We start from the raw sequence: 121823 nt of genomic DNA on the forward strand, positions 1-121823 counted from the left end.
AATATCTCCCTATGTGTGTATGCCTGCGTGTGTGCTGGAGATGTAATGTGTTTTGTTTGTAATGGGACCGTGCTTCCAACGGTATCATTTATAGTGCCACCTCACTTGAATGCTACAGCACAGATACCGCAACATCCACCCCAGACCAATATATACTCCACCCGGGTTGTTGGAGTTGTGTGGGCAGGAGGAAAAACATATCCATACGTACGACGACTTCAGGGATCGAACCTCTGCCGCCCTCGCGAAAGGCCGGAGTGTTAATTACTCGACCAATTCGCCCATTGTATATGGAAGTAAGACCTATTTTATTTAGCATAATGTAATAGGGCATATATTTTGTATTGTAATTAATTATTACTAATATACATATTGTAGGTATTAGGTTTTGTGATACATGTTTGTATTTACATATGTTGTCTGGTGTGAAAGATGGTGTAAGGACCTTTAATGAATCTGCCTGTGTTTGTGACATGAACTTACCTGTGTGTGCGTGTGAGTGAGTGAGTGAGTTGTTATGACACCTGACTAAGGACGGGCCATATGATTGGTCAGGACGGATGCCTCAGCTTACCTGTGTAAAGGCTTTGGCCAACTTTGACACTCTGCTCCTGACCAGCTGAGGTGAACCATACATTTTGTATGTTGAATTTGGGGAGAACTTGTCAAAAAGTCTTTAGCTGGTAAGTTTTTACTTTATTTAATACTCTAATAGCTTTTTGTTCATCTAGTATAATAGAAAATGTAGGGAATATACCATTTTTTTGTAATTCAATTGTGGTTATTTTTTTATTTTTTTTTATCTTTTTCTATCTAAAAGTAATTGATATTTTGTCATTGAACAATTTCAAGGTCAAAGCGAAATTCAGTATTAAAGATAAGTCTTTGTTAATTTAACTTTCTATGAATTTGATACCAATTTGGCGCCTGTCACATCTACTGGTGGATCAACTACACAGCACACATCCTCATCCGTATCATCCTCAGTTTCCAGTCCACTCCTGTCGTCATCATCATCATTATCCGATTTACTTCTATTCCGTTTGATCTTGTCCTTTTTCATCGTTTGTACCGGGTCATTTTCCAGAGCAGTTTCTGTCAGTCCAAGATCACCCACCGGTAACGGTAGGTTACGGTGTAGAGTTCTGGGACGACCACTTCCTGTCTCTGACCTGACTCTGAACACCGGTATTTCTGTACTATTTCTGTACTATGTAGACTGTGTCCTCCCATTTGTCAGCAAGCTTGTGTTTTCCGTCTTGAACAAGCTTCTTGACCAGAACGCGGTCACCACATGCCACAGTAGCTCCTCTTACCCTTCGATCGAATAGTTCTTTCTGCCTTTACTTGGCCTTCTCGGATGTCCTGCTCACCAACTCATAGGACTCCTTTAAACGTGTCCTTAAATCACCCATATACCTAGAATTGCTATGATGTTCCTCTCCTCTGGGAATAACGAAGGCCATTCCACTGGCAACCTGGGTTGTCTTCCAAACATTAGCAGGAATAGGCTGTATTCAGTTTGTTCATTCTTGGTGCAGTTGTAGACATGTACAAGAGGTGCAACATGCTTTTTCCATTCCGACTTCTGTTCAGGTTCTAACGTGCCAAGCATGGCTAGCAAAGTGTGATTGAACCTCTCACACATGCCATTTCCCATCGGATGGTAGGGCGTTGTTCTGGACTTCTTGATCCCAGTAATCTGACACAACTCATGGATTAACTTCTTCACAAAATGTGCTCCCTGATCCGAATGTAGACGGAGGGGAAATCCATAATGCACAAAGAAGTTATTGAACAAGACTTGATCCGCTGTGGTCCGTGCAGTCTGATTGCGGTTGGATATGCTTGTGCGTACCGAGTGAAATGGTCCGTTAACACTAATATGTCTTGATATCCTCCTTTTGATGTTTCCAGGGTTAGATAATCGATGCATACTAGCTACAATGGCTGTGACGTAGTGATATTTACCAACGATGCTCGCTGTGCTGTGGATGTTTTTCTCCTGATACATCTTGGACACTTCTGCAACCAATTTTCAACATCACTGGACATCCCAGGCCACACAAATCTATTCTTTACAAGTGATAGTGCCCGGTCCCTGCCTGGATGACCAACATCATTATGCAATGCCTCTAACACCTGATGTACCATACCTGATGGTAGAAGTCGCTGTTCGATTTTCTCTCCTCCCCGAATGGTTTCTCGGCACAGAATTCCATCTTTCAGCACTGGGTTTTTCAAAATTACGAAGTATGGACAGTTGTGCCGGGCTCATGCCTTGTCGCTGTGGTTTACGGTTCCTCCCTAACGTCACTTATGAATGAACACAACACTATCCTTGAAGTTTCCTCCAATCACGTGAAGACAATTGTTCCATGTCTTGCACATCCTCCTCTAGGGTATCGCCCATGATAACCGCCTCAGCCCTTTCATCACCCTTGATGCTTGCACATATGCCCTTCACTGATTCCCTATCAACCTCCAAGGGTGTCTCCTCTGGTATCCTCGACAGAATGTCGGCATCAGTGTTTTTCCTCCCTTCAGTGTACTTGAGAGTGAAGTCAAATGATGACAGCGCGGCTAGCCACCGGTGTCCTGTGACATCCAGTTTCGCTGTCGTAAGGACATATGTAAGTGGATTGTTGTCAGTTACAACAGTGAAGCGATTTCCGTAAAGGTAATCTGTGAACTTATATGTTATTGCCCACTTCATTGCCAGGAAATCTAATTTATGGGCCGGGTAATTCCGTTCAGCCTTGTTTAACCCTCTGCTAGCATAGCTAATAACCTTCTTCTTTCCCTCCTGTTCCTGATATAAAATGGCTCCAAGTCCCTTGACACTGGCATCTGTGTGTACCTCAAAGGGAAATGAAAAATCTTCGGCAAGAGAACAAAAACAATGATAGGGATATTGTCCCTAAAGAAAAGCGCTTTGACAACGTTTAATATTAAATTAACGTTTCTGTTGAATTTGGTAGACGCTTTTTAGTGGGATATAGGTATTTTGATGAGGATATGCAGTGCACCAATATAGTCGACCTGTTTTTGTATAATCATGAAAAAGATAATTTATATAATACCTGTATATCGAGTTTTTTAGCTTTCCGAAAACAATGTTAATATGTTTTACTCAAGAAAACTTTAAGTTTGGGAGTCATTTTATCGACGTGACATTAAGAATTTCCATGTTAATTTTTATGCAGTCGATCGCGGCCTTATTCTTTCTTTTTCAGCTTTTAAAAAGTTAACTTTAACGTGTAAATCAGTGAGCTGTAGCCCATTTCACTCCACGCTCCCCTCTCTTTATCATGCAACGCAAACCACAGAGTACACATCCAAAAGTTGTATTTATATTAACGTTAAGTTCAATGTTAATTTGTTTTTACTTAATTATAATAATGTCAAAATCGTTATCACACAACATAAGGTAAAAAAACAAAACGTTACAAGTATGCCGTTATTCAGGGTATATTCGAACATTTCTAAACACTTTCTTCAGCTTGGTAAGTATGGATTGTGAAAAGATGCATGCAACACTACCAAGACGTGTTTATATGTGACGTCTCGATGACTAGTACGGTGTGTGACCAGTGAAGCGTATGTACACAAATAGGTAAAATATACACGAGTTGTCCATAAATCGATGTCGATTCGGCTACGCTATAAGCGTATACATGTACAATGTACGATGTCGATTCGGCTACGCTTTAAGCGTATACATGTACAATGTACGATGTCGATTCGGCTACGCTTTAAGCGTATACATGTACGATGTCGATTCGGCTATGCTTTAAGGGTATACATGTACAATGTACGATGTCGATTCGGCTTCGCTTTAAGCGTATATATGTACAATGTACGATGTCGATTCGGCTACGCTGTAAAGGTATACATGTACAATGTACGATGTCGATTCGGCTACGCTGTAAGCTTATACATGTACAATGTACGATGTCGACTCGGCTACGCTTTAAGCGTATACATGTACAATGTACGATGTCGATTCGGCTACGCTGTAAGCGTATACATGCACAATGTACGATGTCGATTCGGCTACGCTTTAAGCGTATACATGTACAATGTACGATGTACTCGTCATTTCGGTACATATATAACAATTCATTGTTCATGCGTTAGCAGCGTAGCCGAATTGACATCGATTTGTGGACAACTCGTACACATTTTACACCTTTGTGTGCTAACGCTTCACTGGTCATTTGTCTGCTGAAGGTAGCAGAGTACATACTATACTAGTCATCGAAACGTCACATACAATGTACAAACGTCACATACAATGTACAAACGTCACATCACATACAATGTACAAACGTCACATACAATGTACAAACGTCACATACACACACGTTTTGGCTGAATGGTTACACAATATCTATACTCGAACATAATTTCTTTGATCGTCAATTGAGGAAACATAGTTAAATAGAAAAGCCGAGCAAACTCTTACTGCAATCTCGCTCTAGATCACTGAATTATGCCAAATTCTGGTTATTCTTACCAATGATCGTCTGTTTTGGAGCGAAGTAATTTCTTTAAGATAGCCTATTGGCATTTTTTTTTTCTGTCAAATTGAATTTACTTCAATAATCTAATCGGCATTTTTGAATAACTAATGTTGTTATTTTGGTGATAACCATTTACATGTACATGCAGTTACAAATGACCTAACTCTTAACTCGTAAATATACTCTTACTTATAAAACAAAAAAAACCCGTTTATTTCGTTTCTTTTGAAATTAAAATTTATTCATTTATACCGCTGGGCATGAAAGAGTCTTATAACTTGCATGCACAGAGTTGGGAGAAAAAATTTCTTTGTATATAGAAGAAAGACCTATTATGATTAACATTACATGACTAGCAAGGAAGTTGGGATATTGTCCCTATAGAAAAACGTGTTGACAACGTTTCACGTTTCAGGTGAATTTTGGAAAGGATTTTTTTTAGCAGGATATAAGTATTCCGATGAGAATAACCTGTGCACCAATATAACCGACCTGTTTTTGTATTATCATGAAAAAGATAATTTATACTTTACCTGTATATCGATTTTCCTTTGCTTTTAAATAACAATGTTTACATGTTTTCCATGACGTTAAGAAATTCCATATAACTTTTTATGCTGTATCTGAACTGTTCGGCCTAAGCATCGATCGCTGCCTTATTCTTTCTTTTCAAACTTTTAAAAAGTTAACTTTAATGTGTAAATCAGTGAGCTGTAGTCCATTTATCTCCACGCTCCCCTCTCTATATTATAAAATGCAAGTCATAAAGTACGCTTTCAAATGTTTTATTTTATATCAACGTAATGTAAATATGTTAAATGTAAATAATGCTTTACTTAGCGCGCTTCATTGAATTTGCCTTTGTCCAGTTGGAATTCATGTTGCCCATGAATGCTAACTGCAAGCAGTTCAGTACTTATATTTACCATTTTTGGAATCTGTTCATCTTATAAAAAAATCAATTACACTAATTATTATTCACTATTTAGTTCAAATAATGTATGTATCGTGTATGCTTGTCCAATGAATAGGACAGCCATCATCCGAGTGGGGTCAAAGTTATCAAACGTTACAATCATGACGTCATAACAAAGATGATGTCAGCAATCGGTCCATGGCATTCATGGCCTACATGAAGGCCAACTGAATTTGGTAGGGTTATATAGTTGCAATGCCATACGATGGTAAATATATTATTATAGTAATGTCGTAATCGTTAACACACACCATAAGGTAAGAAAGCCAACGTCACAAGTATGTCGTCATTCAGGGTATATTCTTCCATTGTAAAATGAGGAAACACGCAAAAAAATTGTTACTGCAATCGTACTCTAGGTCACTAAACTAAGCCGAATTCTGACAATCCTTACCAAGGATCGTCCGTTTTGTAGCGAAGCAATTTCTTTAAAAAAAGCTTATCGGCCTTTTTTTCTGTCCAATAAATTTTACTTCAACAATGTGATCGGCATTTTTGAATACCTAATGTTGTTATTTTGGTGATAACATGTACATGTATTCAAATGTGACCTACCTCACCTACTTAATTCAAAAACATACTCTTATTTATATAACAAAAATACACAAACAACAACTAAAGGAATACGTGTTTATTTTCTTTCAGTTACAGAAACAAAGCTAAACAAATAAAAGGAATGTTACTACATAAACAAGTTAAACAATTTAACGGGGGTTGCTTAAGACAAGCAGGATAGAACGTTAATAAGGTATCTTACTACGATCATTTTTAATACACTAAACATACGTTATTGTTACTATTGATGAAAACTTGTGTAGTTTACTATATACAAAGTAAACACAAGTCCTGTACCATGTATATTTAGATCTCTTGTGTAACTATGGAAATATCCATAGGTAACATGCACAAGTGTTTCTAATTTGTCAGATGTCAATTAAACAATTCTGACGTCATTAACCTGATATCACTATAGGGATGGCACGAGATCTGACTTAGCATGTGAAAAAACAATGCAACAGTAAGCTGTATACTACGATATCAATCATGTTCTCTTGAAATTTCCGTTAAGTGTTACCAGTCACAATTAATTTCGTAACTGGCTTTCTTTTAATATTGAACTTTGTTCATTTTACAACATTTACGAAACAAATTTTATAAAATTGTGTTAATAGTTCTTATTGGCCCGGATGGGGAAAAACTCAAAAAGTCAGGAAGGTGACCTCGTACCTTATCACGCATAATGGAGTCGAATCTTGGCCGTCCTGTTAAAAGGCAGCTGCTCTATACACTCTGCCTCTCGATCACCCGTTTTCAAGTTTATAATCATTTTTAAGATACTCCCTTAGTACTTATATGACGTCAAATGATTAATGAACACTCCAAACTTTCAAATGTTAAAAGACAAAACATGCACACATGCTCCAACATCTAGCTGTGTACTATGATCTACTATTTGTATTGCATATCTAGTGGCTGAATCATATTTCCCGTATCTGTATTAGGCAAGGTATAACCACCATCGATACGACGTGGACGAGTATATTGAATACACGAAAGTATTTCCAATCGTTTTATATGTAATTAACTTTCCTCCGTTATAATTATGTAAATCCTCCAAGAACAAACAAAGACAATATTATAATCATATCACATCATCAGCAAACCTTTTTACTGTATGACTTAAAAGCTGGAGCATTTCAATTGGTTTAAATGTGAACTTGCATTGTGACGCTATGATGCACCGAGATTTCTTCTAGGTAGAAACTAAACTAATGAAATGTTACGTCCTGGCATGTGATGACAGATTTAGTAGATACTCGGTTAATCTCGTGTCTTTACATAGTATCACAGGCAACTATTAAAGATAAGGGAATATCTAGGTATATTATTTTAACACATATAATAGAAAAAAGTACATACAGGCACTATATTGAAACATGTCATGTTCAGTTAGGCTAATCACGCGCACCCGATCAACTGCAATGTCCATGTCCACTGTCTGTGGTATATTATACAATGAAAAGGTTCATCGTAATTAATTAACATATTTATGCCGTTAATAGCTACGACATTTGCAGATGTAAATACACACAAAAAGAGTTTAAAGACACTGGCTGTTTGCAAAGAAAAAGACTTACATGCAAGCAGATCCATAATAACAACAGCAAGTGCGCTATGTAATACATTACTGAGATTAAACACATTCCAGACTAAGGGATATTTAGTAAAGCCATGTTAGTTGTGTGACTACATTTATAGAGGGGAAAAGATGGTGTTTCAGAATGTCGCCACAGAAAGGTAGCAACGTGAACTGTCTATAAAGTTCTTGTTTGATGATTAATAACGCTTGCTGGCAGTGTTTCATTCTTAATGAAGTAAAGAGATGTTTATCATACTGTTTATATTAAACAGATAAATGTTAAAACTAATAAGCTGTAAGTTGGGTGACAAAATGATATTCTAGCTGTATATAGGACTAATGTTACTACCACACACCATCAACATACGAGTTCATTGTATTCATTCCGCTGTGTCCAGACAAGATCAATTGACTGAGACGCGTACATGAAGTGAATATTACGGATCCTGTCCTCGTTCTATTCTTAAGTGATAGCAGATCGGATAATATATACTAGAGATGACTCTTATCTTGTTTCAAGAATTCTATAACCAGTTTACCTCATAAGGTTCTAAAAGATGTTTACATTACAGTTATGGCAGCGAACACTATATTCACTATATAGGAATATTAGCCACGTGCTAATGTATGTCTAAATATGTAATATAGAATAAATAAATAAATTCACTACACATAAAAGACAAAAACTTGAATACTGCTCTTCAGTTTGGGACCCTCATTATATAAATAACATAAATCAATTAGAAAAAGTTCAACGAAGAGCAGTACGATATGTCCTAAACAAATACCATCAACAAGCTCAGTCACAGATATGATACATAACTTGCAATGGCCAACACTACACACACGCATAACAAAAACACGCATTATTCTTCTCTTCAAAATAATAAACCAACAAGTAGCAATACACACTAACAATCTCATCCCGGCAAACACCAGAACACGTCAAGGACACGACCTTAGTTACAGACATATCTACACATCCAAAGGCACATACAGACACTAATTCTTTCCATACACCATACTATAGTGGAACCTCCTAGCAGAATTCAGGACATGCACCACATATAACATAATCGAACATATCCAAAACCTACAACATAACTAACACTCGCTGCTTTTAACCTGTTTATATCCTATAGCAAAAAATAAAAATACAATAAAAAATCACTGTACATAACAACGCACTACAGCACAAGATATAGACGGAGGGATGTACAAAGATTAAGATGCAGATGTAGTCATATGTCTTCAAAAGTTGTGGTCATTAGTTCTCGACACGCTTTGCAACACAGAATACCAGACCAGGACAAGTTAAGTGATCATGTTGCACCGAGATCGATTTTATAATAACTTAACGTAAAACGAACACGGGGTACATTTGAGACATTGATGTCCTACATCATGATTCCTCCCTCACATTTACACTGCTCAAGGTTTGAAATTCTTTTAAAGGTCATTAGGTCAATATATTAATATATATATATAAACACGATTTCATTGAGACAATTATAGCAAGAAGAGCACAATTTCTTCAATCGCATGATTGTCTAAGTAACATTTGTCTTTTGCTGTGCCTCTGTCTTAATCATCTTCGTCACTTTCTTCTTCATCGGTATCCAGATCATTTTCATCTACGAGGTCATCGTCATCAACCACGAGGGCCAGGTTTGGGTTGGAAGCTAGAAATAAACGAGTGAATTATCAACATTATTATTCAGTATAATACAACGAATAACAGAAGAAAAAGGCCAGTTTAATAAGAAAAGAATACTAGATAACAACCGATCGACACCTGATGTCATATTGATATATTTATACCAGGTAGTCTAAATGATATTCGAATGGCATTTTGAGAAGCAAAAACATGTTTTCGTCCATAAAATGAATTTGAGGGGAAATTGCTAATTCATTCGGTATAACTTTATTTCACAATTGTTAGCAAACGTACAAGTACGTATTAGATAAGCTAAATGACGTGAAACAAGTGCATACATGAACATGTATTTCGTAAATTGAGATTAAAAATTAAAAATACAAATAAGTCGATCATTGTAATGTTTCAATCTAATGAGATCAACGATAAGAAGACGAATTGATGACATTATTGTTTTATAAATACCATTCAGCTGGTTGTTTATGCTTGATTTCTAAAGATTTTATATGTGTTTAAGTTTTACCTGTCCCCTTATACAGCATCGGACAGGACGACAAATTGGTAGAATTATCTACCCCTTCTACTCTCCAGTGAATAAGGCGGGCAGTTGGACTTCTTGTGGATGTTATGAATTGTTTGCCATCCGAACAAACCGTGGTCGATACAACCTTGGAACAAATAACAGTCAATGAAACAATTATTTCAACGTTGCAATGAAACATTAAATCAATACTTTGAGATCAGAGACACTTATCTTTTTTATTCTAATGTAAGTAAAATTACAAAGTATAACCCCAAAAAGCGAAATATGGTTCGTTCTATGAAACTGTTACAGGTATTTGTGTATTCAAAAACACAAATCTTTATTCACAATACACATAATTATTCAAAATTCATCCAATAATTCTTTCTGTCGTTAAACATAATATTCGTTAAGCCAGGACCTAAATTACCGTTTGATCTAATCTGTAGCTCGCTATACATTGAAGTGTCGATTTATCCCAAACTCGAATGGCATTTTCCTCTTCATATTCTGCATATGAGAAGATGTAAGGGCCATCCTCTTTCATGAACACTCGCACAGCACTGCGATGTCCCTCCAGACGATTCAGCAGTTCTCCTATAACACAATTTTTCAAATAAAATTAAGCATATGTTCTAATACAGATGAGCCTTCTCAACCCTAACCCTAACAGTGATGTCATAAAAGACAACATCATCAAATTACAAAAACCAAAAGGAAATATTAGATATATTAGCTATTATGAACAATACAAAAAGCAGTATTTTAACAACATTATACAACATTAATATAAATTAAAACCTTCTAGATCTTGATTGGTGTGATCGTCAGACCCAAAAATCATACAGAGCCAAATGAAAAATTGCTGTACAAAGAAAGACTACGGTCGATAACCAACACTTATTAACAAGATAATAAGGTCGTTTTAACAAGATAGCTAAAGGGTTTTAACGAGATATTTAATGCCTTTAACGATTTAGTTTGTTGTTGAAATTGACAACAAAAGGANAGAGAGAGAGAGAGAGAGAGAGAGAGAGAGAGAGAGAGAGAGAAAATGGGGAAAGCAAACAAGACTAATAAAAGTAGACTACGGTTTCACGAACGATAGTACTTAAAACAAGTTTCAAGCAATTTAACATCGTGACATTTCCTAACTGTACCTGTGTTTCTATCCCAAACTCTGAGGATGAAATCATCGTGTACAGTGAGCAGTCTGTTATCGTCCAGTACGTGTATCTCATCAACCGACACGTCCACACCCTTCCTGTTGACGATCTCAAAGTAGTGGTTCTGGTACTCGATGTCCTCACACGTAACAATACCTCTATCTGGTAGATAATAAAATAAACTAATATTATCTCTGAAGTTGTGCTTTTTTGGTTTATCGCGCACTTGTTTATTCTTCATACAAATAAAACCATCGCGGTTTCAATAAACAATATAACACAATGTCAACCAAAATAGGATAAAAGATTCATCCTAAAGTATTAAAGGAACCATCTGATATAATCAAAATACATTTATGTCAAACTTAAAACAGTTCACTTGGAGGAGTAGACCTCCTGGAAAGAGCTAGCTGGAAAGAGGGGCAGATAACGGCAATTCACAAAAAGAGAGACAAGAAAACACCAGGGAACTATAGACTAGTAAGACTCACCAGTGCTAGGAGTAATATCATTAAAAAAAATTATACGAAAAAGAATAATGAAACCCTTGGAGAAAATTAATTTATTAATTAAACATCAATGTGGGTTTGTCAAGCAAGATCAACTGTACTGCAAGTACTGAAAGTCATTGATAACTGGACTGAAATTCTCAGCCAAGGAGGATCAATCCAAACTGTGGAGTTAGATTTGATGAAGGTGTTCGAAACTGTACCACACAAACGCTTAATTGCCAAATTACTTTCATACTGACTATCGCCCGAAATTATACGTTTGATGGAATGTTTCACTTAAAATGGAAAACAAAAAAGGATTAGTTAATGACGAAGTATCGAAATGGATGAATGTTACCAGTGGAATCCCTCAGGGCAGTGTCCTTGACCCGTCATTGTTTGCAATAAACATCAATGGCTTACCAGAAACATTAAAACACCAACATTCCAATTTGCGGATGACACTGAAAATTACAATCACAGCGAAAATATGAACCTCCAGCCCAAATATGGTAAGATAATTGAAGGTTTGAAACTGTGCCGCTTTATTTTCTTGAAGACACCGACGACGGGAGGATCAAAGTCAAATAGGATAACGTTGATAAAGGAAGGGATCTCGGAGTTATCACAGATAACAAACGTAAACTTAATGATCATATACATGAATCGTTAAACAAAGCAAACAGGATTATGGGAACAATGAGAGGAACGTATACATATTTAGACGTATCAACGTTTTGTCTCCTGTATAAAGCGCTCGTGAAAACATGTCTGGGATACGGAGCTTGCATATGAAATCCATACCTGTAAAAGGACATTAATGAAATCGAAAATGTACAAAGGAGAGTCACAAATCAGATACCGGGAATGAAAGACCTAAGTTATCAAGACAGATTAAGGATTCTAAAATTGTCAACTTTAAAACACAGAAGTTTTCGAGGAGATTTGATAAAGGTTTATAATCTTATACATGGATACTATGACACTTAAATAACGGAAGGCTTTTTAAATATAAACGAGAACAACCAAACAAGAGGTCAGAGTCTTCGACTTGAAAAAGGAATGTCTAAGTTGAGAAAGTACTCCTTTAACAGAAGAGTGGTCAACCATTGGAATTTCCTGCCAAATCACGTCGTCACATCACCAACAATAAAAACGGTTGAAGCCCGACTGGATAAGCACTTGGGACAACCAGAATGTTATTTTAATCACGAACTTGACAATAAGGAACTTATTCACTGTCGGGGCGTCAGCCTAGAGGCTGACCATACATATAATATGGATATGAAGGCTTCTGTCTGCGTCCAGTATTATTATATTATATTATTATTATTATGAAATCCGAAATGGAAATGGCAATGCATTACGCTTTACCATTGTGCTTTGACAAAGATTTAAAACATATTTGCATGTTATGGTTGTAGTAATGGTTCTCTGGTTCTCTGATGTGCGACATATCATGCAGAATAGTGCATGTTCACCCCTGTGCAGTATCGGACTCCCCACCGGATATTACAAAACTGTTAAAACCTAACAAAACTTACAACACACCATAGGACAAGTCTTATATCTTACGATATGTAGTAGTTTGGCAATTGTGACTTTCTGACTTTGTTGAGGTGTTTCTTCGGGATGAAAGTCTTCGCAACATATTATGTTTATTAATAATGCGTTTTACCAGCATGACGTTGACATCTGATGCAGCAGATCAGATCGCTGCTTTAGTGTTATAGGTAGTTTGTGCACAGTATCACTAATTGAATATAATTACATGATAGTCAACAATCTTCTGAGTGCCAATGAATTCATTGCGTTTGTCTGCAAGAAAACTTACTTTCTTTTGTACACAAAATGGCGAACGATGTTAATTGGTATTTTTCTGTGGTGGACCCTGGACTTTCAATGTAGGACGTTACAGCGAATACCAATGTCTGTCCATCTTCAGACATAGCCGTTTTCTCTATTGGTATATCGCTGAAATTATACTCGTTGGGCGAAATTGATTTAATACACTGTAAAGTTGATAAATCATACACGAGCCATGGACCCACAGATATACGCCCCGCCAACACAGTCCAGCCTTTGTTCACCTGAAAACACAATAGACTTTCGTTACCACCTTCGTTTTTCCAGAGTGGTATATTCGGGTGCAAAAAGAAAGATATTGAATGTACGGTTACGTACTACGCTCTCTGTCGTGGTAACGCTACGTAGATCTTGATACACGACACATGGTTCAAGCCCTGTTAAGTAAGGCTAATGATTTAACCACTGATCAACATGAATGACCGCTGACTTCTTTACTATCAAAGTATGATATTCCCTGATGTTTATGTCAGTATTGCAAGCGTCATTTATTCAAACAGTCGCATTAATTTTAGTGCAGGATTAAGGTTTCTAAAGGGAAGAATTTCATACGTAAAATATTTCCTCGAATGGACTTTTCTTGTCCTTTTTAACATTGGACGGCCTTCTGATAATTGCTTTCGTCTTTCCGGTTGTAGCGTTGTATATCTTAAACTGCTGTCTTCCTCTAGTGTGAGTAAGGATTTCTGAAAAGTATAATAATTGATATTCAAATGAACAGAAAATCAATAAAATAATCTGTGAGATTTTTACAAATTAAAAACCAGCAACAATATGAAATAATATTGGTTAAAAGCCATTCTTGTACTGTTCTGTTTATAGAAAAAACATTCCTGGTAACAGATACACTACATATGTGCCCGTAAAATATTATGCTCGGCATAGACGGGTTCTGGAATGCTGAAAGTGATCCTGAACGATTTGTTAACAATAAACCCATGTCCTAATTGTTGTTTAAAGAAAATGTGTTTCAGCTTTACTTGATCGTTTATATTGATGGACAAAGTCGCTTTATATTCAAGAGTTTGATAACAATGCTTCGATATGACCTCTTCACATTGTTACTAGTGACATCACTATTGGTTTATTACGTATAATGCATATAAACATTAGTAAACATATGCTACTCTGATACACGCACTCCTTACCTGATCCGTCAGATTTGACCTGAAGATCCACAGTGTAGGCGGAAACATCGCCTTCGAACACTTTGTCCACAGTCATGGTGTCCAGATTGATGGTCTTAATTTTCCTGGAATACGTGACCATTGCTATCTGCTTGTCGTTTAGGATCTTTATCACACCAGGAGGTACATTCTGAGGCAAAAGTGACGGGCAAAACAAATCATTTTAACGACCTCTCTAAAATGATTTTCTGATTTCATCCTAGACATAATGCTTACGCGCAATGCTATTTCACCCCAGTAAATGCATCCTGAAGCAAAATAGAAGAAATAAACCTGGGATTATGACTTTTGGTCTATATGTGCACATGTATGTACATGTTACTAAAATGTCATTAGTCACATTTAATAAGAATTTATGTTGATATATGTTATCAGACATGCTTTTACGATAATATAGTTAGTATGCAAGAGGAATTAGATGTATATATGTCACGAGAATATGCATGTTTGGGAAATCATTATAATCTTTTAGGTATGTTATGGTTGTATGCATATGTATAAGGAAATGAGAGATAGTATGTATGCGTGTTAAGTAATGATTATATCTATATCACGGTAATATGTATGAATAACTGTATGTATGTCATATTATTACGCATGAGTGTCATGTCATGGAAGTTTGTGTATGCAACTGTCAGAGCGTTGAATGAATCTCCTCCTGCGAGTGGACAACCTATTATACGGAAACTGACCCCAGGGACCCAAACCTGGCAGTCATCCATATGCGTGTCATGTGTTGGGAAATAAAAACTTAGGTAAGAAAATACAAAAGGCACACAACAAATCATTTACATAACCTCTCTATAATGATATTCTGATTTCCCACTTGATAGAATGCTAAGCGCCATGATATTTCATTAGAAATCATTACTAATATTGTCCTGAAAACCAGCTTCGTCAAGGTTTTATCATATTTCTAACCGGCACATGTAATTGTGTGTCCACAAAGAGACAAGGCATGTATACATGTATTTCTATTACTATTTTGTTTATGTATCTCACAAACAGACCAGGCATGTATGTACTTCCATTATTAGTTTTTGATGAATGTATTCACGAACAGACCAGGCATGACCAGGCATGTACCTACATCTACTTCTAGTTTTTATGTTTCCGCAAACATACCAGGCATGTACGTACTTCTATTACTAGTTTTTATGTATCGACAAACAGACCAGGCATGTATGTTCTTCAATCACGAGTTTTTTACGCGGTTTATCTTCCTGGTTTATATCCGAGGATACACTTACACTTTTTTGAGTTGTTATTATTAAGAAAAAATGTTTGGTAACTTTTGATGATTTTAACTTGATGAAAGTGTGATATATTAAGAAGTCAGTTTGATATACCTTTTTAAAATTCAATCACATGACAAAACACTAAATTTCTGTGTATGTCTTCTAACTACGTCATTAGAACATTGCCATGTCTGTGCACCAGACTAATGTAACGTACATGCTTGACCAACATAATGCCTGTGGGAAGGGACTGCTCTCACTATTTCAACACCCTCATAACAACAGAACATATCCTTCAATGATAAAGTGTCTTGTGCAGAGTAAGACATACCGGTGTGCCCTCGCGGACAACTTTCTTTGTCAGGATGTCGTAAACCTGTAGACAGACACTCTCAGTCCGGTCCGTCTGTGCCATAACAACAGCATAACGGGGGTTGTTCATGGGGACAAAGTGCCTAGAAAATATATAAGAGAAATCCATTATTTCATTTTAGTTTAACTGACGTGTACAATTTAAAATTACCCTCTATACTTGCATAACACGCTAACCGGACATGGAATTAAGTATAGAGACCACTACCATGACAACAAAAATTCTATTCATTATGTTGTAACAAGACTTTATAAAAACATATTTATTACAACGTCAATTCCGGCTTTGCGTATTGCAGAGTTATCTTCTCTCGTGAGCAGGTATTGATTGTTACGTCATTGGTTTGTGAGAGTAACGTCATCAATTTTTGAGAAAACGACGTAATTTTCTCACACAAACCAATGACGTAACAATCCATACCTGCTCAAAAGAGGAAATAACTCTGCAATACGTGAAGACGGATTAGAAAACCTGTCTGAAGTAAAACATTCGTACGTACGTTTTGCAAATATTTCCTCTAATAAGTAGTAAACGGTCAGGAAAATTTACTATATTTATTGTTTTATTCGCATCTCATAGTCGAATTATACCGACTTTCCAGAGTTGAAACGAAAACATTCAATCATTTAGGAGGGATGCAGATCTAAATTTTATACCCTCGGGTAGAGTTTCTGCTTTCTTCATACCTGCATATGATAAACTCTATCAATCAAACGCCATACTTGCAAACGTTTATGTTGTATATTTATGATTTCAATATAGGGTTACAAGTCCATTGTCATACCGTATCACGTGGCCGAGGACCACACTTTGGTTTTTTGTCTCTTTTTCTTTTCCCTCCAGATCCCAAACTCGAACTGTGGTGTCGTCTGTTGCCGTAACCATGGTTTTCCACCCCCAGGAAATGGCGTCACGTAATGGTACAGGGTGAGGAAGTATACCTGACCGCTGTTCCTTCTTCAGGTTCCAAACAACGACCTCACTCTCGCTAGGAAAGTACAGAAAATTACCGATGCCTGTGATCCTGTAGTTCTGGGCATAGTCCGTTCGGAAACCTTAATTTTCACATAAGATAATAACATGTTGTGAAAATGTTTGTAAATGAGAATAACACTTGATAAAAAATAAATAGAAAATATACGCCATGGTAAACGTGAGCAGCACATACTACATGATTACATCAATCATAAAAGGGCAACAACTTAAAAAACAAAATGCAATATGAAATAAAACTCCACTAAATTATCACACCTGAGAAAAACTGTATTCACAACTTAAAGATATATACAACATTAAGAACTGAAAAAACGTAAGCATACATCATATCTGATAAGATACACGCCATGTGTTCGGAAACATTGTACAAAAACTGTATTTAAAAATAAAAAGCACATGTCACGTATACTAAAACCATATACAAAATTCGCATTAGATCTCAAACACATCGACATGAAATAAGTATATCAAAGCAATACAGAACACTATATTTACAAAAATCATAAGTAAGTTTGATTTTATAAAATTATACATCATGTGTAACATAACAATATACAAAGAATAATAAAAATAAATTAATAAATGAATAAATCACAAATATGTGAATATTTGAAGCGTTTTACCTTTAATTGTTTTGAGCCTGTTCAATGATTTTATATCGTAAATATGCAAGTCGTTGTCCCGAACATTAGATAGAATGAATTGTGTCTCGTCCGGTATAATCACAATGGCGTCTATGGTGAGGTCTGGTTGACCGGAAACCCGTTCGGAACTGAACACCTGTACCCAGTTACTGAGGGTCCGCTTGGGAAAGTTGTACACAGTGAAGAAGTGCTGGTCTGTGTCCGTCAGGACCACGTAGTTCTCAGAGGCTAAGGAATATATAGGAACATATGTTTTTTTTTAATTTATTTAATCGGTGTTTCACTTCATATTACAAAATCAACGTATAAATACATAAACAGAACGTATTATTTACATCTTTAACGCGTGTTTGATAGGAGACAGATCTATATAAACATTGCCTCGGAGTATGTATTGAGTAAAGCAGATGGAAGTTCAGCGTTAAAGACGATTTCACGCCGTTCAGTAAAACATCCATTGAATATGTCACGACTACTTGACCATGTATGTGTTTGTGTATCGTTTGAAGCGTAACGAAGTCGCAATGTTAAGGTTAACGAAGGACTGAGACAGGCGGTAATAGAAAAACAGAAAAACAGGCGGTAATAGAAAAACAGGCGGTAATAGAAAAACAGAAGGAAGAGTAGACCCCTCCTATATACCAGACGTAGCACACACGCCGATCATGATTTCCCAAAGGGCGAAAATTTAAAAGATTTTTTTATTCGGATTTAGTTTTGCTAAATCAATATTAAAACAAAAAGGTACCTCAATGTAAAATGTCAGCATGTAAGCACAAACAATAAACAATGACCTTACCATAAAAATATTGAACCTGGTGACGGAAGTCATATCCAAAAAAGGTATAATCTCAAATTTTCGTTTAGTTTTGGTTTCACAACGAACTCCTATGTAACATATTATCATGCTACCACAACAATTATAAATTGATATATTTATAAATGGCAATTAAATAAAGCCTCCAGAAAAGAGACACAAACATCTTTTGTAACCAAATATCTCCAGGTTTCAGTCTAAAAAGGTGAAAAGTCTAACCCCTTAAAAAAGAAAAGAAAAATAGCACTCAGGCCGGAGGTAAAGCATTTATAAGTTCTCTGTTATCAAACAGGTTAATGCTATAACATCATTCTTACCCGCAATTGCACTTGGCATGCCCAAAGAAAATGCTAGCTGAGATTGCGAAGCTTTCACCGTATTAACGCATTCACCGTTTTCCACATTGTAAACATCAACCGTATCATCACAGAAAGTGGCTAGCAGTGTATTGTTCTTCCCTCCTACCGCTGACTGACCGCCGATATTTTCTATGGAGGAAGCGACCTCACCAGACTCCTGTATTGCGATGTAGTCGTCATCGTAGTCTACTAGGATATACTTGTCATTACACACATAACGGACTTGGGACGGATTTAACTTAATGCCATCATAAGACTTGAGAAGTTTGCCTTCAGTCAAATCCCACGTTTTCACGGAATCTTCATCGTCATCAGAACCTAAAAGAAATATACAAATGATAACATTAGTCGTATTATACATGATATATGATTATCGAATACTGCCCGATTTATAATCACACATTTGCATGTCATAACATAACATAATACGTCCCGTCTTTCGAAGGACGCATTAAAAGGGGTGTTAAGCCCTGATGCAAGGGGAGAGAAATTCAACAATCTCCATAAAAGACCAGTTAAAGATGATAAAACAACTTACATGAAACTGCAACTTTTCCGTCCTGTCTGATATCCACTGAAAGAACAGGACCCTGATGTCCGGTCAAACAATAGATCAGCTGACCCCCCGGTTTTATAAGGACTTCCTGGTCCGGAGCGAGGAATGGCACATTGCATTGTTTACACTGGCCTAGGAGGTCTATGGTGAGCTGAGGTAAACAACGAGTAAAACGTAATGACGATAGCAATACGGTTAAGAACATCTAAAAGTAGACACAGTATGTCTAAAGAATAGCATGCTATGTTGGTCAGGTTATCAGGTTATAACTCCAGTTGATCACGTGTAAGTAGAATAGATGGTGAAGCAAAGCCATCAATGATACTCGAAAGGAAACCTGTCACATTCTATGGTCAGGTAATGATATGTTAACTCCAGTTTGCGGGAACAATGGTGATATTGAGTGAATATACTGTAAAGATTATAAAATAGCGACATAAAATGTACTCTTTGTGATAACCATACCTTTTCTCCTGCCAACCGGTCCATGAGTTGTGGAGCCAATTGTAAGGGGTCGTATAGCAGTGCACCCTGGGACATCTCAAACGCCGCTCCTACAGTCTCAAGGTCACGGTCTTTTGGATATAGTTTCCGGGCAAACGCGAAATCATCAAGGATATGTCTGATTTGATATAGAAAATATGGATATTATAGTTTTTGTATACAAGATCCAGGCGAGAAGACATTGTTGGCCATCATTAAAAAAGAGACGAAATCCTATTATGGATCACGTAAGCCAGAACATATTTATTCACTGAGACTAATATAATCTCTCACCCCCTTGGGGTTGAGATAGGGGAATCTCAACCATTACCATTAGGGTTGAGATTCCCCTATCTTTCCCACAAGGGGGTGAATGATTCTTTTTCTCTTACCCTGTTCCCAATGTGTATCATATACACAATGTAATGATAACGTTACATGTTAAATTCAGGGTTGACGTGACGTTGATGGATTGATAGGGGAATCTCAACCTGAGGGGGAAGATTCTTATGTTGCAAAACACGAGGCTTTGCCGAGTGTTTGGCAACTTAAGAATCTTTCTCCGAGGGTTGAGATTCCCCAATCTTTCCCACAAGGGGGTGAATGATTCTTTTTCTCTTACCCTGTTCCCAATGTGTATCATATACACAATGTAATGATAACGTTAAATGTTAAATTCAGGGTTGACGTGACGTTGATGGATTGTTGACGTGACGTCATTGCATTGTTGAAGTGACTTCATACCATTGTTATGAATAGGGGAATCCACCCGTCTCAACCCTAGGGTGAGACAAGGAAAGCTCACACCGGTAAAAGTGCGGATACACCTGTCCAGGGTAAGAGAAAACTGCGTGAAACATCCATAGACTACTTTAATCAAGGTAAAGTCTTTTTAAACTAAATTTATTGACTTACCGTACTGAAGAAGCCATAACTTTAGCCTGTAAGAATTTAAAATTCAGCAGACATTCGTTCTTTAGTTCCAGAACATCGACCTGTGTCCTATGATAGGGGGCGTTATTCAATCTCCGCAGATTATACGTGTCTCCGTGCATGAGGGGTTGACTTGAAACATGCCGGTCACTCTTACCAGGCTTTTTCTTCTTGTCTACATATGGCTTTTTTCCCCCTTTAAAACAAAATACAATAAATGAAAGTCATTCAATAGCTTATTTCACGAATGAGATAAAAAATAAAATATATGTTACAGTTTCAAAAGGCTTTACGATCTGAAAAACGTGGGCAGAAATAGGAAGTAACTCACCATCTGCCCATTTCCCAGAGAAGAAGTCTGCCAGGCCTTTGTTAATGTTGACGGACACACTTGAGTCACAGTACCTGGCTCGAGCGGCCTCTATAAATTGGCGGTGGTACCAGTACATAACACGAATTCCATCAGAACCTCTCTCCACTACAGAATCAATGAAACAAATGGTGAAGTTAATTTTTGGTTGTAACAGTAAAATAAATGGATTCGATTGGATCCCTTCTCCACTACAGAATCAACGAAATGAGAAAAAATGTAAAGGATATTTTACCAGTAAAGTACAAAGACTTCATCAGAACTTCTCCCAACTACAAAATAAATATGGCAAAACATAGTTAAAGGACAATAATATCGATAGAATATTTCTTTATTCCTGAATTAAGGTGATTAATTAAATTCTTACAGAGTAATAATTAAATCAAAATAGAATGCAAAAAGGTCGTAAAACTAAAAAGATTATCCTTCTAACAATCATTAATTATAAATTATTCTTTTTTTTTACAGTTTCTTAATATGTCTGTGTAAATATATTGACACTTTAAACGTAAAGTAGTCAGCTTGGGTGTATACCCACCTACATACTGCTGTATTTCCGCTTTTAGTCGGACCAGTAGCAGGGGAGGTAACCGTCGGACTGGTGGTACCCAGAACTGGTACACGTCATTGAGTACGTCATCGTCACATGACAAAACGTCCTCGAGCTCTGACTCCGACAGCCCATTCCTAGCTGAAAAAGTAAAACACGTGACAATACACGTGACAATTCTTTTTTAGCCATTCAATACAATTAAAAGTTTTTCTTCAGATCATTTTCTGCTATCTGTTATATTACACATTCAATGGTTTAAATGATTTTTTTCAATTAGGTAAGACCTCGCGAATCCATATGGTGTTTTTCTCTCCATACGGAATGTTTTGCATTTCTTTTCAACTTGAACGAAAAAAAAATGCGGCTAACTGAATACGTACAGGCGGTTGAATAACCGAGGGTCCTCGACACGAATATCTGCCCGTGACTAGTCTCCAGTTTAGAAAACAGGGTATCGATGCTGCTTCTTATCGTCTTTTGTAGAACAGTTTCGCTTTGGTCCCAGTAGGAATTCCACCTGTGAGCACTTTCAAAAGATAGTTTCAGGAATAATGGCAGTGAGCAGTGGTAGACACTTTCGTTGAGTAAGGTCAACTGTGGTGGAGTGAGAGTCCTGTTTCGGGATTTAAGCCATTGCTGTATTATACCCTCAGCATCGATTGGTTTCAGTTCAGGCACAAGCCAAAAGTCCTCTTCGTCTTTGAACATAGCCTATATTTATTGTAAAAATAGCATGACAGTTATCAATGATACATATTACATGTATATTAAAGTCATTATTCTATGTTAAGAGCAATTAACAAGCTATTCCCAGAACATGTTTCTTTTACAGAAACAAGGCAGTGATATTGTTTTATGAGTGAGAGGGTATATATATGTATCTGTTAACTTATATGAGCATGTTCACCTGTCGACCAGCTTTTTTGTTAATAAAGTTAAGTACATGATTTGAGCACTTGATATACTAGATAACAGAGGGTTAGCGACTTTCTTTCGAAAATTGACAACTATGGCGACTTCCTGTGTATTCGGGGATGTCTCGATGTGAGGGATATTAATGGGTGAGTAATCTTTGTTTACAATGGTCGTCTCGGTCTAATAGTTATCTAATTTTGATTAGCTCGTTGATGTGATGTTTTAAACATGTAATGTCAGCTTAAAGTACCTTTAAGTTCGAAAAACAAACTTGCAAATAATACATCCATGTGTATTATAGCCATATAATAGAATACGACATGAAATGATGTATTTCATATAATTGAATATTGAATAATATGTCCAAGCATCAGTGCATCCTCGAAGTTCAGGGGTTACGCTCATTTTCGTTCTCTGCACCCCTGGAATTTGTAATGGCAAAATTGAATGCACGAAGATAGCTGTTTGATTAGTTTTAGGTAAAAAAAAACCTGACCAATCGCTAGGCTGATACCACCTGTCCTTTGAGGATTACAAAGGAGAGACGCCCGACTTCAAAGCCTGTCAATTTTTACCGTTACGTGACCGCAAGATTCTTTTGATATACATCTAAAGATCGAACAAGTCTTCTCGTCGCGTCCACAAGGTGCTACACATTGAGCCTTCAATTTTGCAATTACATATTCCAGGGGTGTAGAGACCGAAAGTGAGCGTAACCCCTGGATATCGCGGATGGCATCAGTGAGGAATGAGGGCTTAACTAATGATAATTCGCAACGATGGTCCTTTAACAATCTATAACAGAAGCCTATAAAGACGATACTATACGTTAACACATATATACTCGTAAACTAATAATTGTCCTCAACTGATTTTAATAATCTTCACACTTTGAAATGACCAGAACGAAAGTCATCTTCTCTTTTTTTTACAGACTATTCACCTTCAGCTTTGGAAAGCATTCGAACTCCTCGTCCTCGAGTGTTGATACTATGAGTTTGACGTGTGTGTCAAGCGTCCTTGGTAACCAGAAGAGACTCCGAGCGTTGTGGGAGATGTCAATCTGGTCTAATGAATCCAGAAGGATAACAAGAGGTTGCGCAGGTTTGGCAAAACTCAGTACATATTCCAGTTCCTTATCCAATTCCTGTAGGCTCTGTTATCACAATTAATCAGCAATCTTGTTTAATCTTTGTTCAAAGGAAATAATGTTTAATCCAGTAAACAGTTCACAACAACATTACCGAGATTCCTGTGACATGATTCAAAGAATAATTAGGATAATAATTTTATCAGGCATGTCAGTAAACTTTATATGAAAACCAGGTCCTGCTTTTTTTCGACATTTTACTTTTTGAAATATACAGCGAAACGAATATGTTTAGCGTAACTATGATAGTATAATAAGGCCTTAGGTACCATCAGTAACGACGTTTAATGTCTGTTACCGTGTTGTCTAGTCTCTCTAACCATGTGTGGACAAGAAGGGCTCTATATACACTAACGATTCTGACACTTGAAAAAACACACAAGTTTGGTTGTACCCCCATTACAGATTTGTCGAAGTGACTACGTCACATAATGTTAACTACTTCTATATAACTTATCGCTAATATTACTAATATTAATTACCATTTCCGAGCGTTGCTCAGGCAACATTCTTGTCTACTCTACATATGTCTACATAATTATATTCTAGGAGAACACATAACACACAACATCTTTTTCTTTTTATCTGAAACACAGTATCGTTTATATCATGCAATACGTTTATTGAACTACCTTAAGTCGTTTAATAAGAACTTTATACACAAAGTATGTCAATGCCAATGGCCTTACCTCTGGATTCTGTGATTCTTGTTTGTAGATTGCCTTTATCTGACAGATGACGGAGGGGAGGAGGCCACTGATATTTGAGCTGTCAGGTGTCGTCCCAATAAACCTATCAAAGACAAACATCAGATATTGTGATAACAGTTAATGTAAATGTAAACTTTATCTATTAACAATCATCAAGTGGATGAGTGGACAGGATTTATCTTGGCTGGTGTCTTTGATGAAGCTTATCGTATCGGAACACCTGATCTTACTTTCCTTGTAACTTTTTCAAGGGAATCCATTCAAAAGATTCCATTTGTACATATTGTGCCCTTAGTTTATTGATTTTGAATTCGAATTATGGTTTTGTTGATACTTTGGTATTCTCTTACCTTGGAACATTTGTTGCACTTTTTCAAGGGTATCCATGTAAATCTTCCTTTTGTTCATATATTACCCTCGCTTTTATCGACGCGAAGTTGAATTAAGATTTTATTGACACCTCGGTCTTACTCCCTTGGTCACCCATCCCTCTTTGAATAGTTTATTGATATTTGACACGTCTTTATCTTACTTTGGACTTTGAATATTTTTTACACAGCTTTGGAGAACAGACTTGATAATATGTATGCATCTATATATCCACGCTTCATGATATAAAGTTTTATAAATCTCTCACCTAAAGTTGTTGTAATATTTATAAACTAGCTAGAAATGTGGTGGTCTTGAGAAGACGGGGGTGAACACTGCATAGGAGCTTTATACGTCCAGTAGTGTAAATTTGTCCTCATTCGTATTAACACGTTGTTAGGAAAAATAATCGCTCTATTAACCGTGTAAAAACAAATACATTCCGACTTTGTCTTAACTGATGATGAGCGTGTAGGACATTAATGTAGGTAACATCAATTAACTATTCTGTAAATGATCATCCTATCAACGTTTAAATGTACTGGTGCTATATTGGAGGTGCGTTCTTTATCAACAAACTGCTTTTTGATTATTGATTCCAGTGCTAAAATACGAAAGTGCTACTAGTATCAGCCGTAGCCGTGTATAATGTATACGTTTAATGACCTTAGACGTAATCTGTTCACACTCAGCATGCATAAACTGCATATTTACGAGTTAGTGGCCGGTGCCTATCCTAAAGTTTTTGATATTCGTTCCCCTTTCTTGAGAATTGGAGCGGAGCAGAACTATATATGATCAATATAATTTGGATAATTTCGTTCAGAGTTATTCAGTTATAAAATATCAAAGTTGTCTACTCCTGTAATTATTCTATTAGGTAGGATGATGTGGATAAAATATGGCATACTACCAGCAGTAATGCATTACGCCAGATATACATGATCTTCGTTCATCTACTTTTTAGGAAATAGAACATTATTAAGTGTCAAGACCATAGCGTTAAATACAAGAATCAAAGTCGCAATTACAATAACTGGAATCGCAGAGATATTATGTTGGGAGGACATCACCAACCCCCACAGTATATCCGGATGTGCAACAGGTACAAACGGAAAGGTAAACGTATCCAGCACAACCCGCAGTTATTATAGCAATGTTTGTAAACACGATTTAAATAAGTTTACCTGAGCACGACTGCAGGCTGTGTGTCTGGCATCCACGACCGGACGTTTCGGGCTGTCATGGCCATCAAGGAGGTCTTTCCACATCCAGAGGCCCCGTGTATAATAAGCGGCTTCGTGGTCGTAGATTTGATGTACGTCTCTATTTTCTTCAAAAATATAATAACAGCTCAACTGTCAGCGTGTTAGAAATACATATGATTTTTCTGCAATGGAATCCTTGTAGATTAATAAGAAACAAATTATGGCATGTTTTCTTTTAGTCTACAATCATATACGGTGCTAGTTTAAGAAGAGACACAAGCTTGGATCTTGTACAATAAACACAAACAAATATTTAAGAGCACCTTCCTATATCAATATATAGCCCACAGAAGATATGCAGAATTTCAATAATAATTGTCCATATGAATTTGTTTTCTTTACGTAACCTTTACAACATAGACAAATATCAGTAGAATTGATCGTGTCCACTGCTGCTTACTTCTAGGGACGCCTGCCTTCCACAGAAGTTCTCACACTTTTGCTGACAGAATCGTATGTGTTGGCAACATTCCAGCATGAGGGGATCGGTCAGTTCCTTGGCTGACCGCTGTTTTATCCCAAGGTCAATTAACCGGACCATCTCCTTGAAAAAAATCCCCGTCATAGTTTCAAGGTATGTCTGGTGTTCAGCAGAATCGGGGTCAATGCCTGCATAGGTAGCAATACGATAGATATTTTAAAATTTGTAATCATGAAAATAGCAAAGGGAATTTTAAGGCCGTACTTGAAAATGAATCAAATGATAACATTTGTTAGCCTTTTTCGTTAAACAGGTAAAGAGGTACGTACGCGGTCTAAAATATCACGCCTTTGCATTTTTTGTTATCGAAATGAAGGAATAACCCTCGTATATATTTTGTACCGTAGTAGGTAAATCTTTATTCGCTTAAGATGATTTTTTGTTCCAAAAACATTTTTTTTTATTTGGGAAAATTTAATAAATATTTTATTTTAATGCATAGATCTACATAGGATTTGGGTAATAGGCAAAGTCTATTATAGCCCTCTTCTTAAATGATAAACAATGCACACCTATCATATTGATACTAAATATTGCATTGATTGTTAAATATTTATCGTATATTTAACTGCTGACACAATGGGTATAGACGGTGGTTACCTACCTTTGTCAGTCCACTGGACGATGGTCTGGTGTATATTTTCGGCTGGGAGGTGAGATTTCATCTTTGTTTCCTCAAGGGTATGGAGCAGCCTACGGGATTCCTGCCAGTACTTCTCCTCTCCACCGCAGTCTAAAAACATAACCAATGCTGTTTATGTATTTCCTGTTGTATTAAGTTACTCTTGATTTAAAATGAAACAAATGTACAAATGATTTGTTCATTTATTAAATTGCACGTCTCCTTTAACCCCAGTGTGTTGTATATGTAACGTTTGTATTCTTCTTTATTCATGATATGTTCTGTACTCTATTAAGAGGAGAATTTCTCTGCCACGTTATACTCTATTTTTTATTTTATCCGTAGGTGTTGTTCTGTATTTGGGACTATTTTCCCTCAGCGTGTTTAACTTTGTTTTAGACTATCTTTCCAAAACAGTTGTAAGTACTAATATTGTTGTTTTGTATTTGTGACTTTACATGTAAGCGTCTTGAATTTTTTTTCGACCATTTCACTTCAATGCTATTATCTGATAAGGGACTGATTTTCCTTTGCATATTTTACTCTATTCTGGTTGATCTCTCCTGAAGGACTGTGTTGTACTGAGTTTGAGACAAAAGTTATTTCCTTAGTCATTTTTCTTTATTGTTTTTGACCGTATTTTTCGAACTGTTTTGGGGTTATTTCTTTTCCTCAACGTGTTTTAATACGTCTAGAATAGTATTTCCCCCACGTAGTGTACTGTATTGTGGGACCATAATTACTTTTCATATGCTGATTGTTAACCTCTCCTTCTTAGATAGTTGTACTGTATTTTGGTATTTAGGACTATCTAAATTTAATGTTTGTACTGGTGTCTGGACTATACTTCGTTATCGACTTGAAATATATTTGGAATCATGTCTTCTAGTGTCTTGAGCTTATTGGTACTTTATCTTCTGGATTGATCTGTATTATATTTGGGAATATATCACCTAGGACGTTTTAATATACGGTATGCCTATCTATCTAACCCCTTAGTGTTTTGTATTAAGTATTAGGCTCATGTGATATATCTATCCCTTTCATAGTTATATGATAGGCAGATCTTACTTCCTGTACGTATTATTTTACTGCAAGTTTTGTAATTTGCTTACAAGAATACTATGTATACATGATGAATTTATACTTGACTGGATGTTTTCACGGTGTTTTATGTTTTACGTAATGATCATCCGAGCTATCTGTATTCCTGTTAGAGCTCTATGGTGTATTACAATTTCTTGTATTTATCTGACAACACTTACTAAATACCATACAAGGTAACTACATACGTGTTATATACTTGCCTATATAATTTCTGAGTGTTTCGTGCTCGTTAAGGTCGATGTTCTCAATGCCATCGATTTTTCTCCAAAACCACAGGCAGCTTGAATCAGGACTGGTCACGTCGAGCATGCCTTTCTGGATCTCTTTCTCCGTAACTGCACACACAAATAAAACTAGTCAACAATGTACAGCATAGAACATCACTTTTGTTGAAGCAATTACCGCTATTCTATGCGTATTTGAAGATTATAATACACATTTAATAACACTATCCACACAATAGTTTATATCAGAATACATGTAGCTTGGCAGTTTCTTATCAAACCTTTGTTCGTGGGCATCACGAGCCCGACCGGCTGTGTATTACATTCTTGTGAAACTAACTACAGTGAGAGAGCCTGCTATCAAGCAGTGTAATACAATGTTCCGTATTTCACACCGTGATAATAAAAGATACAAGGCATCAATCTTGCAGCCAGACCGCCATTTTACGCTATGATACCGTTGCTTCATTATCTTGTCCTCGAAATCAGTTTGCCCACTATTATTTATTGGTCGGTCAGGATTTTTCGAAAGCAACCTGAACATTGATACGAGCTAAAAATGAGAAATATTGTACAGAAAATATCAAATATGCAGTAATAAATATGTAGCAGAAGAGATACCTCACATGTGTGTTAATTTGACGTCTCAGTTTGCAATTGTTTTTTTTATGCTAAAACTAAACAGACATGTTAGTACTCGATAGTTTCCTTGGAGAGCCTTGCTCGGTCTTACCTTTTCACCGTTTGGTTGTGATAGATAACCCATTAGAGACGAGTGTTTTCTTCAGATTATTTAGGTACTGATAAAAATGAGTTACAATGAAGAAACGTAGCATTTCTATACCGCTTCCCAGTGGAGCCTGGCTCTGTTATTCCAATATAGGATGGGAACTGTTACTAACTACTGACGTAATATTACTTTATCGTAGCTTGGCACGAGCCAGCTCCTTAATTACAGGGTGTGAGAGGATTGCATCTGTTAAAAACCAAATATTTGTATGCCACTTCTATATAAAGCCTTGGGTTCATCCACAGTATGATGGAGATGCTACTAACTAGAGACATAGTGTTTTATTGGTTATTTGCTTCTGGGGCTTGACTTGAGCAACCTCTTCCAGATGTAGGATAGGATTGGATTGGTTATTTACTTAGATGGAAATGCTTTTCTGACACCTTATTGCAAAGCATAGCTTTAGCCGACTCTTTCATCGTATGATTAAAAGGGTTTGCTCACCATGACGTACTATTGCTCTGCCGCCTCTTAAGGGAGCTTGATTCGGGCTGGTTCTTGAAGTGATTTAGAAAGGGTTACTTACTAGAGACGTAGTACTTTTCTGCCTGTTCTTTAGAGAGGTTGGCTCGAGCTGACACTTCCAGCGCGTCTTTTATTATGTACTCATCATCGTTCCATTCATCCTTGGCCGTTTTCTGTAGCGCTGTATCACTGCTCAATCGGTTAGGTATGTATTTGCTGATTGGTTGTAACACATATTCGGGGGGCACAGCATTATCATCACAGAGATACCACCTGTTAGGTTAGAGACATAATGTACAAGCATCTGCACATCTATTTATACAACGGATATAATAACATTAACATACCCGTAGGACGAACTTAGTTCGTTTATAAAACACTTTCGAATACAATAATAATACATAATTTGCATTTTTGACATAATTTTTTGCAATATAGTGAATTTAGAATACCGGTACAATAAATGCAGTTTATAAATATAACTCCTTAATGCCCGCCAACCTTCAACCACCCACCCACCCAAACTGTAAAATGTGTTATATTACTCTGATATTAATTCTTATGACTTAGAGCATAAAAGTTATTCCGAATAAGTCGATCGTTTTTTTGGAAAATCTAGATGCATTCCGAAAGTGTACTAAAGGCAGACCTTTGATAGCATGAGTTTGCAGAAATAAGGAGGAAAATCTGCTTATTTGCATAGATAGTATTCACTAACAATAACGAGTTTTAAATTGGCAAAAGAAGAATTCGAACTACACCTACGGGTTTGACAATTATTATATAATACACGACTCTCACCGGGTGGTTTTAACTTTATTTCAACACGTCGATAAAAAGTGTTCCTACTCTCGCCGTTTACACCTTTGATCTATTTGAATTAACTGCTGGTTCTAACCTACCTACTGTTACGTCGATAACGGTATACGGTTTTACATTGCACTTATATTCACCCTTTATAACGATTTTCCTTTCATCAATGAGTCCGTAGTTTCCCCACAAATGAATATTAATTAACATGCATACAACCATGACGTTTTAGTGGTTCCTGTAGAAGGCTGTGAGGGGGTATAAGATTATACCAATGCACTATAGAATGCATATAGCGCTGTTTAAAAATAAGGTATGACAACCACACGTAAGAACCTAAGGTAATATATTCATAGTATTTATATAAGTTTGACTGTTTCCTTCTTCTAATTATATGTAGTGTAGTTATGGTGTAATTGTAACAACCTGTATGAAAATAATCTTTAGAAATTTCACTTTCTTTCACGATTACTGAAAATTCTTTGTCAAAAAATTCTAGTCCTTGGCATTTGCATATGATTTAATTCATAAGATTCCTCAGAATATAATGGACATGTGAGAAATAATTCGATAATAGCATTGCTGTTCAAACCTGAAATAAAACAAAACTTACTTGGTGAGTTGAGCTTTGACTTCTTCTTTTTCTACTCCTTCCAAGAGGATCTGGAACTCGTTCACGGGTATGGTGCGCGGGGGGCTACGGTATCCGTACTTATTGGCGAGTAGGGACTGTAAATATATAACATGTATGTCAGAGGGCATTTATCAAACATCTTAACAGAGAAAGGGAACATAATTTTCGATCATCATAAAAAACATCTCACTTTAAAATACTGTTAATTATATTTTCATTAATAGCTATTTACTGACTGTCGTTCAAACGCTAACTACTGCGAGGATTTCAGAAAATTGCTTGCATAACTTTATTTCATATTCATTCCTTTATATTTATAATAATAAACATCTCTATAATAATCCCTTGTATGACGTATAAATGCCATAGTACGTGAGGCACATAGCTACCTGTACGCTTGAGAGAGAGAGAGAGAGAGAGAGAGAGAGAGAGAGAGAGAGAGAGAGAGAGAGAGGTGGGGGTCGGAGGGAGCGGCGCTCCCCAGTACTCTGCCAGGGCCCTCCAATTGACCCGCTTTTGAATGATCCATAACGAGCACGGGCTAGCTAATCCTCCCCTATCCATTAAACCACTGTATGACTACATGAATAACATATTCAAATGGTAACCTACAATAATGCTAAATAATTCAAAACACTAGCCAAATAGCGCTCTTCATTGAAATCGCCGTTTCCAGTTGAATTTTTACAAACTATGTATGCTTATTAAATGCAGTCCAGATTAATATAGATGATAGTATAAATGACACTACTCACAATGAAGTTGGGTCCGGTGGAGAGTTGCTGACACAGCTTTAGTTCGGTCATACACAGATCAAAGGTTGTGTGGTCGTCGGACGCATCTTCACGGATTCCCCATCTCATGTCAACCACCTGAAACTCGTATCCTTGGCTTTGGCAGTACGAACGCAATTTGGGGTACGCCTCCGTCATCCACGTGTTTCTCTCGTGCTTGGTGTCTGTTCATTAATAATATGGCAGCTTTAACACAAGCTGCGTTGTCTTGGCCGAATGTTTTCAAATGATTAACTTTCAACTGTTTCAATTACCAAACTAAATGTAACAAAACATTTCCAACTAGGGTTCTAACAACAAAATCAACTGTGAAACTTTTGACGTATTGAACAATTAATTACATGTCACAAAAATTATAGTTTTTCATAAATAAATATATATACTCACAGCACGGCGAATATTAAGATATTACGACAGTTTGATATAAAACTATTTCTATCGAGAGTATTTTTTTCATGAACAACAAAACGGCCACAGAAGGTTATAAATAGAATACACACACATTCAGATTGATCGCCAACATACAATATACAAAGATCTGTGGAAAAAGACACCAAAGTCAAATGAAAAGACTTTCTCATCCGTGACTGTTTGATCTTAGAAGCAACTATTGCACATAAGCAGGATAATTTAGGTATTAATCAACACTGATGACACTCTCACGTTGTCATATCACAACAGGAACCAGTCCTTCCAATAACAAAACTTTATCCATTAATTCACATGCAATATAAATCTTTACCAAACAAACTAATGATTACATAACATTTTGTTACATAACACTACAGTACATCTCACATTTTATCATAAATGTTAAACGAACCATGTTAACTACACCTTAAGGATGTACTCTTCTGAGGTTTCAATCACCTTCACGTCTCGTTTTGATCTCGTTTAAGTCTTTTGTTGTTGTAATATTTAACGAAGCGTGGTCAATTTTAATAGCAACCAGGCATCTGGAAAATGTTTCAACCATCAAGATGTCTGCTGTTTGTAAAGAATTTTAAAAAATAACCAATTTCGCGGCCATTTTGAAAATGAGTGTTTTTGAGTATTTCTTGCGCTTCACGAAAAGCAAAATTTCACCTTTTTAACCCTGGTCTGATCAAATTAATCGTCACTGTGGAAGCATTTTTAATTGTAGCAAGTTCATTATTGCTGTACAACTTTATAATGTTCCATATAATGAAAAAGATGCAACAAAACGGAAAACTATATATATATATATATTTACATATCTAGTGTAACTGAAGAACGATTGATTGTTGACCCCGAAATGGTAAAACATAACACAAATGATAATGGGACAAAAAAAAGAAGCACACGGACACCCCATTTTAATGGCTGTTTTTGAAAGAGAAACCTATTTTCTTTTGATCCGCTAAATATTTAAAAAAGTTTTATAGCAGAACTCTTTATATCAAGCATTAAATCTGCAAAAAAAGTAAAAAAAATAGTATTTTGTCATTAAAAATAAGTGGTTGGATTAACTTAAACTGCTTTTCTGAGTTAAAAAAAAAATAAGTAAAAGAAATTTTACTTTATTGATATAAAAGAAAATACTATTTTTGTCAATTCTGCAATTATTCATACGTATCTGATGACACACTTGGAAGATATTGTATGAATTTGTCCTGCAAATGGTTAAAACAGCAAAACATATAAGCCTTCTTGCATTTTCTGCCATGCCATTAACTCCCTTTTCCAAAAATGCATGTGAGAAAAAAGTTAAATAAAGGACATTTTTGACTTCTCAGAGGTGCACATCATTAATAAATTAAATTATAAACTAAATCAAAGAAGAACAAACACTTCAAAACATAGCTAGCCCAAAAGTGATCCACTTGTGCTATTTTAGGCGACATTCTACCTTTTCTCCGGGTTGGATAAAGTATTGTAATGGATGACTACATCAAGAAACAATGATTGACACTGGTTTAAGGAGTTTACCTTTTACGTTTTGTTTTGTCAACACTGTCCTTATGTGTTACATTTTATTTACTTAGCCATGTAAACACGTATACACTTACCGGTGAACGTACTACTAGTAAATATCCTGACGATTTTGCTGGTAGACGGGACCTCAATGCTTACATCACCAGTGAGTATAGGGCTAGATGATGTCCTGGTCAGATTTACACTAGGAACGGTTTTCTTCCCCGTCATTTTCATCAGAGTTTTACTCACACCCCGCTGAAACTTCAGCTTACTTTTCGACTTCGTTAACGGTGCTTTGATTTTAGTACCCGTCAACCCAGATGATGTTGCCTCTCCCGTTTTGTTGTTTGTAGTATTTTGGGAGTCGGGTTTTGGCGAGTCATCGTTTGGAAATGTTTTGGAATCGGATTTGGTCCAGTTATTGTCTGGATTTGTTTTGGAGTTAGTCGGTGTATTATTTTTCTGTGGTGACGTTGATGACCTATTTGCACGAACTCTGCAATATATGACAAACAAAGTTGGATAATTTGGATAGAAAGAATAACATTTTCGATTTATGAATCAGCAAGTAAATTATATGACCGTGGTTACGTTGATCACTCATAAATAAGAGTTAGTTTTAAATAAATAGAAAATGTTAGTTTTAAAGGGTCACTTCTTAAACTAACTGTATCGAATACTATACGACACAGTTAGATAATCCACAGGAATTGATTAAGTCCTCTTTCAGTGGCATACCTGTACAATGTATAGGACAATATCTCAGAAGTATGTTTTGGTTTAGTATTGTTAAAAGTCCTATCGACTGCTATGGTCATTTAAGGACGGCATCCCCTGTGTGCAAGATGCATGCGTGAAGTGTATGCTCGTGTGTTTTGGGAGGCTGCGATATGTTCGTGTTTGTCTCCTTGTGATAGCACGGAACTGATGCCGACTTTATAGCGCTACCCCAGAGGTATGCTTGTGAAGGGCTATTCATTGTAAAACAAATTTAACAACGGGAAATTGGACATGTCCCCTGACGGTAAACAGAGGGAAAGTACGAACAATCTTGCCATGTTCTCAAAAATTAAACATGGAGAAAATTGACGACTTTTACAGAAAGTTATACAGTGGAGAACTGTTCATGAGCAGTAAAATACCCATCAGTGTCATGTCAGTGAAATTGCAATGAAATATGTTCAAATCGTGGAATTAACGGCATTGTGGGATTAATTTAGTTAATAAGGAAAACGACAAAAAAAAGTGTTCGAGATTCAAAAAGGTTATAAACATAGCTGCTGACTCACTCAAAAAAGATATAAACATAGCAACTGACTCGCTAAAAAAAGTTGTTTAAACTCAAAAGCTCAAACTATGTATACGCAGGTAATTATTTTACACCACTAGGTGGTTGAATCTGTTGGTAGACAATGCTTACAATGCTTTCGTTTACATTTCAAAAAGCTACCATTGCAAATAAATGTCACACTAACATTCTCAACTTTTTCTATAAATTAACCGTTAATTCTAAATACATGGTTTAAATTAACAAATAACAGCAAGATAGATTTGTACACACATTTAATAAATATCCTTCCGTACATACATATCAGAAAACATCAATAATCATGCACAAGTATAATTGTATACAGAAATACATCAAGTACATAAAAAACACATCATATTGGCATTTTGGGGCGAACTCAGCCTATAGACTTTTTATTGTTGATACTATTCTTCAACTCATTTGGCAGCTGGGATTTGTAGCTGTGGAGACAAAGTCCTGTTTGCTACAACTAGCGACTGATTGCTTCTGTTGTTCAGATCTGCAGACTTTGCTGCAATACTGAGTTGAGTGCGAGTATACTATTCGTAGTAGTACAAACTTTGTTGTTACCAAGACTACTCCTATGTGTACCTTGCTATACCAAACCGGATGAAGAATAGCATCTTACGTGGTATAATTAAATTTAAAATGTTTCCTTTTGCGGACTGGCTGTAACTCTTTGGTTACATTGCTCCGGCTCGGTATTGGGGTAGGACATATATAGTAATGGCTAAAACTGTTATATCTAATTATAGATGTTATGTAATATTATTACATATTTACAATTTTTTTTTTGACGGGGTATTTTTTATATTAGGCATTAGTTATTAAATTTCTATTGAAAACAGGCCAAACTTCGGTGTATTATGATAGTAATACATGGTTATTATTAGATTGGCGCTTACAAACTACGACTATCTGTGTTTTCTTCACATGAAGTTCTAATTTCCATATATCACAGTATTTCTGAATAACGTTAAGAGCATTTTGCAAACCTTCAGCAGAATCAGAAAGACATTTTTTATCGTCACCGTATAACATGACGAAAATAATCCATAACAATATTCAGTTTAGTCTGCAATTTGTCTTTCAATTGTTCTAAGGGGAGTGGTCTATTGATTCTAAAAATATCTTCCGAAATATTAAGGTAGTTAGAGAATAAAAGAGAGGAAATATTATCGACTTGCTTTATACCTGCTGAATGTGGCACATTGTACCTCTGTTTTGTTTTTGTTTTATGCATAGTTTCGTATCTTTTCTGCGCATGCTAGGAAAAACTTAAACTTCCTATTGCGATTGAGTCAAATCGGTGCAGTAATAGGCCTAGTCTTTGTTCGCTGTTGTATTTTATTCATTTTTCACTAATTGCGTAGGGTGTATATTGCATCAGCGACGTGCATAAGGGGTATTGGCAAAGTACATATATCTATATTTAGCGATGTCATGTAAGAAACTGCTTTTAACATGCCCTATTGACCTCCCTGGTTTATTGTCGCATTCTCTGTCGTTTCTTAAAATCGATACTGATAACAAATGACAATCTATCATAGAACTTATCTGAAATCCCTACATCGACCACCTTCAGTTTGGATTTAACTCAGAAGATAGATAGGGAAGGGTTTACGTTACTCCCCGTGGCCAAGCGGATTATATGGATCCTGTCTTTCATTTACATTGTCAATAATAATTGTATTGAGAGATGTAGACATTAAGTTTACAGTGTATTTATATTCAGACCGGTAGCACTGGGAAAAATGAGTTGATTTCAGATTTTCTTTTAGCATTTATGCTTTCAGCATTCATCTTCAGATGCTTAACAATAACTACTTAGTTACAAGGACAATGCGTTCTGATGTTGAAATATATTAGAGCGTGTAAAATAACTCTAACACCTGTAACATGTAATAAGTGTTAACTTCCGCTTATCAGATAACTGTTATATCCAAATGATTTTATGTGCGTTATAGCGATAAAAGATTACATTCTTGTCATATACATACAGTACATGATTATTGTTTTGCTGTGTTAAGTGCACGGGTAAACTTTTCAGACTACAATGGTACCAATCCGAACATAACGTTGATGTTTAAACAATTGTTCGATATTTTAAATATTTCAAATATAATGTGAAATTTGTTTCAAAGTACAATGTACATGACGTTTAATTCGGTTGTGTAAATTGAACAGTCAACAATAATCACCACACTTCTAGAGCTTGGATTTTATTGACACTCAAAAACTGTTTAAAGTGGACATGCAAAGACAGCTGATATAAACTGTACATATCGTTCATCAGTCTGAATTATATCTTATATTATACAAGTTTAGTGGACTATTTCACAAAACCCCTAAAGGCCTTATTGGTCACCTGAGTTATAAGTTAGGTAGCTTTCAGTGTTGAGATACGTACATGAAGTGGAAGTAATAAACATGTAAACAAAGAAAAATGTATTACTAGTCATGTCTTCAAAGAAAAATACGCTAAGAAATATTAAAATGAATTAATTTGGTACTGAATAGGAAATAATAAATTGTCATGTAGCCTTTCTTTCCCTTTTGGTCCCTGGGAAGCTGTTCAGTCCCTTACTCTCTGTAACCATCTGCTGTTTGGACCCTGTTTGTAAGGTCCAGGAACTTTGTCAATTACCCTATCAGTGATAAGTATTTTTTCAGATTAGCTGTTTTTCTCTCTCAAAAGTATGAGATTAGGACCAAGTGTACTTTTTAATTATATTTGGTTACTTGCTTTGGATACTTAATATTACCTACATATCTCAGTAGCATCCACACCAGTGTTAAGGTGTTCTATTGTAGGTTCTATATCAACTAAACCTGGATGATAAATCCTGCTTTAGTAAAAAAAAAAACATTATTTAGAATATATTTACTTTGATATTTGTTCATCCATTTGACAATAAAATAAACATTTTCTGATTTGCATTAAAATTTCAATTTGATTTGGATTTGAAAAATTAGAAAATAATTAAATATCAGTAAAATTAGGCGTCACGAATGACAGGTAACTGTATTTTGCTCTGATTTTCAAGATATTTTCTGTTGATTGTCAATTGTTTTGTTTTTTTTGTAATTATTAACTGTTAAACACCACACTTTCTATTAGATATATACAATTTTTACTTAACAATGATACAACAATAAGGATAAGTTTTGTTGTATCACTAAATATATCAGTTTTATGTAAAATTTCTAATAATTTGTTTCGATACAAAATTATTACAAAATGAAATGTCATATTAGCATCACAACCACTACAAAATGGATACAAAATATTCTTAATTTTGAAATGTTCATGCAAAATCTAAATATCTTATGTGGAATCTTGTATAACAGTATCAGATTTCAGCTACAATCCCTTCCACAGAACAGTAAACCACATGTGAAAACACATGTGAAATACAGGTGAACACTGCCAATACTACCCAGAAACAGAATATAATTCTTCTAACCATATTCTTCTCCCTATGTTTTTATAAAAGTGGAGGATTCGAAAACAAACAAGTATGATGTCCCCCGGTTCTGTGTATTATATATAGTATCCTCAGCGATGGAAGACATTCAGGTATAACTACGTAGATAAAATTGATAACTATCTAAATAAACGACATTTCGTGTTCTTAAGACGTCACCATATGTATTTCAGCTTGTGGACATGACAAGGTTGTCTATTCAATCTCTAATAATACTCGTCTCCTTCTTTTGTTTCGGTAGACGCTATTAATGTAATTAACAGTTTTCAATACTGTCTGTGAAGCTATACTTTATGGAACGGTTCAGGGTTCGGTCAGGCGTAGGTTTTCACTTAGGATTTTAAATCTGTAAATACATGAATATTTACTCCGGCTATTTAACACAACCTTCCTCTATACCGTACCACTCAATCGATATATCTATCAATTTAGCAGCCTAAACATTCACCTAAACTATCATATAGATATATCTTCCGTAACGTTTCTTTCATGTAGCGCTAAAGTGGACATTTATAACCTTGAGGACAGACTATTTTGATTAACATTGGAATGTTGTTTCGAAAAACTGCACGTATACACCATACTACAGGAACCCTTTATGTCAGGAATTCCCCGTAATGATATGTCTCGTCTGTACGATGGCCGATAGAGGCCGCCATATCTTAGACCTGATATGTATATGACTTAAACATGTCCATTTAATTTGTTTTATATATACATGTACAATGTACACATCTTATATCTAATATGTATAAGACTTGAACATGTCCATTGTTTTAAAATTGATGCATGTACAATGTACACATCCTATATCTAATATGTATATGACTTGAACATGTCCATTTTTGAATTGATACATGTACAATGTACACTTTTATATTTTTATTTTTTATTTATGCATGTACATGTATCATACCTCATACCGATTAATATTCCTTTCGTGATAAGGTCCAGTGAAAAACAAAGGTGAAGTAAAGCAGACGCCTTCTAGTTTATCTGTAGTGTTTGTTATAAACCGGTCTATTTCAGACTACAAATCGAGTGTATATAGCTGCTTCATTAGAATTGGTAAGAAATATTAAAACTTTACAAAAGAGTTGTAATATTACGCCAACTGCTCACATATCTCAGATATTGATTGCATGATTTATGAGAGCTTGCACAGTAAGAAGGACCAATGTGGCCTGGGCAAGGTGTGTGTGTTTAAACATTTTATATTTCATGTACTAAAATGAAGTTATTTATTTCTAAGTGAAAAAATAGCAAGGTACCAAATACTTAAGAAAATGTAGTACGTAATGTAGTTGTGTCCGTTGCATTGTACACGTTCATTTTTTTTTATGTTTTTATATTTTATACATTGTATTATGAAATATACATTTGTTTCATTCTGGTGAAATAATCTGTTTTGTCATTTTTGATTTGACGTCAACAAAAAAAAAATGAATGCATTTTATTCACACGTGTAACTCATAATGGTTTTAAGTATTAATATAACTCGTCCTTGATATTCTGATACTCTAAGCTTTTTCGCTGTAACTTTAAAGTGCTGAAGTACATCAAATATTTGGTCGACAGATTGCATGCGTTTTTTGAAATCAGATAAACGGTTTACGATGTAAATGTCCCGTGTTGACTTTATATAGGAGGGAACCACAACCAGCCAGTCAAGTGGTTCGTCGAATTTCTTTTGTATGTTGAATTGGTAAGGCAGCTGAATACACATGTTATGACAGTTATAACTGAACCACAGAACATAACCTCCTGAATAATGTCAAAACAGGACATTTGCCTTGTTATGAAGTCAACATATGATATATACCTACTATATCTCGCAAACAAAGTACGTAAACCTTCTGTTTGAAGTCAACACAGGATATACCTCCTATATAAAGTCAACAAAATAAATAAACCTTCTGTATGAAGTCAACACAGGATATACCTCCTATATAACGTCAACAAAGTACATAAACCTTCTGTGTGAAGTCAACACAGGATATATACCACCTACATAACGTCAATGAAGGATATATTCCTTCTGAATGAAGTCAACACAGGACATATACCTTCGATATAAAGTCAGTACAGGATATATATACGTCCTATATAAATCTGCACAGAGGCATTTACCTTCTGAATGAAGCTGTCTTAAATCATGCTATCTTTTTGTGATAGACCGGTTGGTATTCTTAACAAAAGCTACGGATAAATAAGAAGGCGTCTGCTTTACCTCACCTTTGTTTCGGACTCGTTCTTGTCACGAAATAAATGCTTATCGGTATAAGGTATGAGCTATGTTCATGTACAAGTCATATACATACTAGATATAGGATGTGTACATGTTCAAATAGAAATAAAATTATATGTACAAGTCATATAAGATATAAGATGCGTTCATGTACAAATTAAAATAAAGTGCATGTACAAGTCATATGCATACTCTATTAGATATAAGATATGACGGCTGTTATCGGCCATCGTACGTCTGTCGCCATTTCGACTAACAGCAGGAATCAATTTGAAAGTGCAGAGACCTAACAATACTGGAGATAAACATGTACTGTCATGTTTATACACATATACAATGACATTTTTATACACAATCATAAACATGCACTGTCAGGTGTATACACTGCAGTTATGTTATGACATTTTGTACACGCACTCGTTCAAATATACACTGTCATATTTATGCAATTATATAGTATGACATTTCATATGCATACGTGTACATGTATTATGAACTGCCGTGTTAATAGGTACAATCGATAATAATATCGTTTTCTGTCTATACTCGTACAAATATACACTGTCATATTTATATGATTGTATAATCCGTCAATTTGTATACATACAATATGTAACTATACAGGTATTGCCATGTACTTATGTGATTACAATGTATGTTCTTATGTAATTACAATGTACTCGCCTTTACTAGGTTTACCTTTTATACTTATGTAATGATATACATGAGATGAATTTATCCTAGTCTATACCTATACTATATGCATGTCACACTGTATATGTTGTTGTATGTTTATATACTTATTTAACACAGGATCAGTACTCGGACAGTTACACCATTGTTGTATGTTTATATACTTATTTATCACGGGATCAGTACTCAGACAGTAACATCATTGTTGTATGTTTATATACTTATTTAACACAGGATCAGTACTCGGACAGTAACACCATTGTTGTATGTTTATATACTTATTTATCACGGGATCAGTACTCAGACAGTAACATCATTGTTGTATGTTTATATACTTATTTATCACGGGATCAGTACTCGGACAGTAACATTATTGTTGTATGTTTATATACGTATTTATCACGGGATCAGAACTCAGGCAGAAATATCATTGTTGTATGTTATATACGTATTTAACTCCGGATCAGTACTCGGACAGTATCATTATTGTTGTATGTTTATATAGTTATTTATCACGGGATCAGTACACAGACAGTAACATCATTGTTTTATGTTATATACTTATTTAACTCCGGATCAGTACTCGGACAGGAACATCATTGTTGTATGTTATATACGTATTTAACTCCGGATCAGTACTCGGACAGTTACACCATTGTTGTATGTTATATACTTATTTAACACGGGATCAGTACTCGGACAGTAACATCATTGTTTAACACCAGCATTCCTTGATCTGTATAACACGATCACTCTAATTTATGTATCTGTGCCCAACACTAATTAGGAGATGGTTTTACATAAGCTCTAAGCTTGTTACCAAATCATTTTGCATAGTTTTGATATATTTTACTACTTTATTCTTCATAAATACTGTTGAAACTAAACTAACAATACTTACATAATGCTATTTTGTATACTTGTGTGTACAATAATATAACCTGATGTTTTGTATACTAGTACATAGACATACATGGGATACATGGTGTGTACATTCTTACGTTAACATAGTTTATAATTATGGTGTATGTTATACTCGAAACACAAGTGTCATAACACACATACCTATTATCCCCTGTCCCTTTAGGGGGCGCTGTCTTGCTCCTTCCGGACCCCATCTTGGTGTCTTTTGTACGTCACATGTGAGGTTTCAGAAACCAGTCCGTCATGGCGACATTCTGTATGGGATCCACCCTTAATATCACTAACTCATACGTAACCGCAGTATATATCGATACACGACAGATTGATCACCACAGTTCTTTAAATAGCACGCCTTTGTGCGTACAGCAGAATTGTCTTTTGTTGTATCGACAAAGAATACACCGGTGCATGTTGACAGATAGGTATCTTGCCCATTCCCAACTTAAACACATTTTTTTTACGAAAAATGACGCGTTAAGCTTTATAGAAATGTTTTTTTTGTTATGCTTGCGTTATCCAGTTCGTGTAATTTACCAGTAACGGATCTTTAAGTAAACACCTGGGTCAGAAATAAACAATAAAATATCTATCTAATTAAAATAATCTGCATTTCTTAAAAGAAATTTGAAGTTACGTATTGTATTTGCAAATAGTCGTACGACTCAGATATACGGTGGTACATTATGGAATGCATTTCGAAGTACCCTTCTCATACACAACTTTACACCGATGGTTCCAAAGAAGGTGAAAAAGTGGCCGCAGCCTGCTGTTCTGCTAATTCTTGCACTTTAGTTCGACTACCAGACGGCGCCTCCATCTTTTCTGCCGAAGCATGCGCCATTGGTTTGGCGGTCGATCATATTTATGAACACCATATTAAAAAGGCAATCATTTGTTCAGACTCTCTATCTATCTTTCAAAGTTTACAGTTACGAGATCCTAAAAGCACACTCGCACAAAACCTTGGCTTCGCGTATCTCGCATCTTAAAGAAAATCTAAATTTACTTTACTATGGATTCCTAGCCATGTCAGAACTAAAGGCAACGAATTTATTGACAGAGTAGCAAAAATACGTTAAATCTTCAACAAACAAATATCAAACTACCATATACTGATTTTTAAGCAATTATTCGCACAGCCTTTCAAAATGAATGGCAGCAACGCTGGTCTTTCAAGCCCAGCAACAGACTTTTTTTTAAGTAGAACCGAAACTTAAAACATGTGTCCCAAGTCAGAAAGTTCGTAGAGAGGAAGTTGTCCTCGCTCGGCTCCGTACTGGGCACACTTATCCTACTCATTTGTACCTTTTAAAACGAAAAGATCCACCTACATGCCACGCATGTGACACTCCATTTACAACGGAACAATTTTTAAATCGAATGTTCCGATTTTAAACACATTCGTTATAATTACTTTCGAGTCCCGGATATGAAAACTCTTTTTATATAGTTCCGTGGACTTGAAGGCATTTTTTAACTATTTTAAATAGATCGGTGTATTCTTTATACTCTTGATGTCTTTTAACCCACATTACAACATTTTTAAATATTAACTTTTATTTGATTTTATCTTCGCTACTAAAATGTTTGCTTAAAAATAAATAAATAAATCACCATGGCCCTAAATGACCACAGTTGTCGATTTGCCGTTCAACTCAAATAAACAAACAAAGAAGTATATTTAGGACATGCAAAATATTTGTTTCTACATTTATTACTTAGATTGCTCGACATATTGTTTTGAACGCGCGAAATATTATCTCAATCGCTCGACATAACTTTTCGAGAGCTCGACATCTGTTCTCGAACGTTCGACTTATTATCTCGAGCACTTGACTTATTATTGTGAGCGCTTGACATATTTTTCGAGTGCTATACCCAGACTTTATATGGTGGTACATTGAGGATAAGCACAATATTGTTTTCCCCATTAACTATCTCGAGCACTCGACATAACTTCTCTTGCGCTCGACTTATTATCTCGAGCACTCGACATATCATCTCGAGCACTCGACATATCATCTCAATCGTTCTACATATCATCTCGATCGTTCTACATAGCCTCTCGAGCGCTAGACATATTAATTGATCGCTCAACATATCTTCTCAATCGTTTTACATAACTTCTCGAGCGCTCGACATCACTTCTCGCAAAACAACTTATCTACATTGTGCATAGCAAGTTAGAAATGTACGTATGAATAACAGTACCTAAAACACGTACATTATACATGTTCTCCCGTCCAAGATACATTAAACCATACATATTAATATTCAATAATCCATATGGGGTAATATAATTGTTATATGTAATACATTTGGGTGTTTTTATAAAATAACTGAAATTAAGTCTGATGTCTTGATAAAATATAATTGAGTCTTTGCCTAAAATGTTGATGTCATAGTACAATGACGTCACAATAGGACATCTTTTAACAACACTGAACTCTTGGCCTGACAGAATATCAGTGTTTCCACTGTCACAGCGAATGTGTTATGTTATCCTCTTCTCTCACAACCCCTTAACGTTCTTTAGATGAATAAAATGATGTGTTTAATGTATGATATGACAATCCAATTAAAATGGGATTATGTTACATATATCACATCAGGCACCACCAGTAAAGTTCATTCCGCCGGGGACTTTATCTAAATTATAACAACCTCTCAGAAATATGACATGTCTACAGAACCCAGCGATAGTTTCGGGATATAACTCGATCATCAGTCAAAACAAAAGGAGAAATACATACAAAAAATATTGCCGTTTTCAATTGATGCTCGACACCAACCAGCTACACTACTGTCAAACCATAAAGGTTTTACCCTTCCTTCCTGTTAGAAATATCCATTATTCGTAATTAAAACATCATGGAAAAACTTTGTTAAAAACAACTTTGACTGCACTAAATGTATCAGTATTTCAAAGTTATTTTTTATTTCAATAATAACGTAATAATAGGCTTTATCTATTGTCATTAAACATCCCGTCAGGATACATATTATTCTAATAAATAATTACATAGGGGAACATCATTACATAGGCTTTCACTTCGCATTGTAGTATACATTTAGACCATGTTCACTTATGTATGACGGCGGCAACCAAGCAACACTAATCTCTCTCCCATGACGTTGTATTCTCACTCCCTCGGTGTCCTATTCTCACTCCCTCGTTGTCCTTTTCTCCCTCCCTCGGTGTCATATTCTCCCTCTCTCGGTGTCGTATTCTCACTCCCTCGGTGTCGTTTTCTCACTCCCTCGGTGTCTTGTTCTCACTCCCTTGGTGTCGTATTCTCACTCCCTCGGCGTCGTATTCTCCCTCCCTCGGTGTATTATTCTCCCTCTCCCGGTGTCGTATTCTCCCTCCCTCGGTGTCTTATTTTCCCTCCCTCAGGGTCGTTTTCTCACTCCCTCGGTTTAGATTTCTCCCTCTCTCGGTGTCGTATCCTCACTCCCTCGGTGTCGTTTTCTCACTCCCTCGGTGTCGTATTCTCACTACCTCGTTGTCTTATTCTCCCTCCCTCTGTGTCGTATTTTCCCTCCCTCGTTGTCTTATTCTCCCTCTCTCGGTGACGTATTCTCCCTCTCTCGGTGACGTATTCTCACTCCCTCGGTGTTTTATTCTCCCTCCCTCGGTGTCGCATTCTCACTCCCTCGGTGTTTTATTAACCCTCCCACGGTGTCGCATTCTCACTCCCTCGATGTCGTATTCTACCTCGTTCGGTGTCTTATTCTCACTCCTACGGTGTCGTATTATCACTCCCTCGGTGTCCTACTCTCACTCCCTCGGCGTCTTATTATCACTCCCACGGTGTCTTATTCTCACTCCCACGGTGTCTTATTCTCACTCCCTCGGTGTCGTATTCTAACTCCCTCGGTGTCGTATTATCACTCCCTCGGTGTCGTATTCTAACTCCCTCGGTGTCGTATTATCACTCCATCGGTGTCGTATTATCACTCCATCGGTGTCGTATTCTGATCTTCTGGTATCGTTGCGCATGGATGCTTTCTATGGATACAATTGGTTAGATTGACTTAACGTAACAGACTTATTTTAACGTTTCACAAATTCAGAGAACATGACCAAGCTTCATTTTGATGGAGTGAACACGAGGTGAAAAGAGAATATAATACATATACAATTACGACTGTTTCATCATTTTGTAGACTTACCAAAACAATCGAAAACGGCTCTTATTTTTTCCAGTTATTGTACGATTGTTTCTTGCAGTTCGAGTGAAACAAAGTACCAGTACTAGTAAGCATCGACTCCCTATTGTATACCCAACTTCGCGGTCAGGATATGGCTGTTAAATGTGACCTTTGACATTTAAAACTTAAAACTAAATAAAATCCAATTAGATGTTAAACTCGATGTTAGCTAAAACCTAACACTGATTTCATTCTGTTGAAAAACTTTCAACACTATACAACCAGCTAAGATTTATAATTCAAGAATAATGAATTCTTAATTAATCAAAAGAATGTAAACCAGCATCCCGATAAACGTGAATAGAATCTTTCTGGTTGGGGCAGGTCTGCCACAAGTACAAACTTACTGAGACTATTTAAAGTCAGGAAGTTGGATCATTCTATCAAAATCATATCCAAAATTCCACCTATGCTTTATATATAAGAATGTAATATGAATATCTTCGCACTGTTCTATATTTCCCATTTTGGATCATTTTAGTCACTGTTGGTTAGTATTCATCCTATCTGAGTTTTTGTGTTTAATATTTGGCATCGAATACATCTTAACATGCCCTCCTTTCTAGAGTCGAAAAGGGGCATTGTGTCAAAAATCAAATTGACCATCTATATCTTGGATATCAAAAATATGAACCTGTTCAGTTTTGACGATCAAAATTATTCAATCTTTTGATCTCCTCTTTAAATGTAGCCAAACCTGTTCTTAACTAATGGAGTGCAATGCTTTGATTGTCGCTTCCACTTTGTAGATTATTTACAAGCTTTGATATAGATAAAAAAAATATCTTGATATGTTCATGTGATAAACAGACAATTCTATTTGTTTTAACTTCATCTATTCTATAGCAATAACAAATAATATGTTCTGCTGACCTCTCTTGTTGACTCTGAGGGCAGCACGCAGGAGACTTAATGGAGAACACCAGGTGATAGAGTAGATTAACAAATACCTGTTTTGGAATCAAACCCTACCCATGCAACTTGTAACAAGGCACATGGGGACGCAATGACAAAACGAATACTATTTAAACTTTTCAACTACGTGAGGATGTAAAATAATTTGAAATCAATCACAAATTTACTTTTCAGTAATCCCTCTAACACCACAACAAATTAAATTTACGATTGTCTTATGGTTTCATTTGTTGACATCTCCCAACATCTGGTTCCTCTCTTACACTCCTTAAATATAAATGTACGAAAATCATTTAAATTATTTAAATACACACTGGTTGATACATTGATTTATATTTTACAGCTAATATAGTCAATTAAAATCCTTTTACTTATCGACATTATGTTTTAGACGAGTTTCTGCATTTCGACATTGTCCTTCTACGTATTTCGACAATTTATGATTCATCACGAAATGTCGACATTTAATTGATGATGTGTCTAGTAATTTGTAGCAAAGTTTACTTAAATTATGTCGATTAAGTGGCACTTATAACAAGGAGACGTCCATTAACGTTTCTGAACAAGTCCTCTGCTATCACGATTACAATACAATACTGTTATGAAGCGATTCTTACGCAAAGTATAGCACTCGAAAAATATGTCAAGAGCTCAAGGTAACAAGTCGAGCCCTCGGGAAAATATGTCGAGTGCTCGAGATAACAAATGTAGAAAATAATATTGTCCGTGTCCTAAATGTACCACCGAAAAAAATCGAAAGTATGAATAAATATGTATTTTATTTTACAAATTACTTATTTTCTACTTCGTTGCTTATTCAGTTCATCGTATTGAACATTATAAAGTTGTACAGCGAAAATGAACTTTTTACAAATACAATTAAAAAAAGGTGAAATTTTTGCATTTCATGAAGTGCAGGAAGAACATTTTCAAAATGGCAGCCAAAAGGGTCATTTGTTTACGTTCTTATAGAAATAGTTCAACCAAAAGCAGGCATCTAGTTTTTGATATATATTTTAGCTGCATGTTTGCTATTACAATAGGTCCAGAGGGGTTGAGGTGGGGATCTTAACCATTTTGAAGTTATGACCCAGGGGTTAAGTCTCCAAGGGTGGGGCAGATCACAAGGCCATCCTGGATGCATATGTGCATTCATTTCTTTATACTCAGCAATTGTATATATGGTTATTGGGTTGGGATCTCAACTGTTTCCAAGCTGCGACTAAGAAACTAGGTACCTAGGGGTTCGGTCAGACCCCAGGGTCTATTCTAATATCATGACTGCATTCGTCTCTTTATGCCCAGCGATTGTATATATAGTTTTGAGGAGGGGATCTCAACCGTTTCAAAGTTATGACCCAAGGACTATGCCTCCAAGGGTGAGGCCAGACCCTAGAGCCATCCTGGAAGCATATCTGCATTCATTTCTTAATACTCAGCAATTGTATATATGGTTATTGGGTGGGGATCTCATCTGTTTCCAAGGTGTGGCTAAGAAACTAGGTCCCTAAGGGTTCGGTCAGACTCAAGGGTCTATTCTAATATCATGACTACATTCTTCTCTTTATACGGTGGGGATCTCAACCATTTCCAAGTAATAAACCTTTTTTTGGCTCCACCCTTTAGCCTTGGTGGCCAGCAACAAAATGTGTACAATTTTGAATCCCTACCTCCCATGTATGCTTCCGACCAAATATGTTCGATGTCCATGGCACAGTTCTACAGAAGTCGTTTATAGCACTATAGTCAAATTGCCCCCTTTTGGCCCCGCCCCTCAGCTCCCTTGGCGGTCAGCTCCACCATTTTTACAATTTTGATTCCCTGTCACCGAGGGATGCTTCCAGTCAATTATGGTTGATATCCTTCTCTTTGTTCCAGAGAAGAAGTCGCTTAAAGCAATATAACCAAATTGCCCCCGTTTGGCCCCGCCACTCAGCCCCCTGGGGTGTCAACCCCGCCATTTGTACAATTTTGAATCCCCACCACCTAGGGATGCTTCAAGTAAAATTTAGTTAAATTCCAATCAGCGGTTAAGAAGACGAAGTTGTTCATAGAAATTGTTGACTTACAGATGACAGACGGACGACGGACGCCACGGCGTAAGCTCACCTTGGTCCTTCGGACCAGGTGAGCTAATAATTGATCAAAACTTTAAATACAAGCAAATATCTGTAACATGAGATCAAAGCGAGACTTGAACGTGATTGAAATCTCAGAAAAGAACAAACTTAAATAGAAAAACCGAGGCTAATTGTTTTAAAAAATATGTGTACCATACTCTTACTGCAATCGCAGACTATGTCACTAACTTTAGCCAAATTCTTACAATCCTTATCAGGGATCGTCTGTTTTGGAGCGTAGCAATTTCCTGAAAATGGCCCATTGGCATTGGTTCTGTCAAATAATTCTATTTTAACAATCTGATCGCCATTTTTTCAATAACATGTTATTATTGTGACGGTAACTTGTATTTACAAATGCCCTACTTCACAAAATACTCTTTCTCTCTCTCTCTCAAAAATATACTCTTATAAAACAAAATAAACAAGCAATAACTAAAATAATATACTTTTATTTCTCTCAGAGACAAAGTTAAACAAATATACGTTTTGTTCCGACATAAAAAAAGTTTTATAATTCAACGAGGGTTGATTAAAACAAGCATCATAGAAAAAAGGTTTATATATGGAATCGAACCCTGACCGTCGCCACCCGATCAATCGGTTTTCAAGTTTATAACTTATTTCGGGACATCACTTCCTAAGTGCTAATATCAGAACCAATGATAGTTCAAGATATTTTGATGAACGCTCCAAACTTTTTAATGTAAAAATCGCCTTAAAAAGACAAACCATGTACACATGCCCATACATCTAGTTGTGTACTATACTGATAAATACCAGTATATCTATTGCAAAGTGGATTAATCGTATTTCCCGCATTTAACATATTATGAATATGAACAACATTAACCAACATCGTTATGAAGTGTAAGAGTATATTGAATAAACGAAAGTATTTGCCATATAATTGACTTTCATACGTTCTTTCATACGTTATACTTATATCATTCATCGACGAACAGACAAATTCACACATCATTTCTCATCATCAGCAAACCTTTATACTTAATGGCATACAAGCTTGAGTGCATAAATTGGTTTAAACGTGAATTTGCATTGTGACGCCATGATTCACCGATATTTCTTCTTGGTTGGAAACTGAAATCATGTATGAAATGTTACCTCCGGTACATATTAATATGATGAAAGAACTAGTAGATACTCGGTTAACAACGTCTCTTTATAAAATTTGCAAATTAACTAATTCTACTAAGCTACGTATTATAGCCAACTGTCACAATAAGGCAACATCTAGGTATATTATATTAACACATATTTCAAAATAATTACGTTGAGGCACTATTTTGAAACATACCATGTTCAGTTAGACTGATCACGTACAGTCGACCATCTGCAATGTTCATGATAGATGTTTTTTCCATAAAAATGATCATTGTAATTAACTAACACATATGCCGTTAATAGACTTGAACGTTTGAAGAGGCAAGTACGGTTTGTTTACACACAAAAAGAGTTTAAAGACACTGGTTGTTTGCAAAGACAAAGGTTTACAAACACACATAATAACAACACTCAAACTGCTTTAGAAGTGAGTGTGATATGTGATAAGTTACTGAGATAATGTTTAAATATTAACACATTCCAGACGTAAGGGATACCTAGAAAATGTTAGTTGTGTGACTGCATCGGAAAAGGGGGAAGGATGGCGTTTTAGATTGTTGCCACCGAAAGATCTATTGAGGCATTTTTTGATTTCTGGTAGTAACCCATTCTGATTGCTTCATAAAGCAAATATAGTTTTATCATACTGTTTAACATCATACATTTTACAGTTACGGCAGCGAACAGGCAATACAAGCTACGTTTTAATGAATGAAGGCATATGTGGTCAAAAGTTGTGATCATTAGTTCTCGACATGTTATGCACAAAGAATACCAGATCTGGCCACGTTAAGTCATCATGCTGCACTGAGAACGTTTTTTTTTAATAACTAAAGGCAAAAGTAGGAGCAATAACGCTGTAGAAAACGAACACGGGGTACATTTGAGACATTGATGACCAGCATCATGATTCCTCCCTCACCGTTATACTGCTCTATGTGGATACTACCTGTAAAGGTCAACATATTGATATATATATCAACACGATTTCATTGAGACAATTACGACAAGAAGAGCACCATTTCTTCAGTCACATGATTATCTCGGTAACATTAATTTGTCTCTTGTTGGGCCGCTATCTTAATCATCTTCGTCACTCTCCTCTTCATCAGTATCCAGATCATTTTCATCTATGAGGTCATCGTCATCAACCACGAGGGCCAGGTTTGGATTGGAGGCTAGAAATAAACGAATAATATATTAACATTATTATCTCAGAAAAAGAAGGTTAGCTCAATAACATAAAAATACTAGATAACAACCGATACAAATCTGATGTCAGATTGATGTAATTTATACCAGTTAGTCTACAATATATTCGAATGGCGTTTCAAGAACCAAAACATGTTTTCGTCCATACAATGAATTTGAGGGGTAATTCATAATTTATTGGTTTTAATCGTATTTCACAATTGTTAGCATAAATGCAATTACGTATTAGATAAGCTAATGGACGGGAAACAGGTACAAAGACATAGATGTACATGTATTTTAAAGCTGTCTTTTTCATAATTGCTCGATTGCCATATTCATATCAGCATATAGTGATTCCAAGGGAAACATTACAAAACTCATTAATTGAGATTAAACAATATAAATATAAACCAATACGTCATTTAAATGTTTCTATGTAATAAAATTAACGACGATATGTCATTTTTGTTTTACAAATACCAATTAGCTGGTTGTTTATGCCTGGTTTCCAACGATTTTACATGCGTTTAAGTTAGTTTTACCTGTTCCCTTATACAGCATCGGACATGACGACAGATTGGTAGAGTTATATAACCCTTCTACTCTCCAGTGAATAAGGCGGGCAGTTGGACTTTTGGTGGAAGTAATGAATTGTTTGCCATCCGAACACACCCTGGTCGATACAACCTTGGAACAAATATCGGTCAGTGGACATTTATTTTAAAGTTACAATTAAACATTTAAACAATAACCCTAAACCAAAGAAACATATCCTTGTAATTTTTATGCAAATAAAGTTTCAAAGTATAACGTCAACAAACGAAATATGGTTTGTTCGATGAAACCGTTACGGCTATTTGTGCAGTTGAAAATAAGTCTTTATTCACTTCAAATATAATCTTCAATACACATCAAAATTCATAATTCATCCAGAATTTCTTTCTGTTGTTAAACACAATATTTGTTAAGCCATGACCTAACCTACCGTTTGATCTAATCGGTAGCTCGCTATACATTCCAGTTTAGATATATCCCAAACTCTAATGGCATTTTCCTCTTCATATGTTGCATATGAGAAGAAGTAAGGGCCATCCTCTTTCATAAACACTTGTACAGCACTTTGATGTCCTTCCAAACGTTTAAGCAGTTCTCCTATTAACACAGTTATGCATATAGAATTGAGCATACATTATGACACAGATGGGGCTTCTCAGAAAGTGCAACAGTGACGTCATAAAATGCTACATCATTAAAATACAATAGCGAAGAAGGAAGTCAGTGTCGAAGCAGAGGGAAACAAGATGAACTAAAGTGACCCCAACACAAAAGGAAACAACTGCGTGAACTCTAAAGATAACCGGGAAGAAAGTTTAGATATATTCGCCATAATGAACATAACAAGCAAAATACAACATTAATAGGAATTAAAATCTTCTAAGACACAAAAGTCATACGGAGCCAAATGGTAAATGTCTGTACTAAGAATGACTAATAAAGACGTATTAACGAGCCATTTTTTTAAACCAGAAAACTAACGCATTTTAACGAGATACTTAATGCGGTAAAAGGGGATATATTTTGATGAAATTGACACTCAATAGCTTCCATTGAAATCAAAGAAAAAGATAAATGGGAGAGAAACTGGGGAAGCAAACGATACTAATAAAAGTAGACTACTTTTCACGAACATAAGTTCTTAAAATATGTTTAAAGCAATTTAAGCCGGAGGTAAGCTGTTGCCATAATGCACCATCGTGACATTTCCTAACTGTACCTGTGTTTCTATCCCAAACTCTGAGAATGAAATCATCGTGTACAGTGAGTAGTCTGTTGGCATCCAGTACGTGTATCTCATCAACCGACACGTCCACACCCTTCCTGTTGACGATCTCAAAGTAGTGGTTCTGGTACTCGATGTCCTCACACGAAGCAATACGTCTGTCTAGTAGATAATAAAATACACTAATAGTATCTCTGATGAAGCGCTCATTTGGTTTATCGTGCACTTGTCTAATCGTCAAACAATTGAAACCTTCTCAGTTTGAATAAACAATATAAAACAATGTCAACCAAAAAAGGATAACATCCAAAATTATTACCAAAGGAAATGGCAATGGATCAAAACGGAGAGGATGTTATGATTTACCAGTTTACTTCGAAAACTATTTTAAACATATTCGCATGGCATAGTTGTAGTTCGCGTTCTCTGGACTTGATGCGAAAATCATATGCCACATGTAGAACAGTGTACGATAACCCATGTGCAGAGGTAGACTCTTCACCGGATATCATAAAACTAGTAAAACCTAACAAATCGAACACCTTCCCATAGGAAAAGTATTGCATCTCACTACACGTATTAGTTTTGCATTTGTGACTTTATTACATTGTTTTGGTATTTGTTCGAGGTTACAGTATTCACAACACATTATGGATCTTATTCAATTCGGTATTTCTTCTGTTTAATAATACGACGTTTGAACAGTATAGCTTTGACATCCGAGGCAAGCGATCAGAACGCCGAGAGTAGTGAAAAATGTAGCTTGTGCACAGTATCACTATATGAATATTATTTCATGATATTCAACAACCTGAGTGAATTTAAATTCATTTCGAATGTCTGCAAGAAAACCTACTTTCTTTGGTACTCCAAATGGCGAACGATGTTAATTGGTATTTTTCTTTGGTGGACCCTGGACTTTCAATGTGGGACTTGACACCAAATACCAATGTCTGTCCATCTTCAGACAGAGCCGTTTTCTGTATTGGTATATCGCTAAAATTATACTCGTTGGGCGAAATTGATTTAATACATTGTAAAGTTGATAGATCATACACGAGCCAGGGACCCACAGATATACGCCCAGCCAACACAGTCCAGTCTTTGTTCACCTGAAAACACAATAGACTTTCGTTAACACCTTTCTTTTTCCCAGTGTTATATTCGGATGTAAAAAGAGTTCGCGAGGTATTGAATTTGCTTTCAAGGTTGGTAGATGTATGTACGAATAGCTATACATTTTTTCCATGTTAACTCTTATGTATAGATCTACAGTAGAGTCTTTTACATGCATTAAACACGCCATGTATGAGTCAATTTCTGTTCCGTATATAGCTCCTGCTAGTCGTCTGTCTGTATGGCTAATGATTTAACCACTGACTAACCCTTAACCCAGTAGCGCAGGTTTTTTTTAAAACTCTGTAATCGGCTGAAGTTGTTTGGAAAAAAAATCTGATTCAATAATGACCAATTAATTCCTTTACTAAAAGAGTATAATTTTTCCAATGTTTATGTCAGTATGCATGCGTCAAATATTCTTACACTCGTAATATTTTCATGTAGGTTCAATATTACTAGAAAAAAAATCTCATACATAAAACAATTCCTCGAATGGACTTTTCTTGTCTTTTTTGACGTTGGACGGCCTTTTGATAATTGCTTTCGTCTTTCCGGTTGTGGCGTTGTATATCTTAAACTGCTGTCTTCCTCTAGTGTGAGTAAGGATTTCTGAAAACAATGATATATATATATTTTATCTTTTTTTAAATGAAACGAAAATTGCTAGATCGATCCGTTTGATTTTAACGACATAAAAAACCAGGTACAATATGAAATAATTCTTGGTGAAAGACATTCCTGCTATCAGATACTAAAGTGTGTAGATATTTAAAACAGATTAATAGAAACAGTACTGTTACTATAAATGAAGCATTCCTGGTAATATATTCACTACAAATATGTACATTTATTATTTTGCTCGGTATAAACAGATTATTACATGCTGAAAGGGAAGGTGAGCCTGAACTATTTGATAACTATATACTTATGTAATATCTATGGTATTAAGACAATACTTGTCGTCTTATCTCAATTATCTATATTGACAAACAAGATTTCGTTATTTTAAAGTGTTTGATAACAATGCATTAATAACAGTAAAAAACAACAACACAGATTTGCTTTTGAGTTTTGTAACTACGTCATCATATAGTACCTAGTGACGCCACTATTTGTAACTATTATGCATAATACATATAAACAAATAGTTGTGCTACTGTGATACACGTATTTGGTGTTGGACAATTTCAGTCCTTACCTGATCCGTCAGATTTGACCTGAATATCTACAGTATATGCGGAAACATCGCCTTCGAACACTTTGTCCACAGTCATGGTGTCCAGATTGATGGTCTTAATTTTCCTGGAACCCGTGACCACTGCTATCTGCTTGTCGTTAACGATCTTAATCACACCAGGAGGAACATTCTGAAGCATAAGCGACGGGAAAAGTTAATGATTGTTATGACCTCTCTAAAATGATTTTCTGATTTTACTCAATATAAATCATAATGATATTTCACACCAGGAGGTGCATTCTGAAGCATAAGTGACGGACGAAAGTATGTGATTTGTATGACCTCCTAAAATGATTTTCTGATCTCACCCCCGGAATAATGCTTTAGCGTCATGATATTACACCAGGAAATGCATTCTGAAGCATATGGTGACGGCAAAAATCAAATCAATTTTGTGACCTCTCTAAAATGATTTCAGTTTCACCCTGAAGAGAATGCTAGGCGCAACGGTATTTCATTAAAATTTAAGTAATAATGTCTTTAAAAAAACTTTGTCGCTTTGTCCAACTGATACATCTAAATGTGTAACCACCAACAGACTGTCTTTTTTGTACTTTTTTTTTTTAGTTTGTACGCGGTTTATCTATCTAGTACTTGTCGAAGGTTACTATCCAAACGTTTTTGCAGTTGTTATTTTCGCAAATTGTTACAGATTTTGGAAGATTTAATCTTGATAAAAGTGTGATATAATAATCAGGCAGTTTAATGTACCTTTTTAAAAATCAATGATTTCTGACAAAACACTAAAATTCTGTGTATATCTTCTAAGTCATTAGAACATAGTCACGTCTGTGCACAAGATTAATGTAAAGCGTAACCAACGTAATGCCTGTGTGAGTGGGCCTGCTCTTACTATTCCAACACCCTCATAACAACAGAACATATCCTTCAACGATAAAGTGTTTTGTGCAGAGTAAGACATACCGGTGTGCCCTCACGGACAACTTTCTTTGTCTGGATGTCGTAAACCTGTAGACAGACACTCTCAGTGTCCGTCCGGTCCGTCTGTGCCATAACAACAGCATAACGGGGGTTGTTCATGGGGATAAAATGCCTAGAAAATATGTAAGAGAAATTCATTATTTTATTTTAAGCTGACGTAAACAATTTAAAAATGCCCTATATACTTGCCTAACACCCTAACGGGACATGCTATTCAATCTTCATATAAGGTTATTACATGTCAACATTTCTATAAGATTCTATAACTAATTATAATAACACTCAAAATACATATTATAACAACGTCAACGTCAACATGGTATTACAAACTGATCTGAACTAAAACATGCATATGGGCTTTTTGCAAATATTTTCTATCTTGATTAGTAAGTTTTATTAATAGTTAATGCTTTTAATCAATCGATAAATGATATACGTAATATATATAACAAACAAAGCTATGTTATTTTACAATAAACACGCTTACAAAAATAGAGTAAATTATTTCAGAAAAACGTACTTTCGTTTTTAAACGCGATAAAAACGGTTGGACCATTTTGTGAATTCGTTATTAAATATGGACGGGCCTAGTGATTAAATGTTGTTTTTGGCTAGTATAGATCTTTGCAAAGTCTTTCCAGGTCTGTATTTGTATTTAAGTCCGTTAAGTTTAACTTGTGAAGTGTTACATTTCAAACCGAACTATCCCGCTGTCTCCGATCTCGTAGTTTACAATGCGGAAATGAAAGTGCGCAAGTCTAAAACAAATCACTGTAATGGAGCGTACGCATAGTTGATTCTGTAAATGAAAACACACAAACAAACTATATCGTACATGTGACACATTGATTCATTGAAGCCAAATATGACACCTGACACCTCCTCAACTCGATGTAATCAACAGTAATTATAGTATTGTTCTTAAATCTCTCGATCGACTTTCAAAGCCATACTGGCTCCTCTAAAAACATGAACCCGTAAAGCTGTTCTATGTTGTGATTTTAACTGTGGAACTCTTCTATGCATGACCACGCTTTGTGACCAATTTTCCGGTTTGCACTGTCGTCTGTTTGGGTGTACTCCCAGTAAGTACAGATTACTGTTGATCAACATCGATGCAGTTTGTTTTTTATTATGAATAACATGGTTTTGACAGTCCATAAACTTTACAGTCCTAAGCTTTATCGTAAATTCTTTTTTACCGATTTCATGCTAGTCTACTTACGAAGGTGTACATAAATACGGAATGGCGAAATGTCGCACTTTTGCGTTTTATTTGTATCAAATAATTAACAAGTGACAAAATGAAATTGGAACACTATGAAGTAGACGATGTTTTGATGTTGGATTAACGCTATTGAAACCAATATTTTACTTCGAGGTATCCGAGTTTTTCAACTTTTCAGGGTTAGAATTATCAGAGTTTTATTTACTAAGATTAAGAAGAGATTTGGCCGGGACCGGATATATACTTCGAGATAAACGGGGTGTTTGAGTGAAAAGAGTTCGAGATAACGAGGTTCGACTGTATATCTGTGTTTCATTCGAATGTCATTGTCGAATTATACCGAATTTCTACAGGTGGGTCGATCATAATGAAGGATGCAAGGCATATCGGTCTGAACCAAATTCTATACCCTTGAGTAGAATTTCTCTGTCTAACATATATTCATATGGTAGACTCTTTCAATCAAGCAACATGCTTGTAAACTTATATATGTTATATGTTTATGAAGTACAATTTAGGGTTACATGTCCATCGTCATACCGTATCACGTGGCCGAGGACCACACTTTGGTTTTTTGTCTCTTTTTCCTTTCGCTCCAGATCCCAAACTCGAACTGTGGTGTCGTCTGTTGCCGTAACCATGGTTTTCCACCCCCAGGAAATGACGTCACGTAATGGTACTGGATGAGGAAGTATACCTGACCGCTGCTCCTTCTTGAGGTTCCAAACAACGACCTCGCTCTCGCTAGGAAAGTACAGAAAATTACCGGTGGCCGTGATCCTGTAGTTCTGGGCAAAGTCCATTCGGAAACCTTAATTTTCACAAGAAAAAATCACATCCTGTGGAAGTGTTTGTAAACGGGAATAACACATAATAAATATAGTTCAAAACCATAGCTAAGTGTCATTCAACTAATTCTGAAACAATGTACACATACTGTATTTACAAATCAGAAGCAACTGTCACGTAAACTAAAACTTTACGCAAAAGTCGCATTAGATCTCAAACAATATTTGTCATATCTACATAAAGTCTATTAAAGCAATATATAAAACTATATTTACACTTTAACAACATATGTAAGGTTGTTTATATACACCAGGCGTAACAAAACAATACACAAAGACTAATAAAAATGAATAAGTAAATGTAAAGCGTTTTACCTTTTATTGTTTTAAGCCTGTTCAATGATTTTATATCGTAAATATGCAGGTCGTTGTCCCGGACATTAGACAGAATGAATCGTGTCTCGTCCGGCATAATCACAATGGCGTCTATGGTGAGGTCTGGTTGACCGGAAACCCGTTCGGAACTGAATACCTGTACCCAGTTACTGAGAGTTCGTTTGGGGTAGTTGTACACGGTGAAGTAGTGCTGGTCTGTGTCCGTCAGGACCACGTAGTTCTCAGAGGCTAAGGAATAATGGAGTGACAAGCAGATGTGTTTATTTACAATTTTATGACATTTTTATTGAATCAGCAGTTCAATTAATTCATAAGAAAATCAACGTTTACATATACATACATTCATAAATATCAAAAAGTAACTTTAAAGCATGTTCGATATGAGAGGATATACATAAGCGCTGCTTTGGAGTATTTGGTAAATCAGAAGTACATACGCCTTTTACAATTACCCAAAAGACGAAAATTAAAAAAGATTTCTTTTATTTAGTTTTAGTTTTATCGCATCAGTGTTAGACCCGAAAGGTACCTCTACAAAAAGTTGTATGTAAAATATCAGCATGTAAGCACAACAGTTATAAATTGATATATTTATAATTGGCAATTAAATAAAGCCTCTGTATAAGCGACACAAGACAATTTCTGCAACCGAAAAACACCAGGTTTAAGTCCAAAAAGGTGAAAATCTACACACAGGCCGGGGTATAGCATTAATAGTTTTTTGTTTATCAAACAAGAGATCTGACAAGGTTAATACTATCAAATCATTCTTACCCGCAATTGCACTTGGCATGCCCAAAGAAAATGCCAGCTGAGATTGCGAAACTTCCACCGTAGAAACGCATTCCCCGTTTTCCACATTGTAAACATCAACCGTATCATCACAGAAAGTGGCTAGCAGTGTATTGTTCTTCCCTCCTACCGCTGACTGACCGCCGATATTGTCTATGGAGAAAGCGACCTCACCAGACTCCTGTATTGCAATGTAGTCGTCATCGTAGTCTACTAGGATATACTTGTCATTACACACATAACGGACTTGGGACGGATTTAACTTAATGCCATCATAAGACTTGAGAAGTTTGCCTTCAGTCAAATCCCACGTTTTCACGGAATCTTCATCGTCATCAGAACCTAAAAGAAATATACAAATGATTACATTAGTCATGTCAAACATGATATATAATTGTCGTACATTGCCCGATTAATTATACCACACTAGCATTTCTGTTGAAAAGTACTCGAGAGCTCGAGCTGACTCCGTTTTGGCAATTGCTTACAGGGGCACAGTTCCGTCGATTACAGTCGGATAAAAGTGGTTATCGAACGCGTCCAAGCATTTATGGTAATTGACCTTCCTATGAAGTTTAAAATTAATCCTTTGAAACTTGATCGAGATATAGAGTGGACACCGTTTCACCAATTGAATAAAGGGGCGTTACTCCGTAAATTACGATTGGATAATAGTTTTCGTACTCGTCCGAGCTTTTGAGGTATTCAACCTTTCTATAAAGTTGTTTAAAGTTACTCCGTTGAAAATTACTTGAGAAACCCGTCCGCCCACTCACTTTATGGCATAATCCATTCCGTTTTTCGACGGACGAGTAAAAAGGGATGTTTAGCCCCAATGAAAAAGGAGAGAAATTCAACAATCTCCATAAATAACCAGTAGATATTGCCAGTTTAAGATGATGAAACAACTTACATGAAACTGCAACTTTTCCGTCCTGTCTGATAGCCACTGAAAGAACAGGACCCTGATGTCCGGTCAAACAATAGATCAGCTGACCACCCGGTTTCATAAGGACTTCCTGGTCAGGAGCGAAGAACGGCACATTACATTGTTTACACTGGCCTAGGAGGTCTATGGTGAGCTGAAGTAAACAACGAGTAAAACGTAATGATGATAGCAATAAGGTTAAGAACATTTACTATATTCCTAAAAGTATAAAAGTAGACAGTATGTTTAAGGAATAGCTTGTTATTTTGGTCAGGTTATGAGGTGATAACTTCAGTTGATCACGTGTAAGTAGAATAGATTGCGAAGTAAGGCCATCTATGATATTGTTCTCGACAGGAAACCTGTCACATTCTATGATCGGGTTATGAGATGTTAACCCTAGTCTTCGCAAACAATGGTGTTATTGAGTGAATGTCAGTTTAGTCTATAAATATGATAGATTATCGACATAAAATGTACTCTTTGTGATAACGTTTTTAAACTAATTAATATGGCTTACATCTTTATATACAATACAATTACTATACCAGTACATACCTGCTCTCCTGCCAACCGGTCCATGAGTTGTGGAGCCAATTGTAAGGGGTCGTATAGCAGTGCACCCTGGGACATCTCAAACGCCGCTCCTACAGTCTCAAGGTCACGGTCTTTTGGATATAGTTTCCGGGCAAACGCGAAATCATCAAGGATATGTCTGATTTGATATAGAAAATATGGATATTATAGTTTTTGTATACAAGGTCCAAGCGAGAAGACATTGTTGGCCTCCATTGAAAAGGAAACGAAATCCTATTCTGGAAAGGCAATTATTTATATATCACTTCAGTCAGAACACATTGATCTTACTGAGACGGTTGGGCGAGCTATGCACATAATACTTTGATCAAGGTACAGTCTTGACACTTACCGTACTGAAGAAGCCACAACTTTAGCCTGTAAGAATTCGAAATTCAGCAGACATTCGTTTTTGAGGTCCACAACGTTGACCTGTGCCCTATGATAGGGGGCGTTATTCAATCTCCGCAAGTTATAAGTGTCTCCGTGTCTGAGGGGTTGACTTGAAACATGCCGGTCACCCTCACCAGACTTTTTCTTCTTGTCTACATATGGCTTTTTCTTTCCTTTAAAAAGAGATAAAATATAAGAACCGTACAATAGTTAATATAATATTTGATACAATAGTTAGTTTCCCAATCATGATGAATGAGATAAAATCAAATATATGTTGCAGTTCTAGCTAGAACTGTAAGTCAAAGGCTAACTAATACCCCCGCTTCTATATAAACTAGAACTGTATGCTCACGCCTAACTAAGGGACAGCATTGCTTAGCCATCCATAGTCTCACACCAGCAAAGATTTCATTCTTGATAACATACCTGTATACCAAATCTTGTTAGTTCAGATGAACCAGTTTTGCTGAAATCATCCTAGACGTTAAGGAAGAGTTTTCTGGACAAAGATTTTTAGCAAATGGCCAAAACTCCTTAAAAATAGTAGAAATGAAAAATATATACCCCGATCCATTAGGGGGTAATTATCATACCTGTAAACCTTCATTGAAATCTGCTAAGTAGTTTAGGAGGCAAATAAAAAATAATTTCCAATAGAGGGCCATAACACATTTTAAAAGGGTTGGGATGAAAAAATAAAACTTGGATGCACAACGTCAGGGGGCAGTTACCATTTCTGTCATCTTTCTTTGAAATCGGACCAGTAGATTAGCAGAAGTAGTCAGGATAAGGATTTTTCAACAAAGGGCCATAACACCGTAAAAAGGGTCAAAATGAAAAATAATACCTTCATGCATAACATCAGGTAGTAGTTATCATATCTGGAAATTTTCGTTGAAATCGGTCCATAATTTGAGAAGGAGTTGTCCGGACAAAATGTTTCAGGATCCTTTTCAACAAAAGACCATAGGGTGACAATGAAAAATAAAACCTGGATGCACAACATCAGGCGGTAATAATCATATATGGAAACTTTGGTTGAAATTTGTCCATGACTTTAGAAGGAGTTGACCGGACAAACGTTTTCTACGGACGGACGGACGGACGGACGGACGGACAACTTACTTCGTTGCAGGGGGTTTCAAAAGACTTTACAATTGGAATAACATAGGCAGAGCTAAGAAGTAACTCACCATCTGCCCATTTCCCACAGAAGAAGTCTGCCAGTCCTTTGTTAATGTTGACGGACACATTGGATTTACAGTACCTGGCTCGAGCGGCTTCTATAAATTGGCGGTGGTACCAATACAGCACACGAATTCCATCAGATCCTCTCTCCACTACAGAATCAATGAAACAAATTGCGTAGTTTATTGGTGATGGTAACAGTAAAATAACTGGATTCGATCGAATCCTCTCTCAACTACAGAATCAACGAAAAGAGAAAAAATATAAAGGATAATTTACAAGTAAAATACAAAGACTTCATCAGAACTTTTCTCACCTACAAAATCAAAAAAGCAAAATATAGTTAGCGGACAACTCCTGCATTTAGGTGATTTATTAAATCCTTCTCTGATATTTACCCTTACAGAGTAAATCAAAATAGAATGGAAAAAGGCCGAAAAGTTATGGAAACTATCCTTCTAACGATAATAAATTATATATTATTCTTTGTTACAGCTTCATAATATGTTTCTGTAAATATATTGCCATTTAAACATACATTTGTCAGCTTGAGTGTCTACCTACCTATATACTGCTGTATTTCCGCTTTTAGTCGAACCAGTAGCAAGGGAGGTAACCGTCTGACTGGTGGTACCCAGAACTGGTACACGTCATTGAGTACGTCATCGTCACATGACAAAACGTCCTCGAGCTCCGACTCCGACAGCCCATTCCTAGCTGGAAAAGTAAAATACATTTCTATCATTTTTCAGCCATTTAACACAATGAAAAGTATTCTTCAGTGTATTTCCTGCTATTTGTAATATTACAAATTCAATGGTAAAAATGACTTGTTCAGTTAGGTAAGACATCAGGAATCCATACCGTGGTTTTCACTCAATACGAAATGTCTTAACCAACATTTCTGCATTTTCCCTCAAGGTGTACGACATTTTGAATGTACTCCCGATATCTTGGGTATGAATTTGATGAATAAATATGAAAACTAAATGCCATTGGTACTTAATCTTAAGCTGACAGTGCAAATTAAAAAGCTTTCAATTGAGATTTAAAAAAAAGTTTTTTATTTTCTGGTTTCGAGATCGACCCTAGTGACAATATCTTCCGTCTGTCGTATCTAAGGAAACGGCGACATTTTAGAATGTACATGCTTGGTAACGAGTATGGGTCTCGACGTGTATACAAAGCGCATTGCCCGTCAAACCGAGTATCATGTGTTCAACGTGTGCAAGGTGACGCTACTATGCAATATAAATAGAACACTTCTACGATTTTGAACCAATATTTTTCTATCAGATCAAAATTGAAATGGAACACATCAAAGATATAATTTATCAAAGAAAAGTGGAAATAATATTAAAATATTACCTTTTAGATATCCAACTAGTAACAATATCCTGAGTGAAAACAATACTGATTCCAATTGTTTCCATGAGAACGGTTCAATTATCAAATTTCACATTGTTGAATACATAACTGGGAGTGTAGCATTTTGCACGCGTTTTGCTAGTAAAGCATCTACACGACGAATACTAAGAGTTCATGATAAAGTTTTCGTGTGTGGGTGCAGTTCTATGCACGTGAAAGCACGATGATATATTGGTGGGATTTTCAGTAGTATACCTTTTATTTTGGATACACTATTTCGATAATGTGCCATAAGTAACAACCAGCTTGTCAGTGTTTTAAAGTCTTCAGGTGAGTGCATTTGATTTTTGATATCGGTTGCCGATCAGGGTGCGCGTTGCATTGAGTCGCAAGACGGTCAGTTGTAGAAAGATAACTGGTTTGACAAGTAATGCGCTTTTCATACTCAGCGAGACCCATATTCGTTTCCAAGCAAGGGCAAACTAAAATGTCGGCACTTCCTTAGAAACGATAGTCAGAAGAGATGGGGAAGATCTCAAAACAAGAAAATAAATAAAACTTTTTTTTCTAATCTCAATTAAAAAGCTTTTTTAACTTGCACTGTCACTTTTAATGGGAAATTACTGATATTATAAATATATATTGACGTTTAAAACAGACGAGGCTACTAGACAAACTAAATGAGATAGACCTGCTCAATTCGTTGATTTAAGTCGTATGTTCGGCAGCCCACTGGTGTAACACTTACTGATCAGGTTTTGTTTTTTCTGTTTTACTTGTATTGAAGACAGTTTGTATTGTTGTTTGCATCCATGTAGAATACAAAAAACGTGGATTATTCTCAGAACTTTGTACATTATTTACCTGTTATAAGTGGAAGGGTACTGATCAATTCATTTATAATTTCATGTCGCGTGAATGCATGTGATAGCCATTTACATTCATTGCATTTTCACAAAAGAAAAAGAGGATGCGACTAACTGAATACGTACAGGCGGTTAAATAACCGAGGGTCCTCGACACGAATATCTGCCCGTGACTAGTCTCCAGTTTAGAAAACAAGGTATCGATGCTGCTTCTGATCGTCTTCTGTAGAACAGTTTCTCGTTTGTCCATGTAGGAATTCCACCTGTGAGCACTGTCAAAAGATAGTTTCAGGAATAATGGCAGTGGGCAGTGGTAGACACTTGCGTTGAGTAAGGTTAACTGTGTAGGAGTGAGAGTCCTGTTTCGGGATTTAAGCCATTGCTGTATTATACCCTCAGCGTCGATTGGTTTCAGTTCAGGCACAAGCCAAAAGTCCTCTTCGTCTTTGAACATAGCCTATAATTGTTTTAAAAGTAGAATGACACTCTTTAATGATACATATTATGGTAAAGCTGACATTCTATGTTCAGAGCCATTATTAAACAACTCACAAAATACGTATCCTATACAGAAACAACGCAGGTATATATTGTTTTATGAGTGTGAAGGCATATATTTGTATCTGTAAATAGGTATGCGCATGTTCACCTGTCGACAGCCTGTTTATAATATAAAGTTCATGATTTAAGCACTTGATATACGTGCATCAAATTACAGTGGGTTAGCGACTCTTTTGAAAATTGACAACTATGGTGACGTCCTTTTTACCCGGGGGTTGAAATTCTCAACACGCGATGTCATCTTTAAGAATATTTAAGTTCGTAAGACAAATTTACAATAAATACAGACACGCGTAATGTAGTAACATAATAGAACATTAAATGGAGATAGTGTATTTCAAATAATTGAATATTCACTTCATAAGTCTTATTATGTGTATCAACAATGATGCTAAGTCGAATGTCAGTGTCAATGAGGAATGAGGGCTAACAAAATGATCATTCACAACGATAGTCCTTTGACAACATTCACAGAAGCTCATAAAGACGATATCACATGTAACCACATATGTAATCGTAAGCTGATAATTGTCCTCAACTGATGACTAATAATCTTTACACTTTGAAATGTTTAGAAACAAATGAGCTTCTCTGTCTTTACAGAATGTTCACCTTGAGCTTTGGAAAGCATTCGAACTCCTCGTCCTCGAGTGTTGATACTATTAGTTTGACGTGTTTTCCAAGCGTCCTCGGTAACCAGAAGAGACTCCTAGCATTATGGGAGATGTCAATCTGGTCTAATGAATCCAGTAGCACGACAAGAGGTTGCGCAGATTTGGCAAAACTCAGTACATAATCCAGTTCCTTAGCCAATTCCTGTAGGCTCTGTTGTCAAAATTAATAAATCTTGTTTCATCTTTGTTCAACGAAACAATTTCTTATCCAGTAAAAAGTTTTCAAAAATATTACAGAAATTCCCGTTATATTATTTAATAACAATAATAAGGATACTAAGATGTATGTAAACGAACCCACGCACTTCATGCCATTGAAATTCATATGTACTCTTTTATCAGGCATGTATATTTTAAATGAACTTTCCACTTGAAAAAAAACCCCACAAGTATGGTTATGCTTCCATTATAGATTTGTCGAAAAAACTACGTAATATTATGTTCACTACTTTTTTACAACTAATCACTAATATTACTAATAACTACTATTCCCGAGCGGTGCTTGGGCAACATTCTGGTTAAGGCAAGTCATATCATTTTATACCATCAGGACACAGAACACACCTAGTTTTCCTATCTGAAGGATAGTATTGTTCATATCATGCAATACGTTTAATAAACTACATGAAGTCGTTTAATAAGAACTATATACACAAAGTGTGTCAATGCCAATAGCCTCACCTCTGGATTACGTGATTCCTGGTTGTAGATAGCCTTACCTCTGGATTACGTGATTCCTGGTTGTAGCTAGCCTTACCTCTGGATTACGTGATTCCTGGTTGTAGATAGCCTTTATCTGACAGATGACGGAGAGGAGGAGGCCACTGATATTTGAGCTGTCAAGTGTCGTCCCAATAAACCTATTAAAGACAGCCAACTGTAATTGTTATAAACAGTATAAATGGAAACTTTATCTATTTATCTATCAAAATAATAAGCAGATAGGTTGATATCTTGGCTGGAGTTGTCAATGAAGTTATCCTTCCGGAACACCCGGTCTTATTGTCCTTGTAAGCTTTTAAGATGGATCCATTGTTATCTTATTAGATGGATCCATGTTAACCTGTCCCTTGTTCATACATTACCCTAGTTTATCGGTATGAGCTTGAATTACGATTTCACTGACACATCGGTAGCTCGTACTCTATTTTATGTGTGTTGAAGACATTTTGTGCTTTAGTTTACCAACTTAATCAGCTCCGGCTAAATGTTTAATTGCATTAAGATTTATTATATAACGTTTTATAAATCTCTTACCTAGTGTTGTTGCATTTTTTGCAAACCAGTTGGTAAATTTGGTGGTCTTGGAAGGACGGGCGTGAGAACTACGCGAACCTTTACAATTAATTCGAGAAATATTTATCTGACCTCATTCGGATGAACATGTTGTGAAGATGGGGAATCGATAAATGTTGGAATCGTTCTATTAACCATGTAAATAAACAAATGTATTCTGAGTATGTTTTAACAGAGGCACAGTGTGTGGGATATGGGTGACAATATGGGTGACATTAATTATTTATTCTGTAAGTGATCATCGTTCCATAGCGTAGCGGTCCTGGTTCTATATTGGTACAAACTGATGATACGACATTCTTATTAGTATCAGCTAATAACATATAATATATAGGACTCGGTACCCCACAAAGTATCTGTACATACACTGTATGTTTACGAGGTTGTATCCAGAACCTATCCCAATGTGTTTGATATCAGTTACTTCTTAAGTTCCTTCTCAAGATATGGAAACGTAGTATCAATATAAGTCATTAACTAAAAGTAGGACAACTTCGTTCAAATTATTTAGATTATGAATTATCAAAACTATCTATCCTGTGAAACATGTGCATCAGGGAAAGTAAACATATCCAGCACCGCCTGCAGTTGATATGGCAACGTTTGTAGACACGATGTAATTAGGTTTTACCTGAGCACGACGGCAGGCTGTGTGTCTGGCATCCACGACCGGACGTTTGTAAACACGATGTAATTATGTTTACCTGATCACGACGGCAGGCTGTGTGTCTGGCATCCACGACCGGACGTTTCGGGCTGTCATGGCCATCAAGGAGGTCTTTCCACATCCAGAGGCCCCGTGTATAATAAGAGGCTTCGTGGTCGTAGATTTTATGTACGTCTTGATTTTCTACAAACACATAATAGCCGTGTAACTGTCAACGTGCTATAAGGATATGACGTTTCTGCAATGGAATCCCGGTAGATTTAACATAAAACATCGCACGTTTTGGTCTAGTCTACAAATATATAAACCATGCTACTTTAAGAAGGGATACGAGCATGAATCTTGTTAAATAAACACATACAAATATTAAAGTTTACCAGATCATCTCCTTATAACCCACATAACTTCAGTAAGAGTTGTATATTGGAAGAGCCTCCTTTACGTAAAAGTTTGACAAATATCAGTGCAGATTAACGTGTGTGAATTGTTACTTACTTCTAGGGACGCCTGCCTTCCACAGAAGTTCTCACACTTTTGCTGACAGAATCGTATGTGTTGGCAACATTCCAGCATGAGGGGATCGGTCAGTTCCTTGGCTGACCGCTGTTTTATCCCAAGGTCAATCAACCTGACCATTTCCTTGATAAAATCCTCCGTCATAGTTTTAAGGTATTTCTTGTGTTCAGCATAATCCGGGTCAATGCCTGCATAGGTAACAATTACGTTATATATAAATGTATTTGTCTGATGTTAAGTTGTGAATACATGATGTCAATGTCGTGTTACTCATAGGTATATGACGTAGGTTGAAAATCGAGTTCAAAATTTCGTAAATAAGTAAAACAGTCATGAAAATAAAATCACAACCAAAATGGACATTGATTGTCAGTGAATCCAATGACGAGGATTTGTAATCATTTTCAGATAGAGCAGGGACTACTGTGAGTGGTGGTAGGAATATGAATTGATTTCAGGGGTTGGAAGAAGGTTATGTTGATAACGATAAGGTTGATATGCCATTTGGTGGATCAATACCGATTTAAGCAGGTAAAGAGGTATGAGCACCTCTTTCAGTCAATTGCACTTAAAACGCATTTGCATTTTGTTTATCGAGATAGAAAATTAAATGTTTTTCATATATCCTTTGTATACGTAGAAGGCAAATCTGTATGCGTCTTCAATTTTTATAAGATGTGATCGTTTATTGGAGAGTGTTATAAGATAATAGATGACTCGCGAAAATTTGTTGAATATTTGATTTCAGAAGATGTTATTGTATAGATCTTACATATAGTAGGAATTTAGCTACAGTCAAAGTCTATTATAGCCCTCTCCTAAGTGATAAACAAAGCATACATAGCAATAACATATTGATAACTAAATATTTATCGTATATTTAACTGCTGACACAACGGGTATAGACGGTGGTTACCTACCTTTGTCAGTCCACTGGACGATGGTCTGGTGTATATTTTCGGCTGGGAGGTGAGATTTCATCTTTGTTTCCTCAAGTGTATGAAGCAGTCTTCGGGATTCCTGCCAGTACTCTTCCTCTCCGCTCAAGTCTAAAAACATAACCAACATTAACGTTGATAATGTATTTCCTGTTTGATTCAGGTACTCAATCTTGATTTGAAATGACGCTAGTTAATCGTTTTTGACTACATGTCTCCTTTTACCTCGTGTGTTGTATATGTAGCCATTTGGATTCCATGTTATTCACCGTACGTTCTGTACAACATTTAGGCCTTAAAAACGTTAACTACTATATTTAGAATATAATTTCGCTAGCATATTGTACTGTTGTTACGTTTTAATCCCTAGATGTGTTGTACTGTATTTAGGACAGGTTCTCCTCATTGTGTTTAACTTTATTTTAGACTATATCTCCAAAACAGTTGTAGTGTAATAGAAGTGTATCTCCTTAGCACGTTGTTCTTCAGTTGGGACTTATCTTCTAAGCGTTTTCTAATGTATTTGGGACTTCTGAGCTTTTTGTGATGTATGTTGGAATTTTCCCTCGGGATGTTGTGCTGTATTTGGGACTCTATCTACTTAGCGCCTTAAAATGTATTTGAAACTATTTACTTCAACGTTTTTGCCCAATTTTGAACTATGTATCCTTTGCATGTTGTCCTGAAGGTGTTACTCTGAATTTGGGAACATAGTATCTTTTTTGTATTGCTTTTCTTGAATATTATTTCCCTCGGGTATTGTACTGTGTATTTGGGGACTATGCTTTCTTTACACGTTGTACTTATTTTAAACCTCACGTCCTTAGAGAGTTGTACTGTAGGTGTGTATCTGGGACTCTTTATATTTACCGTTGTACTAAATTCGGGACTTTTCTCGGTATCGACCTGATCTATATTTGGGACAATGTCTAATTGGTACTTTATCTTCTTGATCGATCTGTACCATATTTGGGACTAAATCTTATTAATCGATCTGTGCTATATATGGGACTATATCTCCTAGAGCGTTTTACTATAGGCTATACTTATCTATATAGCCCATTTGTGTTTTGTATTAATTGTAAGAATCATATGAATCATCCCTTTCAGAGTTCAGGGATATTTTTATAACTTCCTGGTATATTCTACTCACTGTACGTACTTTTACTTTACTTGCAAGAAAAGCTTGACTGGAGGTCTTTACAGCGTTTTGTGTTATATGAAATGATCATCCGAGCTATCTATATCCCTATGTGTATATTTTCTGATATCTACGTTGTATAGGTATTTCTTGTATTTTTCTTACTACACTAACTAAATACTGCAGGTTTTGTCATTTCCATTCACTGTACCTACATACGAGTTGTATGTACTACGTTATACACCTACCTATATATCTTCTAAGTGTTTTGTGCTTGGTAGGGTCGATATTCTCTATGTCATCGATTTTTCTCCAAAACCACAGGCAGCTTGGTTCAGGGTTGGTCACGTCGAGCATGCCTTTCTGGATCTCCTTCTCCGTAACTGCACACACACACAAAATAAAATCAAGTACATTTGTCGACAATGTACAACGTAGAACAACACTCATTTTGAAACAAATAATTAATTGCAATTACTACTACTGTATGTTAATTTGGAGATAGCAATGCAAAATAAATAATACTTACCATAGAAAATAATATACATTTGGAAACACATAGCTTGGCAGTTCTTTAACAAACCTTTGTCCGTGGGCATCACGAGCCCGACAGGCTGTTTATTACATATCTTGTGAAACTTACTACAATGAGAGAGACTGATATCAGGCGGTTTGATACAATGTTCCGTATTTCACACCGTGATAATAAAAGATAAAAGGTATTACCCTTGCACCCAGAATTAATTTTGGCTAGAACTCATTAGTTGAGACGAATTGACACAGGAATGGATCCAAAACATTAAACGGTCATTTTACGCTATGGTAACGTGACTTATATTTTTTACTTTATTTCGGGAGTCTGGCTTAAGCCAAATCTTCAAGATGTAGGAATGAATGGGTCATTTACAAGAAACGTAATATTTTCAACAGCTCTCTCATGTAGCCTGTAGTGAGCCGATTATGTCGTTGTATAATGGAGAATGACGAGATGCTACTTGCTTTTCCAATGCCTCTATGGAAAGACTTTCACGTTCCTGTGAGCCTGGATGAGTCGAATCTTCCAGTGAAGCATGTATTCTTTTGGGAGCTTGGCTCGAGACAATTGTTGCAGTGTTTCATTGAAAATATTACTTAATAGGGACGTAGTATACCTTCGCCGCTTCTTAAGAGGGCTCTATTTTCTAGCTGGTTCTTTAAGTGTTTTACTTACTAGAGACGTAGTATTTCTCTGCTTCCTCTTTAGGGAGCTTGGCTCGAGCTGACGCTTCCAGCGCGTCTTGCATGTCGCACTCATCATCGTTCCATTCATCCTTGGCCGTACTCTGTAGCGCTGTATCACTGCTCAATCGGTTAGGTATGTATTTGCTGATTGGTTGTAACACGTATTCGGGGGGCACAGCATTATCATCACGAAGATACCATCTATAAGTTTAGATAAATTTATAATGTACAAGTATATGCATATGTATTTATACAATGAATATAAAGTACTCTTAACCTACCTGTAAGACGAACATAGTATGTTTACAAACCACTTTTAAATATGCTGATGATTAACTTGCCCCTTTTCAATTTTTGCAACATAATGAATTTAATATGCCTGTAAAAAAGTACAGTTTATATATGTAACTCATAAATGCCCATAAACTGAAGTAACGTATGATATGAACAATTAACCAAACTGATAATATATAATTGATAAATCCCTCTAAATTGCCAAAAATATCCTTTTTTAAATCTGTATGACTTACTGCTCCAGATTGCTAGTAACATGTACACTAACTACTTTAACCTCATTTCATAATGTTATAAAGCTGTATCATTGGCTACGAGCTTATCGACCTTAAATTTATAAAATATTTCTTAAGTGTTGTTTCCTATTAACCTAGAGCAGACAAATTATTCCGAAAAAGTCAATCGAATTTTTCGGAAAATCTAGATGCATTCCGAAAGTGTACAATATTCAGGTGTGTGATAGCTTGAGTTTGCAGGAATAAGAAAAAACATCTGCTTACTTGTATAGACAGCCTTCACTTAGCGATCGTTAAATGGGCCAAAGAAGAATTCGAACTACGCATACGTGTTTGATTATTATTGTATAATACACGACTCTCACCAGGTGGTTTGAACTTTGCTTTAACACGGCGGTAACAAGTCTTCCTACTCACGCCTACTTCATACCTTTGATCTATTTAAATTGTCTGTTGGTTCTAACCTACCTACTGTTACGATGATAACGGTTAACTGATTTACATTGCACTTATATTCACCCCTTATGACGATTTCTCTAACCCTGGACTGGTGTATCCACAAGTTTAGTCTGTAACGTTGTGTCTATCTATCCTCCACTACTAAGTAGAACTAAACAGTTGGTAACGATTAACACCTGGACATGCATACAACCATGACGTTTGAGCGGTTCCTGTACAGGGCACGAAGGGAAGTATAATAATCCAACAACACACTGTGTAACGGTTATTCCGTCTTTGCGTATTGCAGAGTTACCTTCTCTTGTGAGCAGGTATTGATTGTAACGTCATTGGTTTGTGAGAGTAACGTCATCAATATTTGAGAAAACGACGTAATTTTCTTACACAAATCAATGACGTAACAATCAATACTTGCTCACAAGAGAAGATAACTCTGCAATACGCAAAGACGGAATAACAACCTTATACACATGTAAGTCTAGTCAGACAATTAAGCAGAAATCCTTTCTTATTCTCAAACCATTTCATACCTGATAATCGCACACACACACACAAGGCCTGAGAGGGAAGTATAAGACAATACCAATACACTATATAATGCATATTATTACCTTGAAACAGTGAAGAGAAATGACATCGGTGTTAAATAAGTTATGACTACCACGTGAAAGTAAATGACGTTAACATTTACATATTGTTAGTATCGTCGTATAGTACCATCCAGACTGTATTTGAAGAAACATGAACAGACGCATAACCTGTATTATATACATGTAAGAGTAACACGACGCTGATGCCTGGCGATCCAGCTAGCTTCTATTGAAGACAAGTCGTATTGGGCAACCGATTGAAATAAATTAAACCAAGGCAAAACATATCTAAATAGTAAAACCGATATCATTTTAACTTACAAACGTCATAATTTTAACTGTTTTCTACGACGCGATCCCTGTTAAATCTACATAAGTTGCAGTTGTATGTCATTCAAACAACCTGTAGGTCATGACAATATATTTTGAATGTTTTCTTTTATTTCACAGCAACTTTAAAATCTTTGTTAACATTTCTAGTCGAACGCATTTGCGGTATAACTAATTCATAAGATTACTTAGCTTATACTGGACATGTTAGAAATAATTCTATATTAGCGTTGTTGTTCAAACCTGAGGAAAAACAAAACTTACTTGGTTAAAAGAGCTTTGATTTCCTCGTTTTCCACTCCTCCCAACAGGATCTGGAACTCGTCCACGGCTATGGTACGCGGTGGACTTCGGTATCCGTACTTATTGGCGAGTAGGGACTGTAAGTATATAACATGTATGTCAGAGGGCATTTGTCAAACATCTATACAGAGGAAGTGTAATACTTTCCGTCAAACATCAAGAACATCTAATTTCAGTAAATTGTAAAGTATATTTCCTTCACGGTTCTTCAATTAAAAATTAAAAAAAAGTCTTGCTTGATCGACCATAAAGTTCCTTATCTTTCCTGAATAACTACAATATAGTTGAAGTACGATGTCAATGGAGACGAGAAGCACATTGTAACTGTTATATTTATAGTTATAATTAACTCTACCGAATTAAGTTGTATAAGGTATAAATGCCATAGTCCGATTGTTGAAATCATAGTTATTATGCCAGATATCACTTATTCTTCTTGGAAGATGTCTCTCCAGACACATCAACTTTGCACCTTCAGCTGAACTAAATGGTCACATACAATAATACAAACTGCTATTAAAACAAGAGTTTAAAATATTCCAAAAAAAATTAACATTTGGCACTTTTATGGAAATCGTCGTTTCCAGTTAAGTTTATTCTATTGGCTACGAATGCTTATTAGATGCAGTTCAGATAAATATAGATAGAATATAAATGACACTACTCACAATGAAGTTGGGTCCGGTGGAAAGTTGCTGACACAGCTTTAGTTCGGTCATACACAGATCAAAGGTTGTGTGGTCGTCGGACGCATCTTCACGGATTCCCCATCTCATGTCAACCACCTGAAACTCGTATCCTCGACTTTGGCAGTACGAGCGCAGTTTTGGGTACGCCTCCGTCATCCACGTGTTTCGCTCGTGCATGGTGTCTATTTATTAATAATATAGCAGCTTTAACACAAGTAACATAGTGTATTTAGTCATGGTTGAATAATTTAAAATGATGATTTTTTGGGTCTGGTTTCAGGTTCCAAACAAACTTATTTCAAACTAATTGTCTAAAACAAAATCCATTGGCAAGTATTGACCAATCCTAGCAAAGACAAAACTTTGTAAATTCACTGACATGTACACGTTCTGTACTAATTACTACGAAACACATTAATGAACCATATGACGAGAGCGATTACATGGGCTTTTAACACAACACTACAGTGTACCTCTCATTATTATATGTGTAAACAAAACATTTTAGTTATACCTTAACGAATTTAATTATAATCCAAATCAAAGAAGAACGTCCACAACTGATTCCCCTGCGCTATTTTTAGGTAACTTCCACCTTCCCTCGTGGTACATAGAGTATTTGAATGATAAAAACATCAAGTGAAAAGGTTTGTCACCGGTTTCAGGGATTTACCGTTCTTGTTTTAGTATTTCCTAAATTATTATCAAATTCTGTGAATACTGTCCTTTTGTGTTAGAGTTTATTAACTTAGCCACGTAAACATGGTACATTTATACTCACCGGTGAACGTACTACTAGTAAATATCCTGACGATTTTGCTGGTAGACGGGACCTCAATGCTTACATCACCATTGAGTATAGGGCTAGATGATGTCCTGGTCAGATTCACACTAGGAACGGTTTTCTCCCCCGTCATTTTCATCAGAGTTTTACTCACACCCCGCTGAAACTTAAGCTTACTTTTCGACTTCGTTAACGGTGCTTTGGTTTTAGTATTAGCCATTTCAGGTGACGTAGTCTCTCCCGTTTTGTTGTTTGCAGTTGTTTGCGAGTCGGTTTTTGTCGAGTCCTTAATTGGAGTTGTTTTGGAGTTAGTCGGGGTATTGTTTGGAGATGTTTTGGAGTCAGGTTTAGGCAAGGGTGTTTTGTTATGCTTTGGAGACGTTGACGGTCCATTCGCACGAACTCTGGAAAATAGGACAAATATATCGGGATAATTTGTATGTAAAGAACAACATTTCTAGTTATAAATCAGCATGTGAATAGTATAACTGTGGAAACGTCAATCTCTTCTCTAAACATACATATGAGTTTGTTTTAAATAATATAGAGAATGTTAGTTTAAAAGGGTCACTTCCTAAATCAGCTTTATAGAATACCATTTGACAGAATTATATCATCTAAATGTTCAAGAAATAATTGACTAAGTCCTGGGAACAGTACTATGGAGATAAGTAAACATAGCAGAAACATCAAAGTGTGTCGAACTATATATTTATTGTTAAGTAAAAAGAACAACCGAAAAATAGAAAATGTCTCCGGACTGTAAACAGAGGAAAAGTACGTAAATCTTGTCAAGTTTCCATAAAATCAAGTAAAGAAAAGTGGTGAAAATTGAGGACTTTTACAGAAAATACTATATTAAATACTTGTTTATGAGCAATAATAAACCATCATTGTTATGTTAGTGAAATAGCAAATTGTTTAAATTGTTGAATCAAGGCACTCTTCGGAAGTGAGTAAAAAGGGAAAGGACAGCAAAATTTTACATATTTAACAATACATATATATCTATAGCTACGTCACTCGAAAAGGAAACTTAAAGTCAAAATTAGGTGTTTATTTACTTCGTTTATATACGCCATTGATTATTTTACACCTCAATGTGGTAGAATCTGTTGGTAGACTATACGTTCCCAAGGTTGGTTGTCACCTGTGAAGTTAGTATTGCAGAGTTTACATAGAACATTAGCTTAAGTACTAATTTGCTATTGTATTTCCAATGTTATAAATGTTTTGTATGCACCTTTCCTCTTTCGCTGTATTTCTATGTATGTTTCGGAAAAGTTTAGAAACAATTTTATTCTCTTGGTCTTAAGTATCACTGATGAGTCATTGAATGGACATAATGACCCTAGGATGCAGTATAGTGTGGTTCCTATTGCTGCTGATCAGCTAACATGTATTATTATATCAATATAATCAATCGATGAATCAATCGATCAAATACACAACCGTTTTATAAATTTATATATTTTCATTCATTCATTCATTCATTCATTGAAGTATACATGCATAAACACAGGAAGTATTATATTAGGAAACAAATACATATGAACCCCTGTTTTTCTGTAATATATATAGTGACCTCAGCGATGGTAAGCTTTCAAGTATATGAACATAGATGAAATGGAACATGTTCTTTAGAAGCCGCTATCGTGTGTATTTCAGTTTGCGGACGTGACATGGTAGCCTATTCAATCTCCAGTAACACTCGTCTCATTTTCTATATCGGTATACACTATTTATGTAATTAAATGGATCTATTTAACAGTTTCAATACTGTCTGTGACGCTATAATCAATGGTGCGGTTCATGGTTCGGTCAGACGTATGTTTTCACTGAGGATTTTAAATTTGTAAATACATGAATGTTTGCTCCGGCTATTTACCACAACCTTCCTCTATACCCTACCACTCAATCGATATATCTTCTAAAACCGTCCTCTCTACCAGCATATCAATATATCTACCCAAACATTCACCTAAATTATAATATAGACATATCTACCAAAGTTCACCTAAATTATAATATAGATATATCTACCCAAACATTCACCTAAATTATAATATAGACATATCTGCCCAAACATTCACCTAAACTATAATATAACTATATATATCTGCCCCAACTTTGCTGTGTTAAAGCTTAGGTTGAGTAGGGGACATTGTTTGGTGACAGAGAGAACAGACTCTCTTTATTAACACCGGAAGGAAGTTACACATTACTGTATGTATGTATGCCCAATGTACACACTATTGCAGACCTTGTTTTTATTGACACTGACATTAAGCTATATATATTATATATATATACAAGACTAAAGACCCTCGATTATAAGAATCCCGCGGAAATATATGTGAAATATATGTCTTGTCTGTCCCCGTTTTGAAATCAGAGCAAAAGCCAGAACTAAATACTACTGAACAGTTACTGTCATGCTTATACAATTATAGAATCTCACTCGTAGGATAAACCTGCTTGGACTTGGTAAAAACTTTATTACTTTACTATTGAAGGACATTATTTTTATGGGTAATCTTCTAATAATGACGTCAAGTAACAATGTTTTGGGACGTTATCTTCCATTGTGACGTCATAGTTCATGGCAATTTCCCCCCTTTCAGGAACAGGTCCCAAGTCTCGTGATGGTTGGTCATCATGTTTATCTAAATCTCGTTTGCTAAATTTCAAATTGTACAAGGCACTTGGTAAATAAACTAGCTCGAGTTAGGTTAACAAGATAACAAACCATCACTCGTTTTGGAACCTTTAACAGATCCTATTCTGTCGTGTTATACAATTATATTATCTGACATTTAGTTAACGTACCTCGTACATATATCTCTGCTCTTTAAATTTCTCTTGGTGTTGTAAATCTTGAAATTTGTCTTTGAATGTTTGACATCACTTATGTAAGACAACATGAAGCCTGTCTGTCTGTGTAGAATTGTATGTACATACATATTCTGAGTAATGTTTATACGATTATATAACCCTATGTTTTGTATACTAGTATACAGATGTACTATATAGCATGTTAATGCAGAGCGGTCTATAATTTTGTACAGACAACTCTTGGTAATGTGATCCGGCGATGTGTATACCTCTGACAGTGTGTACACCTATACATGGTATATACATCATGCATAGACATGGTTTAATTTCTATATCTGTTGTATGCTTTACTCGAGACACAAATGTCATGACACATACCTAGTATCCACTGTCCCTTTAGGGGGCGCTGTCTTGCTCCCTCCGGACCCCATCTTGGTGTATTGTGTACGTCACATGTGAGGTTTCGGTAAGCTGTCTGTCATGGCGACATTTTGTATGGGATTCCCCCTCACCTCACTTAGTCAATACACGTACGTACCCACAATATCGGTACACGGCAGATCGATCACCACAGTTCTATAAATAGCACTCTATAGTGTATACAGCGGGTAGCCAACGTCGATTGTCTTTTGTTGTATCAACACGGTATGTTGACAAATTGGTAACTTGCCCATTCCCTAGTACAAACCATTTGTGTCGACTAATGACGCGTTAAGCTAACTAGAAAATAATTAGATTCGTGTTATGCTTGAGTTATCAAGTTGATACAATTTACCAGGATTAGTTACACGAATGTTATTGATACAACAGTTTAATAAACACCTGGTTCAGAAATAAACAATTGAATATCTACATAATTTAAATCACCTGTATATATAAAATTTAATTTTAACTTACGTATTGCATTTAAAAACAAAAACATCGAACAAATCAGACGTAATTAAGATCATGTAAATATTTGTTTCTCTAAATACATACATGGACAAAAGTCCACAAATAATGCTATGCTACATAAATGCATCCGTTACGATAAATCTCGAGGATAAATTTTGTAACAAATACCTTTTTCAGTTTTACATCAGCGAAAGTAAACGAGAAAATGCAAAAGAGGTATGCCGCGTAAGGATGGTGGCTTAATCACTGTTCAGGACATGCTTAGTTTTCAACAATGAACGTCACTTTTTCTATATTTATTTTGTCAATACTATCAGTAAAATAACAGGTTATTGATTAAAATAACTTCTTTGTTGAGACGAGTATCACTGTTTGCATGTATAAGCTTAGAGTGTTTTTGTATTAAACGCAATTATTCTTCATCGAAACTCGTGAAAATTTACCTTGCTTATTTATCGAAATCAGCAAATATGATTGCTGACATTTATTTTTGATTTAAGAAAAATGGATACATCAGAGACGAGTTTTACAAACCTATAGGTATATAGAGTGATGGTGACCATTTTTGTCTATCACGAGATTCATTAGGTTAAAAGTTAAATTTATGTAATCTATGGACCATTTATGTTAAAGAAAATTCATGTTAGTTATCCGGTTCAAAGGTTGAACAGAGAACAGAAATAGAAAGCGTGCACAAAATTCATCAGGTTTTACTAATCAAACATAATTCTCTCTATTGCTTACCTTGAAGTCAAATATCAATAATTTCGAAGATTACACAGCAGAGTATTTAAATTATTCGTACTCGATGATACAGTAAGCCTGGGGCTTTTGTGATAACGTTCAATTTATCTGTGTTCTAGTAACAAGTAATTGAAAACTTATCCATGTTTTCAGCGTACATTAATAGAAGAATATTAATCAAAACCGATATGTGTCAAACATATTATTAACATCAAGAAAACTATTTCCATATTGTTTCAGTTTTCAGAGAAACTTTTAGCTAGCGATGAATATCATCCTAAGTCAGTACATTTTATATTTCCGGACTAGACCTAGTATCCCCAGAGCACCATAGCTTGCGCTTTAACTCTTCCGGATACCCGGTTTCGTCTCCAATTTCCCTTTGCTTTTGTTGCCCTCTCAGGTCGCGTCGTCAGTTGTGTTTATGTGTTGCTATGTAAAACGATAGTTTGTATATTTCTTTTATGATTTGAAAATTCCCGAATGATTAAGTACATGAAACATTCAGATGAGAATTATATGAAAAATTATCTTCTTTTTTTATATATATTACAGCTCGAACGTCCAATATGAATATTAATGTTTTTTGTTTGAACAAAACGATGGGTTAATTAGCATTAAATATTCGCATATTAATGAACAATAACCCTTATTGTCGGGTAATACATTATCCATAATTATAATTTGAAGAGTAAGATTGTTTAAGATAAATAACCCTAATCAATCTGAACCTGGTAAGACCGTCTGCTCGCTTCAGCGTTTGTTTTATCGATATCCGTGGTTTGAAAAACGACAAATTTTTGTCTTGTTGAGGATTGATAAAAGCAATTACAACATGGGGAAGCGAACATTTATGAAATATGGTGAAGACAAAGTATTTTTTATTACATGATAAACTTTTTCTTCAGCGTTTACAATCTGTTCCAACAATTGTTTTTTCAAAAAACTTCCAATTCTTCAATAGTTAATTTTGCTTATTTACATTTGCATGGCATTGTCACTACATAGCCTCTTTGGAAGCTGTGTCGTCGTTGATGGGACTTTAATTACCATGCGGCACGAGACATAATTCTTAGCGTATTAATACAACACTGACCGGAACTATATCTCCCGTGTTTAGTTTTCGACGGTCATCTGTTTTCAACGGTCGTTTATTTCCGGGTCGCGCGCGCGCCTGCGGGTCATGTCAGGGGTGATCACGGAGGCTATGTTTTGACGCCGGCACACTTGCAACAATTCTCAAAAAAAAATAGGACAATGATGATCTGTACTGTAAGTAACTATTTTTATCGCAACGTAGTGTTTAAACCCCGTTTTGCATATTTCCAAGTTTAACACCCTAAAAGACCCATTAAATTAGCCTGAAAGTGTTTGTGACTTCTCGTCTGCTTTGCTGTCATACAGCTCCTTCCAAATCACGTGACAAATGTGGGCGGAGACTCAGTTCGGAAAAAAATGTATGTAAGCCAAGAAGATGTCAGCTTATCATTGCGTAGGCGATTCGCAGAATTTTAGTTTGCTTTCGTACCAACATCTTGTTGAATAAGTGCATTTCCTTTTATTCGGAGACATAAATAAAAGATATTTTCCCTTATTTTAGGTAAAAAGTCAACAAAGAGGGGAAAAAATTGTTGACAATTTCTTCTCTCATGATCGTACCAGGGAGAGGGCTAAGCAGTAACTTTTCCTTGCTATGAAAACAAAAAGTTAACATCGAAAAATCTTTGAACTGTTTTAAACTGTTTAAAATCACTTTTCCATGTTTCGCCTCAAACAGATATAGTTGAACAGTTCACGTTCGAGTTTACTTTTTTTCTGTCCTATTTTGCCACCGTACAGTGGAAAGCATGACCGTCGAATACTGATGACGTAATACGCAAGCACACAAGTTAGGCAGTCGCCATGTTTGTTGACATTTTCTAGCGGTGTATTATCAAATATTATAATCGATCTTTTATAGAATTAGGGCAATAATAGTAAATGACTTAACTTGTAAGGCTTGGAATAAACTTGTTTCACATGGTTGGTAAAAAGCGATTTTGCTCTTACACCGTCGAAAACCGATGACACCAGGGTACAATATCCAATGTAAATTAACATGACGGCTGCTGAAATATCGCTAGGCATTGCGAGATTTGACAATGCCATTGTAAATTTATGTGCAAAATAAAAATAAAAATAAAAAAATACTTTTATTACAACAAAAACAAGACCAAGATCTGCAATATCGTACAAAATGCACATCGGTTAAAATCACCAATGCCGGCAATGGAAACAATTTTAACGCTCATACAATTGATCAAAAATATCGTCTGTTACACTGCACTGATCAACAGGGGTTCGTTACAAATGTCTGAAATACACATATTTTATAGACCTACTGACACATATGTTACAGACCTACTGATATGAGTCACAACACACATAAACATTTCAGACATTTGTAATGAACCCCTGTGCTCCGTCGCAAGATCCCTCACTTCAAACGCGTCTCGCAGCCACTGTTTCCTCAGTTTCTGACGACATATCAAATAACGAGGCAGTTATAGAATCTACAGACTGTAGTCAGATTCCCATACAATCAACAAATAAATTCTCGTCTGGATTCTTCACAAAATGAGCAAAGAGAAAAGTTCGAATTAACTTCCAAAAATAACTCCCTCGTGGAGGGCAAGGTCGGATTTACGGTGTTCACTGTATTTATCCATGCGCTAAATTTGTTCCGGAGAAAAATCGAAACAATTTCAAATCTAACTTTCAGCTCAGAGTTCTATTGATAAACTTAAATCACCCTATAGACATATCATACGCAATTGTATTTATACTGAATTGTGGAATAACATTGAAGTGTTTGCCAATCAGCACGCGACAAACACGCTGTTCAAACTATTGAACGAAATTTTGTGGACTGTCGATAAGGCGAGCATTTTGAAATTTAAATATAAATTATAAGTTAAAAAAGAACATAAGAGGAAGAGAAAACGTAAATATAAGTATTGAACTGTTTTTGTATGGTATTTATGATCTAGCGCGCATTATGTTGTTCGCATGCAAAGCTGTCTCATTCAAATAGATCATAAATACCAAACAAAAACAGTTCAATGCTTAAATCTTATTGTAACGACTCCAAAAGACGTGTTGGTTTTTGTATAATCTTTAATGTCGCCAATCCTCTAGAGAGGGTAAAAAACTGTAACAACAAAGGGACGATGTTAAAATACGTACCGGAACATTTGAATGCCATTTGGCAGTATATCTCACAACAATGTCTCACAATAACCAAGTCCAAGGAACATTATATGCTTTGATATCGCAATGTTTATGAAATGTCACTGAAATCAATGTCATGAAATGTTTATGATGAAACAAATGTATCTTTTCATTGTAATCACTTACTCTGTGGTGGCAGTAGCACACAATGTCATGTAACGAAATGATAGCAGAAATCTTCCTGAGAAGATGAAAGTTCGAAAGGGCGATAACTCTAAGCGTAATGCGATTATAGAGGTCCCACGTAACAAAGACCAGAACATCCCTAGAGTTGTGCACAAATGTACCGCACAGTGCAATGATAAAAAAACTTAATAGTAAGGCACAACACTTGTCAATTGCATATCATTTCTCCACATTATAGTTCAGTAGGGAAAGTTGTCACACTATTTCTATTTTATTCCAAGGACGACAAAATGCCCCCAGCTGAACTATCTCTGGCAAAGGGGAGCTCACTCTTGGTAGAGTTGTAAAATCATTATCGAGCAGTAAGGGGACAATAATCAGGATTCGTTGGCACCTTTGTGCTTTTATTTATTTTGTTTGTATTTTACGACCAATGATAATTGGTGTGTAACGTTATTCTGTAGGACCAGATTGCTCAGATGTGAAACGTTATTCTGTAGGATCAGATTGCTCAGGTGTGGAACGTTATTGAGTAGGACCAGATTGCTCAGGTGTGGTACGTTATTCTGTAGGACCAGATTGCACAGGTGTGGAACGTTATTCTGTAGGACCAGAATGCTCAGGTATGGAACGTTATTCTGTAGGACCAGATTGCTCATGTGTGGTACGTTATTCTGTAAGACCAGATTGCTCTGGTGTGGAACGTTATCCTGTATGACTATATTCCTCAGGTGTGGTACGTTATTCTGTAGGACCAGATTGCTCAGGTGTTGAACGTTATTCTGTATGACCAGATTGCTCAGGTGTGGAACGTTATTCTGTATGACCAGATTGCTCAGATGTGGAACGTTATCCTGTATGACTATATTGCTCAGGTTTGGAATGTTATTCTGTAGGACCCGATTGCTCAGGTGTGGAACATTATTATGTAGGACCAGATTGCTCAGGTGTGAAACGTTATTCTGTAGGACCAGATTGTACAGGTGTGGAACGTTATCCTGTATGACTATATTCCTCCGGTGTGGAACACTATCCTGTATGACCATATTGCTCAGGTGTGGAACGTTATTCTGTATGACTATATTCCTCAGGTGTGGAACGTTATTCTGTAGGACCAGATTGCTCAGGTGTGGAACGTTATTCTGTAGGACTAGATTGCTCAGGTGGGGAACGTTATTCTGTAGGACCAGATTGCTCAGGTGTGGAACGTTATCCTGTATAACTATATTGCTCAGGTTTGGAACGTTATTCAGTAGGACCAGATTCTTCAGGTGTGGAACGTTATTATGTAGGACCATATTGCTCAGGTGTGGAACGTTATTCTGTATGACTATATTCCTCCGGTGTGGAACGTTATTCTGTATGACCAGATTCCTCAGGTGTGGAACGTTATTCTGTAGGACCAGATTGCTCAGGTGTGGAACTTTATTCTGTAGGACCAGATTGCTCAGGTGTGGAACGTTATTCTGTAGGAACATATTCCCCAGGTGTGGAACATTATTCTGTAGGACCAGAATGCTCAGGTGTGGAACGTTATTCTGTAGGACCAGATTGCTCAGGTGTGGAACGTTATTCTGTAGGACCATATTCCCCAGGTGTGGTACGTATAACTGTATGACCAGATTCAGGTGTGGTACATTATCCTGTGGGACCATTTTCCTAAATTAAACGTGTACAAACTAATGAGATGTACAACAGGTAACATACTTGTCAATTTAGACAAGTCATACGGAATGTATATTCATTTCAGGTGACTTTTCTCACATGTATGGACCGGAAGTCTTCGTTGAAAAAATAGACTTGAAAGCATATTTTTTTAATCAGATGTAGTTTTAATTTTCATTCCAAATGTGAAGCATTTCATCATTACTTAACAATTAATAAACAAGATATATATGTATAAAAATATTACATGTTATGTGGGGATGAAATCAATACGGAATCATAAAAACGATGATATTCGTGTTTTTTTCTAACATTCAACGATATGTCGTGACCATCTGTATCATCTTTAGGTGTTGTTCTGTCTTTGTATTGGCGGAATCATTTTGCAAAAGCTGTTTGTAAAGGTTAAAACAGTTCAACCTTTTGACAAATCGTAAAGGAGGCGATATTGTTTAAACTGCAAAGTATTACATGATAGCAGTGCGCTAGGTTTAACAAACTTGTTCATGTGTCATTGATGGTCAATAGTGCTTTCAACAAATTCTGATTTTAAGTCTTCACATTTCTCCGTAGCTATGGGCGAGTCTGTTGCTTTGTTTTCTGCCTGTTCAGTTTCTTTGATAGCTTCAGATGTAACTGATTCTTGTTCCGGTTTAGACTTTTCATCATTCTTGTTGTCTTGTTCAATATCAACTTCGGTAGTTGGTTCTGTTTTCTCATTAATTTCTGTAGGCGTCAGTAGGTCACTCGTGTCTTTGGTGATGTCAGTGGATGTATCTGTCTTTTCTTCTTCCTTAACGTCACTTCCGGTTTCGTCGATGCTTTTTTCGTCTTTGTTGAGCTTGCGGAAGTCGTCCTCACAGAACGCACCCCTGCCTCTGTGGGTGGTCAAATTGCCCACTCTGGGTGGTATAGGTCGGGCAAGACCCACTGTCGGAGTCTTCCAGAGCGTCACTTTGTGTTGCAACTTGACACGTTCCTTTTCAGCCTCTTGTAGTTTCACTGATGCCTCCTGCAAGGGAAATACTCATGTAAAATAATACATCACATATTGCATAAATACATACTTCAGATAATTTTATGTTTTCGTGGGATCTATTTTTGCGCAAATTGACGGAAAGAACCGATCAAGAATTCAAGTAGCTGTGTGACTGGACTCTCCGTAGCTCATTGCCCGATCGATTTAAATTTGCCGATAATGAAAATTAAAAAAGTGAAAAAAGATAAAGCTTGCATTCAAGAATCATGCACATACTCATTTCAACTATAAACCTCGATATCACAAATCAGTTTGTCTGTGACATAAGTACAAGTAATACCATTACATACGAATCTTGGATTGCTTATATCTTCCTTTTTTTCATTTCAAAACGAAAATATAATTTTCTCGCCGTTACGTTCAGGTAAAGTTGTTACCTAAAACGGCTCACAAAAGACCTGATGATGTCACGCAAGAATATTCATAGAACAATAAAAACACCCTGGATGGTATCATATTGCCTAACTCTATATATTTTGCAAATAATATTCTATTTCAAGTTCAAAAGTAAACCACATTTAGTTGATAATGGTTATAGAGCAGTAGATTGCTTAGGGATGTTTAATCGGGGCCTATATTTAGCGAACGTTTTTATTTGTTTACACATCAGAAGTAATAAAATTCATACGCCTGGCAAAGCGGAACTTCAGCCATAGCCTTGCAAGATAAATGTGCTCTTGGTGTAGTAGATTACCAGTAAGCCATACATGTAAACGTTAACAGTCTTTCTTATGAAAATATGTACCAATTCCATTCAAGTGTCATCTTTTTGTATATTATAACAGCTGAACTGTGAGCGTGGAGGTTATTAGAGGTTGTTTATGAAAGGAGTCATCCTGGATATCCAGGCGTTACCTTCACTTTCGCTCACTACACCTCTGGAACATGTCATAGAAAAATTGAAGACTCAGTGTGCAGCACCTTGTGGATGAGACAAGAAGACTAGTTTGGTCCTTTGATGTACATCACAAGAATCTCGCGGTCGCGTAACGGTTAAAAAATGACAGGCTTTGAAGTCGGGCGTCGCTCCTTTGTAATCTTCAAAGGACAAGTATCAGACTAGTGATTGGTCAGTTTTTCTTTTTACCTGACACCAATCAAATAGCTATCATTTATGCTATGATATATTCCAGGAGTGTAGAGAGCGAAAGTGAGCGTAACCCCTGGATATCGAGGATGGATAGGAGTATACGTCCAACTATAGAAATGATACCGTACCGTCAAATCCTGTTCGGCAGCCCGTCTTTGAGCCTCGAGCTTTTGTAGTGTCTCTGCCGCTTCCTGTAGCTTGCGAGCCTGCTCGTTTTGGTGTTCCTCTAAACCCTCACGGCGTGAAATCTCCTGCTTCAGCAGCTGCTCCTGTTCCCGCCGTAAAGTTTCCAGCTCCTCCCTCTTCTCCATCTCTTCATCCAGCAACCTGGAAACAAAGAGGTTAATATGGTATATCCGGAATGTAAAATAAGTCGAATAGAAAATTGGGGGACATGTAATAAACATGAATGGGAACATGTTTAAATGTTCACACATTTAAACACTGCTATAAATCTCTCTTACTTACGTTATAAGGGCTACTAATATCGGCTATGATTGCGTTAACGTTAAAAATAAACATTTTTTACTTAATCATATATCGTTGTTTTAAAGTTCACTCATTAAAAGGTTTACTATTATTTTTTTATAGAAATGGAAAGAAAGTGTTGCCTCTGTCAACATTGATCGTATCTAACAAGCATGGTAAGTATGTTTGTGCCGAAACACGTGAGTTAACAGCAATTATGAAACATGCTTTTTAAACTTAAACCAATCACTCTTGTTGGCCCGGACACAGATGGTTTTCATGTGTAGGGAAACTTAGAACCCGTAGAATACCCATATGGTCGGACAGGTAACCCCGGTCATCGTGGTGAAAGGCGAGTGTCATCCACTGCTCCACCCGACCACCCCAATACGGTATTATAGACAAATTATTGAATTGGATAGAAATACCCCATCATTTGTGACTTAAAGAAACCACACTATTTTTAAATACAAATCATTTGTCATTTCCTTATATATGGAATAATATAGTAAACAACTATTGTGTAAATTGTTGATCGAGTCTTGTTTATGCACAATGTACATGTATATTAAAAGTGTTTTTTTTTTGTGAAATGTTATGTCTAATTATTTCATAAATATACTTTTGCAATACAACATGTTTTAACTAATCTTTTACCTGGCTTGTAACGCCCGTACGATCTCTTCGTCTCGTTTGGCCTGCCTTTCCTCTTCCAATAGCCTCTCCAGCTGTTTCTTGATCTCCTCAAGTTCCCGAAGTCTCTGTTGCTCCTGCTTCCTCAGGGCCTCCTCTGCGTGAAGCCTTGCTTCCAGATCTAATTGGTTCTGAGTAGAAAGAATAGTAAGACTCACCTAATTGCTTGCAGAGGAATAAAGATGAAACGTAATGTTCAGGAAGTGTGCGTTATACTCATTAATAAAGCATTATGTAATTAATCATTGAACAACTGTGTCGTCACGTTATATGTCTTCAATAAAACATGATGTTATCAATTGATAAAATGGTGGGTCCATCAAGTCTTTACCTATTTATGTCTATTTGAAAAGTGAATTACAATGAACATTAACGATGGAAGATAATATAACGGCACGGTAGTCTAGTGGTAGGACGCCGGGCTCGTGACCGAAGGGTTGTGGGTTCGAGTCACGTCACGGCAATGCGTTATATCTTTGAGCAAGATACTTTACTCCGCTTGTTCAAGTCAACTCAGCTGTAAATGAGTATGTGGTTGGCCAATACTAGAATTGTAGAATGCTAGCTGTGAGCGCCAAAATGGCAGCACCGAGTGTATGCTCCCCGGGGAGTTGAGAAAGGTAACGACCTGTTGCAAAGGCCCTATAACCACGGATGATAATTTGTGATCCGCTTTGAGACTACCTATGAACTAGGCTGTGATAAAGCGGTATATATAAGAACCTTGAATTATTATTATTATCATTATTGTAATCACACTAAATTGGTCTTAATTTAAAGGCAAATGCTCAATTTCTATAGTTTGTTAGATAGTTCTGAATTTTCGATTTCTCTTAAATAAATAGATGCAATATTACCAGTATTGTTAAAAGGCTAAAGGACAAGTGTGAAGAACACATATCAGTTTTATTGATTTCTTTAACAACAAATGTAAAATATTTAATAAAATGGATGGAAAAAAAATAATATCGATGTGAAACCAAAACTGTATCTTGACCTGACAATCAATGAAACTAGGGCAAAAGTGATCAAAAGAAAAACGTACACGGAGACTTGAAAGAGTTTAAGGAGAATAATACTAGGTTTTAGGTAAGAGAATCGGGCTATATCGACGTCACCCTCCCGAAAAATCTATGCCATATTAAGAATTGTAGTCGTGAGAACGAAACCAAAAGGCACACTAATGGGAATAACCGAAATATTTAGAGCATTGCGTGTCGATAAGGTCAAGGACAACCGATCTCATCGTGAAACAGATACACTTACTATATATAAAGATATTAATAGCTGTAATGCATTCACATTACAAATACAATCAAAATACGTCTCACAAAAGCAAGAACTTGTTAAAAGATGTTTCTCTGTTAACCCCTCTTCCTGGTACAAGACATATTGAATGGCTGTTTAAGCCAGTCGTTATATTTTAGGACACTCGTGACACCTTTAATAAGCAACAAAGAGGGCAATATAAAAATATACATCTGAAAGTTTCCAATATTCATTTGGTATGAGTGGGGATATTGTTCTTCATTCCATTCGTTTAAAGTTAAAGCACCACATTCAAGTATTTATGTGAAAAAATGCGAAATTCCCCTCCCTCATATTCATGCAAAATAATCATCCATGATGGGCGTTTGGCAGACACTAATTCCCTTTCCAGAATTTGGATGAAATGAGTCTAATAAAATTGTTAAAAAAGTTAATACGACAAAATTTGAACAATAAGTCAATACAAAAAAAAAAAATAACCAGCAGCTTTGAAGAAATCAAAATAATGGAAGATATGACGATTCCCCATAAGCAAACCCGCAGTCAAACCAGATGGCCCGGAAATTAAAGCCGAAAACTACAGCGCTTCTTGTACGACGTGTGGTATCCGTCATAATAGCTACAAATTAATTTTCATATTGTTGAAGATCTGCAGAGAAAAAAATCCAAAATGGAAACAAATTCCAGTTTTGGTTACAATTTAGACTTTACACCTGTATACACAATATTTTCACTGGCTGCGTGACAAATATGCATTATTTTATGTAAATGTGTAATTAAAGAATTCTTGTTTGTTTCACTGCTTCAAATCGATACACGCATGGTGAAATGTTTTTTTTTTTTCTTTTTTTTTTCTGCACTTTGTGTGTGTGTGTGTATTTCCTAGATATAATCATTTTGTCAGAGCAAAATTAACTCACCAATCTGGCCGTTTCTAGTTCCTTAACGTGTTGCAGACTTTGTCTTTCTTCCTCTTCTAGTTTCTAATAAGAAAACGTATTGACAATTACAAGTCGTGGATTCTTGAATCTTCATAAATAAAAATATATATAATATACACAAAAGCTGACTTTATTACTGAATGTGCACTGCTACTGTTATGGTTATTATTGTTTGTGAGCGCTTGTACATTCCTGATACTATACATACGGGAATGATGAATTAGAAAGACAACAAAACACAATCCATTAAGCCTCACAAAACAGAGAGCCCATATTTACCGTATCGTTCTTTATAAACTACATCAACTAGAAAATAATTTGAAGGTGTTTATGCTATTTAAGACTATGCTGATAATTTTAGATTTTTTCATTTATTAAAAAGCAACACTTGTCAGTAAGAGCATTGAATTAATATAACAATTGCTATGACCTCGTTAGGATTTGCTCTGATGATATTGGCCTAATGCGACTCTGAAAGAAAAAGGAATGTATTTAAGCAAATCAAAAGCCAGGGTGCTTACATCTGACTAATAAGTGTTTCGAAAAACTATCAACACTTAGTAAAAGCAATAAGAGAATAATTTGTATTAAATTTTGTTGAGATGAAGTCAAATAATCAGTAAAAACAAGAACAATAGGAAATATTTATTTGACAATTGAGTATGTCGACATGGAAAGGAAATCTAAGGAAACCTAGTGTGGCCATTACTATATTAAGGACTTATCAGTGGTTATGAAGGCCAAAAGAATATCAAACCAATGTATAAAATGTACCGAACCATATTTAGAAATATGAAAAATAGAGAAAGATGCATAGAAAACCCTTTATAAATTTTGCAGCAATTAATTCTCTCCTATAAAATCAGTACCAGCATTATGTTATATCTGTACGGTTGGGTTATCTTGTTATGTGAGCGCAAATACTCACCAATCTGGACTTTTCTAGTTCCGCTAAGTGCAGCAATCTTTGTTGTTCTTCTTCTTCTTGTTTCTAAAATAATGTGATGTCAAACAGTTTGGTACATGTCTTTAATACTAGACACGGATATATTAAAAATAAAATTTATATTTATTTTACAACAATAACGAAACAATTTTAAAAAACACCACCTTCAATGTATTGCTCTCGTTAACCCAAATGCTAGCGCACAGGCGCCAAATAGGAAAGAACAAAACTGAGAACCATGGGAAAACCCACGGAGTTGGTCAGGTGACCATACACTTTTTCACTTCCGATTAGGGAATCGAGCCCCTGCCTATGAGTAGGCTATATTGCTTTTTACTAGACTCAACCTACTGTTTTGAGCAGGTCTTTCATTTTTTGAAGTGATTCTTCCTCTTCTCTCCTACGTCGCTCTTCTTCTTCCTTTTGTCGTCGTCCCTCCCGACGAACCTTTTGTCGTTCCTTTGCCTCTATTCTGTGGAAATGATAGTTCTCATTCGAACATTTGTCTATTGCTTTCTGGAGTGCTGTGACAATGAAAGATGTAGGCAAAGTAAAAGTAGGTAATGCAATGAAGATCGTTAGGCTAAATGGAAGTAATTTTCATCTTTGTACAACAAGATGAGGCACACTGAACAAAATTGTACAGACCAAGAAAATTTCCCATTGATTTCCACTATTGATAAGAATTGTGTAAGTCACTTTCAAAAATTCTATTCGATCATTTGAAAAAAACAACAATAATCGTAGTGATTTACAAATAAGCGCACCTGTCATCCAATCATTTCGTGTCTTGATGTCATGGGCGCTCATCTCGTACGGCTTGGCCGGGGTTTTCAGTACGAATCTGTTTTGTCGAGAACCAGATTTTACGCCTGCATCCGGTATTACCTTAGCAACGTAATCAACAATCTTACAATTATATTGCTGCAATGAAAAGCTGATAACATAATTTATCAATAGAGCACTATCTACGATACAATATAAACAAAGTACAACACGTTTTATGCAAGCAAGATCTAAACGGAACATGGATTCAAACAAATTTATTTTATATATTTATAAAAAATAAAAAAATAAAAACATAGAAACTGACACATGTTACAATCATAAATCACCTTTACGGTAACGTTGGAGGTCTAAGTAGTTGCAGATTATAGAGAGTGTATGAATAGGTTGGTAGTTTTCCTCATTCTTACACTTCTATGTCATCATTGAAGACTAAGTATGATATACATATACTGGTTTACTCGTGATATGGTTATGTGTGTATACACATCATTCCAGTGAGATTACACTATAAAACTACTATTGACTCAAAAGCGAGTTAAGAGTAGAAAGTGGGAGTTTGATTCTACGATATCTTCCTAGCTCACTGACCCTAGACACTCAATCACCCATCCCATTCCCTGAATTCCTTACCAACAGTTAACCTAAAAAGAACCAATAGGATTCGCTCTCAATTAGTATAGTCAGTGCTTAGATCGGGCATTACCTCCACTTTACAATCTTGGTCGAGTTGGACGTCACCTTTCCTCTCCCGCTCGTCTGAAGCAGTGTAGTAAGTAAGCTGTCTTGTGTTGAGAACCATCCAGCGGTCCTTCCAGTTCTTCACTTGATATCCTCGCTTACACAGCATGCCCTTAAAATCAAAAAGTCAAAAACAGTATAGTATTTAAACCTGGAGTTGATTACTCTTACCAATTATAATATATCTACCCACACTATGTATCACTGTCTCGTCGGAACTGCACATCAATGGCATGATAGCGCTGTGAATAGGCCAATAAAATATCTAGGTTCTGTAAAATATTCAGCAAATCGGTCTATGTCGATTAAAACACGAATAAAAGACACAATAAGAAGTGAGTATCTGTGTTATAACGATATTCCATAATTTGGATCGTGGCCGTTTTGATTCCTTTGGCCAATACTAGTGTGTGAACAATGATCGTCTTAGTGACAATCACTTGTCGTTACATCACTGAGTTGTTTACAATCCATTCACGTTTCCTTCCAATTAGAATCCTAATGTTGTCCTAGAAGGCCTGTTGAGTTTTCATATCGCTACATAATTTATTGTTATATTTTATATGATATATATCATTTGTATACGCCCGTCAAATTCGACGGAAGTATTATGGTATGGGGTTGTACGACCGTCCGTCCGTCCGTCCGTCCGGCGTAAACGTTTGTTTGTCCGGCAATCTCCTCCTACATTTTTCGACCGATTCCTTTGCCACTTGGTATACATTATAATCATGATATGAAGTTGTGTCTTCCTTAACAGAATTTTGATTCAACAATTTTTCCGAAAGTTATTGCCCTTTGTTTATTTCAGTATTTGATTTCTTTGTCCGGAGATCTCCTCCTACATGTTCTGACGGATTTCTTTGAAACTTAGTAGGCTAAATAATCATGAAATGTTGTTGTGTTTCCTTGAAAAGAATTTTGATTCACCAATTTTTGCAAAAGTTATTGCCCTTTGTTTATTTCAGTATTTGATTTTTGTCCGGCAATCTCCTCCTACATTTTTCAACGGATCTCTTTGAAATTGGTATACATTATAATCCTGATATGAAGTTGTGTCTTCCTTAAAAGAATTTTGATTCGACAATTTTTGCAAAAGTTCTTGCCCTTTGTTCATTTCAGTATTTGAATTTTATCCGGAGATTTTCTCCTTCATTTTTTATAGCATGTCAGCTAACCACTCTTAGAATGATGCAGATCTTGTTTCAATGAAAGAAAGTATATAACACTATATTGCATTCGACGGGCGTATATTGTTCCGCCCTGAGGTACTCATGTTAATATAATAGTTTTTCAATCGGAGATTATCTCAACAAGTATCGTGCATAAGATACAATAACTAAAATTAGGTAGTTAGATAAATCAACACAAAAATAAAGAATGACGTAAGAAATAGCAACAGGGATTCAAAAACGATACAAAAGTTAGGAATAAGAACTGAGGAGACACGACAACAAACGAAATAGATTAAAATAAGAACCCAACACATATTAGGGACCCGGTGTGGTGTTTGTAGATTACTTACATTGTACGATACAGTAGTACATCACTTACACTGTAAGATACAGTAGTACATCACTTACACTGTACGGTACAGTAGTACATCACTTACATTGTACGGTACAGTAGTACATCACTTACATTGTATGATACAGTAGTACATCACTTACATTGTACGATACAGTAGTACATCACTTACACTGTAAGATACAGTAGTACATCACTTACACTGTAAGATACAGTAGTACATCACTTACATTGTATGATACAGTAGTACATCACTTACATTGTACGATACAGTAGTACATCACTTACACTGTATGATACAGTAGTACATCACTTACACTGTAAGATACAGTAGTACATCACTTACATTGTATGATACAGTAGAACATCACTTACATTGTACGATACAGTAGTACATCACTTACACTGTATGATACAGTAGTACATCACTTACATTGTAAGATACAGTAGTACATCACTTACATTGTATGATACAGTAGTACATCACTTACATTGTATGATACAGTAGTACATCACTTACATTGTACGATACAGTAGTACATCACTTACATTGTACGATACAGTAGTACATCACTTACATTGTATGATACAGTAGTACATCACTTACATTGTATGATACAGTAGTACATCACTTACATTGTATGATACAGTAGTACATCACTTACATTGTACGATACAGTAGTACATCACTTACATTGTACGATACAGTAGTACATCACTTACATTGTATGATACAGTAGTACATCACTTACATTGTATGATACAGTAGTACATCACTTACATTGTACGATACAGTAGTACATCACGTACTGTGTACGATACAATATAAAGTGGTAACTGTGATGAGATCATTTATACTAACTCAATATGATGTTTGTACATCACTTACTGTGTACGATACAATATATAAAGTGGTAACTGTGATGAGATGATCTATACTAACTCAATATGTTTGTACATTACCAACTGTGTACGTTCCAGGAAAATGCGGTCACTGTGAGGAGATAACCACTACTAACACTTAGAATATACCAACCATGAACTAGGAAGTAAGCCGTTGATTGCTCAAGTGGATCATATCTACTGTTAGGCACATATTTACATAAATAAACAACATTATAAATATTATCGTGATAACGTTATCATACCACATAATCAGAGATATATTACGTGAACATTTTGCATACGTATTTAAAATGACGATGCAACAATCCTTAATAGTTATATTAATGTCTAATTTTTAATATACAGTTTTTTCCGAACAATAGGCCACACATACAACAAATTCTCATTCAATGAAAACAAATCCGATAGCCTTCACATTTAGCAATGTTTTACATTTTAAACGCACAGTGTTCACCGTATATTAGATCAAACATGTATAGTATGATCTAAGTGTGATTAACGTGGAAAATAGTTTCTGGTACATGTGTTAAGTACTAGAAATAAAATGAACATTATTTGAGGAAAAATATATATTTCACGTGTATAATGTGTAATTTAACACAAATTACATGTGTAATGAGATAAAATATAATTCACGTGTATAATGGGTAAACATCGAATGTAACTCGATTAAATGAAGAGAAGTATAGAATATAAATAAAACCACATGTTTAATAGAAAATTGTTGAATTAATAACACAAATTAAATGAATAATGTGAAATAAAGAATTCAACCCATCTCACAAATGTGTAATATGTGAAGTGTAATATTCCGTCTTAGCGTATTGCAGAGTTATCTGCTCTTGTGAGTAGGTATTGGTTGTTACGTCATTTGTTTGTGAGAGTAACGTCATCAATTTTTGAGAAAAACTGGAACGGGTATTTTCTAAACTGTAAATCAGTGGATATTGCTTGTGAACATTTTTAGAATTTGCTACGATGTGTATATCTACTAAGGAAGTTATAATCAGGCCAAACGACAAACCTTGGATGACTCCGGAATTAAGAAAAGATATAAAAAGAATCCGGATAGGTTACATACAATTGCTAGGAAATCAAACCGTCTTCATGACATTCAAAAGTTTAAAAGTCAGCGTAATAAGGTAAATGATATGAAAAAGTAGAGTCGGTTTAAATTTTTATGAAAATGTCCATGGCATCATTGATGATTATTTTTCTTCTGATCCTAAAGCGTATTGGAGATTAATTAAACGTTTGATAAAATCTAGTGGTACATCACAGACTATACCAACTCTAGTAGATCCAGTAACTGAGAATATAATTAGTAGTGATGAAGGTATATCCAACTTATTAAATGAATATTTCTGTAGTATATATCATAAAGAATTTTATGATAATAGTGCTATTGATGAACATTAATTTAACATTTCATCTCATTCATTATTTTGGATTTCCTCCTACAAACTTTCGCCATTTAAGTTCGTTCAGTAACAATTTCATACCTAAAAGCTATTTAATTACATTTGTACCATTTAAGAAAACCTCTTTGTGTAAATGTAGCTTCTTTGATTCATTGTCGTCAGATTAACTCATGTAATAGTGGTGTCCATCTTATACATTATACCTTAAAGTCAATTATGTTACGTAATGAGATTAACTGGTCTTACTTAAGTCTCGGACAAAGGACAGGGTAATTGCCTTACCTGTTCGGGTACTCACCAGTAAGAATAGAGAGATAAGTGACAGCTGTCAATCAAATTAACTTTATTGTGTTAATTGTCAATGTCACTGTTCTACATGTTTGGTAATCAGTTAGGACCTAGGCATCGGACTGTACGGGTGTGTTTTTGGATACTCCAGAAATCTTCCACCGACCTAGAGAAAGTTATTTTAATAAATCTATATTTGGACTACAATTCAACATCATGGAATTCTACTTTCGAACTACACATTACAACGAACAGAAATTTTCGTTGTGATAAATAACTCGTATTGACGAACGTAATTTTCGGGTTTCGGATATTGCGCCGAAAACCAATAAAACTTTTGATTCAATTAGATTAAATTACACTGAAATTATTGATGTCCTACAAATACTGAAACTCGGCAAAGCCTCGGGCCAGGATGAAATAAGCCATTACATGTTAAAGAATGTTTGACATACTATTTGTAAACCTCTTGAGTTACTATTTAATATTTCACTGTCTGCTGGTGTTTATCCTAAGTTGTGGAAACTTGCAAAAGTTATGCCGTTATTCAAAAAAGGTGATAGACATTCTCCCTTAAATTACCGACCAATTTCTCTCTTGTCTACTGTTGGTAAGGTATTTGAACGTGTTATTTTCAGACATATTTTTTTTTTTTTTATTCGTTGTTTTATAAAAATCAATCTGGTTTTCTGCCAGGACATTCAACGCTATACATATAATTGAAATGTATCATAACATATGTTTATCGTTTGAAGAAAAAAAACATACATGTATTGTCTTTTGTGATATTTCAAAAGCCTTTGATAGAGTTTGGCATAATGGTTTGTACATAAAGTTAAACTCCTATGGAATAGGCAGAGAGTTATTGGTCTGGTTAAAGGATTATTTACATCAAAGGCAGCAAAAAGTATGTGTTAATGAGTCTTTCTCGAAATTAGGTTCTATTGATGCAGGGGTTCCCCAAGGTTCTATATTAGGTCCTCTATTATTTTTGATTTATATCAACGATATAGCTGATATTGTTTTACTCAGCATCTCGTCTTTTCGCAGATGACACCTCTCTTCAATGCTCTTCCTCTTCCTGTCTTGAAATTCAAACTACCCTAAATAAAGACCTTGAATCTTTAAACTCGTGGGCTAAAACTTGGCTGGTAACGTTTAATCCGGACAAAAGTGACATACTTTTTAGAAGCAGTGTATTCTTCAGTTATGAAAAAAAAAAAGTCTTAAGAAAATTAAAATTTATATTAAAACGAGATGCCCTATTAAGAATTTACCGAACCTTTATTTTACCTATTTTAGAATATGCATGCGAATTGTGGGATGGATGCTCTAGTTTCGAATCAGAAAAGTTAGAAAAAGCCCAACGTGAAGCCGCTAGAATTTTAACAGGTCTCCCATCATATGCTAGTATATATTCTTTAAATTTTGAAACAGGTTTAGAAACATTGTCTGCTAGAAGAAAAAGAAGAAAGCTTCAACGTTTGTTTAAAATGCATGTTAATCAAACACCAGACTATTTTTCTTCCCTGCTTTCCTCCACTGTACAAGATCTAGTTCGCTAGCCTTTGCGAAACAGAAATGATTGTAGAATCCCGTATTTCAGATTATCAACAACAAACTCTTCTTTTTTACCGTCAACTGTTCGCTGTTGGAATAACCTCGATAACTCTATTAGGTCATCAGCTTCATTAAATATCTTTAAAAATTCCCCGAAACCCAACGATTAATTTATTCCTCCTTCGTCGTTCATCCTTTTCCAGCGAGTAAATGATTTGAGTTTAGAGGTAACATGTGATTTAGATTTGCTTTTATTTGGAAATGAAGACTTGTCGCTTGACACAAATTCGGAAGTTTTTTATACCTTCATAATTTCATTAAATCTAACAAAAGATTTTAAAGAAAAGTGCACAACGCTATTTATTTAATTGTTTTAATTTCATTATCCGATGTTACTGTAGTATCTAGCTAAGATAACATTGGTGGCCCAGCTGGTATTATTAAGATGAAAGACTACGGAAAAGAAGAGGATCTGCGTGGTTACGGAAGAGGAAAGATTTTCAGGATTGAGATGAACAATTTGTCGTGCGTAATGAATGTGTTTATAGTCCAACTGGGTCAACATAGTTATAAGCTTGATAAGTTTGTTATATAACATTGTTATAAGTTTGTTATCTTAATCTATAGTTTTAATCATGAAATAAGTGTCAGACTAAAGTCTGTAATTATATTGCAATAAAATATGTTTAAACTAATAACACAAGTTACATGTGCAATGGGTAGTATATGTTTATCACACAAAACGCATGAATAATATAGAATAAACTCGTTGCGCTCAATACGATTATTATGCTCCAGGCTTCGGTAATATTATCGGTAACTCTTACGAACAACTACTGTTACATAGCATTTTTGTTGGGAAGATAACACAAATCACAGTAGATAGATTGTGTACATGGTAATACAAGATAAGTGACTCATAGCTTCCCTGTACTGTTGTTTACACTCTCTGTTTATATGATAGGCCCGTGTAATGATCCAGCAAGGTGTTTGTTGCACATTGGTTTCCCGTCCTATCTCTCGACATTTTATAGAATCGTGTTGGCGACAGGTCAGATTGTTTAGGCGTGCTTTTTGTCATAGTCATAAAACACACAATGCTCTGCAAGCATGTACTAACATTTCTTTTCAATAGTACTGGTGCACAATATAAAGCACAGTCATTGTCAATCAGAAATTGAAATAATCACGTGACACAATTTTAATGAGTCATTTATAAAATTTGGTCTTATCATTTATTTCTATGCAAAAAGACACTTTATAATCAATCAATCAAATGGAAACCTTTACTTTAGAAATGAACCTGTTAGCAGTGGAGGTCCATTCAGACTTACCTTTATGATGGTGTCACTGATATACTGTTGGAAAAGCTCTTTGGTTGCTTGTTTGATGGCAAGATCTGTCAGATCAGAAGTGAAACGATTTACAATCATAGTCTCAAATGTCTGGAACGACATTCCGTCTTGCAATGAATATGAATGGATCGCGTCGTCAATTTTTGCTAATAACGTCACTTGACCTGTACTTCCTACGAAAGTTTCTATTACGTGTTTTGCCTCATCGACGTGAATCTTCACAGGAAGAAGAGGCATTCCGCTCTCGTCCTCCTCCGAGAGGAAGTTGTACACCCTCCACAATTTATAGCAGGCTTCCTCAGGGAGAGCCTTAAGATTCTCCATAGAACCTTTGGGTTCTTTTTTAACTTTGAAGTATAAGACCCAGCAGTTCCTGTGTACTTCCTCAAGGTCATTGTCTGTCAAATTCAGTTTCTCTAATGTGGCATTGTCAACCTTGCTGAATAATTCCTCCTCCAGAATTTTAATGAATTCTAGGTAAGACAAGTCATTCGTGCTGTTCTCCTTACTGAGGATCTCCTCCGCTTTGTCCATAGACAGTACCAGGCCAATTGTCGACGTCAACACCTGCAATCGGGATTACAAAAAGTAATTACACCAACTTATCGATGCCGAGTACCATACGCTATGTAAAGAAGGTAGAATTTTACAATCAACAGTTAGGAAACTAAAAAAACATTTGAGTAAAACCATCGCAATATCACTTTACTAATAATCTAATTTGTTACATAAAGAGAACACGTGACGTGACAGACAAACCGATACAGCGCTGCGCCATAGATCACGACTAGTGTTTATTTGACAAAGATGTCTGTTACGTTGAAGCCTGTCTACTTTCAATTTGCGTATCAATGAATGTTTGATTGAATTGTCCAACTATACATGACAACACTAATATGTATATGTATATATGATAACATGAACTACACCACAACATCATCGTGAGTAGGTAATTCCTGTAATGTGTTGTATTATATGTTATCAAACCAAACACACCACTACTAGGACTCTTAAACGGCGGGTGTAAGACTTTCTACAGAACATGCGCTGTATACAAACCGGAACCGGAATTACGCGGTACAGAGTGACTACATACAGGATAATACACCGGATAGAGTGTATACATTTTGACAACGACAATATAGCGATGATATAAAACCGCATACAAACCATATATCACGAACAGAGCAATAACAATACTATAACGACCATATATATTTGTGTAACTGCGACAATATAGTATTGATAAAAAAACAATATAAATGATACAACAAATATGTTCATGATCCAGCAACAGTATACATGTATTAATGACAAAATAACAATGTAAAATTAAAATATTGATAATTTAAAATTGACATTATATCAATGGCATGTCAATGTACTAATGCATACAGACATAATAATATGCATTAGTGATACAACAGCAATGGGTCAATACATGTTAATCATAATGTGGCAAAAATAACGAGAAAGCGACAATAAAAACTATTACCGACTACAGTTAATCGTGACTGACCTTGAGTTGGGACTTCATGACCTTGCCAGTGGAGATATTGGAGAGCGTATCAAAGACATACCACACGCTTTTACGTGTATCCTCCCTTAGTCGTTCCATCGTCTGCCGCGGGTGTTTCCCGCCACTGGACCGCTTGGACGGCCGGCCTAGCACGGGCATGATTTGCTGTGGACAAAAAGACAAATTTATTGAAATACTGCATATATCCTACAGCTCTCAGTATATGACTAATGTCAGTTCACGTCCACCTAAAGGCGGTAGAGGCGGTAACTTGTGACGTTATGGTACGGTGTTCTTTCAGAAACGCCTTTGTTTACAAACCTGTGCTCAGTTTGCACATGTTATTGATGTCCCAGTGATATTTTTGTGGTCGTGTTTGGTGAATGTTGCTTCAAAACTGTATTTATATACAGAACATAGTGTTTCGATATCTGTCAATATTTACTAGAATTACAATAATGCCATTTTACAACTTTTACATAATGAAACTGTAACTAGTCCAGTGCCATTGCCTATCTATCGATAAAACGATCCGCAATGCTAGAACGGAATCGATTCTGAAGGTACCCTAGCACAGGTTTGTTTGGCAATGGTCTCGGTGTCTGACATTCTGCTACCACTAACCCTCCATACCATCGCGGGTTAGATCTACGTGGAGCAGTGCCAGGTACTGGCCGTAGGTCGGTGGTTTCTCTCCGGGAACTCCACGTTCCCTCCACCACCAAAACCTGGCACGTCCTGAAATGACCATAGCTGTCAATGGGACGTAAAAAACACAAAACAGACCAAACAATTTTGAGAACATCAGGAAGTAACCTTCTAAGTAGAATAACACAAGAAGTTAAATGCAGCCAAAATCAATGTGAACGTTCCATTGATTTAAAATACAAAATTGTATAAGTGTGTACGATGTTATCTAATGTCATGTTTATTTTGGCCGCAGGTAAGAACTTTTTATGCAACATGAGCTTCCGATAACAGCGCGCACACACTATATACATATAATCTAATTTTGCGTTTTAAATCAACAAATGAAGAATTCAAGTTACTACTACACAATACAGATGAAGGTTAACGATACTTTGTTATGTTCATGAACGGTAAATATTTTGTCCCTATTAACTATACAGAGTCACGCCTGAGAATCATCCCAACTAATCCACATTGTCTATATATCAATGACATCCATATCACGCTATCTGACCAAATGCACATCCCGGTGGGAACATAAAATAAATGATATGCAGATGATTGAGTTCCTACTTAAATGTGTGTCCACAAAGCAGATTATATCTAACATCAATATACTAATGACACGTTGTGTAAAATGGTCATACATTTCATAAATACATGACTATGAGAATGTCTCTGTATTATATCTGTCATTGAACATTTGTGAGTCTATAAGGACATTTTTATTTGTTTTTAACTTTAAAAAATATAACAATAATTTAATCTCAATTCAAGTGTTTACCTTTATCCAGGTATCCATCACCGATTATCTGTATCAATGTCTCACATTAATAACCCTGTGTCTAGACCTTCAGAAGAGGTAACAATGCACCTGTATCCAGATAGTCTGCAGCGATGGCCCCACATTAGTTCGTGGACTGAACTCTTCTGTGCAATCACTAGTATGCTATACTACCGGTATATAGGAGCACGTTATCGCCTGTTTGACAGGGTGCTATACTACCGGTATATCACTTAATGAACTACTGCATTCACTGATCACATAGTTGTCACTAGGCAATTAGTGACATCCTTCCTCCTTCGTTGTTCAACAACATGATTTGTTATCGTAATTCACTGTTATATATCATTTCCATTATCATGACGAGTAACAATACAGTTAATTGAGGCAATACATGAAGTCTGCACTAACCAAACAATAAATAGATACCTGCGTAAATACACGGAAGATTTTCAAAGGTTAAATGAATTGTTATCATAATCATTGTAATGACGAGGTTGTCCGTTGTACGTCATAGCTTACACTTGAAACGAACAGGAAGTGTTCGCTACAAACGTACGTGAATAACAAGTCTTATTTCCGAACAGGATACTATATACATTTACCTACATAAAGGCATATGATAGATTTTGATACACATGTATGTATACATGATAGTCCTTAATACACAGGTAAGTGTAGGATAGTTTTACTACACAGGTACAATCAAGCCCCTAGTATACAGGTAAGTATATGATGGTTATACCACACAGGTACGTACCTGATAGCCCCTAATATACAGGTAAGTGAAGGATGGTTTTACAACACAGGTACGTACATGATTGCCCTTGATATACAGGTAAGTATAGGATAGTTTTACTACACAGGTACGTACCTGATAGCCCCTAATATACAGGTAAGTATAGGATGGTTTTACAATACAGGAACGTACATGATAGTTCTTAATATACAGGTAAGTATATGATGGTTTTAACTACACAGGTACCTACAGGAAAGTCCTTATTATACAGTAAGTATATGATATTTTATACTCCACAGGTATGTATATGATAGTCTCTAATATACAGGTAGGAATAGGGTGCTTTTTACTACACAGGTACGTTCAGGTTAGTCCTTGATATACAGGTAAGTATAGGATAGTTTTACTTCAAAGGTACGTACATGATAGTCCTTAATATACAGGTAGGAATAGGGTGCTTTTTACTACACAGGTACCTACAGGAAAGTCCTTATTATACAGGTAAGTATATGATATTTTATACTACACAGGTATGTATATGATATTTTATACTACACAGGTATGTATATGATAGTCCCGAATATACAGGTAGGAATAGGGTGCTTTTTACTACACAGGTACGTACATGATAGCCCCTAATATACAGGTAAGTATATGATATTTTATACTACACAGGTATGTATATGATAGTCCCTAATATACAGGTAGGAATAGGGTGCTTTTTACTACACAGGTACGTACATGATAGCCCCTAATATACAGGTAAGTAAAGGATGGTTTTACTACACAGGTACGTACATGATAGTCCTTAATATACAGGTAAGTATATGATGGTTTTTACTACACAGGTATGTACATGCTAGTCCTTGATATACAGGAAAGTATTGGATGATTTTTACTACACAGGTACGTATCGGGTAGTATTTATTACACAAGGTTTTCATATAAAAACGCTTACTGAACTGGTACATTTAAGACAGTATTTACAAGACAAAAGCCAGTCACGTTGTTGTTTACCTTGGTAGTAAGTATATTTTACGACATGGTTCATTGCCTGGGTGTAAACCTGTTTCAGGCCTTACAGCACCATATAGTAGTTCCGGGGGTTGAACAAATAAATACATTACAAAAATAAAATTGGAATGTGTCATTATTGTCAAAATCCAGTGTGTCTTACACTCCAAATAAGGTATCAACACCACAAGGTGCCACAGGACGTGATTATACGGCGTGTACGGGAATTACAAGTAAGGAAACAGCATAATGAAAAGCTGATTAAAACTTAAGAGAAATCAACAATAAGTGTTGCTATACTGTCCAGTGCGTGTGAATGTGAGCCCCGTGTATGGTACATGAGTGAATGCTTTGGTGTACGTGCGGAGAGGGTTAGACTAGAACATGTGTGTTGATCGAGTTAAGAATTGTACGATGTCAGTGCAAGGTTTACGTACTTGAGATAAGCGTCTAATTCAATATTATATGTACCTCTTTGTAGCTACCATATAGATCTAGATAAACACCCTCGTTTCAATATTGTATTGTTACAAATAAGTCCTTCACTGCTGATTAAGTTTAATTATATGACAAAAAGCTTCCCCGTCATGAACAGCTAGTGATCCAAACACATTTGCCGATAACAATAAATTGTTCATATAAAATAAATTCAAACAAAAAGTGAAAGTAGAAACATGTCTGATATGAACTGATTAAAATCTAAGAACATTCAGAATATATAAATATAAGCTTAACTAATGAATATAAAGGAACAATAACAGTGTAAAATGTTTTGAAACTTTCCTTCTTCATCAGTGTGATAAAAATAAAAATGTTAATTATTTTAAGCATACATGCATGCCAAAGAGGACGACTTAAAATGTGTACTTACCACATTCTCTTAACCACCAAGGTAAGATAGACACGAGAGAAGAATTACCAGGCCAGTCTATCTAATGCAGAAACCTCATCATTTTACTTCATTCATGAAACAGTCGGTAGGACTGAGAATTGTAGGTTTGCTCGTTTCTTTTATAAATGGAGGATACCAGATTGTCTCGGAAATATTCATCTACATCTCATTGCTCATTTGACTTTTTCTTAGTATCTAACTTCAGACTACTTACATGTACGTAATTACGAAAGAAAAAAACGAAATTGAAATAATTGAATATTATCTTCATATGCGTAGAGACTCCGGTGACGCTTTATAATAGTAAGTCGCGTTCTGATATACACAATACAAAAGTAATGCCGGATAGATTAACGTGTAAGTGTGATGTCATTGTCCGATATACAAATATCACACAGCTGTTTACTCTACATCGTTTACACACACTGGCTTGAGATTAAGCCCCTATTGTCGAAAATCGTGGTTTATAACATTACCATAGGATCGTGATGAATGTATTTTTTACATATAAACTAAAAGGTACAAAGTTCGCTTGTCAGTGAGTGAGGCCATCACATCTGAATTTTAAACATTTTAACACCGAGTGAAGCCATCAGACGTCTGTAGCACAGGTTCTCGTGACAGACACAAGTCCACATACAGTAGTGTCACGTTTGAATAGTGATGTATTCCGTATCTTAATCATTTATACCATCTCACTGTAACCTATCTGATAAATCAGTTAAGAAATAGTTCAGAATTTTGTGTTCGTTAGATCCAATTGGAAACAAGTTCTCTATCATATAAAGCTGTATTGTGACGTTGTGCATAAGATAGACCGTCCACCATACCCTCATTAATGTCATGATAAATGTGCATGAGGTTATGTGATATCAATATGTTAACCTAACCTAACGTAGAGTAGCCCACAGGTCAAAGCGTAAAGTGTTAATTGTTCAATCCAAAATAAGAGATTTAGGTAACATAATATAGTGCACATGCAAATAGGTGGCTAAAGTAACTATCGGATCTGGGGTTGGGTGCTACAATCATTACGAACAATTTTCATTTTAACTCAATATATATACCTTCAATGCAATCTTAATAAGTTTATTTTGCAGATTTAACTTCAACATACGTTGTTTCTCGATCACTATATTGGGTTCAAAGTGAACACCGGAAACCCCAGGTCCCTCTTAACCCTGGTTTTGGCATTGATGAGGAAATCATTGTCACCAAACATGATTTACTTTAAGAAACAGAAAAACAACAACTGTTAAATCGTCTTCATAGGATATTTCCTGAGGGCGTGCCTTTGCTGGTATTCTGATATCACCAGAGCTGAACAAACTGGTCGAACTGAAAATCCAGACTATACCAGTGTTTAAATGATATACACCTGCCGTAGGCAATCGAAACTTACCTTGTTGACGTGCCCAGGTAAACCTTTTATAATCCAGTATGTTTTAAACTTCCTTGTGCTGGGTAAACATGTGAATTACAGTACGGTGTATTGACTGTACCGTTAAGGGTCGTTTAAAAGCATGCGGATACTACCGTGCGTCTTTTCATTTAGGGCTCATCCCATGCGTTTGTCATTTCCTACAGGCAACTGTCACCAGCCGTCACATACTTACAGTTCACCATCACACAAGTGTAAATAGTACACCTATACAGTGACACACACCTACCTTTGTAGTGAAAAATATCCCAGTGAAACTGATTACGTTGGATCAAACACACCTGTGTGAAAACACCTGTACGTTTCCTGACAATACAATCATGTAATAAAGCTTAAAGTCAATGTCAAAGTTCACATTGAAGTGGTGAAAACGTGTGCATAGACTGGCTGTCGCAGCGCACACTTGTTAAACACTTACAGTGCTCCATCCTCGGTATAACACAGACATGTTCCGCCTTGTGGTGTCATTTGTTAGATTGTTTTGGCTACTCTAGATTTGCTCTTATGTTTCAATGTATTGCTACATCCGGCTGAAATTCAAATCCAAAACTAATGTTGTCCTGTTATACACATTTTGATATAAAATAAATTTCAATGGAGAGTTATTGTCAGAGAGACCATGGTACCTACAGGTATTGTGTACAATAGTAACCGTCCTGTCTACACGCACACCTGTACCTGTACACATCAACAAACACGATAGTATAACACCTTACGACACACCTGTCCAACAATAATGGGTTACATCTACAAAGGTATTGAATGTGTAGCTATCGTACGTATATATACATATTTAAACGACCTAATTTAGTCTCGCTTACCTGTAAACGTGAGGTCTCACTAAATACTTCCTCTCATACATGTCTTTTAGAAATGCCCCTGTCGTATGCAGGCTATTCCCGAGACGGACATGATGACTGAATTATTTACCTATAAAACAGCTAAGAACCACGATTATGGTGGTGTAGACAAGTGATCAGGCAGCTATAAATAGAGGTTTACTTCCTGTCCATCTTAGTACCACGCATAGAACCCTGCTATCCACATACCTATTTATAATTACTAAACCTCAGAAGGGGCTAGCAGTCACTCATTCTACTCTGCAGAATGATATCATAGTACTTGACAAATACGAGGAAAATGTATACGTGACAAATAACCTCTCCTTGAGAACAGAACAACTTATTCCGAACAACGTGTATATATGTGTCTGGATTAAAAGAAAGGTAATTCACTAAGTACTTGACTTATGTGAAATCAACAGGTAGTGCATTATAAGCCCCAGTGCTTCTGAAAAAAGTATAAAAATGTTACTTAGAATTGTTTTGCTGTGTTGATATATTTAAAGGTCATACCACGAGTATTTCCCCACCGCGATCAGTTGAAAGGGTCACAACGCGAACATTTCCACACCGCGATCAGTTGAAAGGGTCATAACGCGACCATTTCCATACCGCGATCAGTAGAAAGGGTCATACCGCGAACATTTCCACACCGCGATCAGTTGAAAGGGTCATACCGCGAATATTCCCATACGGCGATCAGTTGAAAGGGTCATACCGCGAATATTCCCACACGGCGATCAGCTAAAAGGGTCATAACACGAACATTTCCATACCGCGATCAGTAGAAAGGGTCATACCGCGAACATTCCATACCGCGATCAGTTGAAAGGGTCATAACGCGACCATTTCCACACCGCGATCAGCTGAAAAGGTCATAACGCGAATATTCCCACACGGCGATCAGCTGAAAGGGTCACAACACGAACATTTCCATACCGCGATCAGTAGAAAGGGTCATACCGCGAACATTTCCACACCGCGATCAGTAGAAAGGGTCATAACGCAAATATTCCCACACGGCGTTCTGTTGAAATGGTCACAACACGAACATTTCCACACCGCGATTATTATTATAGTTCATTTTGATAGGATTTTATGAAATTAAACCACAACTTACACTTAACTAGCCTAAAATTATGTTGTGGAGGAAAAAACAGCTGAGCTCATTATCAAAACACAATTAGATTCGAACTTCATCCCCTTTTTTTTCTGCTTCAGGTAAGGAACGATTTATCTAATATAGTGCATATTGCAAATGGTTAGTACTAAGTGACAACATTGTGTACAAATTATAAGATGTTTATTCTTTAATCTTGATGGATCAGACTCATCTTTAAAACACTGGTATATGATGTTTATGAATTCAAGCAACTTTTATGACTACATTATTTCAGAAAACTAACGATGGGAAAAGATGCAACACAAGACTTATAAGAAGAATACAGTTATGATTTAAGCAGATGAATGAGAGTAAACAGTGTTCAGAAGTTAAAATTTCGACAGATAATATTTTACTCTTTATATATAAAAGATATTTAATCATAACTTAATTATAACATTCAAAAATCTCGGTAATGGAATTCACAATCAGTCATAGTAGAGCGATTGCTAGTAACTGTCTAGTACAATGCTTTGGAGACAACAATTTACCAAGGACAACTTGCAATAAATCCACGGGGATATACTTTACTGGAAATCTACAATCTAACACACGGATTACTAACTCATGCTTGAAAGGCAGGAACTTATTGAACTCGTTACTGAGTATCGGTTTACATCCAGACGGTCTCAGCCCGCTCACTAGTGTTGATTTCATCAAGCGGGTAATTATACCTAGTATAACACACGGTGTGAGTTATGGAACGACTACAGTCAGACATCCGCTGGCTTATCTGAACGAACTCAACGATATGCCTGTCGACGAGGTCTTGGTTTATCAAAGAGATCGCCAACAGCCGTTACAACTCAGTGTCTGAGAGTTGACGATATTTCAAGAGAAGTTGAAAGTAAGAAGTTGATGTTCTGGAATAAACTGTGTTATGGGGCCATGGCATTTAAGTGGCAGCTCCTGTTCATTGTAAGAATGAGCAGTTTTCTATATGGGTATCCATCAACAAACCAGCGAGGATTCTTCCCTGATTTAGGTACAATTATCATGAGGTTCAAGCTAGAAGGTCTTTTCCGGGATTTTATTATTAGTCCAGTGCAAATACCGAAGCATGCACGGAAAAGATTTATTGAACAATTCATGTCCCACTGGTACTTGTACAAATGGAGAGAGAAACTAAAAACGAAAAATACCCTTCAGATATACTCTCGTATTCATACAACAAAGGGTCCTAAACCATGGCTGCTTTTGCGTTTAAAATTAGGACAATTCACACGGGACCTTGTTTATCTACGGAAGCTATCAATTACTTGGGGGAATAATGAAGTTGTCTGTAAACTGTGAGCAAAGAAAAGTAATGATGTTGTAACTTATTTTTATTATTGAATGTCCAGCACTATATGAAAGTAGAGATGTCTTTTTAGAGAAAAATTGTCGACTGCATCAATGTGCGCTACTATGTTGCCTTTTCGCTCTCGGAATAGACTGATCGGGCCAATTTTCTTCTTGCAGATCGAACTAAAGTGACTTTACAGGATGACGATTGGGAAGAACTAATGATAACAGTTGCCAAAAACATCAAGCTGCTTTTGAAAAATATGAACTCTGCTCTATAAATTTTCTCATAATTTTCTCTAAATGTTGTAAATGTTGAAATTTGTTTGAAGGTTTATAATCTCTTATGAAAGAGGAAATCAAAAATGTCTGTCTGTCTGTCTGTCTGTCTGTGCCAACAGATGCATTACCAGAAATTATAATATTTGTTTTCAAACACGTCATTTGGTATGGTGGATAAGGAAACTATGTATTTATATCACATTAACATAGACCTGGCGATACCCCATGCATCCCCATCTATCTCAGTATCATAGTTCAAATTAATCGATCACCTTAACATAGCCCTGGAGATCCCCCATGTTTCCCCATCTATCTCAGTATCATAGTTCTAATTAATCGATCACCTTAACATAGAACTGGAGATACCCCATGTATCCCCATCTATCTCAGTATCATAGTTTAAATTAATCGATCACCTTAACATAGCCCTGGAGATCCCCCATGTATCCCCATCTATCTCAGTATCATAGTTCAAATTAATCTATCTAAACTTCACTACCAGAGTCACATTCATCCATGTGTGTATTTTCCAGTATTAGGCCCATGTCAGGTGATCTTCTGAATATCATGAGTTACCATTTTAGACAATCGGAAATAACGGTAAATGTTCCAAGAGGTGAGAGCGTGCAACTGGCTTACAACACATTGGTTGCTGGCTGTGAAAAGTGGGTTGGGAATAGTGAAATCGAACACAATATTTTACGCCATTGTTCTACAGAGCGCTGTCCATAGCATCGTTACAAACTGTCCAGATGTAATTGTTAAAAAGACTAGTATTTTTGCTGTCTGTAAAATAAGCCAATAGTGATTTTTTTTCCCCTAAATAAAGTTTTACCTGTGTGATATCATTTCTCACAAACTGCTGAACGATTTATTTTCCAAAGTTCTTTAGAACCTTAATTCATGTATAATGCTTTAAGTCGCGTACTGATTTCGTTATAATGTTATAATTGTATTGTGTACTTCAATGAAACTGTCGTATATAACATATCTGTCTTTACCGTTAACTTCCTGTGGAAATTAGTATCAGTACTATTTAGTATTAGTACTATTTAGTATCAATACTAGACTGTATTTAGTGCTATTTAGTAGTATTGGTATTAGTGCTAGACTGTATTTAGTGTTAGTGCTATTTAGTAGTGTTGATGTTTGATATCAGTGCTATTTAGTATCAGTGCTATTTAGTATTAGTACTGTATTTAGTATTAGTGCTATTAGTATCAGTGCTGTTTAGTATTATCACTAGACTGTATTTAGTATTAGTGCTATTTTGTACCAGTGCTATTTAGTATCAGCGCTATTTAGTATTATTACTAGACTGTATTTAGTGTGAGTACTATTTAGTATCGGTGCTATTTAGTATTAGTGCTATTTAGTATTAGTACTAGACTGTATTTAGTATCAGTGCTATTTAGTATTAGTACTATTTAGTATTAGTGCTATTTAGTATTATTACTAGACTGTATTTAGTATTAGTGCTATTTTGTACCAGTGCTATTTAGTATCAGCGCTATTTAGTATTATTACTAGACTGTATTTAGTGTAAGTACTATTTAGTATCAGTGCTATTTAGTATTAGTGCTATTTAGTATTAGTACTAGACTGTATTTAGTATTAGTGCTATTTAGTATTAGTACTATTTAGTATTAGTGCTATTTAGTATTATTACTAGACTGTATTTAGTATTAGTGCTATTTTGTACCAGTGCTATTTAGTATCAGCGCTATTTAGTATTATTACTAGACTGTATTTAGTGTAAGTACTACTTAGTATTAGTGCTATTTAGTATTAGTGCTATTTAGTAGTATTGCTATTTAGTATCAGTGCTATTTAGTATTAGTACTAGACTGTATTTAGTATAAGTACTATTTAGTATCAGTGCTATTTAGTATTAGTACTAGACTGTATTTAGTGTTAGTGCTATTTAGTATTAGTACTAGACTGTATTTAGTATTAGTGCTATTTAGTATTAGTACTAGACTGTATTTAGTGTTAGTGCTATTTAGTATTAGTACTATTTAGTATTAGTACTAGACTGTATTTAGTATTAGTGCTATTTAGTATTAGCGCTATTTAGTATTAGTACTAGACTGTATTTAGTATTAGTGCTATTTAGTATTAGTACTAGACTGTATTTAGTGTTAGTGCTATTTAGTATTAGTACTATTTAGTATTAGTACTAGACTGTATTTAGTATAAGTGCTATTTAGTGTTCGTGCTATTTAGTATTAGAACTAGACTGTATTTAGTGTTCGTGCTATTTAGTGTTAGCGCTATTTAGTATTAGTACTAGACTGTATTTAGTATTAGTGCTATTTAGTATCAGCGCTATTTAGTATTAGTACTAGACTGTATTTAGTATCAGCGCTATTTAGTATTATTACTAGACTGTATTTAGTGTAAGTACTATTTAGTATCAGTGCTATTTAGTATAAGTGCTATTTAGTATTAGTACTAGACTGTATTTAGTATTAGTGCTATTTAGTATCAGCGCTATTTAGTATTAGTACTAGACTCTATTAAGTGTTAGTACTATTTAGTATTAGTGCTATTTAGTAGTATTGCTATTTAGTATTAGTACTATTTAGTATTAGTGCTATTTAGTATTAGTACTAGACTGTATTTAGTATTAGTGCTATTTAGTATCAGCGCTATTTAGTATTAGTACTAGACTCTATTAAGTGTTAGTACTATTTAGTATTAGTGCTATTTAGTAGTATTGCTATTTAGTATCAGTGCTATTTAGAATTAGTACTATTTAGTATTAGTACCAGACTGTATTTAGTATAAGTACTATTTAGTATCAGTGATATTTAGTATTAGTACTAGACTGTATTTATTATTAGTACTATTTAGTATTAGTGCTATTTAGTAGTATTGCTATTTAGTATTAGTACTAGAATGTATTTAGTGTAAGTACTATTTAGTATCAGTGCTATTTAGAATTAGTACTATTTAGTATTAGTACTAGACTGTATTTAGTGTTAGTGCTATTTAGTGTTAGCGCTATTTAGTATTAGTACTAGACTGTATTTAGTGTTAGTGTTATTTTGTACCAGTGCTATTTAGTATCAGTGCTGTTTAGTATTAGTACTAGACTGTATTTAGTGTTAGTGCTATTTAGTATCAGGGCTGTTCAGTAGTATTGCTATTTAGTATTAGTACTAGAATGTATTTAGTGTTAGTACTATTTAGTATTAGTGCTATTTAGTATTAGTACTATTTAGTGGGTGTTTTAAAATGTTTTTTATTATCTTTCTGCAACCTATACATGATATATATTGACGTAATTAAGTGCATGCGTTGTATTACAATACTATTTAGTATTAGGGCAATTTAGTATTAATACTATTTAGTGTTAGTGCAATTTAGTGAAAAGAGAATGACGTTATTGTTCTCTATGCTTATACAAATTGTCGTTCAGCTACAGGAAATGAGGGTACATGTGTATTTGACCCTTAAGCAGGGAATTCGATACCTACACTTCACTTCGCACATGTACTTTGTCATGAAGTCGTGATGAATCGCCCACGTATAAATACCAAATTTTTTATTGCAAAATACAAAACCATCAGATTGACAGTTAATATGCTAAGTATCGTTTTTCGAATTACGTTTTATTCGGCATTTACGATTCTTTGAAATCCAAGGTTCCTCTCTCAGTACACACAATTTCTCTACTCCCTTCGAAAATATCATGACAAAATCGATGGCGCACGATTAGATATTTGATTGGTTTCAGGTTTATAAACTGGCCAGACGTTAGGCTGATACCTGTACTTTTTTGCAGATAACAAAGGAGTACATCCGACTTCAAACCCTGTTAATCTTACTGCCGCACAACTCTTTTGAAACATTGTATCATCAGTTGTGTCATGAAATAGGTTTTCACTAAGATTCATCAGTTCGTAAACGTGTAACATCAACGCTTTTCTTTATGCACAAACACATCCTCGATATCCATGGGTTACGCTCACTTTCGCTCTCTACACCCCAGGAATATGACGTAGCAAAATTGAAGGCACGAAGATAGCTGTTTGATTGGTCTCAGGTAAAAAAACTGACCAATCGCTAGGCTGATACCTGTCCTTTGAAGATAACAAAGGAGAGACGCCCGACTTCAAAGCATGTCAACTTTTACCGTTACGTGACCGCGAGATTCTTTTGATGTAAACTACTCTACTTGTCTCATCAACAAGGTGGCGCACACCGAGCCTTCAATTTTGCTATGACATATTCCAGAGATGTAGAGAGCGAAAGTGAGCGTAACCCCTGGATATCCAGGATGACACCAACAATGTACTTATTAAATGTGTCGCAACGTTTCAAAACCGACTGGTCCCTCTGTCAAGCTATGACAGAGTGAGAGATTTGGTTTCTTTACCTGTACACGGATGTGACGAAATTGTATATTTCATTCAATTCAATTATTTACCAGATGCACATTGCATATAGGCATATAGAAATATACATATTGAACAATACTCCACACATATTTTGTACAATGGCGGAGAACATATGCAATAGATTCAATTCCATAGATACGTGTAACAATCACAAATTCATGAAATATTTATAAGTTGGGAAAAACTTTTAACGAGCTCTTTAATTGTTTATGAAATTATACAAATAAGCCGTTAGCTAGCCAAATTTCTAGGAAATAACAAAACTTCAAAGTCAATCAAACAACCTGAACATAAAGGTACATGTAGCACGATTACTATATATTGCATAATGAAATGAGATTATAACTCTTTGTTAAGTATTAGACATAAATCTCAATCCCATTATAAACAGTAACAAGACGATCATAGCAAGACTTTGATATAGCTGAAATATTCATAATATACGACTTCTCTCAACAGTTGCTTGAATCAAGTACTTACTTTAATTTCTAATAAGTTTTAAATTTTTGCCAGACAGTAACGAAATGAAACTCATCCTCGACATCTCCAAGATCACATAAAGTACACAGTCTCTGGTTTCGAGGCACTGCATTATATCTACCTGTCTCTATATTAAAGATTATGTGCTTGCAATCTTCATTTCGCAAGAATGCGTTTATATTTTCTTAATTGCGGTTTTGTAAAATACTGCTGTAGATCAAAACGGCCAACAATGTGTTTATACAACAAACGTATTGAAGATGTCTCAAATATGTTTCTCGTTTCCTGAATAAAGGTATCCTTTATACGTTGTATACATAACGATGAAAACTATTTCTCATTCGGTACATTTTGTGCCAACCACACATCTCCAAAACCCAACGTACACAAATCACGTCTCAGATGATAAATCCAATTTGTTTTACAATTTGGTTTCCTGTTTCATATGTCACTCGACTCGGGACGTTTCGCCAATCGATTGACGTGTAAACCACTGTATAGAATAGCACCAACCAAGTACGATTTTAATTTGGAAGGAGCAATTGAAACGTTAAAATATTCAGAGACATTTGCAACAAATCGACGACGAATAAAATCAACAAGCCCGGTGGGAGATGGGGATACAAGTAACAGACATGATGAACATATCATATAAAAGGAAAGAAGAATTTCGGAAGACAAATTGTATTCAAATAAAAGCAGTATTATTAACATTTATTTCTCATATCTTCTATTATATGAATACTTTCATCTTGGCGGCCATCTTGAAAGACGTCATCATGAAATGATGAATCACGGATAAAAAACCGACCCGACCCCAGGGCTGTCAGCGCCCATAGTACTGGGTTACGTATATATATCTTACCAGATATTATTATACTGATGCGTTACTTACAGACTTGTACACAATAACATGACAGTAAACACTCACCTCTATATCCTCCGTCATCTGACTACCGGGGCGACGTGCTAAACGACAAGAATGGTCCGTCTCCTTCCTCGTTGCCATAAGGTGGGTGGCGGGCAACCAGTCAACTTCCGTATGACGATTACATTATGTTCATTACCAGGATGAATTTGAGAAACAATAGCCACAGTTTTCTGTATGGGTTATCAAAAGTTCTCTTCTCTCGCACGTTTCTAGGAGATTAATATTTCTTGTCCTTCCCGGAAATCGTATAGATAGCATGCCTTTCAAATTGACAGGCTGTACATGCATCAATCCTGTCAGATAAAAAGAGTAGCTGGACCACGCCCTCCCAATCCAGGCAAAGATTCTGTCAAATTCTAATATATTCATATAATCAAAGAAACAACCTGATGAGAGCGGAACATAAAACAAAGCAGTTCCGTAAACATAATACAATTTATGTAATAAAACTGGCTGACAACGGTCTGGTAGTGGTCGTCACAAATACGGAAGTCTATACATATACTCAGGAGGTCGATCCTCCATTGAGTCTTTCTACCATAAAGGTCGACACCGATCTAACTTTAGAACATGTCAGGAAAAGCGAAAGGGGGAAGATCAATTAGGAAACAAACAATTAGTTCTTGTATTATATTGTATGAAGTGGTGAACATTATAGATTAATAAGATACGTAATGATGAAACGTATGAAAAAGTAGGTCTGAAAATAATACATTTAGAATTATTATAGTGGTCTTGAAAACACATGTGCAATACGTATATAAAGAAATAATTTGGCACATTAGTTGAAAACGTATTTTTATCATTTGTAATAAACAGCTCATGTACAAGAAAAATAGAAACAAAAATATTACAATAACCTAGACCACTTCATCCTCGATACTCCAGGGGTTACGCTCACTTTCGCTCTCTGTAACCCTGGAATATGTAGTTTTAGAACATAAGACTTTAGGGTATATTTTGCTTGAATCTCAGATGGAAAGAATTCCAAGTTGTTTGGAATTATCATGTGATTGCAGTTTGATTATAAAAAAATAAGACCCTGACTTAGCCCAGGATTTTAAGGGGTGGGAGCCAAAAAGGGTCAGATTGGTTAAAAGTTCTTCTTCTTCATACCCAGATACTCTACAACTAAATCCTCTTCATCAAAATTAAAAAAAAAGCACTACATATGTACCCCTGGGTAACCTATTGTTCTCTGGGAAGGGGTTAAGTTTTATTATATCATATCATAAGATTTCATTATTTCAGTTTATTCTGACAATTGCCCGCTGTATATACATGTATATGATATATGTTAGTCACTCCCGTGCGTCATTATGCCAGGGAAGCTACATATGGATTGTATGCAATATCTGGTTTTTGTCACATCACAGCAACAAATAACAATTGTATTAACACTCAAGTGACCGTTTAGGTCCATGGGTATTTTGTTATACTGTAAATGATAAGCCACTTACATTACAAAGAAGCGTATTCAGGAACAAATACAACTCGGAATTGTTTTATCATTGGTTGTATGGTGCATAGTCATGTGTATTACTGCTTCAGTGCAGATGTATAAGTGCATGGGCGGATTCCTAATACACTGTATACGTCATATGTATGTGTATCTTACTTCATGTGTATGTGTATCTTATGATGTGTGTATGTAAGTGAACGGATGGGGTTGTGTACATATTTGTATGGTGCATAAATCAAGGTACTGCTTAATTGTATGTATTGTAATTCGTCATAGATATTAAAAACTATTTAAACTATATAAACTAAACATTAAATAAATGCGACTCCCCATTGACAGGAAAGTCTACCTTTTATCTAACAGTCAGGCTGTTAATCCTTGTAAACATGTTATCAAATCAATCGTTCATCATACACAGATATCTTAGGTCGCTGACATTACACCTGAGGTCACATGTAGAGGACATACCATCCTACTTCAAAGATACCACACACTATGTTAATTAATAAGACACAATCTAGTAATCTTTATATACGTTATCATCATCTACACAAATAGTATATCCCTCACCTGGGCGGCATTGTATAACCTGTCTGCTGCTGAGATCAACGTAACAAAACAAAATCAAACCTCCTTCAACAGATAGCTTCATAAAACAATTAGACAATCACCACTGACTATCTGACTTAGGTAACTCTAATGATATTGAAGATGACTTTCATTTTATATTAAAGTGTAACTTTTATAACGACTTGAGGCGCGAGTTTACTAAGCCTTTTTATTACAAACGACCAAGTGTTTTCAAGTTGATTCAGTTATTTACTACCCAAAACATTAAGGAATTGAATAAATTAGGAAAATTCCTGTTTTTAAGTTTATAACGTCGTAATAGCACTGTTAATATTTTATCCCATTTTTCCTGTAAATGTACATTTCAGTATACCAGATTTGATAAGATATTTGTATTATGTGTATTGTGTAAAAAAAAAAAAAAAAATGATTGTGCCCGTTCATTACCTTTCCTATGTGATATAAAATATATGGTAAATTAATCATAATTAACAACGTCGAAACATCGACGAGTATTTTTTATATTGCAATATTACAGTCACTAACGTCAAGTGTAACATCGTATTTATTACACTATGGCAGTGTATGTTATTGTTCTTTACTGTTCTACTAGATTGTATTTATTCGTGACATCTGTGCGATACAATGTATGTAACTATATTAAATCCTGTTATCATTACCTGTAACGTACGTCATTGATTTTTTTTTTTTGTAATGGTTTTATTTTTCCAAGTTTTTCATTACATATACATAAATAGGATATTCACGCATTCTCACATATACACACACCGACATGGATTTAGCATTATCACAATCAATTTCATTGTCATCATAATATCATCATCAACATATCATCGTCAACATATCATCATCATCATTCATCTTTATCATCTTCATCATCCTCTTTCATATATAATTATTCAATCATCATCATTGCCATAACGTCATTGAAATTTATCATAGTATTATTATCATTGTAAAATACTATTGTTATGATTTCACTGTATCGGAACCTTACGATGTTGGTGTATTTCAGTGTAAAATGCTGTCTCTTATGATATATGTCATTTTGTAGTACTGCACGATTAATGAGTTATCACGTATGCCATTGTACAATATGCGTCATATTTCATTTGACTAGTATTGTATACATGTATCATTGTAAATTTGTAATATACTGTACTATTTGTATGTCTACTCTCCGATTTGTCCTACACAAGGAATAAAACAATCCTAATCTGAATCTGACTGGGGACTTGGACTGTATCCCTCATTGGCTATTGGATTTGCTAAGAAAGCGAACCTATCAGCTGGTACAAATGCAATTCACCTTGTCAACAGCTCAGCGATAGGAAAACTTCGGATTTTTATGGAAATTGTATCTTAATCATCGTATCGATGCATCACCCAAATAGGAAAAGTGTAAAAAAAAAAATGTATCCGTTTTCCGAGCGAATATGTGAAGTGTGGGCTGTAGATAACTTTGTCTTTTATTGACTTTAAACATATTTTATTGTCCAAAATAGGTATAAAGGATTAGGCACAAGTTATAGCAACTTATGAGGCCATCTCCTATCAACAAAATATTTCATATATATACAAGTGATGACAGACAATTAACTTCAAATTCAACAATTGAAAGAAGTCAATTACATGTAAATTGTAATAAATATATACATATAGTTTATGTTCAAAATCTTCCGCTTGATTTTATGAAGGACTGCACATGTTTGAATATATTAAAATTAACATACAAAGCCAGGTTTTCATCGCAAAAAGGTAACAAATTTAAGCTAATTTGCATACTTAAGCCATTAAAAGCTTGAAGCATTACTGCACGAGCATTTCAAAAAAGAAATGATAAGCATTTTCACAATGGTGCCCACAATTTACTCAATTAGAATTCTGAACTAAATTAACCCGGAAGAGATCATCTTTAAGAGAGATACATTGATGTCTTAGTCTAGTATTCATAATATTTCTTTTTCTTTCGCCATACCTATAGTAACAACAAGTGCCGACTTTTGGGAATATATGTCTTTTAATTATTAGGCTATTATGACATTATTGTTTTGTTTTGTTTTGTGATGTATGCT

General features: G+C 35.7%; 4 protein-coding genes across 10 annotated transcripts; all 4 read right to left on the bottom strand.

The window, feature by feature from the left end:
• Window positions 1-901: 901 nt before the first annotated feature.
• On the bottom strand, window positions 902-2014 carry LOC110458533 (KRAB-A domain-containing protein 2-like). The gene is made up of 2 exons (XM_021510265.1): window positions 1420-2014; window positions 902-1095 (listed from the first exon to the last, which is right to left on the bottom strand). Exons 1-2 carry the CDS (start codon window positions 2012-2014, stop codon window positions 902-904), a joined length of 789 nt encoding a protein of 262 aa, XP_021365940.1.
• A 6091-nt stretch (window positions 2015-8105) lies between these two features.
• Window positions 8106-43096, bottom strand: LOC110458552 (NACHT domain- and WD repeat-containing protein 1-like). The gene is made up of 28 exons (XM_021510303.1): window positions 42935-43096; window positions 34224-34627; window positions 32155-32357; window positions 31379-31494; window positions 30017-30228; window positions 28677-28811; window positions 27352-27480; window positions 26667-26875; window positions 26186-26331; window positions 24609-24711; window positions 23713-23925; window positions 22235-22565; window positions 21840-21992; window positions 21263-21409; window positions 20914-21127; window positions 19981-20137; window positions 19498-19666; window positions 18918-19277; window positions 17763-18011; window positions 16928-17198; window positions 16102-16225; window positions 14494-14662; window positions 13898-14031; window positions 13314-13569; window positions 10983-11150; window positions 10253-10419; window positions 9823-9967; window positions 8106-9324 (listed from the first exon to the last, which is right to left on the bottom strand). Exons 1-28 carry the CDS (start codon window positions 42985-42987, stop codon window positions 9227-9229), a joined length of 5235 nt encoding a protein of 1744 aa, XP_021365978.1. The 5' UTR covers window positions 42988-43096; the 3' UTR covers window positions 8106-9226.
• A 7383-nt stretch (window positions 43097-50479) lies between these two features.
• On the bottom strand, window positions 50480-80065 carry LOC110458550 (NACHT domain- and WD repeat-containing protein 1-like). The gene is made up of 28 exons (XM_021510302.1): window positions 79879-80065; window positions 76663-77069; window positions 75861-76063; window positions 75154-75269; window positions 72970-73181; window positions 72008-72142; window positions 70601-70729; window positions 69660-69868; window positions 69202-69347; window positions 67959-68061; window positions 67140-67352; window positions 66093-66423; window positions 64297-64449; window positions 63738-63884; window positions 62501-62714; window positions 62131-62287; window positions 61558-61726; window positions 60627-60986; window positions 59832-60080; window positions 59209-59479; window positions 57423-57552; window positions 56460-56628; window positions 55737-55870; window positions 54999-55254; window positions 54137-54304; window positions 53348-53514; window positions 52905-53049; window positions 50480-52346 (listed from the first exon to the last, which is right to left on the bottom strand). Exons 1-28 carry the CDS (start codon window positions 79929-79931, stop codon window positions 52249-52251), a joined length of 5244 nt encoding a protein of 1747 aa, XP_021365977.1. The 5' UTR covers window positions 79932-80065; the 3' UTR covers window positions 50480-52248.
• Window positions 80066-86364: 6299 nt separating this feature from the next.
• Window positions 86365-117919, bottom strand: LOC110458537 (differentially expressed in FDCP 6 homolog). 7 transcript variants are annotated; one of them, XM_021510269.1, is made up of 11 exons: window positions 117696-117919; window positions 102749-102913; window positions 101209-101796; window positions 94138-94284; window positions 93413-93533; window positions 92997-93169; window positions 92628-92690; window positions 91679-91741; window positions 89454-89620; window positions 88457-88655; window positions 86365-87211 (listed from the first exon to the last, which is right to left on the bottom strand). In XM_021510269.1, exons 1-11 carry the CDS (start codon window positions 117771-117773, stop codon window positions 86711-86713), a joined length of 2265 nt encoding a protein of 754 aa, XP_021365944.1. In that variant the 5' UTR covers window positions 117774-117919; the 3' UTR covers window positions 86365-86710. The 7 variants fall into 7 exon arrangements, with proteins under 7 accessions (XP_021365944.1, XP_021365945.1, XP_021365950.1 ...); XM_021510270.1 differs by lacking the exon at window positions 117696-117919 and adding an exon at window positions 108727-109036; XM_021510275.1 differs by lacking the exon at window positions 117696-117919 and adding an exon at window positions 106847-107281.
• Between the last annotated feature and the right edge of the window lie 3904 nt (window positions 117920-121823).

Source organism: Mizuhopecten yessoensis, unplaced genomic scaffold (genome assembly GCF_002113885.1).
Source record: "Mizuhopecten yessoensis strain PY_sf001 unplaced genomic scaffold, ASM211388v2 scaffold9651, whole genome shotgun sequence".
Lineage (NCBI taxonomy): Eukaryota > Metazoa > Mollusca > Bivalvia > Pectinida > Pectinidae > Mizuhopecten > Mizuhopecten yessoensis.

Excerpts from the sequence above, each read along its gene's own strand:
- LOC110458550 (XM_021510302.1), bottom strand. The coding sequence starts at position 79,931 with ATGGGGTCCGGAGGGAGCAAGACAGCGCCCCCTAAAGGGACAGTGGAT. Across the intron at positions 77,070-79,878 it reads AAAGGGACAGTGGATACTAG|AGTTCGTGCGAATGGACCGT; the intron begins GTATGTGTCATG and ends CCTATTTTCCAG. Across the intron at positions 69,869-70,600 it reads CGTCCAGTGGACTGACAAAG|GCATTGACCCGGATTATGCT; the intron begins GTAGGTAACCAC and ends TTACCTATGCAG.
- LOC110458537 (XM_021510269.1), bottom strand. The coding sequence starts at position 117,773 with ATGGCAACGAGGAAGGAGACGGACCATTCTTGTCGTTTAGCACGTCGC. Across the intron at positions 91,742-92,627 it reads AACTAGAAAAGTCCAGATTG|AAACTAGAAGAGGAAGAAAG; the intron begins GTGAGTATTTGC and ends TTTTCTTATTAG. Across the intron at positions 87,212-88,456 it reads CTGCCGAACAGGATTTGACG|GAGGCATCAGTGAAACTACA; the intron begins GTACGGTATCAT and ends TTTCCCTTGCAG.
- LOC110458533 (XM_021510265.1), bottom strand. The coding sequence starts at position 2,014 with ATGTATCAGGAGAAAAACATCCACAGCACAGCGAGCATCGTTGGTAAA. Across the intron at positions 1,096-1,419 it reads GAACATCATAGCAATTCTAG|AAACTGCTCTGGAAAATGAC; the intron begins GTATATGGGTGA and ends TTGGACTGACAG.
- LOC110458552 (XM_021510303.1), bottom strand. The coding sequence starts at position 42,987 with ATGGGGTCCGGAAGGAGCAAGACAGCGCCCCCTAAAGGGACAGGGGAT. Across the intron at positions 22,566-23,712 it reads AATGCTTTCCAAAGCTGAAG|GCTATGTTCAAAGACGAAGA; the intron begins GTGAATAGTCTG and ends CAATAAATATAG. Across the intron at positions 19,278-19,497 it reads CGGAAAAGTTGCAGTTTCAT|GTTCTGATGACGATGAAGAT; the intron begins GTAAGTTGTTTT and ends TATTTCTTTTAG.